Source organism: Mustela nivalis, assembly GCF_964662115.1.
Source record: "Mustela nivalis genome assembly, chromosome: 7".
Taxonomy (NCBI): domain Eukaryota; kingdom Metazoa; phylum Chordata; class Mammalia; order Carnivora; family Mustelidae; genus Mustela; species Mustela nivalis.
Window position 1 is genome coordinate 19,108,852 of NC_139026.1, and position 144,179 is coordinate 19,253,030.

A 144,179-nucleotide genomic window follows, 5' to 3' on the forward strand; every position below is an offset into this window, starting at 1 on the left:
ATCTCCAGTTGTTAAATAAGCTTTTCAAATGTGCTTATGGTTCATTTAAGTAATAACGAAATTGCCTTTGTTTGTGAAAATTAGATGAGTAAGTTCCCTTTTCCTGCCAGAACTATGATTCTGACTTAGCCAATCATTGAATGCTTAAATGTTTTCTAGGCCATTTGATTACCAGAGTAGAAGCATTCTCAGAAGACGTCGGACTTCTGATTTCTTTACTAATGACTTAATGCTTTCTGAGTTATAAATTGCAGACCCACTGATTTTAAAATGTTGCTTTTTTTTTTCACAATGTAGCATCATATTTATCATAAGAGCTTCTTAAAACAAATTGAAGTGTAAGGAATTTTAAGGGACTGTTTAACTGCTTTCAGTGTAATGGATTTTTAAAATAAAAGCTTACTTAGTTAGATATAATCTAAATGGTATGGATTTTTATCATAAAAAGTACTACATAAAAGAAATGTGTTATTTATTAGCTTCAGTATACAGTTTCTTGAGTTGTGCTGGATTATTTGTGAAATTGGGATTTGACTTGTATAATTTTATGAGTAAGAACTAAAAATTATTCATTCTTTAGGGAAGTAATTTATAATTGATTCAGTCACTGAATGTATAATATAAAGTACATGGAACTTATGAGTCAGGTCTGTTCTGTTACATTCAAACTTGCAAAACCAATTTAAGTTATTTTTGTACACAAAAATACATTCTTCCTGGAGTAAAGAATTGAATGTAAAAAATTGAAGTTGTTAACTCCAAGAATATGTAAGAGAATATGTTTAACGTTTCTAGATAGGATCTTTCTAAATCAAAGGATTGGAAGGAATTACAAAAGAAAAGATAGATTTAATTATATTAATACAAATGAAAACCGTGCAAATACAAATTAGTGTAAAACAGGGAACCAGTACATAGTTTTACAATCAGTGATTAAGGATTAGTGTTCTTAATCATATCAAGACCCTTTGCAAATAAGTAGAAAACTGAGCAAAAGGCATGAACGTAAAGTGCACAGGAGAAAACTGTATTGCACATAACATTTGCATTTCTAATACTCTGGTAATATTTAATGAGATGCTGTGTTTGGAAGAATATGTAATTTCTAATTCTTCCAAGGTTGTCATACACTGTTGGTGGAGCCTAAATTATTATAACCTTTCTGGAAGGTAGTTTATTAATATATATAATAAGAATCCCAATATAGTTCATACTTTGATTCTACTTTTGGAGAATTTGTTAAGGAATTAGAGATTCATACAAAGATTTCTGTGTAATGACTGTGTCCCTTGGGTTTCTGTAATAGTCAAGTAAAAAGAACCTAGTGAGAGTCTAATACTGGAGAACAGTTACATAGTTGATGGTAATATGCATTCATAGTATAGAGTGTATTTAACCATTACATTTTTTGGGAAAATTTTGATTGTTTGGAAAAATATCCATGATTTAATGTTTATTTTTTAGAGCAGGTATAGAACAGTATATAAATGTGATCTTAAATGTGTTAATGTATATATTAATAAATTGTAAGTATCTGAATTATAAAGCAGTAGAAAATATCGAGTATTAAGAGTGATCATTTTTGGGAGGTAGGATTATGGATGAAGCTTTTTTCCTTCATACTTCTCTATAATTTCAAATAATTTATAATGAACATTGTAGATTCAAAATTATAGAATAAACTTTTAAAATAATATAGTTGTTGACATTTCTTTCTAAAGTCAAGGAAGCAAATTAATTAGAGAAAATTAAGTACCTTCTATTTTATTTAGGAAGAAGAGCTGAGAAAAGCCATTTTAGTGGTGTTTGCAAATAAGCAGGACATGGAACAGGCCATGACTCCTTCAGAGATGGCAAATTCACTTGGGTTACCCGCACTGAAGGACCGAAAATGGCAAATATTCAAAACTTCAGCAACCAAAGGCACTGGCCTTGATGAGGCAATGGAATGGTAAAGTATATTTACAGAAGCCATCTGTGCATTTGTTTGTGTGTGTAGCTCTTTGTACACATGTGCTTTCCCTTTAGTCTTATGGATGAAATTCAGATTACTTTGCAGCTTATCATATTAAGTTCTTCCAGCCTTTTCTTCCTCTGGTCTTCATATACATCGGCTATTATTTCAGCCACACCTACCTGATTATAGATAGATAAGCCAGCTTTCTGCCTTTTTTTTTTTTAAACTTTTCCCTTCCTTACCACATCCTCCAATTCCTTATCCTTCAGGACTTAGGTTAAGACTGTCTTCTTCTCAAGAACCTTCCCTTACATATCTCCATGCTCACTGCCTTAACACACACATAGTTGGATGTCCTTGTCACAGACCAGTGATACAGTAGTTACACTGTCATGTAATTGATTCGTGCAATTTGAGACTAGTTTTCCCCTCTGAGTTATGCATATCTGGCCATGCTGCAAGTAGTTAACAGCCCGGAAAAAAGATATTTGGTCTTTTTGATTATTCATTCAGAGCACAGATAAAAGTGAAAGCTAAAAGGCTTTCATGGAAATTGGGTCCATAATGTTATTCTTCAGTGTAACTGTCTTAGCTTTCATCATTTAAAATGCTTTGAAATCCACTGTCAGCATAAAACTTACTATAAGTGATCATGCTCTATACCTGAAAGTTTGAAGTTAATGTTATGAAACTGTTTTGTCTTCACAGGTTAGTTGAAACATTAAAGAGCAGACAGTAGTTCAGTCACTTCTACCCTTGTGAAATGAAGACTACATCCTATATCCCTTTGGAAGGAAACAGTTAAGTGGGCTTCATGCTACTAAATGTTAAAACTGTGTGATTGTTGGCATATACTGAACTGAATGCAATATTTGTAATAAATATAAAAAATAAGTATTTGGTTGGAAGGGTAACTCACCCATGACTGAACCAACTGAATGTCTGTTCTGTGTAATGTAAAATCCTCCCTTGCTTTCTTGTGTTAAGTATATATTCTATTTGTATGGAATTCTTATTCAAATAGAGTCCTATTAAAGAATGTACTCTTTACTGAGGAAAAACCCTCCTATTTTTGAATTAGTAGTTGCAGCTTGTTTGTATAAACACTAATAAATATCTTAACCCTGATTTTTTCCACTAAAATGAATTAAGTTCTTCCAAAGATTAGACTTAGTAGAGTAGGGACATGGTTGGGTAACAGAGTCTTCATTTGGTTAATGACCACTTTAAGCTGTTTTGTTTAAAAGCTTTTGGGTATAGGCATGAAGCCGAAAAATTATCTTGGTGGTTAACCTCATTGACGTATGTAATTGTCATTTTATAGTACTTGTATGGTTGCCAAAAAAATTTTCATATATATAGGAACCCTGTGATAGAGGTATGACAGGTTGTAATGTCTTTATTTTATGGACATGGACCCAAGGTTCTGATTAGTTGGCTTGCACAGGGTCACCAGCTAGTGAGGTCAGAACAGGGCTCAAAGTTAGATTTCGGTGTCAAGCTTATCCCATAAACTGTGTAATTCCTGAAACGCAATACTGGCAAGATAGACATCCTTAACTGCCTACATAAAATTATGCTAATTGAAGTAGACATGGTATATTCAAAATAATTTCCATAAATTTGTCTATACTAGTAGAGGTAGTAAAAACAATCCTAAAGGGTTATATTTGATGGAATCCACAACATATTAAAGGAAATTTAAAAAAAAACCTATTTTAAGAAGCACTGTAAGAGGTATCTTTACTGTCTTTCATTTCTTTTATTTATCTGTAATTGGACATGTAAATTTGAAAAGCCAAACATTATTGGTGTACAGGGAGAAACTGAGCATTCTTGGCTTTAAAAAATGGACTTAGTGCTAGGATATCAAAAACAGTTACGTTCAAAGGAACTTTTCAAACTATCCGGTCTACCACACAATTGGCTATGGTGGTGACAGAATATGGTCCCTTGTATTTACTTAAACTGGGGGGAATCTTTAAGTTGGACAACCAGCATTTAAAAAACTTGATGCCCCTCATACTAGTGGCCCATTCCCTGTTCCTGCTACTGCCTTTCTGGAGGCCTCTAGCCTCTTTGTTTCATAGTTTGATCATTTAGATCAAAGGAATGTGGCTTTCTCTTTTCACCTGCAGGACTTCAATGTTTTTACCCATTCCCCAGCACCCATTCTTAATTTGGTTTCTGAAGTCTATTTTGAAGAACAGGTTCTAAGCCCAGTTGTTCTCAGTGCTGCTCCTACGGTTACTGAGCATGTAATTAATATTGTTTCATAGTTTCCAAATCACTCCTGATAGACTATATATATATATATATATCTCCTTGGAATCCAGTGTGGTGCCTGGCACATTGTGGCACCTTAGAGTATATGCATGGTTGAAATAGTAGGTTATATGCCAGCTAGGAAAATACCTCTTCAGCTTCTCTTGGGTTCCTTTCTGGTCAGTGGCTGGGTTTGTACCTAAGAAGCTCAGTACATCCCCCGCAGCCTGCCCACTTTAGGAATACTGTTGAGAGGTATGGGTGAAGAGGCCCTGGCAGGCAGATGCTGGGCAGCAGATAGCTCTTGGCGTCTTGAACACTGACACACCTGAAGTAATAGCCAAACCATCACGTGAATGATCATTATTTGTTTTATCACAGAGACTAGAATGTGGTAAATAGAGCATATACTGATTTTAATATGGTATAAATTATGAGGTCCTTGTCTAGCAGAAAATGACTATATAGGTAAATTACAGGAGTTTGAATGATATAAAAATCTACTGAATATTATTTTGGAGAACGATGAAAATGGGCAAAGCACCAGACTTAAAATCTGAACACATGAGTTCTAGGCACAAATGGCCATTCCTTCAGTTTGTTTGTCTGTCTGTTTTTTCATAAAACAAGAGACTTGGACAAATCATATCAAAAATTTCTTTTAGCTCTGATATTCTGTTTATAACCCTGGTTGGTAATTGTGCTGTGTTATGTGTTCACATTTGAAAAAGGAGTGGTGGAATTTTGTAACTAGAGTACTTGAGATGCACTTTAAGTTGTGGAAATATAAGCTCCTTGAGGGTAGGGACCATACCTTATTTATTGTTAGTGTCCCTTGCATCTAGTGTGGTATACTCGGCATACAGTAGGCACTAAATAAATATTTACTAAATTGTTCTTAATATCCCTGAGATACTTGTTCTTTCTGCTTTTTGCCTTAGTGTTAACTCCTGATTTATATTAAAAATTTTCATAAAACTAGTACATGCACTTTAAATCACTTAGAATTAATTGCAGTCAGCCTTCTGTGATGCCCCGTGTTTATGCCTTTGGCACATTATAAACCCCTTGGAAGTATGAGAACTCCTGTTTGAGATGAGCTACATCAAAACACAGATGCTAAAGTTCAGGAATGTTTGAACATTTGATTTCTATGCCATATGCTGTATTCTGACTCCATACTTAGAAATTATAAAAAGCATAGGCTTTCAATCCTGGGTGTGAATTCTGATTATGCCACCTACAGCCCATTACCCTTCGGTGAATTATTTAACTTCAGTCTCAGTTTCTTCATCTGTAAAGAACCAATTTTAGGCAGCTCTTAGGAATACTATGAGGACCAAATAAAATGTTAGCCAAATGCTTGGCACATAGGATGGATTGTTCTCTCAGCCCACTCAGATCCCTCCCTGCCCCACATATATCAAGCACTAAAATATTGCTTCCACATCAGTTGTAGATTGTGACAAAGATATCACATAGGTGAAGGTTTATAAGAGTTCCCTTTGCTTCACCAAGCTTGCCAGCACTTGGCATTGTCAACCTTATCAACCTAAAGAGTTCAAAATGGAATTTCATTGATGTTAATTTGCATTTTTATAATTATTGAGGTTGAATACAGGAGTAATTCAAAATATTTAATAACCAGACATAGCTGATGTAGGGGGAGGACCCCTGCCAGTCCAGGTATTAATTCTGTAATTTTTGGTGTGGGGAGATAGGGAATCTAGGACTCACCTAGTTAGGGTGGCACTTGGTGTCAGGAGGCAGTGACTACGTACCAACTAGTACGTAAGTACTTGAATGTTTAAGAACCAGTATAGCCACATCAGCTCAGTATTAATATTTAAGGGCCATTTATTTTTCTTCTCTCAATGCCTGTTTCTCCTTCCTGACACTTTCTCTACTGGATTGCCTTTGTTGATTCATACTTACTATACAACCTGCGTACTACATTCTTTATCCGTATATGCTACATACCATATCCCAGTTGTGTCTGCACAAACAGAAATTTTTAATATTCATGTAGAATTTATCACATGTTCACTATGGATAGCACTTCTTGTGACTTACTTTTGATATCTGACCAGGTAAAAACCCTGTTACCGCTTTTGAAGAACATCATGGCTATTTTCAGCTTATCTTCCATGTAAATTTTAGAATCAGTTTGTTAGGATAATATGAAGAATTCTTGCAATTATACACAGATATGCCTTTAACCAGTGGGATCCAACTTGGGAGGAACTAGTATCTTATGATACTACATCTTCCTGACCGTGATCATGGTTATTTCTCCATTTACACAGATTTCTTTTAATGCCTTTTGATAAAGTTTTATAATTTTCCCCAGAAAAATACTGCAAATCACTTTTATTCCTAACTTACATGTTCTGTTTTGCTGTTGTCTTAAAGTGTCACATGTTTTTTAGACAGTAAGGGTAACAGTAATATTATGAAGATGTTTTAATTTAAAAATAAATGAGCATGATTATATTAAACTGTTAATATACAATCTGTGCCAGTTTAACTTAAATAATAAAACCTGCTGTGATTTCAGACCAGCAGATATGTGGAGAAGTTCATGCTTTGGGGTAGATTGAGATATTTTATCAGCAGAGGGAGCACATTACTCCACCATTGCTAAATCTTTCAGGCTGTGGCGCTTTTGTCTCTTGGTCTTATAGCCTGGACGCAGGAACTCTATCTTTCTCTTCTTCGCTTCACTTTTATTTTTGTGTTTCTTCAGCTTTTTCTTGGCAGCAATATCAGGATTAGTTACAAACTTGGGGAAAAAAAAAAAGGAAATTTTATATTACTTCTAAAGTAAATGTTAAACCAGTAAAAATCAAATGCAGAAATGGGCCATTTTATTCACCTTTAAATATCACACATGTAACACATTCCCATTAAAGACAATCTGGAGCCCCAGCTGTAAAGTCCCCACTTCTCAAACATACGCAGTTCCTCTTTCCTGCCTGGGTAAGTGTGACACACATGCATGCACATACCCCTGGTTAAAAATACTAAGTCTAAGGAACACCATAGTTTCAAACAGCAGACATACCTCTAAAGCCTTCCTCTTTTTCCGGAGTGCCCTTTTCTCATTAGCCTGCTTCTGTACTGAGGCAAAGGCTAAGGAGAAGCTCTCAAGTCCAACCAGCTTTTTGAGTAATTCTATGATTTCCTGGGATAGATTCTTAAGCAGAGGATCTGATAACACACAGAGTAATAATCAGAGGTAGTCATGTAGGAAAGGACACATTTGAACATCTATAAAACCAACAACATGCAAAATTTAAGCTCTTGCGGCACTGTCACTTTTTATTACTTGAACATTAAACACTGATCTAAATCCAGCCTTTACGTATCTGAGGTGGGAGGATGGAGGTGTTGGGCCTGACAGTCCCAGGCACGACTCCTCTGGGATGCACCAAGAGATCACAGACCATGAAGCCCAGTTTCCAGCGGAATCCTGGCTTGGACGACACTAATTTGAGAACCTGACAAACAATTGGGGTTACTTTGTTGGCCTCCTCAACTTTGTGTGGATGGGGAAAGGTAAGTGTGTCTCTAGGCTCTCTCTAATTCATGGGTCATAGATGTTTAGCTCTGGCCGTAACCTTTTCTCGAGGGGTCAAAGACTCTGAGAAGCTGACAAAAATCTTTGCTTTCCCACCATTCCCTGCCTTCTGTCTCCCAAATGCAAATGACCCACAGGTTTTTGTATTCAATTTCAGGAGCTGTTCTAGATTACAGCCCTTTTTTTTTTTTTTTTAAGATTTTATTTATTTGACAGACAGAGATCACAAGTAGCAGAGAGGCAGGCAGAGAGAGAGAGAGAGAGGGGAAGTAGGCTCCCTGCAGAGCAGAGAGCCTGATGCAGGCCTTGATCCCAGGACCCTGAGATCATGACCTGAGCCAAAGGCAGCGGCCTAACCCACTGAGCTACCCAGGAGCCCTAGATTACAGATTTCTTGAAGATGGGGAGTAGACTCCTTTCTACCATTGAACCTCCAGTGCCTGGCAAATATTAGGGACTCAATAAAATGCTGGGTGAGGAGAACTAAAGCAGACCTGGCCTTGACCATTGCTTTTTCCTCTTGAGAGGAAACAAGTTTTCTCTAGGTTGCAAGACTGAAATAGCTCCTGCTTTGACATTCACTTTGTTTTGTTTTAAAACTTACTATCCACTTTACCTCTGGTCTTTTTCTACTATCTAGAGAGACCATTTAGGATCCGTGAGGGAAATGCACCAAATGCCCAGGCAAGAAAAATGAAAAATAGGAAAAGTAAAAATATTTCACACTTTTGGGGCACGTGAGTGGCTCAGTGGGTTAAGCTGCTGCCTCAAGTGTGTCTGCCTTCAGCTCAGGTCATGATCTCAGGGTCCTGGAATCAAGCCCCACATGGGGCTCCCTGCTCAGCAGGGAGTCGGCTCTCCCTCTGCCCCTCCTCCCTGCTTGTGCTCTCTCAAAATCTTTTAAAAAATACTTCAACTTTGGCTTTATAATTCACAATAAGAGAATATACAGTTTATTACTAATTATTGTCCACAGCAGCATGAGGTTTAGAACTACTTCAAGTTATATATTTCTTTGAATACTTAACCTATGCTTAGGTATAAAACCTCTTTTAGGAGAGAAACATTCACAACACAAGAAAGCACATAGAAAGCAGTCAAATATGCCTTATTTGTTTGCTACTAATTGTTTTGATTCCTATCAAGTTTTCTTAAACTCTGGCAAAGAGGGAGGAAGAAGGAAGCATTCAGGAAAGAAGTGAAGATTCCTGAGGTGCAAGTATTCAAAGACAGGCTGCAGTTACCCTGGTCCGAGTATGTGCTGTTCAGTTCTCGGAACAGAGGAGCTAAGATCACTGGGAGATACGGCTTCACCTTGTCTACTCCAAGATCCATCGCTACAGCTCCGAGAAACTTCAAGATGCACGTTCTCTGAAAGTAGAGATCATTCATTGTTCATTTGAAGTGTTTGTCTTACTGTAGCCATACAAACAGTTAACTTAGAAAACAAGGTCTCTATTGGGGCAGATATTACTGAATCAGTTTTGGGTTAAAAATTTCCTAGAGACTTGGGAGAATTACTAACACCACTAAAATGGTTTTTGAAATGTATTTTGTTTTAAAATGACTACTTTCAGTTACTCTGTACATTCATCGCACCTTTAAGGGGTTTCTAGGTGAATAGGCAGCCTCCAGTTTCGCGATCCGGGACAACTTCTGGATCAACCACAGCAGTGTGGCTGGCTTGCGGTGTTCTTCCTTTGCCTCCTCGTTCTCTTCTTTGTCAGAGTCCATCTTCTCATCTGCACAGGACTTGGATTGTTTTACTTCCCCTGTGGCCACACCCTCTCCTAAAGTTTCTTGTTCTTCCATGTCTTCTTTTATTTCACCTTGCTTATCTTCAGATTCAGGTTCCAGTAAATACAAGACTTTGGCTACAAATAGCAAATTCTTAACAACCTTAAAGGGGGGGGAGATAAAGGGAGGGATTGGGACTTTGATTTTGAAATAAATACAGCTTGGTAAAAGATAGGTATTCTACAATAAGGGGGAAAAATGTAAGTGGGTATTATACTATTAAACTGATGATTGTTCCAGATTTTGATAATCTTCAGATCTACCTTATAGTGTATCCAAACCCATTTTCATTTAACTCATCTACTTAGCCTAGTTCTACCCTTAAAGTCACAAAGAATACTAAGCAAACGATTTCATTCCAGACTATCTATTTACATTTTTAAGAGCGCTTTCATCCCTCCTCCATTAAATCTCTTCATAGATGTAAAAGTTTCCATGTATTGAGCAATGACTTTATACACAGCATTCTAATTCAACTCCAAAATATCACTATTAGGTACTATTATCAGGAGAGAAAACTACAGCTCAGAATTATTAAATGACTCCCCCAAAGACAAAGAAAGTGGTCAGTCAGGATTTAAAGGTCTTTAGAATTAAAGCCTACGTTCTTAGGCACTGAGCTCTTTCTCCTCAAATCCCATCTGATCCAGTTAAACAGCCCAGGGTCCTAAATTTTAGACTTAACAGTAATGAACCCATATATTGAGTCCCTAATTGAACTCCATGAAATCTCTGATACAGATATTTCATACTAACTATGTGAAGGAGGAAGCCAAGTTGGTTTTCAGTTCCTTTATCTTCCTGGATGCTCTATTAGAGGTGCTGTGTGTCAAAAGTTCCCCCTAAATGAAGGACTCAGAACCCAATGCATTGTCCAAGGCTAGCCTGGCCATCAAGAATTCATACCAAGATTATTACTTCCTTTTTCTGGAACATTGGCCTTCCTGAGACAGTCCCAGTTTTGGAGGCCTTTTGCCCTTGTGGCAGCCATTTCACCCTAAGATTACAGGGAACTAAATTCTTTAATTTCTTTCATCCTGGGTCAGTACTAGTAAATCCTTGTCCCAACTTTCTATGGTTGTATCTGTCAACCTCTGTTAAGATAGGTATTGTAGGGGTGCCTGGGTGGCTCAGTGGGTTGAAACCTCTGCCTTCGGCTCGGGTCATGATTCTGAGGTCCTGGGATCGAGCTCCGCATCCGGCTCTCTCTGCTTGGTGGGGAGCCTGCTTCCTCCCACACCCCCCCGCCTGCTTCTCTGCCTGCTTGTTATCTCTGTTAAATAAACAAAATCCTTAAAAAAAAAAAAAGATGGGTATTGTATGGGGCGCCTGGGTGGCTCAGTTGGTTAAGCAACTGCCTTCAGCTTAGGTCATGATCCTGGAGTCCTGGGATCAAGTCCCACAGCAGGCTCCTTCTCAGCAAAGAGTTTGTTTGCCCTTCTGCCCCTCCCCCTTCTCATGCTTGCTCTCTTATTCTCTCTCTTTAGATATAAATAAATAAAATCTTAAAAAAAAAAAAAAGACTGGTATTATGAGACCCCACCTGCTACTACCCTGCAGGATTTCTCCGGTCTCACTTTGCTATCCACCAAACAGCTTTCCATTCTTTCTCTGGCCCTGCCATATAATGAAGCATGCTATATTTTCATGAAGAAGTGGTAGAAGTGTCAGGGTCTCAAGGCATGCTACTTGAGATCGCTCTTTGGATACAGCGTTCAGTTTCCATTGTCCCGTCACTTAATCTATACTGCTGTTCCATCTCGTCCATAACGACAAGAGACATGATCAAATGCCTTGCTCATAACCAGATACCACAGCTATGTCATCTCATCATCTACCAACCCAATGGCTTTATCAAAGGAGATTAAAAATAAAGGGAACAAATCTTTTAAAAAAAAGGTAACAGTAGACCCTAATCAAAAGTTATTTAGGGACGCCTGGGTGGCTCAGTTGGTTAAGCAGCTGCCTTCGGCTCAGGTCATGATCCCGGCGTCCTGGGATCGAGTCCCACATCGGGCTCCTTGCTCCACAGGGAGCCTGCTTCTCCCTCTGACTCTGCCTGCCACTCTGTCTGCCTGTGCTCGCTCTCGCTCTCTCTCTCTGACTAAATAAATTTAAAAAAAAAAAAAAAGTTATTTATATCTGCTGCATATTTATAAATGCTTCCCTATTTACATTTTACTTATAGTAACATTTTATCATATGAAAACCCTTAAAACTTTTTAGTGACTTATCTGCCTTCTGTTAGGGATAGACTATTCTCAGACCACACTGTATCATGACCATTATGACTTTCTTTTCAGCTTCCAGGGCTAAGGGAAGGAAATCTAGTTATTGTTCATGTTATTACATGAACAATCAACTCAGTCAACCAACTAATACTCTTCAAAGCTTTGGTCACAATGTGGAATAGTTCTTAAAACTGAACACGGAAAGATTAATAGCTTCCTACTGTATCACCTTTATTGGGAATTTTAAATGAAGCCAAGAATACCCCCAACATGGATCCCGGAACTGATTAGATTTATGTGATAACTGAATATGTATTTCAGTGTTATGTCTTTATTTCATTTAATACCCGAAGCATTAAAATAGGAAAACAAGGGGTGCCTGGGAGGCTCAGTGGATTAAAGCCTCTGCCTTCAGCTCAGGTCATGATCCCAGGGTCCTGGGATCAAGCCCCGCATTGGGCTCTTCGCTCCGTGGGGAGCCTTCTTCCTCCTCTCTCTCTGCCTACTTGCGATCTCTGTCTGCCAAATGGATAAATAAAGTCTTAAAAAAAAAATAGGAAAACAGATACAAATACGAAATGTAAGCCTATTCCTAGACTTGGTAGATTAGATCCCTTATATTAAGCCAGAATGATGACAATACTTACCTGCTCTCCTAGAGACTGATCTAAGAATTTGGAATGCAACTGATGGCAAGAGGCTAGGGAGATACTTTTCATCTGTGAAAAGAAAATGGACATTGGCAGACACAATGCAGGATACTTTTCATTGTTTTTAAAAACTCAAAGTAACTACCCATAATAAGGCAACTGAGATGCTTGATTTTGCTCTGAATGACTTGTACAAGTCTGGAGAGGGAAGATCCATGATCAGAAATTGTGTCACTGTCTCCTTCTACCTGCCCCAAGGGACTTCAGCTCAAAAAAATGGGATACTTTCAAGCTCTGGGGGGATACAATCCCTCAGATTATTCGTAGAAAACTTGACAACATTCCAGTATTTTTTCCCTTCTTTCCTTCCCTTCCATCTTCTACTTGTTTAGTATTTATAAAGTTCCTACTATGAGTCATGCATCGTTTTAGGCCCTAGGAATTCGGAGATGGATACAACATGGTTTCTCACTAATATTTTCATGAACACCAACTCATTAGGAGGCAGGATCGATTAGGCAGAAGTCTGACTAGATGGATAGTCTATAAATTATTTTGGAAAACCTTGGCCTTGTACTCTCTAGTTCCCACTACTCCTATAGAATAACATGTGCAACAAGTCAGCTGTTAAAAAGAGTTTCCCCCAAGGACCAACTCCAAGACAGTTACATGAAGCAGAATAAACATCTCATGTAGATCACAAAGAAAAGAAAAAGGTTTTAGGGAAACTTTACCTTTTGTTCAAGGTCATTTGTTAAGAACCTTATTGCTACAGGTACTGAGAGTTTCTTTTTAGTTTTTTTGGCCTTATGTCTTCTAATAAGTTCCTCTGGTTGGCAAGAGGCAAAGAGTAATCCAAAAATCTGGGCTGCAGTGAGCCACACCCAGCTGTGTGGATGTCTCAGGTGACAGTGCACATAACCTAAGGGAACCAAAATGCATTTTCAGATGTTTCAACTTTCCTGACTCTTTGGTGGTAAATGTGATTAGTGTAGGCATTCGTTATCTATTATGTGCTTGGATTTAGGAACCAAAGATGGACAAAATAGTCACTGTTTTCCAGAAGTTTTCAAGAAGCTAGGGGTAAGTGAGGTGGTGAAACACTGGAAACAACTAGAAAACCAACTCCTAACATGGTGAATGACAAAAGAGGTACGAGTAAGCCCAGAAACAGACCTGTTCTATTAGAATTAGTTTCAGGTTCAAAGGAGATAAGGTGGCTGTAACATTTATAATTTCTAAATTAAGTAAAATAAATAATGCATATAGGCACACATTTGTTTCTAATATTTCTTGAAATCAGTGGAAAGTTATTATTGATTTCTTGAGGCTTTATGTGTGCCAGGCACAGGACTAAGTGTGTTAGATAAATTATCTTGTTTAGACCTCACAACAGTTATGTGACATCAGAATTGTCAGTTACATTTTAAACATGAGGAAAGCTTTCAGATGGGCTAGCTAATGTGCCAACTGTAACAGGCAAAACCAGGCCTGGGCCCCAACTTGATTTGACCCTAAAGCTTATACTCCTGAGTTACATGCCCAATCTGAAAAGCCTTATGGGTTTTAGGGAACAGGATTAAAATTCTGGATGAATCATGTCATATCTGAGTTTTAGTCTATGCTGCTTTATTTCATTAACAGGGTTTTACTTTTGTTCTCTGTGTATTCTATTTTGTAACAATCTGGACATGCCTCAGTGAAGTCATACCAGAGTGGGCCATATAGTAACTTTGCACCTGTACTTAAAGCTTTCATTCTAATGTCTATTTCCTATAGACAATCAAAATTGAGTATGTTAAACAAAAAAATTCTAGGATCTTATTTTTCATATAAAGAATGATATATAATAATAAATGTCCCAGAGAAGTTAAATGGTTTACTAAATCATGACACATTTGCATGGTGGATTATTTATAGCTATTTTAAAAAAACCAGCTACTAAGTGTGTTATGGTATAATAATATTCTTATTTAGGTACAAACAAGATAATGAAATGTATTACTTGTGAAGTCATAAATATGTATAACTTTTCTTACAAAGAAACGGTCACTGTAATCAATTTGAAAGGGCCTTTTAAATCTTTTTCTCATGGACCTTTTCCCTGACATTATATACTTTCTAAGTGTTCATATTCTAATTTCCCAAATCTGTTTTCAATAATTCTATTACAACTAATGTGTTTGTTTTTAACTTTAAATAAAAGGGAAACACTTACTCCAGATTTTATTCAGCGTCTCAGAGGGCTTGGTAAACTGAATGATATTACATTCCTTGATGAGTTTACTAATCAATGTAAGAAAACTAAACAGAAGGCGATCTGCCGCTTTTTCTTCAGTCTCTTCCATGATCTAAAAACAGGATGAATGTAAATCAAGTACGATAATTTCAAAAGTTTCTGATGGATGTTTTTACTCCAGCATGTAGATCTGTACCAGGTTTTCTCAACCTCAACTGACATTTTGGGTCAGATAATTCTGTTATGGGAGATGCCCTGTGCTCTGTGGAATGATCTGCAGCATTCCTGGCCTCTGCCCACTAGATGTTAGTGGCAGCCTCCACCCTCCAGTTGTGACAAACAAAAAAATGTCTCCATATGTTGCTAAGTGTAGAGTGGTTGGTGGTGGTCTGGTGAAATCAACCATGCAGGAGAAATTTCACTCTTCATATACTATGGAAGATAACTTACTTTAAACCTCATTAAAAAAAAAAGATTCAACTACACAATTCTTCTTCCCCCCCAACTACACTATATTCTTGCTTTCATTAGTAACATTTTTTGAACACAAATAATATTTAATCTATTAGCTATGCCACCTCAAGTAAAACTACAAAAATTAGCACAAGTTTTATTCTTTGGCAAATTACTTACATCTTTAAAGTTTTCAGGATCAATTTCCTTTTCGATCACAGGAAGAATAGTTCCAAGTCTTCTCTCAAAAGAGACTCCTTCAGTTTCCACAAACAGGCCACAGATGAGGGCAGCCAGTTGTCTATTTAACCTCTACCAAATAAAAACCACCAGAAGACAATGTTAACACAACTTGGGAGGCCATTTCCAAAATCATAAAATGAAGGTGGGCGTTACTTTATCCTCAATAGCTCTTTATGATGCCAGAAATCAACAGAATATGGATCTTTGGAGGCTAACATGAAGAATATGGAGAAGTCTTCATACCCAAGAATAACATTAAAAAAAATGGAACTCATTATTACCTATTAATACCTTCCCATTTTAAGTTAAAAAAAAAAAAAAAATCATGGTTAAGTACCAAATAATGTAAAGAACTGTGAAATCATTATGTTGTATGCTTGAAACTAATATAACATGTATGTCATTTATACTTCAGAAATAAAAAATTTTAATTAAAAAAAGGAAATAAATTTCATACAGTACCTCCATTCCCCATTCTGACTTTAATACTTAAAGCCAATATTAAGATAGGACATACATTGTTTATATTCCACAAACACAGGCCACTGATGAAGGTGGTAGAGTCAGCAATGGGATACAATCATTGACAAAAATTATATTTCATTAGCTGAATAAGCAAAACTGAAAACAAAGATTCGTCAATGGGGACTGGTTAAGTATATAAATGATCCATTCATGGGGCAGTGTAACTGGCCGACAATCATGTAGTGGGACTACATATGTATTCTTACTTAAAACACCAAAAACTAAGACTTTTCATTGAAATATGACTAAAAGCAACGCTAACCTTTTTTGCTCCAAACCAGGTGGTAACCATATCAAAAAGCCAATCTTTTTTCTCAAGGTTGATTTTACTGAGTAAGGATTTGATTGTCATGGATGCCATCTTTTTGCACATGGCCGAGTCATCATTCACCATCATTAGACAAAGAGGAATGAAGAACATTCCACAGTTCTCATGGAGCAGTCCCTAAAAGAAAACAGGCAGTTATGAGCATACTCAGACTGGGATTCTCACAGGTGCTCAGATGGGAGGACTGTGGCTCCCAGGGCTCAAGGGGAACACACACACAGTTTGTGATTCAAGGTACCTGAGGGAATGTGTCAAAGAGACAGGAGATCATTTCCAAAGCAGACTCTCTCCCAGTCTCATGTTCGTAACTAGGGCAAGAAGATTAGACAGACTTGTTAGTATCTTTTACATTTACCAATAATTGTTTTTAAAAATTTTAAACATTGTTTTAAGGTGTTCATCTATTTCTTAAAAAGTGGAAAAAACTCCATTTTCCCAACTTTAATGTTTATATATATCTATCATGCTACCATACAGCTTTAAAATGTAATTTTGTTAGATTTTTTTTTACCATTCTCCTTAAGTAGACGCTAATGAAAATCAATGCTCAGACTGAATTCGAAAAGCAGCCTTCAGAGAACTGTCAAGGAAGCCATGCACATTGTTTGATAATCAAGTCAATGATGCACAGGGTAAAACCCTTAGAGAAGGTGCCATCAAGTTTAGGTTTTGTCATTTTTAAGACAGCTGCCACATTAAAATGAGAGAGGATACTAACTCTCTGTCCCTGTGTAGTTTATGGCTTAAACTTACTTCAGTTGAGCAAGCACGAATTCCAAGTTTGGTCTCAGTTTGTCACCCAAGGGATAGTCAAGAATATATTTCAGAAAAACCTAGGAACAGAAGTCACACAGATGATTATTTGGGTCCTGTCTCTCCAGGATCCCTGCTTCCTAAGACACACTGGTAAGTTATAAAGGCTTTTCGTAAGAGTAATCAATCAGGTGAAGCCTGCCTTCAGAATCAACAATGTACTTGCCTTTCTCCTCTGACCTGGCTTACTCAGGTCCCACCCCACGTGCCTGCTTAAGACTCAAGTCCTGGCCTACCACGGGCATGGTTGTTTTGGGCTCCAAATCTACGCTCACTTGTAGGGAGCACCTCTCTTCCATAGGTGGCGTGCTGTGGTGGATTCAGTATGGACTATGTATGGTTCAACCCTGGATTTCCCCATGAATAAGAATGACAGTAAGGATAATATTAATACTGACCAGAGTAACTATTTCATTTATTAAATCTCTTCTATATGCCAAACATTGTACTAAGTGTTTCTCAGTTAACTGTCATCACTCCCTTAGAAGGTAGGGGATAAGTAACCCCATTTTACAGATGCTGAGAAGCACGATAGCACAGAGAGGCAAGTTAACTTGCTCATCTGACAATGCCAGAATTCCATGCCTAGTCTATTTGCATGAAAAGGCTCTGTTTTCAAGCCATTATACTAGTCAGCCTCCTTTATTAATAAACTGCAAAAGCTAAGGCACATCATTATACTTTTTAAGGCCTGTTTTTTTCATAATACCCCATAATAATTTTCATAATAGCCCATAAAATGGGGGTATTATTTCTTCTGAAGAGTAACTACAAATGGAAGTCATGTATGTAAAGTTCTGGACACATAGCTAGAGTTTGATAAGTAACACCTGGCCCTCCTTCTTCCTAACCAACTCAAGGAGACTTTTTCTAGAGACCTGCTTCCTCCTTTTCCAATGTGGCTGTCTCAGCAGCCCACAGATTCCTTCAACCCCGAGTTTTTATTTCCAGTTCAGACCCTTCTACGTCCTGGATGTGATATGCACTCATATATCATGGATGAACAAATGTATACAAATAGATCTTCTCACATCATTCTCCTCCCTTGACTTCAACAGCTTTCTGCTAGTAGTATAAAGCCCTAAAATCTTCAGTAAGAGCATAAGATCCTGCCTGACTTGGCTCCTTCTGTTTAGCTCCTCCAAAAAGCAAGGCCCTTACTGACCTCGAGGTTTACCTTCTGCAGGCACTGGCTACCCCCTTTTACCTAGAAAGCTAAGCCTTATTCTTCCTTCACATTTTGGCTTACAGGCCAATTCTCAGGAAAGCCCTGATTCTAACACTAGGGTAGTCCTCAACCTGATCATATGCTCCTCCATATTTTCTCAATTCTAAAAGGCACAGTTTTTCTCATTTTAACATCTCTGAAATTGGGCTATGTCTTGAAATTGATGGCATCTTACACTGTGTCATAGATTTTTTTCTTTGAGGTGTATAAATAATGGTGTGTCTTGTAAAAGATGAAATATGACAGTGCTTTCCCCCTCCTGGCACTTAGGATGGTCTGTAATTAAAGAACTGTGGAATTTTTGCTTTGTGGCTATCTACTGTAAAAATTTCATTGATAGAGACTGTAAAAATTTTGTTGACTGCTTTTCCAGCAGCACCTGGCACACAGTGATGCACACAATTAATTGACTGAACCAAGGGATGGAAACCTTTGGTGCAGGCTACTATGCTGTAGAAGGAAAACATCTTCACCTATTTGAAACATTCCACTTGTGATGGGCTATAACTCAAAGTGCTCTTTGTTAACTGAAAATGCCCTTAGGACAAAGCCGAGTTGCTCCTCATACTTGATAAGTAAATGGGTTCCTGAGTCTTAGAATTAAGTAACAACCACGTGACACAAAATAATCTTCAGAATTCAGCCAATGTTGACATGTCTCTAAAAACCAAACTGAGAAGACAGGACCCGACCCTTCCCATGGGAATAAAGTGTCTCGACAAACCTGTCTGCACTGGACTCTGACAGGTTCACTTTGTGCAGAAATTGCCAACTTGGATACTTTCCGCATGACATCATCAATTTCCGGGACCAACAACTTTCTTGATAAAATGGCCTAAGATACAAAAGGAAAAGACATCTCATTTCATCTTCTACTGCAGATAGAGACCTGCTTCCTCCCTTTCCAATGTGGCTGTCTCAGCAGCCCACAGATTCCTTCAACCCCGAGTTTTTATTTCCAGTTCAGACCCTTCTACGTCCTGGATGTGATATGCACTCATATATCATGGATGAACAAATGTATACAAATAGATCTTCTCACATCATTCTCCTCCCTTGACTTCAACAGCTTTCTGCTAGTAGTATAAAGCCCTAAAATCTTCAGTAAGAGCATAAGATCAGTAAGCTGACCTGATGTTAAATCAGTCATAGGCAACCTCAAAAATAATGAAGGTAATCGCCAAAAGCTAAAAAACATACACTTAAAAATGTTTAAAATGGTGAATTTTAAGTTTTATATATATTTTACAATATTAAAAAATAAAGGAAAAAACTCCAATGTCCAATATGATGAATACAAGCATGGTGTTTTAGTTTTTAAGATTTTATTCACTTATTTGACAGAGTGAGAGAGCACAAGCAGGGAGAGTGACAAACAAGAGGCAGAGGGAGAAGCAGGCTCCCACTGAGCAGGGAGCCCAATACGGGGCTTGATCCCAGGACCCCAGGACCATGATCTGAGCTGAAGTCAGATGCTCAACCAACTGAGCCACCCAGGCACCCCACAAGCATGGTATTTTTTCCTGTATCTTTATAAAAATCTCTGGAAGTATTGATAGGGAGTTTATATTCAAACATCTTAATAAGTAGATATATTAACTTATAATTAATCCACCAAAGTCATAATGTTTATCCATCAATATCCTAATGTTATCCACCAATATCATAATGTTTACAAATTAATTTTGGAAATCTATAGCTAGTCAAAACATTATGTTCCACATTATTCTAAGTATCTAACCTAAGACTCAAAAAGTATAAAATCCAACATGCTGTGATACCGTACCTTCAGAAGACCAAATGCAGTGGCCTGTCTCGAAGTATCATAAATGTCTTCCTCAGCATATGCTAGTAGAACTTGAAGCTGCTTTTCAGTTATCTGGTAAGATTTCACTTTCTTCACAAGTATGGTCACACACTGCAATTTATAATGGTGAGGTTAATAACCAGGACATCTTACAAATGAAGATTCATTGAAATGGTATGGCTTTAACACAATATCAGTGCTTTTTTACACAGGATACCAACCCTCTGGCCTTAGTAAACTAATCTGGAAAAAATTCTGACCAAGACCACACAGGATAATGGGGAATACTATAATTTTGATGTTAATTCTGGTCCTGGCTATTTTAAGTACAATTGAAAACACCTCACCTTGAAACAATTTACCACCAGGTGGAAGTTCTGGCCTCTGGCAGCTCCAAGTTTTGCATAGTCCTTCAGCAAAAGGAAAAGGTGTTTGGTCAACTGTTCTGCTTTTGTTTCTATGGAAGGCAGAGGGAACCTCAAGACCCAGATCAGGCATTGTAAAGCACCTGTGATCACCTGAAAAACAAAAATAAAACCAATCAACCTGTGTAGTGACCAAATCCAATAACCCAGCACCCAACGCTATGTAGGCTCTAAAAGAGCAAAATACTCTGCCCAGCTCAGTCTGGAAGAACTGTACCAAAAGCATAAGAAGAGAGGGAGGTTTCCTTTTCTCTGTGGTAGAACTTACTGCTTCTCCATGGCAAGTAAAGATATATCCCAAGCAAACAAGAAAAAGTGGTCAGTATATTCTTAACCTGTACAAGTAAAAGATTGGATGGGCTGGCCAATTTTAGCACCTTTGTTTTGTGTGTGGAAAAATACGTTATAAATGACTTCTATTTTCTAGACTGGTACTTTAATCCATTCTAAGCATATGTATATAAGGCATTCTAAATATTAGAAATACAAAGATAAAAAGAACACCGCCCCCCTATTTTCATTCTTTTTTTAATTTTTAATTTTACTAAGTAGGCTCCATGCCCGGTGTGGGGCTTGAACTCACGACCTTCGGATCAAGAGTTGAACGCTCAACCAACTGAGACAGGCACCCCACACCATCCCTCTATTTAAGGAACAGACAGCTGGCTCAGAAACTAAACATGGGAACAATACATTACAGACTTTAATATAGTTAAGTGCTGTGCAAAAGATATGAAAAACATATGCTGGAACCAAGCAATTACATGAGAACCCCTGAACGTCTGGGCTAAACCTTAGAGATTGCTGACATCACCTAGTTCGGCTCTACCTAACAGACCCATGCCTTCTGGTTGCTGTAATGGTCTTTTTGGACTGAATTAGATGAAGACAAAGGAAAGGCCTTGGGAGTCGGAAAGGCCAGGGCTCATATCCCAAGCTCTGCAGTTTATTAGCTATTTGACTACAGAGAGATTACTTAACCTCCTGGCACCTTCACTGGAAGAAAGGAAATCGGGAAATGGGAGGAGTGTAGGTTCTGGAGTCTGACAGACTGAGGCTCATATACGAGGTCTGTGATCCGGGCCGAGTCACTTAGCCCAAGGCCTAGTTTTCTCTTTGATAAAACAGAAGCATTAATAATATGTACCTCATGGGTCACTATGAGGATTCACAGCAGTGGGGGGCAGTAGTATCAAGGACGATAAAGATGATTACAGCTGACTCGGGACCATACTACTCACCCTCATGACGCTGTTTTGAGGATCAAATGAAATAAGTAATGGATGTTCCAGGGCCTGTAAAACTGTTAACGGCTCTCCAAATACATGGGATTATTACACTGAAAAGCAATGTAATGCAGGGAACAGAGGGAGTTGATAATATCGTAAATCCACTTAAAAACTCAATCACCTTGTAAAGAACAGGACCTGAAGTTCTGGATATTTTGTATGACACAGCTCTTGTGAAGGAACAAAACTCACCTTCACGTCCATAGATACCAGGCAGTCTATGAGGAGAGACACAAAAGGATCCAACATTTCCAGAATAGGTTCACTTGAAGACTTGATCTTGGAAGTCTTCAGACTCAGATGTAGCAGCTAAAAGATTAAAAACGATATTTCACACCAGTTGCTCCTAAGACCAACTGAGTTAGGTAAAGGTGAAATGATTTTAAAGACAAGCATGAAACATTAAGATGCTTCTGTCTAATGTGACAGAAATTCTGAAGGAATGGGAAAGAGCCTGGGAGACTCTCTTGTAAGTGAGGGAAGTGGGAGCTCAGGGTGCAGGTGAGACACTAAGTTCATTTACCAAGTGATTACTCAGCATTTACTTTGATTCAGGCGCTGGCTCTGCACACAGGACACAGCAGTGATCAAGATGAACATGGTCCCTGCATAATGGATCTCAGTCAGGAAGGCAGACTAGCAAATAATTAATTAACTGTTAACGCAGTGTGCTTTGAGACTTCTGGGAGGACCCCGGCAAAGGGAGGAGCAGGGGGTGAGGTCCTGTAGTGGGAAGAGTGTGGGGACTACAGAACAGAAGCCAGGGGGGTTGGGCTGTGTTGCAGTGGTGCAACAGGAGGCTAGGCCCTCATAGCCCAGAAGGAGGACTGGGCTCTTAGGAAAACTGGGAGCCAATGAAGGCTTTTAAAAGGAAATAAATGATCAAATGTTTGTTTTTAGAAGCTCATGGCTTTAAAAAAAAATTCAAAACAAATTTAGAGCTGCCTCTACAAAACAATAGCGAACTCATAATAAATGTTAGGTCAGAATCATTAATTCTGAGACAGTTATATCATCAAAATAAGTACTGGAAGAGAGCAAAGGGTAAATGGGCCAATTCGCCTTTTAAAAAACTCATAATTTACTTATGGTAAGGCGTTTACAGTGGAAATGAGCAGTACTGGAAATTTAGCATACTCACTGTGGGTAGCAAATTGCACTTTAATGCTCACCTGAAGCCCGGACTCAATAAATATGTGCATGTTGGTTTTCCTGCTCACAACAGCTTTCTGCCCACCTCGAACTGGAGTTGGGGGGAGCAGAAGACAGCTCTCGGGTGGGAGACGTGGATCCAGTGCAGGAGCTGCTGGGTTTCTGTCAATCACAAAGGAGAAACAGGGAGAGGAACACTGTGTGCTGCATTCCAAGCAGTTACAGTGGCCCTGCCTGGTGACTGGAGTGCAGCACTAAGTAATGTGATGTTCACTGTGGGCATCTTCTCTCCTTTAACCATAAAGAAACACAGAGATTCTTAGGTTGTCTCACAAAGAGACAGCAGATTGACAAACACACAGTTAAGATGAATAGTTTGAATTTTGAAACATATGGCAAGAAGTTTCTTTTAGAACCCAGAAGTAAAATCCAATGGAAGGTATTTTAAAACCTTTTGAGATCTAAAAATCTGTTTAACCTGTATATTTTTATATATATAAAAATATATAATCAGAATATATTTAAAATCTATCCTAACTTTGATTCAGTAAATAAAACAAAAATGGTCTCAGAGAAGTGCCAAAATACCTAACTGCTGTCACAGCTAACTCATTCCTTTACTGGGAGAGTAATCTTGAGGTGAAATTTATCACTTGGAAGGATGTTAACCCAAACACCACAAAGTAGTACCATCTTATAACTCAGGCAAATTACACACACACACACACACACACACACACACACACACACACACACACACACAACTAAGGTAAATTATTAAATTAATCCACTTACGAGTAAGAACTGAATGGCTTATCAGAAGCAAGCACCTAAGGATAGTTTTTTGTTTTTGTTTTTATTTCAAACTTACTTTTCTTTTTCTGTTAACAGGGGCAGATTTTCACTGACCAAACCATAACTGAGCAATAGAATGGATTCTGCCGTCATCTCCTGATTTACAATTAATCCTGCTATGATTCGGCGCAAGGTTTCATGAACTTTCCGGGCCAGTTTTAAACTCGTAGTATTTTGTAAGATCTAGAGGCAAACATAAATATCATGTGAAGGTAAAACAGAATTGCATTTTTATTTGTTATGATGGTAGTTTTTAAAATATGTATTTACGTTTTAATATATGTTTGGTTTTCTCCTAATTAAAAAAGAAACATTCTTAATAGAATTTCAAACAGAAAATACAAAGTATTATTTACACATAACCTCGATCCCAGAGACAACCACTGTCAGCAGCAAGCGTGCCTCTGGAGATCTTGTGCTTTCTCTTGGTGGGACCTTAGGGCACAGGGCTGGAGATAATGAAGTAACACTTGGAAGATGTCATCCCTCCAAGTGTGTTACAGGCAAGCACACACACATACACAACATTTACAAAATGCAGTCATTATTCATCTAAAACCATACTAATAAAGTGCTGTGACGGCCAAGCCTCAGGGTTTGATATTAGTCATTGGGCCAAATCAGAGAAACTTAATGGGAATCCAGGACCATCAACCCCAACACATACTTCAGCATGTAACAGCTACTCCCTTGCACAGGACATGGTATTAATAGCTTTAATTACCTTGGAGGGACTTGATAATATACATGGAAAACTGTATTCTGTTGACTCTTTTTCATCCTTAAGACATATCTAACATTCTTAGGTTTAGATAAGATTAATGCATTGTAGAAACAATTACAGAGTTCCTCTAACACCAAAACATTCGGAATTATGGTTAATTCATGTCATTAAATAGTGCTGGTTTTAGTACATAATATTGTAAAAAAAAAAAAAAAAAGGAATTATTAACATTTACTGAGTGCTCACCCCTGTGGTAGGCACAGAGAACATTACGAAGGTCAGCAAACTACAGCCCCTGACCAATAGGAGGCGGAAGGAAAACAGTGCAGAGAACGTGAGCTTTGGAACAGAAAGATCTACAGCTAAATCCTTATTTTCCTCCTTCACCACGACTTCTCCACCTTTCTGAACCTGCATTTTCTTATCTGTTAGATGAAAGAAGTACTGTTGATCTCAGAGTGGTTGTGCAGATTAGAAGTGATACTGAAACAATGCTTAGAACATAATACATGTTCAACAAATGTACTTTCCTCCCTCTTAGCCGTCGGACTCCACAAAAGCTATGTTCTTAGCTGCTGACTTAACCCAGCTATAAAGTTCACCTGCATTTCAATTTTTTTGCTTCTGCATTGCATGGTTTACACCTAGGAGTCTGGTTCTTGGTTTAGAATGCCCAACGAGGGCTGCCAGCTAGTGGCTATACGGTACAGGTGCTCTTAGCACTAAAGGAAATCCCAGTGGTCAGATCCAGCATTAAGGTTTATCCTGCATGGCTCCTTCCAAGAGCTCATGATATGTAATGTGGGGATCTCCTGTATTACATTCAAGTCCTTACCTCTTTTAATGGAAGAATAAGTTTTGTAACCTGATCCTTCCCTACAAACTTGCCCAGGATTTCATAGGAATCATAACTCTTGCTTCTTCGTGCCTCCATGACTTTGGAGAGGATCTGCTTCACTTCCTTCTCTTCAGCAATGGCACCGAACAACTCATGGTTAAAAATCTTTGAGAGAAAAAAGCCAAATAGCAATTAAATGCAATCAGCAAGATACGTCAACATAAGCAGTCTCTGATACACTAGATCAGGGGAAAGCAAGTTTTTACAGGACTGAAATTGGATGGTAGGAATTCCTATTAGATTTCACTTTTTCAAGGTAGTTCAGGGACCAATTACTGAAAGACAAGCAAATACAGAGACACCTGAAGGGTTATTTCTAAGGGGAAACAAAAGAAGAATACTACATAGATTTACATACATAATTATAGAATATATAGACAGGCACTTCTTCTTTGATATTCTTGTTTGAATAACCGAAGAGTAATTTCTCCTTAAAAAACTCATATGATATTTGCAACTTAATTATCAAGACTGATATATTTAATTCAAAATGTTTTTAAGTATCTACATTTTTTTAAATGAATGAACAAAGACTGTGTGGCAAATTTAGTTTCTTTTTAATCCCCCCCAATTATCACATCATCCAATTTTAAAAGTTGATTGTTATTAATTTTTCATTATTCTATTTTTCATTATTATAGGTAGAGCTCTATACTTTTATATAAACCCCAGACTAAATATATCTCTGACTATTCCTTTAAAACAGATTCTTGGAAGTAGTTGAAATTTTTGCTTATTTTAAAGCTTCTGACACACAACATTAGTATTCTTTCCAGAAAGGTTATACCAAAACTCATGATCTACTAGCAATGGCAGAGTGCCCATCTCACACCATTTGATCAGCTTTTTAAATCTCTGCTAATCTAAGAGATAAAACAGTACATTATTTTCATTTCTGAAGGCTATAATTATTTCTTAATTTGTGAACTGATTTTGTGTCCTTTGCCCAGGTAAAAAAAAACAGTGGAACTTCCTTTTTCTAAATCTTACCTCAATCATTATATCTAAACAAGAGTCCAAATCCCCAACTTGTAGCTTGTTGGTGAGGCCTTGAAGCAACATGTAAACAGTGAAAGTCAGCACATGGACCTAAAATGAAATGCACAGTAAGAATATGAATGGTGAAGCATACCACACGAGGAAAAAAGGAAGATCTAAGATGTACTGCAGAGACCACTTAGAGTAGTATCTGTCATTACTGTAGGGAGAAGCTTTGACAAGTATCACCATGTAAGAGACTTTAACCAAATGATCATTTTGAACATTACCGTGCTTGGCCTCTACTACTGTGACTAAACTAGGCCACTGATTTATAAAGAAAGGCACAAAAGCCTTGAACTTTAAAAACCAACTTGTGAATTAAGGAGCCTGCCAATGTTGAGTGCAATCCAAAGCTGTTCTGAAGGAAACACATTTGTGCCCTTAACAGTAACCATAGCTAACATTCCTAAGAGCTTACTGTTGGCTATTAATATTGTTGTATTAACAACACATAGATGTATTAAATCCTTTAATTCTCATTTACTGTATCTATGGTGTAGGTGCTATATTATCATCACTTTTCAGAGAGGGAAGCTGAGGCACAGAGAGATCAAGTAACTTGCCACAGGTTGCATGGGGAGGAGAGTCAGGATTTGAAACCGTATAGACCCACGCCAGAGCCTCTGCTCTGTATCACTATGTTGTGTTGCCTCTCAAGCTTTTTGCATTCTTTATGCTGCTTCTAATGCGATAAAATAATCACCGTGAATGTCAGATAATGATCAAAGGCTAAGGAAACATAATTGGTTGTCAGTACATAATTGGTTATCAATACACAGATTTGATTTTATTTTTTAAGTAATCTCTACATCCAACATGGGGCTCACACTCAACCCTAAGATCAAGAGTTGTATGCTATACTAACTGAGATAGCCAGGTACCTCACGATTGCATTCTAAAGGCATAATTTCATATATATCTACTGGAGATCTTCATGTACTTTTATATACTTAAAATGTTTGCTGAGAGCTTTATACTTAAAAGTCCTTTTGTGGGGGATGAAGAACGACATTTCAAGAATACACTTTTGACAGTGTCTACACAATTAACATTAAAACTCAAACTAGTTGTTCTCCCATCACTATTTTAGTTATTTTAACAAATCATGGAATGGACTTAAGAAACAGGTGGTTAGGAAAAAAAAAAAAAAGGGTTATTCATTTAAGTATCTCAGGTGCTCCATTCAAATGTGAATAAATCCAAAAGACAGAGATATATTGTATTTATCCTTCTATGCTCAGGCCTAACACAGTACATCACATAAAGCAGCCATGAAATAAATGCTGGCTGAATGAAAAGAATAAAAATGAGTACTGACTAGGGCTCTGACTCCACGTAAGATGGAGAAAGCACACACTGCTCTGTCTCTCCCACTGAAAGCAGCTGTAACACCTGGAAAAGGGGCATGGAATAGCTACTGAGGAAGAACACCAGAACACCAGCACCATCAAACTTGCAGGGCATTTATCACTGTTTCTGTTCAGTATCCCTCCGCTAGAGGCACCTGGGTGGCTCAGTGGGTTAAGCCTTTGCCTTCAGCTCAGGTCATGATCTCAGGGTCCTGGGATCGAGCCCCGCATCAGGCTCGCTGCTCAGCAGGGGGCCTGCTTCCCTCTCTTTCTCTCTCTCTCTGCCTGCCTCTCTGCCTACTTGTGATCTCTGTCAAATAAATTTAAAAAAAAAAAAAAAAAAAAAAAAAAGATCCCTCAGCTAACATGAAGTAGATGCCGGGACGCAGGGAACTCCAGGAGCCCCATGGCTTGATGAGTACGAGCAGGAACACAGAATGCTCTAAGAGAGGACAGGAATCCCTGTTTGTTCTTTTCTTTCTTTTTTCCGTTCTTCCACACCCCAGCCCCTACAATCCTATAGTGGTGGTGGTGGCAAGGGACTAGAAATGGCAACTGGCAGGAGCCACAACTCTGAGGGAGGGGACCTTCCTCTGCCTCAGCGGAAGCGCATGCTGAGAGCAGCCAACTCTAGCTGCTCTTCTCTCTGTTTCACCACCGCTTGGCCCCATGGCAGAGTGGGAGCAATAAAGCCCTAGCTTTCTACCCGGAGGACTGAATTGAACGGAAATCTAAAGTGCTAGCAAAGAACTGAAGATATAAAGAATTAAATGTAAATTTTAGAACTAAAAACCCAACAACCAAAATAGGAAATTCACTGGATGACCCAACAGCAGGAAGGAGATGAAAAAGGGAGTAAGTGAACTTGAAGACAATCAATAAAAATTTATGCCAAAAAACCAGGAAGAACTGAAAAAATAAAAAACACGAACAGGGCCTCAAGAACCAATGGGACAAAAATAGAAAGTCTAATGGGGGCGCCTGGGTGGCTCAGTGGGTTAAAGCCTCTGCCTTTGGCTCAGGTCATGATCCCAGGGTCCTGGGATCGAGCCCCACATCGGGCTCTCTGCTCGACAGGGAGCCTGCTTCCCCCTCTCTGTCTGCCTTTCTCTCTGCCTACTTGTGATCTCTGTCAAATAAATAAATAAAATCTTAAAAAAAAAAAAAACAAAGAAACAAAGTCTAATATTCATTCATTGCAGTTCCAGGAGAGGACAGAGTACAGTGCAGAAAAATTTATGTAGAAATAATGGCTCAAAGTGTTCCAAATTTGGTTAGGAAGCTCAGCAAATCTCAAACAGGGCAAACTCAGATATATCATAATCAAAATATTGGAAAATAAAGGCAAAGATAAAGTCTTTAAAAGCAGTCAGAGGAGAAAACGATGCATTACTTAGAGGGGGACAATGATATGAATAATAGGATTATTCATAGGAAAGGCCAGAAGGAAGTGATACAACATTTTTAAAGTGCTGAAAGAAAAGTACTGTCAATGATGTCAATTTCTGTCTGATGACAGAAAACTAAGAGCACCTGCTGCCGTCATACCTGCCCTACAAGACTGATGACAGTTCTTTATTATTTATTTATTTATTTTAAAAAGATTTTATTTATTTATTTGACAGAGAGAGATCACAGTAGACAGGCAGGCAGAGAGAGAGAGAGAGAGGGAAGCAGGCTCCTTGCTGAGCAGAGAGCCCGATGTGGGACTCGATCCCAGGACCCTGAGATCATGACCTGAGCCGAAGACAGCAGCCCAACCCACTGAGCCACCCAGGTGCCCCTGATGACACAAGTTCTTTAGACTTGAAAGGAAACGATTACCAGAAAGAAACCTGGAAATTCAGAAATGAAAGAACAGTAGCAGAAATGATAAATATCTGGGCAAACTAATAGACTATTTTTTTTCCTCTTGAGCTCTTTAAAATATGCTTGACAATTATAAGAAATAACTCTATCACTGCTTGATGAATTTTTCAATATATAGGTAACAGACAAACGACTATAAAATAAAAAAAGGGTAAAGGGTTCCATATGGTGGTAAGATTTTTATATTCCACTTGAAGTCATAAAATACTGATTCTAAGTAGAATATTAAAAGTATGTATGTATATGGTAATTCCTAGAGCAACCATCAAAAAAATTATACAAAGAGAGACTGATATTTTTAGTGTGTTAGGTTTAAAACCTATAGAACAGGAAGCTTATCTTTGAGCAAATTCAGGTACAGAAGTAAGGCTAACTACCAGGAGTCTTGACTGGGTACTTGAAAAGAACAAGCTACAGTGTTTCTCAAACTCGAGATCACTCAGGGGTCTTACTGAAAGGCAGATAGTTAGATCAGGTGTAGGGCTCTAAATTGTGCATTTTTTTTTAAAGATTTTATTTATTTATTTGACAGACAGAGAGCACATGTAGGCAGAGAGAGAGAGAGAGAGAGAGAGAGAGAGAGAGAGAGAGAAGCAGGCTCCCTGTTAAGCAGAGGCCCTGATGTGGGGCTCCATCCCAGGACCCTGGGATCATGACCTGAGCCAAAGTCACAGGCTTTAACCCACTGAATCATCCAGGTGCCCCTAAATTGTGCATTTCTAACAAGCTCCCAGGTGTTGCTGATGGTGCTTCTCCAAGATCCAAACTTGGGAGTAGCTAACCAGCCATGTCACTACTCAAAGAGCTTTGTTATTCCACCTAGAGATCCTATTACTTTTATTACTTATATGGTTCAACTCTGAAACAAATGTATATGTTCTTTATTTTTATTAATTTTTAATTTATTATTATTTTTTTTTGGTATATGTGCTTTATTATTTACATTTTTGTTAATACATTTGACATGGATTCAACAAAAGTATTTTTAAGAACTCAAAAAATACAAAACTTGGTATATCAAATGATTTGGGAAAAAAAGGTTATATAACCCAGGCCTAGAAGTGTCTATAAAAATCAAATATAGTTTTCTTAAAACATAGATTTTTAAAATTAGAAACTTGTGAATATTCTTGATTGCTACCACAGTGGATCAACTTTAATGAAGACAGACCCAAAAGCACTACCACTTAGAGTGTTCAAATTGTAAATATTTGAATTTCAGTCCAAACTGAATGAATATAAGGCACATAATACAATTTACCTGATATCCACGGACAAGGGTAGTCTTTAATTCTTTTAAAATATATTGTAGATAGTGCACACCCAGATCTTCTATGATTTTTGCTAGAGTGCTGCGTGCAATGTCTCTGATTTCCTGTGCTCTGTTCTTGAGAAGGGCACACACTTTCAACAAAATACTAGAAAATGAAAAGTTGAAAAGGACTAGTCTAAATACAGAAGCAAATAAAAATACAACCATCCTTTGGTCTCTTATTCAGTACCCAAATTTCCCAATTAAAATCTGAAATCACAGCAAATTGTGACAGTACTTCTCCTCTTCCTCACAAAAGAGATTCAAGAGTCAGGAAGAAAGAACCAATTTTTGAGTTTCATTGAACTTTTCTAATATGTCACACAATATTACCTTGGCAGATTAGCTTCCATAACTTCCTGTGGAAGGGACTGCATTAGTTTAACCATGGCAAAAGCTAAAGGAACTCGAACTACTTCCTCATCATTCACAACCTTGGATTTTATGAGCTTGTGTTCTTCTTCCCTTTTAGTCTGTAAGAAAAATTTAGGTTAAACTAAAATAGAAATAAATGGATCAGGGACCTGCAAACATGCAACCTTGCATTTAAAGAGTAAGCTCTTTTGATACATCTTATTTCATTACATTACATTTCCACAACTACTGTCTTAAAAAACAAATTAAATTATGCAATTTGAGAATAATCATCTAAAATTTATAAAACTAGTAGGAATAAGAAAATGTTTTCCAAAGGAGTAACCAGAAAAATGTAAAGCCATATTTTCACTGATGTAGATTAAGACTGCTATGAAATAAATAAAAATCATAAGAAATCTGTATCAATTGGGATTTTCCAGACTTTGAGTGACACTGTTGGTATATAAGAAATACAGTGCCTCAAATAAGAAGTTATATTTACAAATATACAAAGTAATCTATTTAATATTTTATACCAGGGGCTGGAAAACTTCTGTAGAGGGTCTAATAAATAAGCATTTTGGGCTTTAGGGTCTCTGAAGCTACTCAATTCTGCTGCTGTAACACAAAAGCTGAATTAGACAATATGTAAAACAATGAGTGTAACTGTGTTGCAATAAAACTTCATCTACAACAGGCTGCAGGCCAGATATAGCCCATGGACCACAGTTTGCCAATCCATGTTTTACACTGAGAAGGAAAGGCTCTGACTTATTGAGAATCCACAGCTAAATGTTACACCTGTTAACCAGGAAGAAGATGAATTGTGAACAGCAGAAAAGTGGCCAAGATGTTGTAAAGGGAAACATATTCTAATTTTTAAAAACCTTTTCTTTTTTTTGGAAATGAGAGTCATCTAATTAACTGCTTTGGAGATAGAAAGCGTATGTCTACCATATGAAAACCATAACAAAGAAACACCACTGCTTAGCTGCAGCAGGAGATGAACCTAAAGATGATGAGACAAATCAAGGGAGGTAAGCTGTGAAATTCTGAGGAAAAAGAAAAATCCCAAGGCTGAAGTCAATCAATAACAGTTTAGGAGCCTCAGCCTGACAGGGCCCCCCAAACACCCAGGTTCACTCAGACATCCTGTGTCCCAAACAGAATGATTACCGTAGATGCCAGGCATTTATGTAGCCTGGGCAGGATATCCCCAGTTATGGTTCCTTGGATATTTTTAATTGTTCTCTCCAATTCTTCCTTATTCCGAGGAAGGAAAGAGATGGACCCCGAGATACACTCAGGTTCTCTAGCTGATGTCTCTTCATAATCAGGTGGATCGGGATTTTGCAATTCTTTGCTGTCGTCTGACAAACTCTTACATTTGTTTTCCTTCTCTTCCTCATCCATTTGCTCTAATTCCATGGTTTCATGCTCCGGCAACTCAATCACTTCTATTGCATCTATGTTGAGTAAACAACAAAAGTCACCTTAAATCAAGTAAGGAAACAACACAATTTGTTGTCTTGTCCCAACATCTAATAGTCTTTCCCACCAACATCTAATAAAAACGAATCATCACTACGGGTAGGCAAGGCAAGTGCTGAGGAAAGAGCACTAAATGAGAGGGTTATGGTGTTTTGGTGTCTTACAGTTTGGAGCCTAATGACAAATAGAGACAAGTAAACTCACAATTATGAGGGTGGAAGAGCAAGTGCAGGAATACGCGAGGCGACTAGGCCAGCGGGGTGGGGGGGGGGGTCTTAAAAAAAAAAAGCTTCCAAAGTACTGTGGTTGGGGATTTCCAAAAACAAAAACCTATACTCATGAGCATGAAAATCATAATGGCAGCCAAGAGTTCTCATGCAGAAATGTCCCTGATTATAGGGTTCAGTTTATTAAAGAAAATTAGGCAGTACAGTACTGTGAAGCAAGTCCAGGCTTGGCTCTGCTAACAAGCCATGTAACCAGAGTAGGCTTTGGATTCTTTATCAATAAGATGGAGATGTCATCTACCTTATAAGACTACTATGACGGTTAAATGAGATAAAGTCAACAATGCACCCAAAATATGTTTCTGACACTTCACTAACTTTCAAAAATGGCAGCTATTAGTCTTTATTTTGTTTACTGGCCATATAGCTTTATACTTACTATATTCCTTTATACTTCTGAATTGTAATTTTTCATATAAAAAATAATGGGGTAACTACCAACTAAGATTCTTGTAAGATTTTTATAAGAATAAATAAGACAATGTCTTTAAAGGCCCAGGTCATAGTAGGTGCTCAATAAATACTCCAAACATATCTAAGGAGAAAAGAGATAGTTAGGCAAATAAAGTATTTTAATTTTTAATGTTTCTGTTTATGCAAAATTATAAAATGTAGATTCCACTGCCTGAAGAAAAACTGTTAAGGGGCTTTAGTTTAGTACATTAGTGGTTTAAAACACATAGTGCCTACAAATTCAAGCCAGTCTTTGTTATTAATTAGTGTGACTCTACAGTGATTTTACTATGAATCATAGAATTAGAAAATTCTGAATAGGAAGGAATGCTGGAGTTGTGCAAACTGAGGGCCAGAATATTTCAATGTCTTTAGCAAAAATAATTAGCCCACTGGTCCATTTAAGTGTTTATTCTTTTCTTTTAATAGGTTAGGGAAATTTCTAATGAGTCCTCATCTGATATCATGAATAGATGCTGAATTTAATCAACTATTTCCCTTATGTCTCTTTAGATGACCACATGCTTTTTGGATGTTAATATGTTAAATTCCATTAACCAACTATATCAAATTCATGAGTTAGTGGAGGCTTCCTCTATCAATCATCTAAAATGGCAGGCATAGGTTGAAATTATTGAGTCCTTAAATATTTGTAGAACCTCCCTATAAAACAGGGTGAACGTCGTATTTCATTAGAAGATGGTTTTTAACTACAGAGTCAATTTCTTTAGTGGTTAGAAATGCATCCAGATTTTCTATTTCTTCTAAAGCCAGATTTTGTATTTTTGTTTTTAAGATTATTTATTTATTTGACAGAACGAGAGAGAGACAGTGAGAGAGGGAACACAAGCAGGGAGAGTGGGAGAGGAGAAGCAGGTTTCCCGCTGAGCAAGGAGCCCGATGCAGGGCTCGATCCCAGGACTCTGGAATCATGACCTGAACTGAAGGCAGACACTTAATGACTGAGCCCCCCAGGTGCCCCTGTATTTTATTTTTCTAAGAATTTTTATGTCTCATCCAAGTATTCAAATTTATAAGTACAAAGATCATAACATTATTTTACCTTTTTCATTTAACTATGACCTTTTAAAATTCCCAATGTTGTTTATTATGCCTTCTATTTTCACTTTTCACTGACAAATTTTGACAGAGCTTTGCCAATTTATAATCTTTTCAAATATCTATTTTTAGCTTTGATGAACTTTTCTTATTGTATCTACTTTATATTTCATTAATTATCACTCTACTTTAAATTCTTATCTTATGCTTTCTTTGGATCTGTTGCTTAATGTTCTTTCCATAATGCAGGTGGTAAAACTGGGTTTCTATATAAATAATCTACAGCTCATTTTTTTAATCATACAATTTAGACTGGCCTTCTCTATTCTTAAATAAATTTTTACACAAATACTCAAACCATCTGCTTTAACTTCCTCCTGACTCATTCACTGGTTACTGTAGAAAAAGGTGGTAAGCTGAATTTTGCTAACTTTAATTCATCATCATCATCAGTTATCCAAGAATAGAATGAAAATTTAGTAAGGAAGTTTTAAAAACTTACTTTCATCATTCTGGATTTTTCTTACTTGTTCTTCAAGAGTTTTGTGATCAAAGTGGAATGCTTCTAACACTATTACTAGCAAACTGTTAAAAAAAGAAGGTACACAGAAATGTTTGTTTGATTCACATCATTTGATGATCCAAAGGAAACATTTGAAGATCTACAAACATTAGCATAACCTCATTAATACAAGCTGTAAGTAAACTGAGATTAGCAAGACCACTTCAAGAAATAATACAATGCTGATATTTTAAAAACAAAACAAAAATAAGAAGTTTGACCATACATACCTGACACCCAACTTTTGATTGATCTGTCCTGTCTGTAAAACATGAATGAAATGTTTCAAGTAATATATATATGCTGACCAAGAAAGATGTCTGCAAATAGCTCCAATAACTTCTGAGGCAGCAATGGTTATATTTTCATGCTGTAAAACAAATCAAGATCATCAACATAGAATAACATTTGCCAACAAAACACAGAGCTAATTTCATACATTAAAAAGCTTAGACAGTAGATGATCAGTAATTATAAGGAAGGAATGCCCAAAGTATACTCCATTTTCCCCCTAGCTCTAAGAAAAGGCACTATCAATTAAAGGAATGACACTGTACTTTAAAAGATATTAATACACTTGGGGCTTTTTCCCACTCAGACCTCTCTGATGAGTTCAAGTCTACAAACAATAAATGAAGTAAATTCAAGTATAAAAGTTGACAAATACTAAAGTTAACGTTAATGCACAGCTCAACATTCAACAGTACACTGCATTGGAGACAGCTCTTTCATCATCATAGAGAACAGGGACTGGACTTACCCTCCTATCTTAAACTAGAAAAGTAGACAAAAATATATGAAATAGCAGTTTTCAGACTCTGGACATCAAACAACACAGTTCAGTCTTCCCTGACAGAAAGGTAACAAATGAAGCGTGTCTTATAATTGCCCTAATTCACAGAGTCGCAGCACAAGAGGAGAAACTCAAAAAGAGTTCAGTGGTCTCCCTAATGCAAGGAGACAGAGTTGAGGCTGTGGCAGCTAGAGACCACAGGGCAGAGCACCAGAGAAGAGAGAGCTACAAGGAGAGGCAAGTTGCACGGGCATACCAAGAAGCAGAAAAATACCTCTCACAAGAAGAAAAATCAACCAATTGAAATAGACCCCAAAATGACACATATGATAGACAAATAGTAGACAAAGGCAGTAAGACATATGATAAAATTACATTCCATAAGATCAAGAAGGGACAGGAAAGCAAGAACATGTTAGAGAGAAAGAGGTAAGGTATAAAAAAGGCCCAAATTGAATGTCTAGAAATGGAAAAGACAGTTCTGGGAGGGAAGACACACTAGATGGGATTAAAAGCAGATTAGACTCGGAAGAAGAAAAGATTAACGAACCTGAAGACACAGTGATACAAAAGTAAAACAAAATGAAACCCAGAAAAAAAAGTAATGGGAAAAAAAAAAAAAAAAAAGAAAAGAAAAGAGCCTCAGTGTGTTTGGAACAACTTTGAGTGGCCTAATATACAGTGGGGTCTCCAAAAGCAAGAAGGGGACCCAAAGTATTCTTGAAAAATTAATGGCCAAAAATTTACAAATTTGAAGAACATTACAACTCAGTAGCTCCAATAAGCTCAATAAAGCCCAAGCAAAAGAAACATGAAAACTACACTAAGGCACATTGTAATCAAATGGCTTAAAACCAGTGATAAAGAGAAAAATTTCAAGGCAGGCTGAAAAAAAAAAGGGTACATTTACACTCAGAATAATAAAGATAGGAATGACTTTTTGTTGGAAGTGATATAAACCAGAAGACAGTAGAGCAATTCTCTTTAAAGAACAGAAAGAAAAAAAAAAAACTGTCAATCTAGAATTCCATACCTAGAAACATTACCTATAAGAGCAAAAATGAGAAAAGACAAATACGAACTGAAAGACCTCATCATTAATGACCCGTGCCACAAAAAAAATCTGAAGGAGGTCTTCCTGTTAGGAGTAAAATGAAACAGGAATATGTCTGGATCTACCCAAAGGAATGACTGGAAAACTGTAATTAACTGGAAGTGACCAGAAATCACAAATATGTAAGCAAATATAAAAGATCTTTCCTTATTTTGAAAGCTCTCTCTAAAAGATAATCGGCTATTTTTAAAAAATATTTTTTTTATTTGAGAGAAAGAGAGAGAGAAAGCGAGCAGGGAGAGGGGCAGAGGGAGAAGCAGGCTCCCCACTGAGCAAGGAGGGAGACGTAGGACTCAGTCCCAGGACCCTGAGATCATGACCTGAGCTGAGGGCAGACACTTGACTGAGCCACCCAGGCACGCCAATAATTGACTGTTTAAACCAAAAAGAACGATGGATAGTGCCGTTTAAAACTGATGTAAAGCCGAAACCTATATAAAAATAGCTACATGATAACTAGTAAGTCAACAGAGATAAAATAAAATCATTAAAAAAAAATCCAAGTAATTCCATACAAGGAAAGAATAGAGGGACAAATGGAAAATAAATAAAAACATCAACAATTTAAACCTAACCATATTAATACTGATATTAAATGTAAATGGCCTAAAACCAATTAAAAGGCAGAGGTTGTCAGATTTGACAAAACTGCCAAGACTCAGTTATATGCTATCTACCAGAAACTGACAGTAAATAAAAAAGTCACAAATATGTTAAAAATAAGACACGAAAAGGGTATACCATGTTAATATCAACTAAAACTAAATATAATTTATTTTTTCCATCTACACCTCTTTCCTATTTTACTGCCATCAAAGTATAAGTTGGCTGGGCTTACTAACTCTTTAAACTGGAATTTTGGGGAGTATTCTTTCATTTATTTAGTTAATTCTTCTTATAAAAATGTTTTTTATTTACTTATTTTTTTTTTAAAGACTTTATTTATTATTTATTTGACAGAGAGATCACCAGTAGGCAGAGAGGCAGGCAGAGAGAAAGATAGAGAGGGAAGCAGGCTCCCTGCCAAGCAAAGAGCCCAGATGTGGGGCTTGATCCCCGGACTCTGAGATCATGGCTTGAGCTGAAGGCAGAGGCTTAACCCACTGAGCCATCCAGGTGCCCCTACCTAGGTAATTCTTTAAAAATTTTTGAAACAACAGGGGAAACCTAACTTTGCACAATACAATGTGGTCAACACAGTATAAATTCAAGTCACAACTCCTGGTATCACCTCAATTAGACTTGAATTTTTGGGTGCTGTCTTTCATCAATCTAAACAATAAATATTAAGGCCTTACAATGTACACAACACTGTTTTTGGCACTATGTAGTATAATAAGGAAGAGAGTCCTAAGTTCAAATACAGATTCTCATTCTGTATGTCTTTGAGAAAGTTAAATACCTCACTTATTCCCAGTTTACTTTCCTGTAAAATAGTGACAACAGCACCTATAGGGTTAAGCTATGATGAAGATGAAGTAAGATTATGTTAAGTACTTAGAATAGTTCCTATATCTGATATGGTGCTAAAGAAAAGGTAGTTATTGTTTAACTTCCTTTCTTATGAGCCATTTGGGAAAACAATGATTTTGGTAATTAATTATCAGAATTAAGTCCTATAATACAAAAATAAAAGTATGCTATGTTAGTAATGTGATCATTTATTTCTATGAGGGGAACTATTTTGTGGTTGGCCTCTTTGGGCTAATAATAGTGAAAATAAAGATTAAATCTACTACTTACAGAGCGTTTACTATGTGCCAAGTACCATTCTCAGGGCTTCAGAACTATTTTAAGCCTCTAATTGTGTTGACATCAATATGAACGTCACAACCCCATATGCACGTCATGGTATAGGTAGATGTTTAATGGTTTCCCTGATCTAATGTCCTACCTTGAGCATTTTCTCGTCAAAAATTGGAGTCATGGCATAAGGCATGATATAATTCTGAAGAGATTTAGAAGACAGGACAATTTTGCCTTCCATTAGTTGTTTTGCCAGTTTCTTCAAGGCTCTTGCTCGTCTGTGGATCTATGAGTTAGATAAAATAAGAATTAGTCACTGAATACACTCACCTACAACCAGCTCCATTTCAGTATCATGTTACTTTTCTATGAAAAGATTAAAGGAGTGAAATACAGTCCATGTGTTACATGAACAAACACCTGTGCCTTGATTTGCTTCCAGAGATATAATCCATAGCATTTGTTTAACAAAGGATCCTAAAGCATTTATATACTTAGGAAATGGCAAAGAAATGTGACACTATTATTGTGGTTTATGATACCATGAAAGAAAATAGACCCTGAGCCACCCAGGCACCCCTGAGATTCTTAATTTATAGGCAGGAAAAAAGAACTCAACACAGAAGTGTTTTCTACCTGAATATGCTTCATATTCTCAAAGAAGTCCATTTCTGGATCATGGCAATCAGTGAGCTGTACCAAGTCTTTAAATTCTGGTTGATCTGGAAAGGTTTGAATTAAACAGGAAAGCACTGTGGTATAATCCTGTTGTATATTCTGCAAAGGCCAAATTGAGAAAAACAATTTTTTTTTTAAAGAATTTGGTGGGTATTAAGGAGGGCACGTATTGCATGGAGCACTGGGGTATGGTGCATAAACAATGAATTTTTGGAGCTGGAAAAAAATAAAATTAAATTAAAAAAAAATTAAAAAAATAAAAATAAAAGAATTTGCTTTCTAGATAATGTAAAGAAACACAGAAAAAAACCACTATAATGTTTACAATTTTCTTTTAACATAAAACATTCCCATTGTAAACACAAACTATAAGATCAGAAGTGATCACTCTCCTTTATATTCCCACTCTCCTTTTAAGAGTTTTGTATTTATGCAATTAAGTATTAATTAAATGTACTAAGCTGTTTTTAACAACAACTTTAGTAAGGAAAAAGAAAAGCAAAAACAAAATCCGTAACAGTAGTACATAAAAGACAAAGATGTAATTGCAAACCCCAATACCTCTGTCTGGCTCTTCAATCCTTTCCTCAACTTCTCCAGGAGTGAACGATGAATGATTTCCCTATATTCTTTCTCCGTGACATTCAGGGCAGCTAACTTTTTGATGATACTCATCAGGCACATGCTGGCATTATCACTTAAAGACATGTCTCCTAACTCGAAACAAGAAAAAACAAAACAAAACAAAATTATTCTGTGTAATAACTATAATATGGAATATTATTTCCCAATGAACAGTTTATAAAATGTTGATACTCCTCTATGTAAAGATCCCTCCTAAGAAATGTTCCCCAAGTACATCACATCTAAGGAAGAACTAAATGTAGGGCTGTGAGGAATATGCACGCATACCTCAGAGATCTTGTGACTTTGGTTCCAGACCACCAGATCAAAGTGAAAATCATAATAAAGTGAGTGAAATGAACAAATGAATTTTTTGGGTTCCCAGTACATATAAAAGTTATGTTTAGACTATTCTATAATTTATTAAGTGTGTAATAGCATTATGCCTAAAAAAACAAGGTACATGCCTTAATTAAAAAATACTATCATCTATTATTTTAGTGCATCATAATCACTGCTCGCAGATCATTGTGATAAATATAATCATAATGAAAAAATATTAGGAGAATCACCAAGATATGACACAGAGATATAAAATAAACAAATGCTGTTGGAAAATGGCACTGATAGGACTTGTTCAAAGCAGGGTTGTCACAAACCTTCAATTTGTAAAAAAAAAAAAGAAAAAAAAATGCCAATACCAAAAAACACAGTATCTGCAAAGCCTAATAAAATGAGGTAGTCCTGTAGTAAATAACTGAAAAAAAATCATGCTTACTGAGAAGTCACACTCTGATTTGGAAAACAAGATGCAATAGACTTTTTGATTAGTTTTATTTCCCAAAGCAAACAGAATAAAAGATTCACTAAATCTTGTTTTCAATATTCAGTATCATGTGGTAACTGAAAACGACAGAGTTGGCTGGTATAATTTTGGTTAGTTGTGCTCCAATTCCTAGTGTGAGCAATGTAGGTAGTGAATGTGGAGCAAGTATTGCTAACTCAGCTAAGCAGGCAGTGATTTGGAATTCTTTGTGCTAGAATTTGATATGAAATATGAAGAATCAGACCCAAGCGGGGAGATTACTTTTTCATATATTACATAATCATTAACATCAGATGAATAGTTATAAAATGCCACAAAGAGATTACTGATGACATTACATGGCTAACTATAAATCAAAGGTTTCATTTTCCCCAGTTTTGGGTTTTAATTCAGTCCAGCAACATGGTACTTAAAATAGTATGAACCCTTTATATTTCTGAATCAATAAAAGAGGGCAAACTGTCAAATAATACAGTGACAAAACTTCAAAACACTGAGATATAATTGAAATACTATACAATTCACCCTTTTAAAGTGTACAATTCAATGTTTCTTGGATATTCACAAGGTTGTACAGCCATCACCACTATCTAACTTCAGAGCATTTTTATCCCCCCCCCCCCCAAACAAAACCCTGTGCCAATCAGAAGTCCTTCTTCACCATTCCCATTTCTCCCTCCCTGGCAGCCCTTGATAACCACGGATTTACTTTCTGTCTCTATGAATTTCCCCTATTCTAGCACATGGCTTTTGTATTTTTCAAAGTGCTTCCACATATTATTTTATTCAAAATATTTGTCTTTTAGATCATGAGAATAACAATATGGTCTTCACCAAACAAAACAGTCTGCAGCCACAAGAAATTATACACAAAAATCTGTGTCTTGCTCACAACACAAATTAAGAAATCAGGCCATGCAATTATCATATGATCTCTCTGATATGAAGAATTTGAGAGGCAGAATGAAGGACCATGGGTGGGGGTAGGGGGAAAAAAATGAAATAAGATGGGATCAGGAGGGAGACAAGCCATAAGAGACTCTTAATCTCATGAAAAAAACTGAGGGTTGCTTGGGGGGCAGGGGTAGGGATAGGGTGGTTTGGTTATGGACATTGGGAGGGTATGGGCTATGGTGAGTCCTGTGAAGCGTGTAAGCCTAATGATTCACAGACCTGTACCCTGGGGAAAATAATACATTATACGTTAATTTAAAAAAAAAAAAATCATATAGTTGTATTATCAAAACAATGAAAAATAATTCATAAATTTTTCCTATAAAAACCTACCTCCATATTATAGAAACAATTATGCATAACTGGAATTAAGTAGTTAACATCAACAGTTTGCATCTCTTTAATATAAGAGGTGATAGTCTGGAATGTTGCGAAGCGAACATCAAAGTTGATATCATCAAGATGTCTTTGATCAAAGGCATTAAGCTACAAGAAATGAAAACATTGAAACACTGTGAAACACTGAAAATGTAGATGAAGGTATACAAATCTTAAATTAAAAAAAAATGACAATACTTTTTTTTTTTTCTTAAAGATTTATTTATTTATTTATTTATTTGAGAGAGAGACAGTGAGAGAGAGCATGAGCGAGGAGAAGGTCAGAGAGAGAAGCAGATTTCCCGTGGAGCTGGGAGCCCAATGTGGGACTCGATCCTGGGACTCCAGAATCATGACCTGAGCCGAAGGCAGTCGTCCAACCAACTGAGCCACCCAGGCGTCCCAAAAAATGACAATATTTTTGAAGCAAAAGAGAAATATAAGACTTTCTTACCTTGACAACATCAGTAATATATTTTAATCCACTCTCAAAATCAGAAAGAGTCTGAAAGGAATGAAAACAGTATATTATTACTGAATAAAACCTTAACTTTTCTTTTCTTTTTTTTTTTTTTTAAAGATTTTATTTATTTATTTGATGGAGAGAAATCACAAGTAGGCAGAGAGGCAGGCAGAGAGAGGGGGAAGCAGGCTCCCTGCTGAGCAGAGAGCCTGATGCAGGCCTCGATCCCAGGACCCTGAGATCATGACCTGAGCCGAAGGCAGAGGCTTAACCCACTGAGCCACCCAGGCATCCCAAATCTTAACTTTTCTGTCCTCCTCCCTTCAATTCCCTCTTTCCACTCAAATTTATATGAAACATCATGTTGACACCAAGGAAGCGGTCAATATGTATTAAATGTCACAGTGATCTTTTTAAAAAGAGGTGGTTTGGGGTAAAAATGAGTACTACAGACCTGGAAAACTGTACAAAGCAATTGTCTTGACAACTTATTCTTAATAACCGAGAAGAGCTTTGCTAGAGGCTTGAGGAAGTTTGTAGGCTCCAGACAATGTTTCAACAGGTTTTGTACTGTCACCAAAATATCAACCTCTGTATCCTTAAGAAGGAACATTAAGAGAAAGCACATTTCAGTAATTTAGAAAACTGGTCACCTTGGCTTTAATATTATAGCACAAAAAATAAATAACTTTCAATAAGCACAAGTAGTATTCAGAAAAGTTATTTCATAGGCCTTTGAAAGTTTTAACTTTCATTTTAACGTCAGATAAAATCCACAATAATGTTCATTAACAGTTTCTTCCTTTAATTCTAATAGAAAATACACATGGTTTTGGAACATAATTACTTCTATGTCCAGTCCAAAAAGGGCCAAGAAAAATGAAGTTGCTCAAGAAAAATCCTCACTTCTGGTTCTCTACAGATCTGTGGTCTTCTCTACTGAATTACTGTATAGTAAGAGATGTTCAGTGTAGCTACTAAAACCTCACTGAGTTTGAGCCATTTGATTTGACTTGAGATTAAACTAAAAGTTGGAAAATCATTTTAGAGACTCCTAGCTCCATGTAATATTAATATAATCTGACTTTTCATTAGCAGCTCTGCAACTGTGATGCATACTTAAGATTATATGATGCGCTTCTTGGGTTCCAGATTTGTTATTGATCAAAGTGAGAGGAAAAAAAAAAAGAAGTGAGAAAAAAAATGGATTAGAAGCTAAAGAAAGAAAAATGAAGGACTGATGAGGATGCTTCCAGCCTCTTGTTCCCCCCTTTCCTACCTCTTTCCCAAAGCGTCTCCTCTATTTCTAATTTTATATTTTTGTATAAAATCTTTTTGCAAATACATCACAGGATCTACCCAATGAAAATTATTGCTCATGGATGAACCTTAATAATCAAGTACCACTTTAATGACAAAGCCAATGTCCTGTGAATTTTTACCTGAGGAACATTGCCACGGTGGAGGAAAGGAAGAAGAAGTGTGATGAGCAGAGAACTTTGCTCTTTGTCTCTCATGAACTTGCTGATCCTAGAGAAGGTGAAAAACTGATATGTAAGGTACACAAGTGAAGAGTATTTCTCTAAGAAGTTAAACGTTTTGTAGAAAACATGTGACAGACACAGGTGGCTTTTATGTGTTCATGTAGGAAAAGTTTAACTGACTTCTATGCAGGGTCCACTTTTTTTTTTTTTTTTTTTTTTTATTTGACAGAGAGAAATCACAAGTAGACGGAGAGGCAGGCAGAGAGAGAGGAGGAAGCAGGCTCCCTGCTGAGCAGGGAGCCCGATGCGGGACTCAATCCCAGGACCCTGAGATCCTGACCTGAGCTGAAGGCAGCGGCTTAACCCACTGAGCCACCCAGGCGCCCCTGCAGGGTCCACTTTTATTTCTCTCCAACTTCAGGCTCATGGCTACTAATCTATTTCTCTTGCAACATCTGATTTTGTAGGTAAGAGGAAACTCCGATGCTATAATCTGAATATCAGCAATTTCTTTTTTTAAATTATTTTTGTTATTACTATTTTTTGACAATTAGTAATTTCTCACTTTACAAAGAAAATAACATTTTTAAGAGCCAAGATTTGTTTAAGGCTATACATGCGGTATTCAATTTAACTCCCACGATAGCCTTCCATGTTGAAATGTTTAGCCCAATCTTGCCCAAAGAAAACTGAGACTCAGAGAAGCTGATGTCACCTCTAAGAAGTGGCAGAGCAGGCCTTTCAAACCCAGTCTTTATGGTGCCTAATCTCTCACTTTCTTTTCACTACCACACAGCCTGTGATAAAATTTAATGAGTATATTTTGTGTGGTTTCCCATTTTGTATAACTTAGAAATACAATAGTATGAATAAGACATGTCAAAGCAATTCCTGGAAGATTCTAATATATCATTTTGTCGTTGAGGTAACAGAAAAAATAAACTTTGAACAGTTAAGTCCTGTAACAATTCATAATTTAAAATGCAAACATTTTTTGTACTCTGGTTTAACAACCCTGCTACAGAAGACACAATTTTATATTACTAGGTCTATTGTCAAAAAGAATCTTTAAAAATCCTTGCAAAATCTTGACCCTTAAAAAACAAACAGAACAACCATAACACGCTCTTTTAAATGAATTATTTTTATCAATTAAACTTAAAAAACAATGAAAAGTATGAGATCTCATGTAACTCAAAATTCTAACTGAACAAAATATACAAATCTATTAACCTACTTTAGAATTTTGAAGCTTATTCTCTCATAATAAAATGAACATAGATACGATAAAAGTTTTCTAATGAATATACAGGCAGAGAAGAAGAATTCTACGTTATCTTAAAAATGGAGGGCATTTAAAAATACTTAAAATCTTTTCAGCTTATTACCACATTAAAATAATTGAAAAACTGGGTAAAAATTAGCAAAAATTAAAACCACGGATAGTAATGTTATCTTTTAAGGACCAATATATCACTTACTTTGACAGAATGCCAAGTTCCTTACTGACTTGTGCCCTATTCTTCTTCTTTTTCACCTTTTCTGCACTTATTGTGGTTTTGCTAAGATACTGGAGAATTGCAGGTACATGAGGTAGAATTAATCGTCCTCCCATTGTGATAGAATCTGAAAAAAAAGTAATAAATGTTTTGATTTTAATGAACTATTAAGGGATAATCGTATACTATCTTCATAATGATAGACAAGGAGAGCACTCAATTTTCATAAAAATATAACAAATTTTAGTGAGAAAGGAATCCATCAAAATACTTGAGGAGAACACAGGCAGCAACCTCTTCGACCTCAGCCGTTGCAACATCTTCCTAGGAAAATTGCCAAAGGCAAGGGAAGCAAGGGCAAAAATGAACTATTGGGATTTTATCAAGATCAAAAGCTCTTGCACAGCAAAGAAAACAGTTAACAAAACCAAAAGACAACTGACAGAATGGGAGAAGATATTTGCAAACGACATATCAGATAAAGGGCTAGTGTCCAAAATCTATAAAGAACTTAGCAAACTCAAACCCAAAGAACAGATAATCCAATCAAGAAATGGGCAGAGGACATGAACAGACATTTCTGCAAAGAAGACATCCAGATGGCCAACAGACACATGAAAAAGTGCTCCATATCACTCGGCATCAGGGAAATACAAATCAAAACCACAATGAGATATCACCTCACACCAGTCAGAATGGCTAAAATCAACAAGTCAGGAAATGACAGATGCTGGCAAGGATGCGGAGAAAGGGGAACCCTCCTACACTGTTGGTGGGAATGCAAGCTGGTGCAACCACTCTGGAAAACAGCATGGAGGTTCCTCAAGATGTTGAAAATAGAACTGCCCTATGACCCAGCAATTGCACTACTGGGTATTTACCCTAAAGATACAAATGTAGGGATCTGAAGGGGCACGTGCACCCGAATGTTTATAGCAGCAATGTCCATAATAGCCAAACTACGGAAAGAACCTAGATGTCCATCAACAGATGAATGGATCAAGAAGATGTGGTATATATACACAACGGAATACTATGCAGCCATCAAAAGAAATGAAATCTTGCCATTTGTGACAACATGGATGGAACTAGAGCGTATCATGCTTAGCGAAATAAGTCAAGCAGAGAAAGACAACTATCATATGATCTCCCTGATATGAGGAAGTGGTGATGCAACATGGGGGCCTAAGTGGGTAGGAGAAGAATCAATGAAACAAGATGGGATTGGGAAGGAGACAAACCATAAGTGACTCTTAATCTTACAAAACAAACTGAGGGTTGCTGCGGGGAGGAGGGTTGGGAGAAGGGGCTGTGATTATGGACACTGGGGAGGGTATGTGCTTTGGTGAGTGCTGTGAAGTGTGTAAACCTGGCGATTCATAGACCTGTACCCCTGGGGATAAAAATATATGTTTATTAAAAAATAAAAAATTAAAAAATATATATATAATAAATTTTAACTATAAAGATTAAATAACTTTTTTCTTAGTCATAATAGCAGTATTATTAGCTAAATTATAAATTTATAAAGCCCCTGAGGCTTTAAGTAAGACATTTTTGGTTTAGTAAAAGAACTGTTAGGATAATTTGACAAGAAGAATTCAGAGACATGACAGTGGAAGTCATTAAATTTCCTGATGGATAGTTGAGCTTTCTGGAGCATAAATAATCCGAATTTCTACTACTACACAGAAAATTCAGTTTATATGAATTGGTATTAATTCCTATAGCAAAGAAATTCTTTTAATAATAAAAATAATTAAAAGAATCAAATTGTGTTGAAATTTTCCATTCTGAGAGCACAAATGCTTCAGAAATCTAAGAATCATTTACTTTGTACAGCACACATACCATCTGCACTTTCCATGTACACACATCCAGTTACTGGCAAGCTCAAAAGTGTTTCTGTGGGTTCAAAATCTGGAAGGTTAAGAAGGTCATCGGCTATATCCATCACAATAGAGGCTGTGGCTTCTGAGAGATTCTTTGCTGAGAGAATTGCAAAAACGTTGGTCAGGATATCACACTCTGGGAACCCAGGTTTCTGTTTAGCCAGGAAAGGGAAATATCTGCAAGGAAAAACACTGAAGTTGTCATCTTATTTCTCAATATATTTTTTTCTGAAAACAAGTTCAGTAAGAATTTCCATATTGAGTTCAAATATATGTGTGTACCAACATCAAAAGGGAAATTACTTTAAAATCTAAAATTTGATGGATAATTCCAGGCACCTCACAAAGATTGTTATTTAGGCACTTTATGTATCTCTCTCATTTAATCCTCATAACATCTCTATAATTTGGTAACCTTGTCCCTACATTACAGATAAAAAAACTGAGACGAGTCTAAAGCCACTGAGGTAGTTAAGTTGTAAAGCTGAGATGTGAACATGGTATGAGCCTTTTCTAAAAGAAATGTACTGAAGACAGGCTATTTTTCAACTATAAACCTTCTAGAATGTGAATGTATATATACTCACATAAAAACCAATGCTGTACAACATGGGAATCAGGAGTACAGACCAAAGAAACATTTACCGTGTTAGCATATGCAACATTCAGAGAGCAGCATCATTTTTGGGAGAGGTGGTGAATCCACCCCCAGTATGAAAGATGAAAGACACACACAAATGACAGGAGCATCCTACCCAGAGGAAACGCACCCACAAGGATAGAGTACACAAAGGCTCTCCAGCCAGCGGCAAACCAGCAACTGTTCTACTTCAGGGATGTAGTCCTCTAACGATCAGCAGGAGGGTAAAACCAAAAAAATTCAGATAGTTTTACCACTTTATCATCATTGGAAAAAGAGCTCAAGCACTTTTAACATAGTTAGTGCTAAAAGTGCTTGAGCTCTTTTCTTCCAGAAAAGTTGGAAGTACATCCCTAACAATAACAGTACTTCTGATTTTTAAGTTTTGTTTTGTTTTTTTGTTTTTTTTTTTTAAAGATTTTATTTATTCATTTGACAGAGAGAGATCACAGGTAGGCAGAGAGGCTGGCAGAGAGAGAGAGAGAGAAGCAGGCTCCCCGCTGAGCAGAGAGCCCGATGCGGAACTCGATCCCAGGACCCTGAGATCATGACCTGAGCCGAAGGCAGCGGCTTAACCCACTGAGCCACCCAGGCGCCCCTCTGATTTTTAAGTTTTAATGAAACTGTAAAACTAGCAAAAATGCGTTTTACTAAAATATGTGTAAGTTTAACTTACATTGCAAAATGTTATTTTGCCTTTTTTTTTCTTTTAGGATTTTATTTTTATATTTGACAGAGAGAGATCACAGAGAGAAAGAGGGAAGCAGACTCCCTGCTGAGCAGAGAGCCCAATATGGGACTCAATCCCAGGACCCTGAGATCATGACCTGAGCCGAAGGTAGAGGCTTATTATTAACCCACTGAGCCACCCAGGTGCCCCCTATTTTTCCCTTTTTCAAAAATAATAAATGAACACTCTAAAGATATATCATAAAAATTACCTCTTTCCTGTTCTGGGGTACCCAAACCTCCACATGCTATAATAACATTACCAGTTTCTCATGTATCCTTTTAGGCATTTTCTACTTCACTTTATATTTATACACATGCACAGGTATTTTTCTTGGGTTACACTGTTCGGCAGCTTGTGTTTTTCTTTAAACCTGTGTATTCTGAAATTCAGCTACCTTATTCTCTTTAACTGCATCTATAGTATTTCACCATAAATCATATTATTAGTAACCTTGACTCATTTTGACTAGAATGGTCTAAAACACTGTCCTTTTTAAAGGTGGGAGAAAAATGGCCATACCTTGCGTTTCTGCTCCAGACACTAATCAGTTTCAGCAGAGGAGTAGGAGAATACTGACTCTCAGATCCAAGCCTTATGATCTAGGACACAAAATAAAAACAGAATACAAAATAAAAACATACAGAATTATCGGGAAAAAACAACTAAAAAGCAGAGCAAGTACAGAAATCCAAGAGGATAAACATCCAAGAGATAAACAGCCAAGGGACAGAGGTTAACATTTAAAGGACAGACTGAAGAAAAAAATAAAGGAATCCAAAATAATGGTTACAGGGGAAAAATGGCAAAGATGGAGCAAGAAGTGCTAGACCCTTAGAAGGAATGAGGTACTTTAGGTTTCAATTGGTTAGAAGCGACAGAGCTCAAGCAGCTAGAATTCCTATAATCAAGTCTCCTCCATAGTCTTTTTAGCTATAGTTAAATAACAGGAGTCATCGCAAAATGGTTACAAACAAGGTAACAAGGATATCTGTGTATTTTCCCTTATGCTTGTCAAAAATCCAGAGACACATCACTGAGGTGCTGTAACAGTTATATTCCATTTGCTTAAGAGACACAACCATATTCAAATTAACCTTAACTATAAATGTCGTGTTAAAGAAACCAGCTCTTGAGCTTTAGGTGATAGTGGAGGCAAAGCAAAGTGTTCTAAAATGTTCAGAAACAAAGGAAGACTCGATGTAAAAGAAAAGGCCAGGATAGGCATTCATGTCTGGGTGTAGACTGTGCTGGTTGAAGTCATACCAAAGGATGAAGCAGAAGGTGTCTGGGAAGAGGGTAGTAAAATAGTTTACCTGGGGCCAAACTGCACCATGAAATACAGCATCAATTTCTTCTGTTCTGAATTGGTAAGACTCCCAGTCCAGAAAGATGTCAGTTACCATTTTGATTCCAAGACGTCTTAAATTTTTCAGTGGGTTAATAAACCTGAGCTGTATCTGTAAAACAAAATCTTCTCTTAAAAACACATGTTTCATTTTTATCCTTGATTCCTCAAGGAGGCACTGTTGCTCAGATGGCTAAGAATCAAGCTGGACATCCTGTTAAGTCTATTGACTGTGGCTCTAATCTACATGGAAATTCAACTCATCATATCATACTGCTTTTCTCATTGAACAAGATAGGAAAGCAGAGACTTAAAAAATCAAATGGTGAGATGTGTTCCGTTATCACTGCCAAGTAAAATCACATTAAAGTGTCCTTTGCAGGGGAAAAAAAATCACAAGTGGAACAGCTGTTTGGTGTCCTACATTGTTGTATTTCTTTAGCTAAGTTATTGTCTCAAATATAATCCTGATTCCTTCCTATGAACAGAACATTCTAAATAAAACAAACCTTCCTTTTTCTTTTTTCTTATTTTTTGCCATCAAAATACCTTAGATTAGGGGGGAAAAATTAAACCTTTATTTCTTTTTTTAAAAATATTTTTTATTTTCTTATAAACATATAATGTATTATTACCCCAGGGGTACAGGACTGTGAATCGCCAGGTTTACAAAATTTATGGTCTCTCTCTATAGTGGAATACTTCATATAGTATAAGAGAATGAGGCGACTGAATCAAGGTATGGGAAGATCTCAAAACATATAGTTCAAAGGAAAATGCAATTTGGAAAAAAATAATAATTTGTCTGTTCAGAGGCACTCAGGCTGGAGTGGGTGGATGCCTGAGTTAACCTCAAAGCTCTTTCATAACAGACTTTGCTACTTCTACTGGCATCTCCTTCCCTACTGGTTACAAAATCACAAATACGTGGCCCGTGTGCTCAGGCTCAGAACACAATAAGTTAGTGACCCCCACCATTAAGTCCAATGGCATGACAGCCACTGACCTCAGCTTAAAAATACCACTGGAGGAAAATGTATTAACTAGTGTGCCAGACTGGAAATGCCAAAGATATCCAATGGGGGGGGGGGCGGATTATAAATTTGAAAAAGGGGACGCCTGGGTGGCTCAGTTGGTTAAGCAGCTGTCTTCGGCTCAGGTCATGATCCCAGCGTCCTGGGTTCGAGTCCCACATCGGGCTCCTTGCTCAGCGGGGAGCCTGCTTCTCCCTCTGCCTCTGCCTGCCATTCTGTCTGCCTGTGCTCGCGCTCTCCGCCCCCCCTCTCTCTGATAAATAAATAAAATATTTAAAAAAATTTTTTTTGAAAAAGGAAAAGCTTCAGGGAAGAGGCATAATTTCTAGCAGATCTTAAAGGAATGTTGTAAAAACCAAACAAATGGGGTAAGGCGCAACCACTAAATGTTTTTCCATTTGATTAATATACTGTGGTCTCTGGATATGTAAGTGGCCAACTTATTTTTACATGTGACCTTAGTGAGCTACATCAAAATCTAAAAAACACCCTGAAATTTATGAAGACAACACAATACTCTAAATAACAACTATCAAGTTTTATGGCCACAACATCATGAAGAAAATTGTAGACTTTGGTTCCTAGAGGAACAGTCTACATGACTGAATTTCATGTACATTTAAGTTACTCCGTTGTTTAAATGTTCCAAAATAATAAAATCAAACTAAAATAACCCTCATGATATACACTTCAGTGTCAGTCAATGTCTTGGAGGAATTAAAAGATACAAAAAAAGTAAATGTATAACTTCGCTCAAATACCCACATGTAGAAGTTTAACTTACTTAAGCAGTATTACTATTCAGTAATTCATTACAGTACCTCAAAGAATTCTTTGAACTTGTCCATGAATTTTTTTAAAAAGCTCCAAACTGACAAAAACCTTAGCACCTCACTAACTAATGATCTATAAAATTGCATAAATGATCTTTTGAGTCACTGATTGTTGACTCAGAAGTAAGGCTTCATTACTGAGTAACTTCTTCTAAGTTAACCAAAAAGTCAGAGAAATTATACAGGGTTTATAAAATCTCTAGCCTTTTATGATTTAATATACCCAGGTATGAAGTTACTATCACTCACTATAAGGCATAAATGAAAATTTCTCACAGAATTCCCCCTAATACCACGAAGCTCTCATATAACACAGAGAAAGAATTTTCCAAGACCCCTTTTCAGCTTCCAGTGTTGGCTCCCCACAAGCCTTTTTTTCACAAAGTAATCAGAGTGAAATTTTAAAAATATCAAACAGACCTTATTACTCCCTGGCTTTAAACTTCTCCAGTTTTCCCAGTACACTTTGAAATAAATCCATCTCAGAGCCCATGAGGCCCTACCTACCTCTCGACTTTATCTTATATGATTCTTCTCCCTCCTTGTGCTCTATCCAACTTGCCCTTCTGTCTGTTCTTAGATTTGTCAAAACTGTTCTACCTCAGGGACTTTACACTACTAGTCATTTTCTCTGCCTAAAAATGTTCTTCCCACAGCTGAATCGATAGAGGAATTCAAATACTACTTCCTTAGACAGGACACTGGCCATCCTAATAAAAGCAGCACCCATTCACTCCCAGTTTGGTCACTTCCTATCACATCCTTTCATTTTATTTTAAAACCTTCACATCTTCACATCTCTCCTCAACATGCTCATATTTTCCTCTACTTTTGTGAATATATGGAGTGTATCCCTAATAGCTATTTTAAGTTTTTGGCTAATTCTATCATCTGAGCAAAAAGCAGGCTGGGTCTGCTTCTATTGATTGATTTTTCTCCTTATTATGAGTAAAATTTTCATCCTTCTTGGCATGCCTGGGAAAACTTGACTGGATGTCAGAGACACTGAATTTTGTTTTCATTTAAATCATTTGAAAGCTTTTGAGTTTTGTTCTCTGATGTAATTAATTTACTTGGGAAAAGCATGATCTTTGTAAGCTTTGCTAGGTGTTGCCAGGGCAGCCTTTATTCCTGAGCTAATCTGGTTCCACTACTGAGGCACTCCCCTACCTAGGATTCTTCCTGGTGCCTTGGATTTTATGGGGTTTCTGCTCTGGCTGTTGGGACCAGGAGCCATTCTTAGCCTTGTATTTGTCAGAGGACTATTCTCAGCCTCCTCCTTTCTCATAGTTTTTCCATGTCTGTTCAAGATGGATCAACAGGGACTTGATTTGGCCTTCCTTCTCAAGCAACTAAAAAACTGAAGAGAATCTATGAGATAATAATTTTCAGATACTAGATAGTAGGCAGCAAAGGGCAGTAAGCCCTAACGAGGTAAACAGATAAGGGGAATCCCATACATTCCCCAGATTCCTGCTTGGAGTTTCAGGCTAAGTGTGAGAAGGAAGAGTCCAGGCACAGGCCAGTCATCTTCCAAAGATGACGAGATGGAGTCGTGTGGCTTGGGGAGATCTGATAGGCAGAAGTACTGGCGGGACAAAAGCTAGAGAGAGATCTGCAGAGGTTCTCATTTATTTCCCTTTCAGGTCTCACCACCAAGTGACATTATTCTCATTATTTCTGTATTTATTAAGTCTTTTTCTCCCATTATATTGAGTCCTTGTCTGAGTCTCATTCCCCACCTAGAATGATGTCTGGCAGATGGTAGGCATGAAATAAATATTTACTAAATAAATAAGGGGAGAGGAATTTTTGTTTTCCCTGTTTACTGTTCCATTTCCAGTGCTTACAACAGTCCCTATCACATAGCAGGGGCTCGATTAATATTTGTTGAAGGAATGAAAGAATAAAGAAAATAAAATGGTGCCTAAAAAACAGAAGGTATGTTCTAAATCCCTGGAGCTTGGTAATCAGAAGACAGCATTTCATCAACTAAAGGAGATTTATATCCATGTGTAGTCCAAAAAAAAAAAAAACCAGCATAAAATTCTGGCTGTCAATTTTCAGTTAACATGACCATATCTAAGAGGCTGTTCACCAGGCATATCAACAAATCAAATGAAACAAATTTGAGCCCAATTAAAATTGTGCCCATTTACCATTAACTGAGAATCAACAGCAAAAATCTTTGAGTCTAGATCTTCACTTCAAGTCCCACTAAGAAGCCTTTAGTCCATAAAGACATTAAATTTCTGTAAGCTTTCCAAATACTTATGCCCACAAACTTGTTTCAACAGAACATAAATATATTGTCTTTAATACAATTCAGAAAATATTTACTGAGCACCATCTTGTGAAGCTTCTGGCAGTTAGCTGGCTGCCGGGTCTTGCTACTTATCTTTACTCAAAACATCGCACTTACAGTAGGCAAGCTTTTACTTGCCAAAGATCTCTGCGCAGCTCTTATCTCAAAGTAACAAGGGTGATGCTAACTGTATTCTGTTCATTCTCCAAGAATTCTGGATAAAGTTGGAAGATGTCTTATACCTCTAGGCTCTTGAAATTAAAATGTGAAATACCAGATCAGCTATCCCTATATATAGAACTGTACTATATATACTGTATATAGAACTAACAAACTAGCTATATCTCCATATATAGAACTAACTCACATCTATTATTTAAAGTCTCTTTAAAATATACAAGTGATATACAGCTGGTCCTTGAATAATGCAGGGGTCAGGGGCATTGAACCCCTGCATAGTCCTAAGTTTTGACCCCCCCAGAATCTTAACTATTAATTGCTTGCTATTGACTGAAAGCCTTACCAATACCATAAACAGGCAATTAACATGCACTTTGTATGTTATATCTATTATATAATGTACTCTTACTTTAAAATAAGGTCAGATAGAGTAAAAGTTATTAAGAAAATCATCAGGGGGGCAGCTGGGTGGCTCAGTAGGTCAAAGCCTCTGCCCTTGGCTCAGGTCATGATCCCAGGGTCCTGGGATCGAGCCCCACATCGGACTCTCTGCTCAGCAGGGAGCCTGCTTTCCTTCTTCGCCTGCCTCTGCCTACTAGAACCCTGAGATCATGACCTGAGCCGAAAGCAGAGGCTTTAACCCACTGAGCCACCCAGGCGCCCCATAAATAAAATCTCAAAAAAAAAAAAAAACCAAAACGAAAATCATTAGAAAGAGAAAGTACATTTATGGTGCTGCACTATGTTTATAAGAAAAAAAAATCCATTTTTAAGTGGACTCACATAGTTTAAACCCATGTTGTTCAAGAGTCACCTATAATTTGCATCCTCCAACTGCTCATAAATATTTAAAACAGTGAAGACTATTAGATATTCAGGTCCCAACCAATTTCCCAAGTAAAATGCAGATTCTTACTAGTCCAAGAAAAAAGCAACTACAGTGAGTTTGTCTCACCTTTTCTCGTTGGTCAAGGATATGTGATGCCGTTGCTGTCATGCACAGCAGTATCTGCAAAATCTTCGGTAAGTATGCACTGATCAGATGACTGATGTTCTTTAATACTGTTTCAAGGCTATTTAAGATACCATGCTGACGACCTAAAGGAAGAACTTTAGACAAATCCAAATCTTCTACTGCTTGAATGACTGCAGAATGACACTCTCCTAATGAAACAAAGATATCACGTAAAAGGAAGTATTACTTACTTTCTAATTACAGCTTCTTTTTTTCAATTCCCTCAATGATAAAGTATTTTCTAGAGTTCCAATGATTTATACCTGATAATATACTTTCTTAATGTATTTTCCTCTGATTCTCTTACCAAATTCAGTGAACTAGGCATGGGAGATTTTAGTATTACCACACTACAGATGAGGAAACTGAGAATAAAGGAGAAACTTGTGCCAGAACTAAATCTCCATTCTCATCCTATTTAGACTAGTCCCCCAAACCTGAAATAGCATTAGTCTTTTGTTCCACCATGCATTTTTCTCACTCTCAGCTTTCACTGTCTATGTTGACTTGAGCAGTTTCATAGAAAATGTACTGCCTGCTACATTAGGATTTTCTAGAATACTGAAGATCAAATGTTTTCTCTTGACACTACTGATGGATAAATAAAACAACAGTCCTTTATAAACTGGCACCAAACTGATTTCGTAATTTACTTAAAAGACTTGAATTGTTATTGCTTGAACTTTACTTCAAACCACTGGTATGAAATCATGAGCTTGCTAATTCATACACCTAAATGCTCTATCCAAGAACAGTATCATATATAGCTCTCCTCTTACAATGGAAGCTGTTTCATTGAACAAATGCCTTTGTCTTCATCAAAGCCAGCTTCCTTCACAGGGCAATATTGCACTAAACGAAAACATTTTAACAGCTGAATCCATTATCATAAAAAAAACCCACAAAATTTCATACAACATATAACCGTACAAGTAAATACCTGTGTTTGCCTAAAGCAAAGCGATTACGGGGTGAGAAAGAGATTCTATAATCAGAAAGATCTACCATTTGCTAGCTGAATGGTCATAAGCAAAATAATAAACTCTCTAAGCCTCAGTTTCCTCATTGGTAAAATGGGAAGAGTCAAGTAATGATACCTCGGGTGGTTGTTTTATGGATCAAATGAGTTGTATGTAAAAGGGCCCATCATAATGTTGGGCATGGAGTAAGCACTCAATAAATATTAGCTATTATTATTAACTACTAACATTGCATACTAGAGAGCATTTTGTCTCATTGGATATACCTATACTATTCACTTTAGATGGTGAGGTTGAGAGAATAAATAATTACTTTTCTATTTTCAGAAGTATCCAGGGTACAGGAGGTATTTAACAAGTCATAGTCAACAGATGAATGACTCAGTGAATAAATAAATACTAAGACAATTAAAATTAATTTCTCAGTATGCCCTAAGTTTCTAAGGAGAAACCTATTCATTCTATCTGGGTAAGTACTATTTTTCAAATGGCCTAAATGCACAACAACAAAATGCACACTTCTTTTCTTTCTTTCCTTCTTCTTCTTTTTTTTTTTTTTTTTTAATTTTATTTATTTGACACAGAGAGAGAGCTCAAGTAGGCAGAGAGAGTGGGGGAAGCAGGCTCCCTGCTGAGCAGAGAGCCCGATGCAGGACTCGATCCCAGGACCCTGGGATCATGACCTGAGCTGAAGGCAGAGGCTTAACCCACTGAGCCACCCAGGTGCCCCACTTCTTTTCTTTCTTATTTTATTTTTTAAAAATAATCTCTACACCCAATGTGGCCCTCGAACTTACAACCTCAAGCTCAAGAATCATATGCTCCACAGACTGAGCCAGCCAGGCATGCCCCAAAATAAACATTTTCTAAGCAGGGGCTTACTAACCCATGGATGATGATAATCCCCAGGATAAACTGTGAGCTCCACCTAATTCAATCAAAATTTAAAATAACTAACTCCACTTCAGCCAAAAGGCCACCAATGAGATTGGGAGGAATAATCCCATTAGAAAGATGTCTAAGAGCATGGGAAACCTAGCCAGAGACATCTTAAGTCTGCAGGAGAAAATACACATTCAAAGTAGCAGAAACTTGAGAACTACCATTCTTGAAGTGCTTCACAGGTTCAAACAGCAGGTCTAAGAATATCTGAATCTCCTCCGGTTGGGTCCCAGCAAGGAACCTCAGGACAATGGACATGCGGGTGCCTGAAGCGGCTTTCCCCTGAGTTTTACTGCCAGTCTTATTCTTCATTCGGCCATACAAAATTCTAAAAAAGCCAAAAGAACATTATTTTGTTTGCACATTAATCCTAAAACACAATACTAGTCATTCTGTTTTCCTAAGAGGCTAGAATAGCAGCAATAAGACAGACTTAAAAGGTTATTATAAAACAAGTAAGGATGAAAATAGAAATTAGATATTTAACATAGAAAAATCAGAAAAATGGGGTGCCTGGATGGCTCAGTGGGTTAAAGTCTCTGCCTTCGGCTCAGGTCATGATCCCAGGGTCCTGGGATCTAGCCCTACACTGGGCTCTCTGCTCGGCAGGGAGCCTGCTTCCCCCCACTCTTCTCTCTACCTGCCTCTTTGTCTACTTGTGATCTCTGTCTGTCAAGTAAAATAATAAAATCTTAAAAAAAAAAAAATCAGAAAAACAAGAGCAACAACAACAAAAAAACCCCCAAACAACAACAAGGCTGAGGGAAGCCGGAAGAAGGAAATAATAAAGATAAAAGCCGAAAGGTGGTTCTATGTAGGAGGAAAAAAGCAGTAAAATAGGCAAGCCAAATGAAAATGAAAATACATAGATTAAAAGGAAATAAGTGAATATAATGTTAAGTAAAATAAGGAAACCTGAAAGTCTTAAATGCGTAATCTTCTGGAAAAGAAAACAAAACAAATAAGCAAAAGGAACTTAAGAAGAAAACCTGAATAGAACTAATCATAAGTAAACATGGGACCCATATAGTTTTTCAAATGAATTTTTTAAATTTTCAAGGAAAACATTCTCATGCTATAAAGTTTCATAGCTAAGAGGAAGAAGGAACAGTCCTTTCTCTTTTACGAAGGTGGTATAATTGTGATATTGAGATGGGTTGAAGAACAAAAATAAAAGTATAAAATTATATACTGATTTTGCTTACAAATGTAAAACCCATTTCTTTAAATACAGTATCCAGTGCTGCATTAAAACAATATTAAAGCCAAATAAAGATTTATCCCAAGAATGCAAGAATCACTAGTAAAGCCTATTGGGCTGATATAGATCAATGGCTCACAGAAAAAGTTAATATAATCATTTTAATACATGCTTAATAGGCATTCTAATAAAATTCAACTATCCATTCCTGATAAAATACCGCCTAGTGATAGGACTGACTTACTTTCTTAGTATGACAAATGTTAATTTATAATAAATGTTACTACTTTAACATTCAAAATTGAAACAGAGTGGTTTTTTAAACTTTTCAATATTAGGACCCCTTTATGCTTTTAAACATTTTTGAGGTCTCCAAAGAGCTTTTGTGTATGTAAGTTTTATCTATCGATATTTATTTTGGTAGAAATTAAAATGAGTTAACATAAAAATTTTAATGAAAAATAATTTTATTTTCCAAATCTCTCCCCACCAAAAATAGTGAGTCTAAAGGCATGTTTTACTTTCTTTTTTTTTTTCCACATTTCTTTTTTGTCTTGCTTATTGGAAAATAACTAGATTTTCCTGTTTCTGTAGTCAATCAACTGTAACATATTATAGTTGAAGAAAATCCAGCCTTAAATACATATGCAGTTGGAGAAAGGAAAAAATATTTTGTAAGCTTTCAGGTAATTCTTTGAGATCATTGTGGATATCCCACTTTGATACTACACCAAACTTCAACAAGTGATTATTTCTTAAATATTATTTATTTATTTATTTGACAGACAGAGATGACAAGGAGGCAGAGAGGCAGGCAGAGAGAAGTGGTGGGGGGAAGCAGGCTCCCCACTGAGCAGAGAGCCTGATGTGGGACTCGATCCCAGGACCCTGGGATCATGACCTGAGCCGATGGCAGAGGCTTTAACCCACTGAGCCACCCAGGCGCCCCAACAAGTGATTATTTCTTAAAGGCTGGTTGCAATGCAGAATCTGAAACCATATTAAGAAGTTTTGTGATCTGTTACGTTAAAATCCGTCTACCTATCTTGCACTTTGAATGGATCTTTAGCCATGAATGATTCCGTAACCTGCATCAGTTACCTGGAAAACATGCCATTCCATGAGACAACTCGTATTCACAGAGTTATGCACACTTCCTACTTTGTCATATAAAACAATAAAAAGACAACTACTTAGGGCTTAAGATTCACCAAGAACATTAAATGAAACGAGCTTTTTTTCTTTTCTTTCTTTTTTTAACTCCAGGTTGTGGTAATGAAGCCACTGTCCTTGTAAGTGCTAAGGCACCACCAGTTTTACCTACTCTTTGTTTTGTGATGTCAGCACAAATACAGGCACCATGGAAAAAGGTAAATTCTTAGTAGTATTCTAAAAAAAAGCTCTAACCTCTTGGACCCCCTGGAAGCATCTCATTGACAGCCCCTGACAAGAAGGAGCAGACCGAATTTTAAGAAGGGCTGCTCTAGAATCATTACTGTTAAATCCAGCAGCAAGACAGGGATAACTACAAACACTACCACCACTGCTAATTCTGCTCTGCTGTGTAGATTACCTATGTAAATTAAAAGACAGAAAAAAGAGGTGTTTTTTTTTTTTTAATCATAAAAGAACGCAAAATTAACTTGACTAACATTTTCTACAGGCCATGGGGTTTACCTTCTGGCAGGGGAGACAACTGCTAAGTAGGAGGCTATGTCACAAGATTGTGAGGAAAAATAAAGCAAGGTCAGGGACTAACGGGTGAACAGAGGAATTTTTACAAGGTAATAGAGGAAGGCATCCTGACAATACGACATTTGAGGAGAATGAGTGAAAAAGAAGAGCTAGTGGTCATGTGTTCCAAGCATAGGGAACAGCAGGTCCACTATCACGGAACTGGGCTTTGGTGGGGGGGGGGAGGGGTGGCAGCAAATGCATGGTGTGGCTGGACAGGTAGTCGGCAGCTAGGTCATACCAGGCTCTTGAAGGAGGAATAAGGACTTTCTACTTTATTCCCATTAAAATGGAAACTCAAAGGGTTTTTTCTTTTCCTCCCCCCCCTTGAAAAAATAATATTTATTTATTTATTTATTTGAGAGAGAGCAGAGGGAGTGGGAGGCAGAAGAAGAGGGAGGAGAAGCAGGGTGTCCAGGGAGCAGGGAGACCAACCTGGGACTCGATCCCAGGACCTGAGATCAAAACCCAAGAAAAAGGCAGATGCTTAACTGACCGAGCCACCCAGGCACCTCCTCAAAGGGTTTTTTTTAAATAGGAAACTAACACTTTGATGACTGTTACTATTACTTTTTCAACCAAGAAAATCCATTAAAAACAATTAAAACTAATAAGAAAGGTTTGTAATGTGGATGATTAAATAATCAACACCAAAAATCAATAGCTTTTATATCTCATAGTTATATACCTGAATTATTTTTATTATTTCTCAATAATAAAGCTTAGAGGAACAGAGAATTTAATTTTAACATTACTGTTGAAATGACTCCATGGCAAGATCTTTCTTTATGTTAGGAACAAAATATTTTAAAGTAAGTCTCTATAACAATTTGATTTCCCCAAAAGGTTCAATTAAAAAAATCAAAATAAAATAAAATAAGTTTTTTTATAATAAAATAAACAAAATAAAATTTAAAAAATCATAATCCCTGCAAAAATTATAGTGGTATATTCACAATTGTTTTTGTAATCAACTTGTAAACCAATCAGTTTTAAACAGTGTAAATACCTCATCAGAATAGGAAACAGATCGGCTCGGTGGGCTGTTTTCACTACTGTATTGTCTTCAGAAATGCTAAAATGTACAATCTCTTCCTTAAAACTTTTGTCTTCAAGCAATCTTTGTAAGTTTTCCCTTTAAAAATGGAATATAGCACAAATCATCACTTAATAATCAATGGTACTTTAAAAAATGCAATGTAGTACAGTAATATGTATAACTGAAATTGGAATATCTATGTTGATATGAAATGAAGTAAGAATATCTATGTTGTGGTTGACACCTGTAAAGGAAAATTTTCACAAAATGACAAGCTTTCAAATTTTAAAAGGTAAAAGTGATTATGAGGAATTAAGACTTAGCCAATAATTCAGCTGTTTAAAAGAGATTAATATAAAAGCTTTCTTCAGTTCTTATTGAGAGTGAATCATTATGATTCCCTAAGTAATCATTAAGATTTTGACATTACTAAAGCAACAAAAAATGATATAACCTTCTCAACACATACTTATCAATTAGTAGTCTCTTTACTACCTTATTATCTAAAAAGGAAAAATTTTTAAAACACAAGAAAAGAAAAATTTTTAATACACAAACACACTTTCAATTTTCATTTCTTATCTGAAAATAGCATTATGACTATAGTAGAAAAAGGAAATTTCCAGGCCTTCAGAAAATTATTTTAGAAAAGGCTCTCAAGGCAGAAAGATAAAAACCAGCCAAGGAAAGCGCATTTCTTTAGCTTCGAATAACTTACCTGTAAGGGAGGATATGTGGATGCTTATATGTCATTATACAATCCAGGGTTATTTTTTGCACCATTTGATCTTGATGTAGCAACAACTAAGAATGAAATTTTATAAAATAAATTAATGAAGTCACATATACACACACCATGGGATAGTAATTTACTTGTGTTAATTTGCTAAACTAGGTTTCTTATCATCTAAATTTTTAGATGTGGGTTAAAGCTGATTGCTGACAAGAGCCTTACATCTTCCTGGAGGTACAGCATGAATAGAATACATGCTAAATGGAAACAAAACTCTGACCCCTGAATCCCACATGACAGACCCTCCAAATCCCTTCATAAATTTGAGTTTACAGCAGGGCTGGTCCTGTGATGAGGGAAAGCTCCCGCAATGCTGTGAAAGCTATAGCGGTCAGTAAGATGCCAGGAAAGAAGACCCTGGCATAGAGCCTTTCAGGTCAGTAAGTTAAGAATTCTGCTTCTTGCAGTTTTGAACTCCAGCTTTATAAACAAACTGTATCTGAATTATGGGCAGAACAAAGATAAGTTCTGCTGAAATCATGTAAGTTCCACCTAAAAAACATCCAGATGAAAAAAGGAAATTTTGGGGCGCCTGGGTGGCTCAGTGGGTTAAGCCACTGCCTTCGGCTCAGGTCATGATCCCAGGGTCCTGGGATCGAGTCCCGCATCGGGCTCTCTGCTCAGTGGGGAGCCTGCTTCCTCCTCTCTCTCTCTGCCTGCCTCTCTGCCTACTTGTGATCTCTGTCAAATAAATAAATTCTTAAAAAAAAAGAAAAAAAAAAAAAAAAGGAAATTTTGTTTCCCCAGATGGCTTAGAATGACATCCAATGTTTACTCTGCTTCTGACATTAAATTTTTTCTGCAATCTTTTCTGTAACTGAAGATCTTGTTATTGTGAATGCAACAGATTCTTATTCCAACTATCAGCTTTCACTCAGTGTAATAGATCCTGAAATCCCAGCCCTGCATAAGGGAAATCCCAGCACTGCACAAGCACTACCTAGAAGCGAAAAGTAGCTACCTTTTTCTGGCATAACCTCCACTGTTAATACAGCTGATCAATGTTTAGTCACCCAAAATTTCTTTAAAATTAACAATTATTAGTACAGTCTAAAACTGTTTCTCAGGACATAGAAAATAATTATTAATTTTTAAAACACTGTACTTAAAATGCACACACAGGCCCTACTCACCAACAATTATTAAAAATCTATAAATGATTTTGGTAAAGTAAATGAATGACAGAAAAGTCAAAAAGAATGGCTGTGACAAGGATTTATTTTGCTTACCTGAAGATACAGCTCATATAATTTGGATTCCAGGTACAAGGCTCTTGGATTTGAAAACTTAGAGAAAACTTGTAAATGAGCAATTAATTGCCTAAAAAAACAAAACCAAAACCCATAGGTTAATACAGAATTAAAGAACAGAGACTTCCTTTTTTTCTTTTTTAGCCAGAGGGAGAGAGAGCACATGCATGCGGGAGGGGGGGGGGGCACAGGGAGAGGGAGAGAGAATCCCAAGCAGGTGTAACACCCAGTGTGGAGCCCAATGCAGGGCTCTATCTTGTGAGCCTTAGTTTATGACCTGAGCTGAAATGAAGAGTTGGATGCTCAACTAACTGCCACCCAGGTGCCCTCAGAGGTCTTCTTTCCTTTTTTTTTTTTTTTTTTAAAGATTTTATTTATTTATTGGAAACAGAGAGAGCACGAGCCAAGGAGGAGGGGCTGAGGGAGAGGGAGAGGCAGACTCTGTTGAGCAGGGAGCCCAATGTGGGTCTCAATTCCTAGACCCCTGAGATCATGACCTGAACTGAAGGCAGATGATTAACTGACTGAGCCACCCAGGCACCTCATCCCCAGAGATTTTCTTAAGATGACAGTGCCCATCAATTTTAGTCTTTTCTGACAAATATACCAAATGCCTGCTAACTATACAAAGAAGCTTAAATTATTCTCCAGAAATTCTAACTCTCAGGCTGCCTTCCCCTGAAATCCAGGCTGCCCCACTCCAGAAAATCATTCAGGATGTGTTCAGAATGCTTTAAATTAAACCAGACACAGGAAGAAGTAATCAAAACAGTGATATATTTGCAAAGTTGAACACAGAAAATTTCTGGAATGATTCCTTATCTAGTTTCTATGCAATAGACAGGAAGGTGGTAAAATATATTCTTCCTCATTTTCATATGACATAAACACTGATGTCAGGAAGCAGAGATCCATATTTTGATAACCACAGCTTTTGCTTACTAAGAAGGAAGAAGAAAGAACAACACACTGTGGTCAAAAGTTAAATATGGAGATGTGACTCCAAGCCAATGACATCATCCACTACAAGAGACCAAGAGAGCTTCTACCATAATTACTCACTTGACTTCTTCCAGAAAGCTTTAAAAATACTTAGGAAACAAACTGTTTTCTCTCTGTTTAAAATTGTTAAGATGTATTAGGGCTTTAAAGAAAAAACCCAAATGAATAAATTCTTAACAATTTGGAGAGGTTTTATTTCCCTGTCTCAGGAACAAAAGCAGGGAGAATGAAGAGACAGAAACCAAGCAGCATTGTGTGGTACTGACTTTGAGGAAAGTGGCTGAATGCTTCAGAGTCTCATTTTCCTCATCTTGACAAAGACAAGATCACCTGGACTTTGTAAGGATTGAATGAAAAAATAAGAGTTGCAGGGCCTCTGTTCCTAAGAGTTTAGTAAATAATGCTCTTCTTTGCTCTTGGGCAGAAAAATGCACAACTGTAAAAATCCTACGGTTAGGGGCGCCTGGGTGGCTCAGGCGGTTAAGCGTCTGCCTTCGGCTCTGGTCATGATCCTGGGGCCCTGAGATAGAGCCCCGTGTCAGGCTCCCTGCTCAGCGTGGAGTCTGCTTCTCCCTCTCCCTCTGCAGGCCCCCTCCTCATGCACTCTCTCACTCTGTCAAATAAATAAATAAAAATCTTAAAAAAAAAAAATCCTACTGGTTATTACAGGGAAAATAATCTGGAAGTTATGACCTTTTTACATATGATGCAGAAATGGGGGTAAGGTAGCATTTCTGCTTATATTTAGCTTAAATGCCTATGATGGTTAGTCTTATGTGTCAACTGGTATAAATTATAGTATTTAATCAGAACATTAAATTACATGTAATGAAATACTAATCTATGTATTGCAATTAAGTATTTTGTAGATGTTCACACTTAAAATCAGTTGCCTTTAAATAAAGAGGATTAAGCAGAGTTGCACAGTGGAAGTATGCTGGGCCCATAAATAAAGAGGATTACCCCCAATAATGTGGATCAGCCTCAGCCATGAGGTCTGAAGAGCAAGAAGTGGTGTTTCCCAGAGAAGAAGGAATTCTGCCACAAGACTGTGGCATAGAAATCCTAGTCTGTGAATTTTGTACTCAAGACTATAGCACTGGATCCTTCCTAATTCTGAAGGATTAGCCGTACAAATTCTGGACCTGTTGGCTCCCATAATCATGTGAGTCAATTCCATAAAATAGATCTCTTTATCCACACACACACATACAAACACACACACACACACACCACACATACACACACCCCTTCATCCTCTTGGTCTGCTTCTCTGGAGAGCTCTGACTGATACAATGTCCCTATACACTTACCACTGAGTCATTACAGTTTTACAAATAAACTTTTAAAACTTTCTTTCAAAACATCCATTCCTTCCCCCCAACATTTATTATATTTTTATGAGCCATGTAGCCTTAAAGAGCCAAAGAGAGGGGCACCTGAGTGGCTCAGTCAGTTAAGCATCTGACTTGCGATCTCAGCTTAGATCTTGATCTCAGGGTTGTTGAGTTCAAGCCCCACCTTGGGCTCCATGCCCAGGGTGGAGACTATAATAAAAAAAAAAAAAAAGTCAAAGAGAACAGAAACCAGTTTCCATGTTCTCAATAAATACTTGCCAGTGAGAAGCATATTCCATGAAAGATTATAAATTTGGGATTATGAATACACTGAGGTGGCACTAGGAATGTGATTACCAATTTACTTACATTTTCAATGGCATATGTTAACAATATTCTAAGTTTTGCTACAAGGGGCAGAAAAATTAAGATGTGGACCTCATCCTTAGAGACTTTCTGATTTACAAGGCAGATCTATAAAAAATTAACGAATATCCAAGGAAAGGAGAGGCACCATGATAGAGGCATGGATGGCTCTTCGAAAGTCTGAAGCCGAGTTAAGAGAACTTTCAGTTTAGGAGACAAGAAAAGCTTCAGTGAAGAAGCAGCACAGGAATTGTTTCTGGAAGTATAAGCAGAATTTCAGCTGGCAGAAATGAGTCAAGGGCATAGCAGAAAGGGGAGCACACAGCAAAGGTCTAGGAGTGAGAAACGAAGAGGCATGCCTGGATAGATAGCTTATTCATTTGTTCATCAAAGATGAGGACTCATCTTCTGCTAGCTATGTGCTGAGGACATGAAGCACAAAATAGCAGTCTTTGTCTGACAGGGAGTAGGAGGGGACAGAACGCTCAAGAGATCTGCCAGGTGGAAACAGAAGGAACTACAGTTTCAGGACGTGCGGCCACGTTCTTCCTTGCCCCGGGGCCTTACACACTGTTTCCATTGGCTGGCAGAGTCTGTCCCTGCCCCAGCTGCCTGGCCGACTTTCATCTTTCAGCTTCAGTGGGGCCCTCTCCTTTTTAACAGTCTTCTAGTGGTAAAATAAGTCACTTTTTTAGCACATTCCTATAATGCCTTTTTGTTGTTGTTGTTGTTGTTTTTATATCTGTCCTGTCCTTGAACTCCTTTAGAAATACTTCTGTGAAAAAATTCGACCAAGCATCAGACTGTGCTTCCTATGCAGTGCAAGCTAAGTACCCTTCATCTTTGCAGCCCAACCATTAGCAGAAGGCACTCAATACCGCTGCTGAATGGATGAACCAATAAATGGCTTGTGGGAAGACTCAACAAATGCGTGCTTAAGACTGAGATCCTAAGTTTTAAAATAACACGGTAGCACCAGTACACTGGATCCTTGCTGCCCCAATGCAGTCTTCAAGTACGCTGCAAGAACTTCTGAAAGCCTGATCACCTCCACTCTTTCCAAGGTTTCTTAACAATTTAGGTAAATGAACAACCCACAGAACAGGAAAGAGAATGTAAAAGCATGAGGAAAAAAAGGCAGCCAGGCAAGAACTCAAAAGGCCAAGTAAAAGTGCTGACACGTTTATTTATAAGAGAAGAGATGTTCCATTATGTGGTCCCCCAGCACAGAAACACGACACCTGGTGCCATCAACGTGAAGGACAAAGGTCAAAGAGCATTCAAACACTCCAGGCCCACTGCTCTCAATGTAGAAACAACTTATGATTAGATGACCCCCAAAGTCCCTCCAATTCTAACAGTCTGAGGCTAAATAAGAAAAAAATAATAACAAGCAAGTAACCAAAAAACTCTGAAGACTGTAAAAGACAGTCTCCAGGATATATAGCACTTATGTAAGTAATTATCTGGGTGGTTCACCTTGTCCAAGGCTCTGTCGCACACAGGCCATCAGAGGTTTTTTCCCATTTCTCCTAGAACCTTGGACTTATGGTCTGTCAGCAGCGCTGAACTTACTTTGCTGCAGCTCTTCTTGTCTTTTTCTTCTGTGAGGGTTCATCCACGGGCGCCACCTCTTCCTCCAGCTCTTCGGCCTCTCCAGCAGCAGGTTCCTCTCCTACTTCTTCTGCTGCCTCGCCTTTGGTTTTCCTTCGCAGATCCTGGGTTGGAGCCACTTGCAGGTCTGCTGGGTAATACTCATTGCTATAGTGGAAAGAGAGGAAGCCGAATTTCCTCACTCTGTTCATGGCAGCTGGAAGCACGGCCACGGTGCAGAGTCAGGCACTGAGGAGTCATCAGCGGCACCTTAGCCATGCCTTCTCACGTTAGTCTTTTTTTATTCAGCCCCGCTTAAGTACCCTATTTGACAAACCTACCACTAATGGCAGTTATGCTTTTAAAAATCCCACTGTTAAAAATATTTTGGACTGAGTTGAAATCAGTGTCCCTGTTTCTGGAACCATAACTGGAGGAAGTGGTGTAGGGTAGGATTATATTAAATAACTAATTAAAGTATAGCATTAAGAACATGTTGGTCACTTTCCACCAGAAACATTCTGCTTTGCCAATGTCCTTCTGCAAAAATACAGTGCTGCAACGAAATTCAGTCCTCTGGATGTGGTCTGGTAAGACAGATGGAATGGTCAACTCTGTTGCTTTAGGGGGCAGTCACAACATGACACAGACTCAAACTGAACGTACAAGCCATGAAAATCAGCAAGTTTTTACCTTTTGTCTCTTCAAACCAAGCTTGTGCAATTGGTATTCACATTTATTTTTATTAAATTCTATCCCTTTAATTGTGGCCCACTGTTTTAAGTAACTAATATCATCTTGAAGGCTGTCACATAGTGCTCTGGTTTTGTGTCACTTTAATTCATTCATTCAGCAGTTATTCATAGGTCTTCACTCAAAAATAAACTGATAAAATAACATGTTTGAGGACAGCAACTTATCAACACATAGAAGAAACTCCAGGTTAACACATGTTAAACTCCAGGTTAGTACATTAAATGATACCTGGAGAGCTGGGATGCTAAACCATATTCAGCTTTGTATTCTCACCCAGCAGGATCTAGCACTTAACACATTAAAAATGGATGAGTGAATTAAAATGAACAAAGTTGCTCTGTCAGTTATAAACCATACCACCATCTACTTAATGACATCCCTGCTATATTCTCAACACTCAATTAACCTTACAGGACATATTTGTTTAAACCTTTTCTCCATGCACAGCATGTTCACTCATGTTTGTTAAGTGAGATAACTCACACAGAGTGCTTATAAGAGTGCTCCTAGTACACAGCAAGTACTCATTAAACGTCACCTATTATCGGCGTATTATTGTCATTGTTAGTCATTCTTACTTCTGCTTTGGTTCCTTCAAAGAACGGTTACAAGGGATTCACAAGCTCTAATACTGAATTATTTGAAACATATTTAGATATATAAATGTCAGATCAAAAACTAAAATATAAAATAAAATAAAAGCCCATAATATATTTTGAAGTTGAAATTAAAGGTGACATTTGAGTTTTTACTTGGCTTGGATCATCTATAAAAGTACTCGCTACAGGTAATCATTGCCAACTAATTTTAAATATTTTAAAAAATTGTGTATCTTTTAAAAAAAATTGTGTCTTTGGTCTCTAAGTCTTCTTAAACTCAAAACCACTTGTTTTTACAGGCTCCTCTCTCCATCTCTAATAATCCGTTTGTAATCTACTTCTTTCTTAGGGAATAATTTGGAAACTTAACATGGTAAGAAATTTATTTGCTAGTAACACTCTTAGTCCTAGCTTGCATAAGCATAGCTCTATGCACACAAAACAAATAATAAATATTATTTTAATGATCTTCAAAACAAGGCAAAGAAGCTAAACATCACTATTTTCACTATTAAAGCCTGAGGAGTCAGGTGAAAAACCATTACTCTTCTCCCATGGTATCTACTGATCAGCCCGAATCTTTGCTTATAACCTTTGCCAGAATGAATTATTCATGTAAACTTTTCTACTTATGCATTGGATCCTATCTTAACTATTCAATGACATGACTCCAGAAATTTTATTCCCTCTCTTGCATTACATATCCCCCCTACCCGCCCCCCCGCCCCCCCACCTTCTGGATCATTCATACCAGTATTATACAGATATATGATGTCTGAATCTTAAATAGCAACCTAGCAAAATCAGCTCTCTGCTCCCACATCTCCCTCCACCCGTCTGCTTCTTTTCTGTAAGAACTGTCTATACTTGCTGTTTTCATTTTTCTTCTTCATTTCTTTTTAATCTCATTTTAATCAGGCTTTCATCCCTACCAGGTTAACCAAAACAATTCTTGTTAAGGTCACTTCTAAAGCCAACGGTCAAGCCTTATGCTTCATCTGACTGATGCCTCAGACACGTTTGACCCAATTGATAACTACCTCATTGAAATACTTTTTTTTCACTTGGCTCCTGAGGTACTATGAAGTCTTGGTTCCTCCTCTGCTGCTCTTTCCTGGCTTCCTTTGCTGGTTCCTTATCTCCAACCTCTGAATATCAGTATCAGTCTTCGGAAGTCCTCTCTCTCTGCATTTGCACTTTAGGTGTGGCCTCATTCGGGCTCTCCTAACTTAAGAAAATCACCTGTATACTGATGATCCTCAAATTTATAATCTTTAGGCCAAACCTGTCCCTTCAGCTCAAAACTCCAAACTCAACTGCCCACTTAACACCCCTACTTAGATGTCTATTCAATATTCCAAACTGAACACGTCTAAAAATGAACTCCCAATCTTCCCCACAAGCGTGCAAACATGCAAACATCTGCAATCCTCTCAATCTCAATAAATGGTGACTCTCTTCTTCCAGTCACTCAGATCAAACCCTTAAGACACATGCCTAGGGGCGCCTGGGTGGCTCAGTGGGTTAAGCCGCTGCCTTCGGCTCAGGTCATGATCTCGGGGTCCTGGGATCGAGTCCCGTATCAGGCTCTCTGCTTAGTAGGGAGCCTGCTTCCGCCCCCTCTCTCTCTCTACCTACTTGTAATCTCTGTCTGTCAAATAAATAAATAAAATCTTTAAAAACAACAAAAAAAAGACACATCCCTAGTTCCTCCCTTCCACCCTCCAGGCCATACTCCTGCCCCCAAACACCCATACTTCTAATCTGTTGGCTGACCACACCCCATAGGCTGACCCGGTTGCAATCCTTCAAAAATATTTTTTACTGAATTAAAATCCAAGAATATCCAGAATTCAACTACCTTTCATCAGTTGAGCTATGTACAAGGTTTAACTAGTACCTGGTACCTTGGTCAGGTCACCATCATTTCTTGCCTGGACTTTTATAATCTCTGAAACTTAACTCTCTGCTCTGGCCAACCTACAGTCTATTCTCAATATGACAGTTAGAAAAATCCTCAAGAAAATTTAAGTCATGCCATCCCTCTATTTAAACCTTCTAATGGTTTTCCATTTCACTAAGAGAAAAAAACAAAGTCCTTTACAATCACTTAAAGGCCCTACACAGTTTGGTCTCCTGTTAAGTTTCTGCCCTCATTTCCAACTGCTTTCTCCCCAGGGTCACTGCTACAGCCACTGAGACTTCCTGGCTGATCCTTGAACAAACCAAGCATGTTGTGTTTTGTAGCCCACTTAAACTACACCTAGGGCATTTTCCCATATAAATGAAATGCTACTAGAAAAGATACTTTTTATTGAATGATTAGTACAGTTCTGTACATCACATCCCTTCTCTTTAGAGTTTTAAAGTAATCCAACTCTCACACAGCCTACCTAGTCACAATTAAACAATGCTCCAGAAAGTTATTGTTATTCTTTCAGAGTACATTCCCTCAGCATTCTGGGAAACATCAGGAGGCTCACAACAGAGTGGCTGGGCTTGGGTTACTGGAAGATAAAGCCCCAGGCAGGAAATAAAATAACAAACAGGGCAAGAAACAACAAGGACATTATACATTGATCGAATTCAACACGGCCTTTCTTATTTTGTAACCTGTAATTTTTATTTTTAGATTTTTAAATTTAACCTGGAATTTTTATTAACATCATTTATAGGCTGGTGAAAATCTGACTCCTTTAAAATTAAGTGGTGACAAAAACTAGTTCTCTGAGAGCCAGTGCTAAACAGGTATGTCCATGATTTGAAAACATGACTGACATTTAAAAACACTCAGGCTACTTAGAAGCTTAAGACTTCATATCTTTTCTTCACACTCTACCAGGGATGTTCCTAGGAAGGAATACTTACTTGATAAATCTCAAGAAAAGTGGGGAGAGCTCCCTGGACCGTGGCTCTACCCTCTCTGGGAATTTTGCCAGAGCTCGCCAGAGCAAAAAACGAAAGTTGGTATGGTCCAGTCTTTCCTGACAGTCAGTTTTCAATGCCAACTGTTTATGATAAAGAGCTCCAACATCTCCTTCCTGAGTCTGCTCCCAACTTTCATCTCCAATGGACTTCTCATCTCTGACATCATTTTGCAGCTCTTTCTCTGCAAGGAGAAAAGTCATCAGAACCACTAGAGAAATGTTATTATTTGTCCTATGTGTTTCCTCAAGTGAGGACTTTTCTTTTTCTAATATATGAGGAAACAATAAATTATATCTGAAGGTTTTTACCAAGTAACTATTTCTCATTTGTTTCCCCATTCATGTGCAATAAAGGAGTAAACAATTAAATAAACCACCTCTTTTCTTCCCAACCTACCCTTTACTTCCCCTTACATACCAGCATGTATAGCTGCTTTTTCTAGATGTTCATAGTAGACTTTCCAAAATTGCTTATTTTCCATTTCATATGCATGGGAACTAAGAGAAAAGATCACAGAACAGAATATATGCTATAATCCTTTTTAAAAGACCTCTCACTGGAGAAAAAAAAAAGTGAAAAGATACAACTAAAACTTAATTAGGTTATCCCTGAATATAGGGCTTAAACAACATTTGTACTTCTTTATATTTTTCAAAATGCTTGCACTGAGCAGGAATTATTATTATTAATTTGAATATAACCGACACACAATATTAGTTTCAGGTGTACAACTTAGTGACTTCACAAATTTATTATTTTATGTTATGCTTGCCACAAACGTAGCTGCCACCTGCTCCATTACATGGCTATTATAATTTCACTGACTGTATTCCTTATGCTCTGTCTTCTGTGACTTATTCATTCAATAACCGCAAGTCTGTATTGCTCACTCCCCTTCACCCATTTTGCTCAGTCCCATTCCCTCCCCTCTGGCAACCATCAGTGTGTTCTTTGTATTGATAGGTCTAATTCTGCTTTTTGTTTATTTCTTTTGTTGTTGTTTTTTTAAGATTCCATTTACAAGTGGAATCATCTGATATTTATCTTTCTCAGTCTGACTTATTTCACTTAGCATAGGACCTTCTAAGTCCACCCACATTATCTCAAATGGCATGATCTCCCTCTTTTCCATTGCTGTATAATATTCTATAGTATACATACACCACATCTTTCTTATCCATTCATTTACTGATGGACAACTTAGGTTGCTTCCCTATCTTGGCTACTGTAAATAATGTTGCAGCAAACATATATCTTTTTGAACTAGTGTTTTTGTTTTCTTTGGTAAATTCCCAGTAGTGGAAACACTGAATCATATGGTATTTCTATTTTTAATTTTTTGAAGAGGAATTATTTTTATACTCATAAAATACTAAAGGGTATTTTTAAAAATCTAAGCAGACTCCTATAAGTAGACTATTTTTAAAGGTACAATATAATGGGAACAGGGCATCAGGCATGAGGTATATGGCACAGTAAAGAAAGGAGAGGACTTGAGAGAAAATTGTTCAAAGCTAATGTTAAGTGTTGGTTTTTCTGCTACCAAATCAAAATATATTTATTGTTAACAAAAAGGCAAATAAAAACTACATGAAACATGCATACCTTTCAAAATTTGAAGAGAAGAATCACGTAAATGTTTATATTATCTCGTATCTTAGCAACATTAGCTCAAAATGTTTCAATTCTTTCTGCCAATAATTTTCCAAGAATATGATTTTTTTTTCCTGTTCCTAATATTTTATTGGTTACCTCTAGGCCTGTACTTAACCAAATGGACTCCAAGGAGGGGGTCAACATTCACCAGCACCCGTTTTTTTTGTTGTTGTTGTTTTGTTTTTTTTTACATTTGGAGATTAGATACCATCTTTAATAATGCCACAGCCCAATACCTTTTTATTGCTATACCGGGTTGTGATTAAGAGTGTGTGTGTGTGTCTATGTTAGGTGTTTCTGTTCCTGAATAGATGAGGGGCCAGTAGAGACTCTTACGCAGGTCTTAGCCAATAGTTCTACCGAGCAGCAACTGAAGACAGTCTCCATAGTGACACAGGCTGAACTCCTGCCTCCCTTTTTCCTGGCTACGTTTTTCACGTGATAGTCCAGATTAAAGGGCTTCTTAGCAAAGATCAGTCTCCAGTTCCTAGTCATCCCTGCCTCTGACCACAGGGATGTCCCTGGGTAAAACAGAGATTGTTAGGGAAAGGTGGATAACTATTATACTGAATTATATATGCTGTTGACTATACATGACAAATAAACCAGTTTTCAGATAGATGTACCCAAGAGGGAGACAGCCAACTAGCCATGGAGAACATTAAAGGCATTCAGTAAGTGAGAAACCAACATTTTTGACAGTGGGCTATTGGTAACACATGTATCAGATTCTTCCTTAAGTGCAATAAACAAAATTAAAAAGTTGATGTAAGGAAGGCCTTGTTTTCAGCATAATGGTTTGATGGTTCTTAAAGGCAGACATATCAGTTCCAAATTGGAAAGAGATTTGTTTACTCTACTTCTGAAAGACCCCTGCCCTGGAAAGTCCCCTCCCCTAGAAGACAGGATAACTAACCGCTTGTTTGCTTTTCTGTGAACCGCTGGCTTTTAGGCATAGATTAGGTTATTAATTGCGTGATTAATTGCTCTCTTGCCCTTCTGTAACTGCTTGGCTTATAGAAATAATAGGGACGCCATGATGGCATTCCTCCCTTCCCCCTTCTTCCCACTCCCTGCCTCTCTCCTCCCGTGCGCGGGCCCTCAGAACCAATCAGCTTGTTCCCCCTTCCCGCCTCTCTCTTCGCGGGTGCGGGTCCCCAAAGCCAATCAGCAAACTCCACGTATGCCTTTTTCAAAAGTTCTAACTGTCAACCAATCAGTTGCGCCCCACCCAAAACTTGTTTGTACCTGTCTATAAAAACCCGGCACCACCCCAGCCAGGTGTGCTCAGCTAGCAGGAGCTGCTGACCACCCGCAGGCGTGCGCTGACCACCCGCAGGCGCCTGCGTAACAATAAAGAACCTCTTGCTGATTGCATCCAGTGGCAGTGTTGGATTCTTGGGTAAGGGGATCCGCGGGTCTTTCACTTCTATCAGATAAAAACTAATGGTTAGGGTTCTGAGAAGTCACACATGATATATTCCTAATCTGACAAAAAGCCAGAGTACCATCTGAAGACAAATGCCTACAAAAGGACAGACTACATACGAGACACAATATATGTACTTTCTATATGATTATCAATGTCCTTTTAAGAGCTGAGGGAATTTTGGACACTAGACAACTAGGGGTTTTTTTTTTGTTTATTTTGTTTTTTAATTTTTTATTTTTTATAAACATATATTTTTATCCCCAGGGGTACAGGTCTGTGAATCACCAGGTTTACACACTTCACAGCACTCACCAAAGCACATACCCTCCCCAATGTCCATAATCCCACCCCCTTCTCCCAACCCCCCTCCCCCCAGCAACCCTCAGTTTGTTTTGTGAGATTAAGAGTCACTTATGGTTTTAGACAACTAGGGTTTTAAAAAAGTCCTTATTTTTGAACTGAAGTGTGGCTCACTGACTCAATATATATAAAATTAAATTTTGTAATTATTCTATAGTATCTTGTCACTGTAAAAAAAATTCAACAATATAGATGTATCATATAAAGTAAAAAGAGAAAGTCCTCCAAAGTTATTTCACTTTACAAAGAAACATTCACAGAACATTTGAACTGTTAAGAAACTTGGAGAGAATAGAGAGAATAACTGATGTTTTCTTTTTCTTTACTCTGCCCCGGAAGGATTGGAGCTACAGATACGATACACACCCATTCATTTAAATCACACCTAGAAGAAGTATAATAGTGGCCTGATCACTCTGCCATAGTTAAAAATGTAACGGCTTCATCTGTTTAACCCATGCTTACCTTATGAGTTCAATGACAGGATCCCAGAGGGCACTGAAATTAACATACAACATCCCTATTAAATAACGAAGTGGCACCTGCAATGATAGGAGGCAAGTTCAGTAAATGGGTAATAAACTACAATAGAACACCCCAAAATACAAATATCCCAATTCAGACAACTGGAGGTTGGAAAGAAGCATGTGCTTTAAGGAACAAGTTGTAGGTACCAATCCAAAATTCCAACCCTCCCCAAAACATCGCTTGCTATTTTTTTTAAGACTCTATTTATTTATTTGACACACAGAGATCACAAGTAGGAAAAGAGGCAGTCAGAGGTTGGGGGAAGCAGGCTCTCCGCTGAGCAGAGAGCCCGACTGATCCCAGGACCCTGAGCCAAAGGCAGAGGCTTAACCCACTGAGCCACCCAGGCACCCCATATCACTCGCTATTTAACAGAGAAGAATCACTAAAGCAAATTCAAACTCACTCAAGATGTTCACAAAGGACATAGCATTTGAATCAACAGACTTGACTCACAATTAAATTCCTACCTACCAAACACTGCTCTTACTCTCACCTTATATATAGGACAAAACCTGAGCAGTAAACATAACAAAAACCCAAGACAGTACACTGTGAATGGCAGCTGGGGCTTTGCAAGCAGATGGCTGAGTTTTCAATACCAGGCATTAAAGGCAGTTCAGAGGGTGGGAAGTTTTCTCAGTTGCCTTGAGCAAAACCGTCATGCTAGGGAGGCATCATATAGAATGGTAGTTCTAATAATATTTGGGGGTGAGATATTCATTACTATTTTAGCAGGAGAGCCTTTTTCTAAAATGAAACAACACAGGATAGTAATATATAAAACAGGTTAAGAGCGGAACCTCTCTGATCTAAGGGGAATGCTTCCACTTGGCCTTCCTCCTAAAGGGAACTGTGACCTATCTCCAAGGGTCATGGATGAAAAATCCCCAATTCCAAAGGTAGAGGCCTGACATCCTGAGGTGGTGAACAAATCTGGAGAAGAATATCAAGTTTTAAACTTTAAACTCCTGTTGCCACTTCCTACCTATCTTCACATATTTTGCACCTATTCAGGAGAACAGAGGAGAGTAAATTAATTCCACTTTGAAAAAGTCTGCAGAGCCATATAATTTAAACCATCTAAGAAAACTGGAGATTTATCTAGTTTAAAAAAATTTTTTAACTACTTGATAGCCTTCTCTTTTCAAAAGCCAGCAAGGGGCACCTGGGTGGCTCAGCGGTTAAGTGTCTGCCTTCGGCTCAGGTCATGATCTCAGGTCCTAGGATCGAGCCCCGCATCGGGCTCTCTGCTCAGCAGGGAGCCTGCTCCCCACCTCTCTCTGCCTGCTTCTCTGCCTACTTGTGATCTCTCTCTCTGTCAAACAAATAAATAAAATCCTTAAAAAATTATTTTTAAAAAGCCAGCAAAACAGACCATAAAGTATAAATTAAGTTTAAAAAAACATGGACACTGTTTTATACCTCCTGTAATGGCCCATCAGGGATTGCGGCCTGCACCACATCATGTCTTAGTTTTCTCAAATGAAGAAGCTTCTCTCTGTAATCACTCACAGTTGCTGGGACAAGTTCTGCCTGGCGTAATATAGCAAAGGCAGACTGACGCTCTGAGAGCCCATCATCCTAAGTGAATGGAGAAAACCAAGGAGGTAGATCAGTACTTTGACTTCGCAGAAAGACCATGAAATGTGGCCAAAGTTCTAAAAAAGGGAAACTAGGCTATGTTAATGTTTTTAAATTAAATAAGCAACACTTTTTTTGGTAAATGATTAATTTTTCCTCATAGCATTTCCATTTTGGTAGTTAATTTAAGATTAACGTTTAGCATAGAAATGACCACTAAAAACTAGGAAACTTATTCTCAAAGTGATTAAAATCGATTGGCCATATTTGTTGAAATAAAAATGTGTACATATACTTCCACTCTACAATTCTACTTTTAGAAGTAGTAATTTGCTTTATGGGATTATTTCCCTATTATCAACAAAAGGATGTTCACTCCCCTTTTACTGGAAAAGCTGAAAACCTACAAACGTCCCACCTAAGCATCTCCATCAACAGAGAGCTGGTTATGCAAGATATTTTAAACTATGATATACTGTTCAAACTTCAAAAGAAAGGAAGTAAACCTCGACGTGCTATATGACAAAACCTCCATGATGCCATTTATTTAAAATATACATGTGGATACAAAAATCTGAAAGAATATTCACCAATTACCTGTGAATTTTCAGTGTGGGCAGGAGTAAGAATTACAACAAAATTTCCAGTTTTTAAGATAGATATTTATAAAATAGTGTTTGAGTTTTCCGCAAAAGTGTCATTTTGGAAATAAAAAAGAACTGCATTTTTAAAAAGCTATCCAAATTAACAGTTAAAATACCTCCATCGGTTCTGGAAGTCGAACTTCAAAATGGTTTAGGATCCTTATTGTCAAAAGCCGAATCTGGAGAAAGTAAAAGGCATGTTTCAAATTCTAAAGTTTACACATAAGAAACTGATTTACAGCCAGTGAGATCTAAGTGTTATAGAATAAGGGAAATATTCCACTGTCAATAGATACATGTTACTCCATCCCTTACTTCATATTAGAAACCAACCAACACTTTATTCAAATAGTATATGGAACAATTTAATGGCCAGAAGAGACTAGAAGATAAAGTTGCTGATGGAACAATGTTTTTCTTTCAACTATGACACTATAAGCATCTCTATCAATAAGTACAAAGAATCTGATTAAGTTTACAATTTTGATGTAACTAGTGATTTTTATTTGTATGTTAACATATTTAGGTATTTTTGTATACCTGATCACACAGCAGAATCACATGGGGGCTTTAAAAAATGATGCAGATTTTTCAGTTTCAGCCCTACTGAGTCAGAATTCTAGCCTGCGAGGACTCAGAATTTGTATTTCCATTAAGTTCCCCAATTAAACCTGTTGCAATCAATTTGTAAGGTCAGTGTTTAGGAATCACTGCATTAAAAAGAAATCATCCCACTGCAGCATTTTCTGATTAAGGATTCTGACAACCACTGGCAACACATACAGAATCAAAAGATGAGAGACTGAGGACACATCACAAAACACCATTACCTTGGATATACCACTTGAAATGTTTGCTTGTAACTTGGGAAATAATTCCATTAAAGCTTCCTCAGAAAGTGGCCCTTTGCAGCCACATAAGGATAATCTCTGATAATAGAGATCAGCTAACAGCAACACAGATGGCTCCAAAGGAAATGTTCTGCAACAAGATATTTATTAGATCCAACCTGCACCATCTAGTCGATTATTTGGACTATAATAAAACTACAGAAAATTACGACTGGTGAAGAAACTATAAAAGGGACCAGGTAAAAGTTTAATGAGGACACTTAGTGTCATTTTAAAGATAAAGAATCTGAGGTCTTGCAAAGTGAGTAATGCGGTCGAGGATGACAGGTGCAAGCATTCACATGTATCCTATCTCTGTGGGAGTTGCAGAGGGATGTTTTCTCAGAGAAAGAGCACAAAAACTGTGGCACCTGCCTTAAGCTAATATACCTCCATCTATTTATTTATTCTTGTCAGGACATATTTCAAGGAGCATTTGGGATGAATGAGATGGCCTCATGCAAGCCAACAAAGCAGCTCCATTCCCATTGCTTAGAACCTACAGATTTGGCTACTTGCAAGGAATATGCCTGTTGGAAGTGGGCTTGGCACTGAGATCAAGAGAAAAGTTCCACGATGGCTCCTTGTGGGGCACCCCCGACAGCAGTGACACTCTTGTCTTCCCGGTTCAGGAACACAGGGAGCCCCATATCCCAGATCCCTCATGCTTGACTCCCTTGCTACTTCTGCTCAAATGTCTCCTTCTGGATGAGTCCTTCCCTATTTGAAACTGTTGTTGTCCCCAACCTCCAGACTCTCCTATCCTGACTCTGCTTTAATGTTCTTACCACTGTCTAACGTGCTATGTATTTTACTTATTTTGTTTAGCGTTTCTTCTTGCTAGTATGGTAGCTCCATGAAGACAGGGTATTTTGTGTGTTTCAGCCACTGACCGTGTCTCCCAGTGCCTAGAAAAGGGCTTGGTATGTGAAAAAAGCAAATGAATATTTACTGAATGAAGGAAACGAATAAATCTGTTTTAAAAAGCATGGAGCTAAAATGGATTAAGACTCTAGGGGCAACTGGGTGGCTCAGATGGTTAAGCGTCTGCCTTCGACTTGGGTCATGATCTCTGGTTCCTGGGATTGAATCCCATGTTGGGTTCACGGCTTAGCAGGAAGTCTACTTCTTCTTCTCCCTCTGCCTCTCGCCCTGCTCATGCTCTCTTTCTGTATCTATCTCAAATGTATAAATAAAATCTAAAATAAAATAAAATAAAATAAAATGGATTAGATTCTAGAAAAAGAAGTCAACTGCTTTACCAGGTTTTGAAAAGGTATGACCTTTAGAAAGGGTGCTAAGCTGAGTAGAAAACGGCTTCCTGGTAACAGCCCAGTGCTACACCAAAGTCGGGAGCTGGCTGACATCAACTTACAAAAACAAAAACAAAAAGCTGGGCTGTGCTGGTAGGCAGTAAAAGTACCCCAGGAAAGTGTTCTGAAATGGTGAATATGCCAAGCTAAGACAGAAGGAGTGTAGTAGAAATATTATGTTGGAATGACTCAGGAAGTTCTAGAAGGTCAACATAGTGCAATGTTAGGGTTGGACACAGTCTACTATAGTAGTTTACACAGATGGTAAAATACCTCTCCACAAAGATAAATATGCATTTAAAGACTGTGTAAAACATAAACTTACGTTAAGGATTCAAATCAATAATAATTTCTAATATGAATACAACTTAGGTATAAAGTAGATCAAAACAAGGACTTTCATTATGCCCAAGATTTCACAAAAACAGAAGCTTTTATATTTTATTCGTGATTAAATGGGAGGTATTTTTACTTACAATACTAAATTCTTCACACGTTCCACAGGAACCAAATGAAGAAGTTCAGATGATTCTTCCAAACTTAGCAGAGTATTTACAGCTTGACAAAGAACAAATAAATTTCCTAAGGGCAGAAAAAAGAAGAAACTATATAACTTATTCCTTTGACACAAAAACTACCAGACATCTCATTTGTCTAATACTTGCCATTTGTAGAAGTTCTTAAATTAAAATGAATTTGTGCCTCCTTATCATCTGTCAAATGTCAGAATATAACAGGAGGGAACTGAAAAGAGAAGGTTCTCAAGTCTTGTATTTTAGCTTTCTTAAGGGAAAAATATATTAAAAAATAGAGAATAAAGTATATGTTTCATTAATGAGGATAAAGAGGAAGTCTGATGGTCCAACTCACCGGCATTATCCAAATTAGAATTTTAAAGGAGACGCACTTATACTTTTCAAAAGCTAATAAGCTATTTATTTTTTATTTTTATTTATTTATTTATTTTTAAAGATTTTATTTAATTATTTGACAGAGAGAGAAATCACAAGTAAGCAGAGTGGCAGGCAGAGAGAGGGGGAGAACCAGGCTCCTGCTGAGCAAAGAGGCCGATGCGGGGCTCGATCCCTGGACCCTGAGATCATGACCTGAGCCGAAGGCAGAGGCTTAACCCACTGAGCCACACAGGTGCCTCACTATTTTTTTTTTAATTAGACATACATTTAATCTTAGACCAGAGGCTGGCAAACATTGGTCCACAAGCCAGATGTTGTTTGAAACAACAAGCCAACAGTAAAGAATATGCCCCGACTGACTATGAAAACCTAAAATATTTACTATTTGGTCCTTTACGTAAAAATTTTGGCAACCCCTGCTCTGGATACTAGAAAAGGACTGTCCTTTACAACTTTCTGCAATGATAGAAATGTTCTGTACTTGTGCCAATACGCAGCTGCAGTCCAATTCCGCAGTCACCAGCCACATGTGACTAGTGAGCACTTGAACTGCGGTAAGTCGACTTTATTTTCTAATGTGTCTGCTTCGTATCTAACAGAGAACCTAGCACAGTAATATCTAAATGAATGAACAACTACTATACATAATGTTAGAAAAGAAATACTGTACTAGAATGAAACAAAATACCTACTTTCAAATTGCTGTTCTCAGGTTAGTGAGAGGAGATATTCAAGTATACAGCAGGAAAGGGTGTTCTGAGTAGAGCAGGGTAAAGCACATGGAAGTGCCTGGGGTATAAGGTGTATACAGAGCGTGAACGGGAGACAGAGAACAGCACACAAGCAAGGGCTTGGAAAAGAGGGGTCTTAGATACCATGGCAACCTCTGACATTGAGTCCTCAGATTCAGCTTGTGCTCACCACATTATGAGGCACAAGTGCAACTGTCACCTCCTCTTTTTCCTTGCATCAGAGCACAATGTTAGCTCTATTGTCTAGTATTCCATGTGTTGACAGTCACGTTGGCTGTGCCAGAAAAGAAAGAGAAGAAAACAAACGGGGATTGTAACTGACCTTTTCCAAAGCTTCCCTTGTCAACATTCGTGAAGAGTGACTCTATGAAGCACGTGACCAGTGGTATCACCTTCTCTTTCTCAAGAGGTCTGTCCAAGAAGTCGGGAGACAAAGGGAAAAGTTCAAACTGGCATTCAATGCTTTTTCAGGGAATAGCAAGGAAGGGCTAATAAATGTTTAAATCAGCATGCTAAGTCACTCTTTCACAATTAACCATAGTTTATTTTCTCACCTAATATGAGGTAACACAACAAGGGCTGCCCAAGAATGTGAAAGGTAAGTAGCATCTTTATTTGGGGGTAACTGAATTATAGATAAGAGGTGGTCCAATACTGGGATCTGTTCTTTTCCTCCCTTGGATCTGGTCTTCTTCTGCCTCAAATAGGATCTGAAGGAAGAGAAGAAAAACAAATGTTTATTTATTTTTAAAAATTTTTTATAAACATATAATGTGTTATTAGCCCCAGGAGTACAGGTCTGTGAAAAAAAAAAAAAAAAGTTTAAAACAGAAGAGAACATAATTGCTCTTGCCCTCTGAAATTTAAAATAAAACTGATTCCTTTTCACACGTGGAAGATTTGTGGAGAGGAGGGAACTGGTGGTAGTGGTTGAATATAAATAACCAAACAACTGCGAGTCATTTACTGATTTTCGGTAAGAAGCTTTTTCGGTGCCTTTGGTTCTACTTTTTTCTATTTCCTATTTTAATTTGCTTCATAACTTAAAGCAAGTCTCTCCTAGTTTTTTCTATTATTTCTGAATTTTCTAATTCTCAGATTCCTTTTTTTCTGTCTGATGTGCGGATGGACATGTTTTTAAAAACTGCAGAGGTAACTTATTTTAATGAATGGACTTCCTCTATTCTCCCCCGCCTTTTTTAAAGATTTTATTTATTTATTTGACAGAGAGAGAGAGAGAGACAGACATCACAAGTAGGCAGAGAGGCAGGCAGAGAATGAGGGGGAAGCAGGTTCCTTGCTGAGCAGAGAGCCTGAAGCGGGGCTCAATCCCAGGACCCAGAGATCATGACCTGAGCTGAAGGCAGAGGCTTAACCCATGAGCCACCCAGGCGCCACCCCACTTTCCTTTATGACAGAAATTTTACTACTTTACAAAGGTAGAACGATGTTGCACATAGTGGTAAATTTGACAAATGCCACTAAAGTGATTACAATTTAGAATCATCTCTGCTTCTTTAATCTCATAAAGTTTATTCGAGGACATTTTCTGACATGACATTTGGCTTTAGGTATCTGTTACTTTGGCACTTTTCTTGTTTGCCTCTTTTCCCTTTTGCCAATGAACTAGACCTCAGTTCAATTTGAAAGACAGAAATCTAATTGAAAGAAAAGTCACAGAAACAGTAAGTAAAATTATTTGTTTTAATAATTTAGCCTCCATGTCCAGTTGGTTAGCTTGTTACATAACAGAAGTGGAAGATCAGGTTTTTATTCCCGTGTCCCTATTATGAAAATCAACTAAAAAGTTCTATTCTTTTTTTTGTTTCATACTTATCAAGATAGTCAATGTTTGGAAATTATAAGAGACAGTTTAGTCAATTTCACTGACAATTTTTGAAAGTCCTTGATATAAAGTCTCTCTAGTGGTAAAGACTCAACAATCTGTAAAAATCTTACAAGAAAACATCGAGATGCTTAAAAAAAAAAAAAAAAGGTGAGTCATAGCTTGGCTGCTTCATCACACCTGCTGATGAGCTCCTCCAATAAAATCCACACTCCCTATTTACCTTACAAGGCCCCATGTGATCTGACCCTGGCCTGCCTCTCATGTCCTCTCATTCTACCCTCCTCCTTACTTGATGCTCTGTACACACACAGACTTTCTTTTGTTCCTCAAACATACTGGGCTTATTCCTATCCCAAAGCCTTTACACTAAGTCCTCCCTCTGCCTGGAAAGCCTTTCACCTAGACCTTGGCTGGGCTGGATCCTTCCCATCATTACGATCAATCCAAAGGTCCCTTCCCTAGAGAGGAATCATGCTGCCTCTCCATTCATTCTCTCTTTCAATACCCTAGTTTTATTTTTCTTTTTATCATTAAATTATCTTGTTTATTTGTTATCTGTCTCACATCCCTCCAGTCCAAGAATGTCATCTCCCCAAAAGGAAGGAAACTTCTTCTCATTCATTATTATATCCCAAAGCCTAGAGTAGTGCCTGATACAATTAGCGTGTGTGTATTGATAGAATAAATCCATCTTCTAAAGAATCTTTTTACATCTATTATTTCTTTCTAGTCTCACAACAATCTGTGAGCTAGATGGATGGAATATTACTAAGAATGTCAGACAAAGGTGATGATTCACATATATCCTATCTCTGTGGGAGTGCAGAGGTACATATTCTCAGAGAAAAAGGACAGAAACTGTGGCACCCGCCTTAAGCCAATATACCTCCATTTACTTGTTTACTCTTATCAGGACATATTTCAAGGAGGATTTGAGATGACTGAGATGGCCTCACACAAGGCAACAAAGCAGCTTCATTCCCATTTTGGAATAAAATTTGGCTACAGGCAAGGAATATGCCTGTCGGGAGTTGGTGTGGTGTTGCAATCAAGAGGAAAGTTCCAAGGGAATAATTCTACAGGCATAAGTAATTATTCCTGCCTCAGGAATCAGAGCTCAGTAAACTGGAAAACCAACAGATTCTATTAGCAAGTTTTGATAGAAAAGCTACTTTTAAGGTCTGCAGAAGAGCAACATGTGAAGAAGATGAGTTCCTCCGGAATTTCATGCTGATCCAGAATCAAAAACTAACTCTGCTGTGAGACTATGGGGACAATGACACGCATCTCAAGGGATGCTGTGATGCTTCAAAACTGAGTACTCAGCAAAAATTCAAGGAATGTCCATCTATTCCTACTGCCCCAAAGCAAACCACAAATGCAGCAAGTCTAACAAATCCCAAAGAAATACAAAACTTAAGTATAAACACACAGGAATGACAAGGGAACTGGTTTCCTAACCTATAATTTCTAAAATCACATGCACAACTACTGGAAAAATGATAAGCAGAATTCTCTTACTTATTTATACAAACCCTGTTTTCAATATCTGAATGGTATGTATTATTTTAATTTTTTTTTTTTAAAGATTTCACTTATTTATTTGACAGAGAGATAGAAAGCCCAAGTAGGCAGAGCAGCAAGCAGAGGTAGAGGGAGAAGCAGGCTCTCCACTGAGCAGGGAGCCCAAGGCAGGGCTCAATCCCAGGACCTTAAGATCACGACCTTAGCTGGAGGTAGACACTTAACACCTGGATGGCTCAGGGTATGTGATTATTTTTTTTTTCCCATGGTATCATATATTTTTAAAATTTTTTAATTCATTTTCAGCATAAAAGTATTCATTGTTTCTGTACCACACCCAGTGCTCCATGCAATCCGTGCCCTCTCTAATACCCACCACCTGGTACCCCAACCTCCAACCCCCGACCCCTTCAAAACCCTCAGATTGTTTTTCAGAGTCCATAGTTTCTCATGGTTCACCTCCCCTTCCAATTTCCCCCAACTCCCTTCTCTTCTCTATCTCCCCAAGTCCTCCATGCTATTTGTTATGCTCCACAAATAAGTGAAACCATATGATAATTGACTCTCTCTGCTTGACTTATTTCACTCAGCATAATATCTTCCAGTCCCGTCCATGTTGCTACAAAAGTTGGGTATTCGTCTTTTCTGATGGAGGCATAATACTCCATAGTGTATATGTGATTATTTTTAACGAAATTAAGAAAATAATCCATGTCTCTCTTAACAACTCAAACAATGCAAAGATATATAATCTAAAAGTTAACAGTCACTTCTTTTTTCCCCTTCCCATCTTCCTGATATAAAGTTAAAACTTTTGTGTATCCTTAAGGAAATGTCAGTTCTCTCCAAACTGATCTCTAGATTTAAGGCAATTCCAAACAGAATCCCAGTGAGTTTTTTTGTAGACATAGACGAGATTCTTCTAAAATTTATATAGAACAGCAAAGGACCAGCAATAGCTGAAATAATCCAAAAAGAAACAGAAGAATGGGAGGAATTTTTTTTTCAAGGTTTCAAGACTTATTTTGGAGTTATTGTAATAAGACAGAGTGGTATTAGAGGAGGATAGATACATGGATCAATGAAAGAGAATAGAGAACCAGAAATAGAACCATACATATATGTCCAACTGATCTGACAAAGGTACAGAAGCAATTCAATGAAGAAGAATAGTCTTTCAACAAATGTTGCCAGAACAGTGGGTATCCATAGGCAAAAAAAGAAATTTGACCTAAACCTCACACCTTATATAAAAATTAGCTCAGAATGCACCATGGACTTAAATGTAAAACATAAAACTATGAAACTTTTAGAAAAGCAGGAGAAAATATCTAGGAATTACAGCTAGGCAAAGAGTTCTTAGACTTGACATCGAAAGCATTATCCATAAAAGTTGGTCAATGGAACCCCATCAAAATCTTAAACAGTGCTCTGTGAAAAATCTTAAGTGAACAAAGTCAAACTATCAACTAAAAGAATATATTTGCAGACCATTTATCTGACAAAAAAACCCTTTGTCTAGAATATATAATGTGTTCTCAAAACTCAATAGTAAAGGAACAAACAATCCAGTTATAAAATGGGACAAGGAAATAAACAGGTATTTCACTAAAGAGGATATACACATAGCAAATAAACACAGAAAAAGATGGTCAACATCATTAGCCACTAAGGAGATGCAATTTAAAACCACAACGAGATCTTACTATATCCTACTAGATTGACAAAAAATAAAAATCAGTGATGATACCAAATGCTGGAGAGGATGCAGAGAAACTTGACCATTCAGACTGCTGGTGGGACTATTTTTCTTTTTTTTAAGATTTTATTTATTTATTTGAGAAAGAGAGAGAGCATAAGGAGAGAGGTCAGCGGGAGAAGCAGACTCCCTGATGAGCAGGGAGCCCATAGGGACTCATCCCAGGACTCCAGGATCATGACCTGAGCCCGAAGGCAGTCGCTTAACCAACTGAGCCACCCAGGCGCCCCTGCTGGTGGGGCTATTGCGCCCCTGCTGGTGGGACTATTAAATGGCCCAACTACTCTAGAAAACTCCTGGTAGTTTCTCATGAAATGAGGGATATACTTATGATATAATTCAACAATTCCACTTTTGGGTATTTATCTCAGAGCAACAAAAAGTTACATACATGGGGTGCCTGGGTGGCTCAGTGGGTTAAGCCTCTGCCTTTGGCTCAGGTCATGATCTCAGGGTCCTGGGACTGAGCCCCGCATCGGGCTCTCTGCTCAGCAGGGAGCCTGCTTCCCCCTCTCTCTGCCTGCCTCTCTGCTTACTTGTGATCTCTCTCTCTCTGTGTCAAATAAATGGATAAAATCTTAAAAAAAAAAAGTTACGTACATGAATGGTCGTTAACAGCTTTATTCATCATACTAGCCAAAAACAGGAAGTGACCTAAATGTCTTTCAACAAGTAAATCGATACATAGGCTACACTATATCCATGCCATGGGCTGCTACTCCACAACAAGCACACGAAAAGATGTTCAACAAAGGGATGGTCTCTTGATGCAAACCACTTGGATGGGTCTCAAAGGAATTGCATGACTGAAAGCTGATCTCAAAAAGTGTACTCTCTAATTCCATCTATATAATATTCTTAAAATGATAGAATCATAAAAACAGAGAGCGGATTAATAATTGCCGGTGGTTAAGAATGGAGGGCAGATGGGGCGCCAGGGTGGCTCAGTTGGTTGAGCAACTGCCTTCGGCTTAGATCATAATCCTGGAGTCCTGGAATCGAGTCCCGAATTGGGCTCCCCGCTCGGCAGGGAGTTCGGCAGGGAGTCTGCTTCTCCCTCTGTGACTCCCTTTTCTCATGTTCTCTCTCTCATTCTCTCTCTCTCTCTCACACACACACACACACAAATAAATAAAAATCTTAAAAAAAAAGAAAAGAATGGAGGGCAGAGTGTCAGAGTGAGTGTGGCTATTAAAAGGTAGCATAAGAGAGCCTTGTGATTATGGAACAGCTCTGTTATCTTGACTTTGTTGGTGCTTATCAATTTACACATGTGATAAACTGCATAGCGCCATATAGCCAGATACACACACAGCTAGAGATGAGTGCATGTAAAACTGATGAAATCTGAAAAATGTCTATTTTATCATTGTGATATACACAGTTAACTTATGCAAAATGTTACCACCAGGGGAAGCTGGTTGAAGCGTACCTAGAACCTCTCTGTAGGATTTCTTTCAAATACAAATGAATGTACAATTATTTTAAAAATAAAAGATTAAAAAAAATCAATAGTCACCTCTTTCTTTCATATACCATCCTCCTGACCTTAACCAGGTTAACCTGTTTATGTAGCCTTCCATGTCTTTTCCGTTGCTTATTTACACTTTTTGTTTTTGCAAAATGGTATCATACTAAACAACTATTCTACAACTTCCTTTTTTCACAGAACAATATATCATGGACATCTTCTCAGCTAATATACAGAGATCTTCATTTTTTACAGTGTTCTTATGTATTATAAAATGGGTAATCCTACCAACATTACAGGGAATAAAAGCTTAGAACTTACTCCACCGTCTGTTGTGAAAAGACGAGGGGATACTTCTCAATTGCCATCGAGCCAGCAGTGGGAGGTGCTGCTTTGTTGAGAATGAGCTTGGCCAAAATGGCTAGAGCTTCATCTTTGACAGCAGCCTCATTAATCATGAAGCAATTTTCAATATACAAGAGAAAGCTGGGTAGAAAAAGCTAAAAATAAGAAAGGAAATCACATTTATTAACATATACCTATTTTATAACACTTAAGGAAGAGACAGTTCTAAGACTTCCACAGATGGAAAAATCAATCATAAATACAGGATCAGGATCACAAAGGCCTCAGACCTCTTCTACACAGAAACTATGAAAACTAGAAGACTATGGAGCAATACCTAAAAACCTGAGGGAAATGAGAAAATCTATAATTCTATAGCTATCTTGCTAGCAATACGAATAAAGACATTTTCTAAGGTACTAAATCTCAAAACTTTACTTCCATTTGTCCTTTCTCTAGAACCTCTGGAAAATATGTACCATCAAAATAAGAGAGTAAACTAAAATAAGGGAAAGTTGTGGGACCCAGGAAATAGGAAAAAAAGCAAAGGAAGTCCTATTATGACATCTGTGCTGTGGGCTGAGAAAGCAACCCATACAGACTCACACTGCTCGAGGAGGAATGTGTCTAGGAAAGGACAGAAAAAAAAATGAGCTGCTAAATTTTCTGACAGGTGAAAGCATTTTAGAATGCTGATGGCAGATAGACTCACTAACCAGCGAGTCAAGAAAAATCATTTCCAGTTTTTAAAGAATGAGACAATCTATAATTTCAGGATAAATGAAAAGGTATATAAAAAAGAAATGTGAATATAAAATACTTGCTTAGAAGGATTAATTATACGGTGAATAGGAAACCAACCAAAATTTGTGATGTAACTCTGTTGAGAAGATTAGAGGTATAAAAGAACCAGAACATATCCACCGTAGGAGGAATTCTACAGAAGAGTAGTAGAACTAATGAATCAAGGAGAAGCAGTGTATCTGAATGATTAGAAAATATAAAGTAACAGAAAAATAAACAAGAGATGTGGTTGTTCTTGGCGAGGAACATGTGAGTGGAAATCAAGTGTCTAACTTTTAGCCCTGCTTGACTTTTAAAACTACATAGAGTATTCTGAAAAAATAAGATGTTCATAAAAAGACCAAAGGGAAAAAGGGAGAAGGAAAAGATGCAGCTGCTAAGAAAACCAGAGCAAGGTAAAGGGCTCTCATTGGACAGGAAGGAAGGACACGAATGAAGAAGTTTTTCTTGAAGCAAATGAGAATGTATTAATGCCTAAAGGGGAAATCAGTGAACAGAGACAGAGACAGGCTTCCATGAGGTATGCTGTGGAAGATCAGTTACAAGGAGTGGCAAATGTTTGACAGAATGGAGGGAACAGGGATGAAATAGACTCAGGATTTAACAGGAAAGGTGTCTACCTCACCACATCAGGTATTTACATACTAACAGTGAAGTGCATTAGCAATTATCCTGCAATTCAAATGTTTCAGAAACTATTTTCTATGTTTCAAACTCACATAAAACTTCCTTATAGTCTTTTTTCAACTTTACCACATGGTTCCACAACTTCCTCAAGGATTACTTAAAAACAAGTCGATTATCTAATGTCACTTTAAATGCCCCAGCATATGGAATAAAGTTTTATTTGTGAACTAAAACTGAAATATAATTGCTTTAAAATATATGGACTAAAATATCAAATATTTATTCTAGTCCTCTCAAACAAGAATCATAGGACTTTTAAGTTTGATTATTTTATCATGACAGATTAACAAAACAAATCCAAAACTTTAGTTGCTCACCTGCTCAAACTGCTTCATAAGAAACATAACTTCAGAAAAATCCAAAATTAAACATCTTTCAAATCTGCTCTCAAAAACCTGTGGGCCACAGGTAAAGAACATTAAGTACACAGGGAGTACTTTCCACATTCCTGAAAATAAAATCATCTTAAACCTTCAAGGTCCTCTCATTTGCAAGCAGGAAGTGGTGGGACACTCGGTACAAGGTACTAGAGGCAAAAAAAGAACTTGACTGCTGAATCTGCTGCTGTGCGGAAGGACACATCCAGGTGTGACAATGGCACTGAACCCTTCTCCCTGGGAAAGCAGCTGGAGTAAGGAAGTGGCAGGCACACTTCAACCAGTTTTCTGTACAAATGCTTGCCCTTTGGCTGCAAGAATTTACTTACAAATGTTAGGGGCCCTGGATTTCTAGTGATTATGCTGGGTTCTGCCTAAGAGCTCTTCAGTTCTTTCCCACAGACAGAGAATTACGAAAGGGCATGCAGTACTATTTTATACCCTTTTTCTATGCAATATACTGTGGCACTGCATGAGTCTAGGAAGAACCTAACTGGTCTACTTTCAATCCCACCTCCCTACAAACCATCTTCTAAACTCATTAAAATGCAAATCTTATCAAATCATTACCCTGCTTAACATTTCTCCAGGGCTTTTCACTACTTACAGGATAAAACCCAACCTAACTTTGCAAAGCCAAGCAGAGTCTCGCTGGTATACACCATGTGTCCATATACTCAGTAGGCAAACATTTCTGGATTTTTTTTTTTTTTCTCATTTCTGGATGTTTGATGCATCTTGTGCTATTCCCTCTCCAGCCATTTTTGACCCCTTCACTGACTGGCAGATGCTATTTAACCTTCAAGGACTATCCCAAACATAAGTCCTTTGGAAAGCATTCTTTGTCCCTCAACCCTGTGCAGAATTAATCATTATGTTTCAATATGACAACAACAGATTAATTCAACACATTATAATAACTCACTTCCAGGGCCCCACCTCCCTAACAATCAAAAACCACAGGTACCATAATATCTACCTTGGAATACCTAGTCCACACCCAGCACATGGTAATCTACACGTTTGCTGAATATTTGCCATTTACTTTATCACCTTCGGTTTTGCCTCTTTCCATTATTGTGTACAATTCACATCTCCTTGATGAGATTATAGGTTCCCTGAAGTATTCTCCAGGAGGCTTACTCAATGCTAAATATCTTATTAACTACTCAATTAATATCTGTTGAAGTAAATTACTTTTTGTATGGTTTCTTTGATAAGGGTCTCCGGCAAGGAAACATTTTCACCCAGGATCAAAGCAGAAATTACAGCCAAGAGCGTCTCCCGGCAAGTTGTAGAAAGATTGGCTATTTGTAATGTTTGAGATAATACCTATAAAATAAAAGAAAAAACAATGCACACTTAGCAATAGCTTTTAATGAACAGACTCTAAGCAAATGAAGCTGGGAACTCACCTTACAAACATCGACAGGTTTGGTTATCTTTGATCCATTCCCATGTTTCACAAGTATCAAATATGTTTCTAACAACCTTCTTATCTGTTCAGAACTTTCCCCACAGTTACTTGTGCTTACTTTTGTATGTAGATCTAAGAGTGATTCCTGTCAATGGGGAATATAACAGAAAGAATAACTATAAAATATCATCTGTTAATCCAATAATGAAAGTATTGGATGAAGTGGTTCAAATTTTCACAATTTTGAAAGAAAGACACACTTCCCAGAAGTCACTAAGGATAGTAATAGCTAACACTTTTGAGTGCACGGTTATAAAGTGCTTTATAAGTATTTACTCACAATCCTCATAACAACCACGAGGTAAAGAATATTACTGTCCCATAATCCTACCAGATGAAAAAATTGGGGAAGAGAGATTTAAGTAACTTTTCTAAGTCAGTGACAAAGCCAAGATTCAAACAGAAGCAGTCTGGCTCCAAAGGCTGTGCTTTTAACCATAGTGCTCTAAGGCATCTCAAAATATCAAAAAAGTACAGGGGATAGAGAGCGGGGCAAAAAAGGGGAACAAAAATCCTAATTATGTGTGTAAAAGTATAAAGATAACAATTATAAAATACAGTCTCCAGGAGTGGTCTGCTAAACTATGAGCAAGAACAATCAAATCTCGGGTTCCTTAGTATACACAAATCCTTAAAAATTAGAACTTACTTGCAAACATTCAAAAAATGTACCAAAATATTCCTTGTAGATGTAGAACGCAGTTGATTTGACCATGTTTTTGAGTGTTTCTCCAACTAAAATCCATGGCAATTGAGTTTCTGTTTCAGTAACTGGCCCTAGTTTTTGTAAAATTAGCTTCACTGCCTGTGGGAATCCAATAATCATTAAAATGGATATGTACACTCTTATTTTTAAAGTATTATACTCTTATTTCCCACTCTGATTATTCCCCACTCTGATTAAGCTATATTAAAATCTGATCTGGAATGATCAAAGATATGGCAGCTTTGATGGTTAACTACATGTCCCATAAGGAATTTCTAAACTAGGAGGGAGAATTTTATCATCCAAATGCTCACTCCTCACTCATTAATCAATTTATGTTATCTTCTAGGATCCAGGATAAAGAAAACAGCTTTTATTTTATTATAAAATATAATTTTATAAGTAAATATACCTAATCACCTAGAGCCTAGGTAAGCATTGTTATTAAAGCCCTAATGCTTCCCACTAGTGCTTTTTATTTATTCCAGAGTATCCTCTCTCTATACTATTTACATAAATCTTGTCCATTTTCCTTTCAATCTCTTTCATACAGACTCAAAAGATCCTCCCAGTCATTTACCTTCCCTGTACAGGAATGAAACATGTTTCTAACTCCTTTGCACATTTCAAAGAGCAACTGTCCAACTCCTTCTACCTTTTCCGGATGTTCTTCAAGATCAAGAAACATTAAATTGAAAAGTGCATTTTTATCAGAAACCTAAAACACATAAAAGAAATGGAAAATTACATTTACAACACAAGAAATCCAAAGGAAGACATATTATTTACTGCTGCACAGGTTCATAGTTAAATGTAATTAGGATAAAATGCTAAAAGGAAGAGACACTTACAGTGATTTCAAACTATTCTAATAGTATATCACTTCTAATTTCACACACAGCACTGATTCAGTGCAATAATGCACATGTCTGTGCCAAGAAAAACTACATAAAGCAACATTCTATCTTTCGAAGTAAATCATACACTTAGGAGTAGAAAAGAAATTAATACCAGTGTTTCTATTTCATTATAAGAATCCTCCAAAATTTACTATGGAAACACAAGCGACATCATGATAAGAGTTTCTTCTGTGAAATTACTATAAAAGTTTCTATTACTCTCACCATTCATATATTTACTGACTTGATTTAGAGGGTACTTCTGATATTTAGACTGAAAGCTACCATAAACCTAAATAACAATAAAACAGTGACTTAAATTATTTCACATTAATAAGCAAAGATAACCTAAACATGAAATAAAATAGTAAAGATTTCTTCTTATATATATGCTATATTATATATTGTTTTCATATTTCATAATTCATTATTCATATTTCATAATCTATATAACATATAGATTATATTATCTATCTATCTACCTATATTAGTCCATGCAACCACATTTAAAAGATACGTTTCTGTTCATCAGATTCTTGAGGATTAATGAACAATAAACACGTACGATATCAGACTAACCTTTCTCATCAAAAAAGTGAAACTTTCAGCAGCAAAATTTCTTATATGTAGTTTTTTATGAGCCAGGAGTGTACTATACATGCTACAAATGAGAAAATACGACATGTTTAATAACATTTTAATAAATACACACTCCGCATCAACTCTATGTCTAACACTGAGCTAGGTATATGAGGAATACATTGCCAGTATAAAGCAAGTGGTTTAAAATCTCATTCATTTACCAAGACAGAAGATGAAGATAATAGAAAAGAAAAATCCTAGGATTGGTGGTACAGATTTTACAGAGAAAACTCCATCAATAGCTAAAACTTGTAGTGATTCCTGAATGATGAGAAGAATTCAGGTGGGTACTGGCGTACATATGATTAGAGATAAAAGTGAGAACAAAGGCAGGATGCGTAGAAATGATCACAGTCAAAGGACAAGGAAGCCAGTCTGTCTGAAAGGAAAAGGGTGGTGGGGTTGGGGATGACTGTGGCAGGTAAAGCCACCCAGGTAAACAGGTACTTCTGAACACCAAACAGAGGAATCTAGACTTCAGCTTATATCTGTGTCAGCACTCACTCTGTGTTACTTCCTCTAACCAACACAACCCCATGGAGTATAGGTACTATTATCCCCATCCACAGATAATAAGCCCAAGACAGAAAGGCCAAGCGACCTGCTCAAGGTCATAAAGACACTTAGCTGTAACTAAATAATTACTTGTATAATCTCATTGTTTAAACTGGTCACATGGTTTAAGCATGGTCTCCTATTTTTGTCATATTCTCAGTATGTAGCCCACAAAAGGTACTAATAAATATTGGCTGAGTGGGAAATGAGTGTTTTGGAGAGATTAATTTAGTAACAGTATGCAGGATGAAATAAATGAAGACGCTGGCAGTCTAACCAGAAAGCTGCTCAAGTCATGTGAGCGTGGGTGAACAAGGCATGAGAGAGGCTTATGGTAGAGGGAAATGCTGAAAGATGGATCCAAGAGGCATTTCAAGAGTTCTTACAGTAGAAGCCAAGAACTTACAGTGCCCACAAGAACTTTATATGATTGGGACCCTACTAATGCAGTGTGGCACCGCCTAATTACCCTCTGCTTATACACACTGCCCCACGGCCCAGGACTCCTTGCTGTTCCTTGAGTATGCCAGGCATGCACCGAAGATGTTCTCCTGCTAATCTGTAAACTTTGCCCAAACAGGGATTTTTATCTGTTTTATTTGTAATTGTATCTCAAGGGCTGAACACATAGGTAGTGCCCAATAAACACTCACTGAACTGAGTTGTCATTTTCCTCAGGTCATCTCAGGCATTTTATTACCTAACATCATCAGAAGAAGGCTGAGTATGAAACAATAAGGTATTTTTGAAGAGAGACCACATTCTTACAACTTTTATTACGGTATGTCGTTATAACTGTTCAAGTTATTACCGTTAATCTCTTACTTGCATTTATGAATGATACTTTATCATAGGTACGTGTGTGTAGGAAAAAACATAGCACATAGAGGGTTTAGTACTATCTATGCTTTCAGGTATCTACTAGGGATCTTGGAACCTAAACCCCTCACATACTGCACACTGCCCAAAGATCTTGCTGGTTTTGAATGAAGTAATCTTGGTTTCTAATACATTTTACCAAAAGCTTCACAGAAAACTAGTAAAGGCTGAAAAAATATTTCTTTCTCATTCTTTGTTCAAAGTGGGGTAAAGGGAAGCGTGGTTCAACAAAGGGGAGGGTGAAGGGGCAGTGACAAAAACAAAATCGACAGTTCTGTCCCATACCGACACCTATACTTAGGAGGAGGGCATAAATCTTCATGTTCTTGTGGCAACTAAAGTATGCAGAAATAACCAGTAAACCAAGGGGGAAAATCCATCAAGTACCGGACTGAAATTGACTATACTCGATCTTTTTTCTTAAGCAGGAAAGCGACTATAGAATTCATCCTTTTTCCCTGTTCACATTTGCTCAGTGTTCCCTAAGGACCTCTTTTGGCTTACTAAATATGTTAGGCGCTGGGTAAATTCAGATATTTAAGACTGGATTCTCGAAGAGTTCAAGATTTATAAAACACATCATTACACTGTGAACAAACAATTATAACAGAAGTTGTGTGATGTAAATGTGTAGAAGGCTAGAAAGGTTCAGAGTACAAAGTTTTCACTTTAGGGTAAGGTGCCCAGAAAAATCTGTGGAGGTTATGAAAACCAAGCTTGGCTTTGATGGGGAAGCAGGATATCAGTAGCTGGAGATAAGAGAAGATCAGGTCAATGCAGACTAATAGAACAGATGATGGACCACTATGGCTGGAGAACCAATTTCGTATAATTAGAGACTGAGTTGGAAAGGTAGTGTGGAGTCTGATCTGTCAGACTCCCAAGAAAGAAAACAATAAAAAAAGCATGTCAGAATTATGCAGCCATATCAGCAGGTAAACATGATGGATACTGTGTACATTTTAACTAAATATGGGGTAGGAGTGCGAAATCCTGGTTGTCAGTATTGATAAAGACTGCACTTGACCAAAAAATAAAAACTTGACATGGAGGACATTAGGAGAAGGAAAGGAAAAATGAAGGGGCAGGGAATCAGGGTGGGAGACGAAGCATGAGAAACCTTTTGGGATGATGGAAATGTTCTTAAACTGATATGGTGATATTTGCACAATTTTATAAATAAGTCACAAACCCCTAAGCCAAACTGTATTACAGAGAGAAAAGGGTCACCTGTATATATTGGACATGTCCTTCACCATTAGTCTCCACAGGTACTTGTAAAGATAGGACAGTGAGGTGAAAGCCCATTCTAGTAACTCTGTGTCCTGAGTCTCCAGGATTGAGGTGATAGTCAGAAAAAAATCCTGAAAATGTGGATAAAAGTCCGTCTGCAGATCTCGTGCCAACTGTACAACCAAGCTGGATTAAAAAATAAGTAGATCAAGACACATGTATCAAAACACAAAGTCTGTAAATCTATTTCACAAATGATAGCAGATTGCCTGTGATCTCCAGGATTAATTAAACCTTCCAAACTAAGTCTTAAGAGACATAAAACATTTTTCACATTTTAAGAGTTTAGCAAAGTGGTGTGCTTGGGTGGCTCAGTTGTTGGGAGTCTGCCTTCAGCTCAGGTCAAGATTTCAGGGTCCTGGGATTTAGGCTCGCACTGGACTCCCTCCTCAGCAGGAAGCCTGCTTCTTCCTCTCCCACTCCCCCTGCTTGTGCTCCTTCTCTCGCTGTGTCTCTCTCTCTGTCAAATAAATAAAATCTCTCAAAAAAAAAAATTTTTTTTAGCAAATAAATGAGGCTGGAGCAAGAAGGTGCACTTCATCACGAGTTACACTCAGTCATTCCTATAGTGTGCAAAAAAATGGGATCTTCTTAAACGTATAAAACAGTTAAAAAAAAAAAAAGGATACCATTAAGATTCTGCTTTTTGGCAAAGCACTAATGTTCTAATCTAACAGAAAAGGCAAATTCTTGTTTTTAAATTCAAACACCAGATCTAAGGCAAATGTAGCTATAAAACACAACATTTCTTAGTTGTTTTTTTTTTTTTAAATATTTTATTTATTTATTTGGGGCAGAGAGAAATCATGATCACAAGCAGGGCTGGTGGAGGAACAGAGGTAGAGGGAGAAGCAGGTTCTCCACAGGGCAGGGAGCCAAGCTTGATGCCAGAACCCAGAGATCATGACCTGAACTGAAGGCAGATGCTTAACCAACTGAGCCACCCAAGTGCCTCTTTTAAAGATTATTTATTTGAGAGAGAGAGCAAGCCCGGGAGAGAGTAAGCACAAGCGGGGGACAGGTGCGGGGGTGGGGGGAAAAGCAGACTCCCCGCTGAGCAGGGAGCTTGACACAGGGCTCAATCTCAGGATCCCCGGGGGTCATGACCTCTACCGAAGAGAGTCGTTTAACCAACTGAGTCACCCCAGCACCCTTTAAAACACAAACTTAAAATTCAGGTAGGTGTCATTGAGCTTTCTCTCAACATACTACTTACTCCAAAAGGGGCTGATAGGCAAAACTGTTCTTGATTTGCAGGTGAGTCTTCAAACTCTGAACTATCTCATTTTGATGATAGACCAACTGATTGAAGGACTGGCATTTGTCAATAACTTCTTTGTAAAATTTGCCTGGGTTTAAAAAAAAAAAGAGAGAGAGAGAGAGAGATTCTGCTTTTCTACCATACCATTATTTAGTTGTTTTAAACACAGAAAGTGCAAATGATGGGAGAATAAAATAGAAACAAAATGGAATGTACCGAAGTGTTCTGTAAGGTTCAATTCTCTCCATTTCAGCAGACCCTCAAAAAAGTAGGTTTCGACTTCCTGCCAAGATTAAAGCAGTCCATTAATTTGGCAACTCAAAAACTATGATCAAAGTAAATAAGAATAATGAAATAGTAATACCTTGAGACAATGATAATAGTCAAGAGTTTAAAAATATTTCTTATGAAGGGCATTAACAAACTTAAATAGCAATCAGCTGTACAATATAGGCATATGATTTATAAAAACAGTATTTTATTGATTTGGTTGTAGCAAATAAGTCTCTAAAACCTAAGTAATAGCCACACTAAAGAGAAAAAAATTTTTTTTCTGTTTTCTACACTTTTAGGCCCAGGAAAAAAAGGTGCTCTTAACATATGAATTTAGAAATATGAATTATAACCTTGTGGGGTAGTACTCTGGCAATTATTAAAATGGAAGAAAAAAAAAGAAAAGGAAACCAACAAAATAGGTATGTCCTCTGACCCATCAATTCCCATTCTGGAGATATTTCTTATAAAACTTACAAACATACCAGTATGAAGATGTTCATTCAGCTCTATTGTAGTGGGGGAAAACACCAAACACCCTAACTATGCAACAACAGGAAAATGCTTAATGTAACCTATGGCCCATAAATACTCAGGTACATTATACAGCTATCAAAAAGTTCTATCTATATTGAATTAGAAGTATGTTGATGATAAACTCTCACAAGTGATAAAAGCAAGAAACATAATAAAGCAAATGGGAGGAACCAATTTTTTTTAAAAAAGACTTCTATAAATACACATATTTGCACATATCATAAGAGAGAAAAGTATAGAAGAATACATATATACTAAAATGTCAACATTAGTTTCCTTGACAATAAGGAATGGTAGGGGTGAGATAACAGATTTTTCTAAGTTCACCAATATGTTGTCATGTTATTTAGCTTATTACCACAGTATATATTACTTTATACTTATTTTTTTTTTAAAGATTTTATTTACTTACTTGACAGAGAGATCACAAGTAGGCAGAGGGGCAGGCAGAGAGAGGGGGAAGCAGGCTCCCTGCTGAGCAGAAAGCCCAATGTAGGGCTCGACCGTAGGACCCTGAGATCATGACTTGAGCGAAAGGTAGAGGCTTAACCACTGAGCCACCTAGGTGCCCCTACATTATACTTTGAAAAGTAAAATCAATAAATTATTACCCTGTGTGTATGTGTATGGAGAGAGAGTTCAAATTAGTACACACATAAACAGCATGCCAAATTTTCTACGATCTCAAAATATGTCACTTTCCCTTTGCATTGTTATTCATAGCTCCTACCACAAAGGGATGGAGTGAGGATGCTTCCTCACTCCTTGAATCTGGCCTTGCTTTTCTGACTTCCTTCGACCATAATGTGCAATGGAAATGAACATGCAACCAGCAAAGTTAGGTGTTCAGAGGCTTTGTAGCCTCTGCTTTTCCTCTCTTGAAAAGAACCTACCATCATGAAAAGAAGGCTAGTCTAGCTTATTGGAGAATAAGAGACCATGAGGACAACTAAGACTAACAAGTCCCAGCCAAATGTGATTGAGACCACTGAAGACCATCCAGTACAAGATCCTATCCTAGAATCTCTTCTCTATTAACTCGACATTCTACCTCTTACTCATCTATGTCTCTTGTGGCTTAAACTATAAACCATATACTGAACACTAAATCTATAATTCTACCTCCAAAGTCACCCGTACTCCTCCAGATCCATATATTCAAATATCTTTTGGATACCATCATCTGGATGGCTGTAGGTATATCAAATTCAACAAGCCCCAAATGGAACCAACCCTGTGCTTCTCTTCCTATAAATCTATCTTGGTAAGTTATGTTTTCAACTACTCAGTTCTTAGAACAAAAACCTTAATTCCCTTCCTCCCTTCATAACCAGCAGGTTGTAAGTCCTACCCTACTTTTTTAATATTTCTGGAATCCTTCCCTTCTCTCCCTCTTGACTGCTGCTACTATAATAATTTCTTACTTATGTAACTACCATATCCTCACAACTGGTTGTCCTGACTCCAATCCTACTCTTTCTTCCACATTAAAGCAGGAAGATCTAAAACTTAGACCTGATCATGTCACTCACTGACTTAAAATCCTTACAGTCCTAGAATGACCTCCTACAGCTTCAGGATAAAATGCAAACTTAGCTTGACATATGAAGTCTTTTATGCTCCTTGACTGTACCTTCATCTCTGTCTCTCACCAGTATGTCCCTCCCCAATCCCAGTAATCATCAACACACACAAACATTACACATACAATTATAACCACATTGAAATGTTCTGCAGTTTCTTGAATGTGACATGCATTTTCTAGTCTGTTTATACAGGCATCTCTCTCAGCCTGAACCAGCATTTCCTGTCTTCTTTGCCATGCTAAATACAAATAACAAGACTCAATTCAGCTATCATCTTGTCTACATTACCTTTTCAACACCCCACCCTATACCTACAAGGAATTTAGGTTAGGCTCCTTCAGCATGAGTTGCCAAAGCCTTATATGCTTACCCAGATCACATCAGTTAACATACTAAATTCACAGACTGAGGGGCGCCTCGGTGGCTCAGTGGGTTAAGCCTCTGCCTTCGGCTCAGGTCATGATCTCAGGGTTCCGGGATGGAGCCCCGCATCATCGCATCATCGGGCTTTCTGCTCAGCAGGGAGCCTGCTTCCCCCATCCCCTTTCTCTACCTGCCTCTCTGCCTACTTGTGATCTCTGTCTGTCAAATAAATAAATAAATAAGTCTTTAAAATAAATAAAGAAAGAAAGAAATTCACAGACTGGAGATAAGATATCCAAAAAGACAGTGAGTAGTGACTATAGCCAAGTGAAGAACTGTAAGAACTGAAGATGACTCCCTTAAGTTCAAGGCATGATATACAGGACCTTAAAAGGCTAACGGGGGAACAATGACTTCATGTAGTAAAACAAGATTTTTCAGTAGAGGTGTGACTGAGAGCATGGTTAGAACTGGAAAAAAATATGTGGTTTAAGCCCCTTTCTTTTTATAAAGGAGGAAACTAAGCCCCATGAAAGTGATGTGCTCAAAGTCTCTTTAAAATGGCAGCTTCAGGAATATGAATCTGCAGCACAGCTCAGAATGCACATGGGAAAGGAAGAAGCTGGAATCACAGAAGTCACCTAAGTGTCAAGTTAACTGTCTAACACAGCATCACCCAATAGAACTTTCTACAGTGACAGCAATGTTCCATATCTGCACTTGCTTAATATTGTAGCAACTAGCCACATATGGCTACTGAGCCCCTGAATTTTTAATTTACTTTAATTTACATTTAATTTGTTGTGTGTAACTACTGTATAAGATCACACGGGTTTAATGCATTTCATGTAAATAAAGGAATGGCCTGAAAAACAATTCACTTATACTAAAAGGAGAGACTAAAAAACCAATTATGAATACTAGAAGATTAGCTAATACAATGTTCTCTTACCTCATCATAGCTTGCAGTTCTATCAATCCGGTGAATAATATCAATATTCACATTCCCCAGTCGTTCAGCAAATGTAAGAAACTGTTGGAGGATATTTAATATACAATCATCATTTAATACTTATCACATCCTGAATACCTGTTTTGAGTACTGTATAATAATCACATGTTGACAATTTCCTTGTGAAAACAGAAAGTTTAAAGTTTCAATAAGCTTGTATTATAAGATAGTACTCTTGTACTATCATTACAAATAATGGTTTGCTTTGCTTGCAATTTCAGACTTGCATTTTCAATCAATCATAAAATATATAATTGTGTTTTGTAACTAGAAACAGACATCACTGATGAATCACAAAAGTGTAAGAACAAACTCAAAGACACAGTCTTAAATGTCCTGCACCACTTTATGAAAATAATTAAATACTTCCATGAATGTATTTGCAAAAAGTTCAATCATGTCATTTCAAATAAAATTTCCATGCTAGATTGAGGTGCACCCAGGTGAAAGTTGGCGATGTGGTCTCGCCAGATGTGTTAGATTTCATAACCCGCTACAAGCACAGGGATCTGGCTAAGCCGTTCCAGCAATAGTGTTTTTAAACACAGATAAACGGTTGTACAGTAACAAAATAATTCTAAGGGAACAAATAGAAAGTGATGTCACAGCCGTTAGCTGGAATTCACTCATTTCCTCCCGCCGGCTCGCGCCCCAATTTAGTCTTTAAGGATAAAAGAGAAGTGGAGAACATCTCCTAAGCACTTGTCTAACACCATGCATTTCACTCTGGACTACGGGAATTCCCAGGCAGGCCAGGCCCCCCAAACCGCGGGCGAAGTCGGCGATCCAGACGTCTTTCCCCAGCCTATGTTTACTACACCCGGAAAGTCTCCCTCCTTTGCCAGATAAGGGACTCAGGCTCGGCCCAGAAGACTGAAGCCCCGAGAATCCCGCTCTGAGCCAGTAGCAAGGCTGAAGCAGCAGGGACCCACACCACTGCTCTGGGCCCAAGTCTCTTTGCTCACCCGGTATGTGTTCTCGGTCTTGTGGGAAACGGGCTTAATCTTCATGGCTGCAGAGAGGCAGGGGCCCGCGAGGACCTCGGTCGCGGGGGGGAGGGTATGCAACGGACGGTACGAAGGGAGACTAGCTCACACACTCGCACTCCCGGATTCCCTGATGCTCAGACTTCATCACGTGCGACTTCTGCCTCTGGGCGCCGCCATGTTGAAGGCGGGGAGGAGACTAAAAAGATCACGTGGGCGGAAGAAGTGACAGAGCAGGCGCAGCCTCCTGGGAACCCCGCGAGGAAGCGGAGAGCTATGGTGGGTCCTAGTGTAGGGTTCTTTTTGTCTTTTCAGTTAAGATTTCTAGAAAAACGTGTATTTTTTATTATAAAAGAAAACAAGCCAGTCCGCATTGCTAGCTAAGAGTCATTTCCCTTCAACTATGCACCCTGCAAAGTTCTTTACATCAAAAATTTCATAGTAAGGCTCATTGTGAAGGCTGCATGAGCATAATTAAGGAGCATATTTTTAAACCCCTTTGGCATGCGAAGAAAGCAGGGATATGCAGCTGGTAAGTGATAGTCTAGCAGAAGTCTCCGAGCCTCAAAGACTGATACTCTTAACCACTATCCATTCAAATAAAATTGAAAAACAGAAAAGGAGTTTTAGGGGGGAAAATCTTATAATTTCGTGTTGTCAGTTGATATTTCGGTATTTTTTCTATCACTCTTATCTTGTGAAAGATAATTGTACAAACAGTTACATGTATTTTTTTTTTCCACTTACTCACTCAACAAGTATTTCTTGAGAATCTAAGGGCCATGCCCTGTTCTGTAAGCTGAATAAGACAGACAATAATATTACTATAATTCTGTTTGGAGGTATTTAGTGAGATGTTTACATCTTACACATGGAGAGATGTTAAGTAGACAATTGAATATATTCCTGCCCAGAGTTCAATGTATAGGTCAGGGCTGTAGGTGTGGCTTAAATGCCTTAAATACTCCACTGCTGAACCGTGTGGGGTATTTCAAGCCACAGAACTGGTTGAGATCATTGAGGGAGAAAGTGATGAAAAGGAGGATGAAGAAGACCCAGCTGGACCTCGGAGTGCTCCAACATTTAGCAATGGACTGGAAGGGGAATGGGATGGAGAGTCAGTGAGGTAGATACAGACTACTCTTGGCATGGAAGAAGAACCAGTGGTCAACTATGCTGAAAGCCCAGGCTAGGAAAGTGGCTGCTGAATCTGACAAGGTGAAGGTCGCTGGTGACCTTGACAAGTACAGTCCAGTGCTGAAGAAAGGAAGCAAAATATGCATGGATTGTGGAGGAAATTGGGTGAAGAAGTGAAGTAGGTGTAACACTTTCGTATTACTATTAGCATTACGACATCAGTATTTTCTATGTCATTATGGGGTTGTTGTAAATATTTTTAATGGCTCCATAGCATTCATAGATATTATTTTAATGTGAATTTTTAAAAATTTTTTTAAAAAACCTTTATTAACATATAGTGTATTATTAGCCCCAGGGGTACAGGTCTGTGAATCACCAGGTTTACACACTTCACAGCACTCACCATAGCGCATACCCTCCCCAGCATTCATGGATTTTTTTTTTTTAAGATTTTATTTATTTATTTGACAGAGAGAGAGAGATCACAAGTAGGCAGAGAGGCAGGCAGAAAGAGGAAATCAGGCCCCCTGCTGAGTGGAGAGCCCAATGTGGGGCTCGATCCCAGGACCCTGGGATCATGACCTCAGCCAAACGCAAATGCTTAACTAACTGAGCCACCCAGGCACCCTGGATTTTTTAATAATAAAATAGAGAAGTGCCCAATATTTGGCTGGCTTCCAGTAAGCTTTTTTTTTTTTTAAGGTTTTTTAGGTTTTTTTTTTTAAGTTTTTAGGTTTTTTAGGCTTTTTTTTTTCTTTAGATGGTTCTTCACCTTAATGCTTCACCAATCTCTATTTTTTTTTTAAGATTTTATTTATTTATTTGACAGACAGAGATCACAAGTAGGCAGAGAGGCAGGCAGAGAGAGAGGGGGAAGCAGGCTTTCTGTGGAGCATAGAGCCCGATGCAGGGCTTGATCCCACGACCTTGGGACCATGACCTGAACTGAAGGCAGAGGCTTTAACCCACTGAGCCACCAAGGTACCCCAATGCATCACCAATCTCTTAAGGAAGTCTGTAAAAGCTGTAGACCTTCTCCTCAGAAAAGAGCAAATAAGATCATTCACACTGAAGTGTGGAGATAATTTCAGAAAATCAGAAGTCTGCAGTCATCTAAAGGTAGGAGGCCCCACTCTAAGCAATATTCTCAGCTAATTGCTAAAATCACTCCCCAGATAATTGCATCCTTTTCTTTCTCTGTTACTTATTTTTTGTAGTGGAGTTAATGGGACTATAAGGAATGGAGAGAAAAATGAAAATCAAGGACATTAAAAGAACCAACACTTGTACGTTACATATTGCACGGTTACCCATTACATGATCTTCATATACACACATACCTCATTTTATTGTGTTTCACTTTATTGCCCTTCACAGATACTGTTTTTTACAGATTGAAGGTTTGTGGCAACTCTGCATCGAGCATGTCTTTCAGTGCTATTTTCTCAACAGCATTTTTTTAAAAATTTTTTATTTTTTATAAACATATATTTTTATCCCCAGGGGTACAGGTCTGTGAATCACCAGGTTTACACACTTCACATCAACAGCATTTGCTCACTTGCCTCTGTGTCACATTTTGGTAATTCTTGCAATTTTTCAAATTGTTTCATTACTACTATATTTGTTATAGTTAACTGTCCTCAGAGATTATGATTTGCTGAAAGCTTAGATGATGGTTAGCATTTTTTATCATAAAGTATTTTTTTAAGGTTTTAACTTAAATCCCAGTTAGTTACATACAGTCTAATATTAGTTCCAAGTACACAATATAGTGATTCAACACTTCCCTACAACACTCTTAATCCCCATCATCTGTTTCACGCATCCCACCATCCACCTCCTCTCTGGTAACCATCAGTTTGTTCTCTAAAGTTAAGAGTATGTTTCTTGGTTGGTCTCTATCTTTTTCCCTTTGCTCATTTGTTTTGCTTCTTAAATTCTGTGTATGAGTGAAATCACACAGTATTTGTCTTTCACTGACTTATTCCACTTAGCATCATACTCTCTAGTTCCACTCATATCATTGCAAATGGCAAGATTTTTTCTCATTCATCAGGATCACTTTATTGCGATACTTGTATCATTATGATGGTCTGGAACTGAACCTGCAATATCTCTGAGTTATGCCTGTATTGATAACTTTGGCTGAACAACCTCTTTATATAACATGATGGTTAAGAGCATGAATGCTGGGAAAAGATTACCTGTTTTATGTCCTAGCTCTGTCATTTGTTAGAGGTAGGACTTTTGGGGAAGTTACTTACCCTATCTAAGCATGATTTCCTTAAATGTAAAACGGAGTTAACAAAAGCACCTATTTCACAGGGGCCTGTTGTGTAGAATAAATAAGCTAATGGATGAGTGGCACTTAGGACAGTGTCAATATACCATAACTGTGCAACCTTTGATTAATTATTTAATCTATCTGAGACATAGCTTTCTGATTTATTAAATGGAGTTGATAGTAATACCAATCTTACAAGTCATTGTGTTGACACATAGCAAATGGAATAAATTATTGCTGAGTGGATAAATAAGTAAACATTTATTCTAGCTACCAAAAAAGTTCTTCTAGGGCAGGAACCATGTACTTTTTCAACTCTGCACCACCAACATACTCTTAAACTTAAGAACATCTCTTAAACTTAAGAATTGTTTAGTGAATGTTGAGTTACTAAAATATTTAAATACTTTATTTAACCCTGAAAGCCTCAAGTGTAGTGTAACTCCTGCATTGGATGTGGGTTATACCATGTGATTTTTAAGTCTCTCCCAAAGCTAAGTTTCTGAGGTTCTATGTTTTAAGTTTATGAAGCAGCCATAGGAAACATCTCTGTTTACTTATGATTATCTCCTTGCCCTCAGCTTTATTTCCTCTGTGCCAAAGCCTGGAATACCCCATGTCATCCTCTGTTTTCCGTCACTGTTGTTCTGCCTGATCCATTTATTCTAGTCAGGAAATCTACAGTTCCTGCCTTCCTTCCTTCTTAAGCTTGATAGGGGATTCTTGGAAGTTTTACCTTTTAAACTTTGTTTCCTTATTACCTAGTACACTATAACTTCAAGCCCATGGAACTATATGATTACATGAGTTTATGGAAGTGGAATCCGGAGAAGACTTCTGGGTAGAGGTGACATCTAAGCTGAGACTCAGGAGATAAATAGAAATCAGCCAGGCAAAGGAGGAGCACAGACATGAATGATGTTATCTAGGTAAAGGGCAAAGTATAAAAGGAAGGGAATAGTATATGAAAAGGTTCAAAATGGTTGGGTATACATTTGGTTATTTCTAATTCCTCATCCTAAGCCACACCCTGTCAAGTTAGCACTGGGCACTGGCATTATCGCTATCATCCTTGGGCTAATGGAAGGAAAATATAAGGGATACAGTGAAACTGAGATATGGGGAGAGCCTCAGTTTCCTGATCTATAAAGTGGGGACAACAGTCATACAAAGCTACTGAAAAATGAGCTAAGATATTATAGGTGATGGGTCTATACAGGGGTGGGTCTGTCTGGTAGCATGGTCTTGTCTAGAAAGGGGCTCAAGGGATGGAATATGTCAAATCAGAGATGATCTCAACCCAACAAGGGCATAAGGAAGTGATTTCTCAAATGAACAGAGACAAGTGAAGTGAAAGAGAAGAAAGAGTGGACCAAGGAGGATCTCTTAGTGACTTGTAAGTAACAGGGCAAGCTGATCCAGAAGTCATCCTGTTCTTGAGAGAACTATGTACTGTTCACAGTTGTGTGGAAATCAGAAAGCATCAAGAGCTTGGAGGTTAGATCCAGAAGAACAGTTGGGATTTTCCATGTTTAGCTGATAAGTGGACTAGTGACTTAACCACTCAGCCTCAGTTTCCTTATGTTTAAAAAAAAGTGTAATAACCCAACCTGCCTTTTTACTTCCTGGTTGGTAAGGAAATTATTTGTTGTAAAGCAGGTCAAAGTCTCCTATAACTTAAGAGAGTTATTTAGTCATTAGAAGTTACTATTTTTATAGTTGTCTTTCTCAAATATGTGACCACATTTTAGCATGGGACCGTTGAGCTTCTGTTTTCCTTTCCTTTGTTTAAAATGCAGGCATCAGAAATATCAGAAATTACAGGGTGTTGGGTTTCTCAAGCCCAGTGATATGTTTTGTTTACAATATTCTTTTAAAAAAATATTTTACTTATTTCATAGAAAGAGAAAGCACAAGCAGGGGGTGGTGAGCGGGGTGGGCAGAGGCAGAAGGAGAAGTGGACTCTGCTGAGCAGGGAGCCCAATGTGGGGCTCAATCCCAGGACTCTGGGATCATGACCTGAGCTAAAGGCAGATGCTTAACCTACCGAGCCACCCAGGTGACTCTGTTTATAATATTCTTAAAATATTTTAATTTGTCAAAAATCTGGGAATTTCAGGTGAAAATCCAGAATTCCTGCTTCTCTTACAAAAATCTGTGAAACTCACCTACATTTGGAAAAGCAACAATCAAGGCACTTGAGTGGCTGTCAGTTAAGTGTATCTAACTCTTGATTTCCCCTCAGGTCATGATCTCTGGGTCCTGAGAAGAAGCCCTGCATTGGGCTCCCTGTTGAGCATGGAGCCTACTTAAGATTCCCTTTCTCACTCTGCCCAACCTGCCCCCTACCTCATGCTGCACTTGCTCTCTCTCTTTCTAAAGAAAAAAAAAGAAAGAAAGAAAAAAAAAAAAAAGGAAAAGCAACAGTCAGCTGGAATTGAATAGTGGCAGCCCACTTGTCCCTGTTCCCACGACTCCCTGAGGTCCTTCACTGGACCCAAACATTGGTTTAAAGTATCCACCTGGCCCTGTAGGCACTTCAGTTTGCAGCCTCTGCATTAGACTCTTCCAAGTGGAAGGCTGTTATCTTTGATTTTAAGCATACGTCTTGCAAATACATTGCTGCTTCTGCTTTTCTTGTTGAATACAGTGAGTGACTCAACTATTTACAGGGGAGTTAATGTGGTTCTCAGTCAGTGTTAAAATATTTGTAATCCCCTTCTCTATCCTCTAAAACACATACACATGTACACCCACATGCACATGCATATACGTGCACATGTGCACTCATGTGTACACATCATTGTCTTCTATGTTCAACTTGTTTTCCTTCCACATTTCCACTCACCATTTGCATTTCTGCCATGAACGTTAAATTCCTTCTTTTCTTTTTTTTATTTTTTATATTTTATTTTTTATAAACATATATTTTTATCCCCAGGGGTACAGGTCTGTGAATCGCCAGGTTTACACACTTCACAGCATTCACCATAGCACATACCCTCCCCAATGTCCATAACCCCACCCCCCTTCTCCCAACCCCCCTCCCCCCAGCAACCCTCAGTTTGTTTTGTGAAATTAAGAGTCACTTATGGTTTGTCTCCCTCCCAATCCCATCTTGTTTCATTGATTCTTCTCCTACTCCCTTAACCCCCCATGTGGCATCTCCACTTCCTCATATCAGATAGATCATATGACAGTTGTGTTTCTCCAATTGACATGTTTCGCTAAGCATGATACCCTCTAGTTCCATCCACATCGTTGCAAATGGCAAGATTTCATTTCTTTTGATGGCTGCATAGTATTCCATTGTGTATATATACCACATCTTCTTGATCCATTCATCTGTTGATGGACATCTAGGTTCTTTCCATAGTTTGGCTATTGTAGACATTGCTGCTATAAACATTCAGGTGCACGTGCCCCTTTGGATCACTACATTTGTATCTTTAGGGTAAATACCCAGTAGTGCAATTGCTGGGTCATAGGGTAGTTCTATTTTCAACATTTTGAGGAACCTCCATTCTGTTTTCCAGAGTGCTTGCACCAGCTTGCATTCCCACCAACAGTGTAGGAGGGTTCCCCTTTCTCCGCATCCTCGCCAGCATCTGTCATTTCCTGACTTGTTAATTTTAGCCATTCTGACTGGTGTGAGGTGATATCTCATTGTGGTTTTGATTTGTATTTCTCTGATGCCGAGTGATATGGAGCACTTTTTCATGTGTCTGTTGGCCATCTGGATATCTTCTTTGCAAAAATGTCTGTTGATGTCCTCTGCCCATTTCTTGATTGGATTATTTGTTCTTTGGGTGTTGAGTTTGCTAAGTTCTTTATAGATTTTGGACACTAACCCTTTACCTGATATGTTGTTTGCAAATATCTTCTCCCATTCTCTCAGTTGTCTTTTGGTTTTGTTAACTGTTTCCTTTGCTGTGTAAAAGCTTTTGATCTTGATGAAATCCCAATAGTTCATTTTTGCCCTTGCTTCCCTTGCCTTTGGCAATGTTCCTAGGAAGATGTTGCTGTGGCTGAGGTCGAAGAGGTTGCTGCCTGTGTTCTCCTCAAGGATTTGGATGAATTCCTTTCTCACATTGAGGTCCTTCATCCATTTTGAGTCTATTTTTGTGTGTGGTGTAAGGAAATGGTCCAATTTCATTTTTCTGCATGTGGCTGTCCAATTTTTCCAACACCATTTATTGGAGAGGCTGTCTTTTTTCCATTGGGCATTCTTTCCTGCTTTGTTGAAGTTTAGTTGACCATAGATTTGAGGGTCTATTTCTGGGCTCTCTATTCTGTTCCATTGATCTATGTGTCTGTTTTTGTGCCAGTACCATGCTGTCTTGATGATGACAGCTTTGTAATAGAGCTTGAAGTCCGGAATTGTGATGCCACCAACGTTGGCTTTCTTTTAAAATAACCCTTTGGCTATTCGAGGTCTTTTCTGGTTCCATATAAATTTTAGGATTATTTGTTCCATTTCTTTGAAAAAAATGGATGGTAGTTTGACAGGAATTGCATTAAATGTGTAGATTGCTTTAGGTAGCATAGACATTTTCACAATATTTATTCTTCCAATCCAGGGGCATGGAATATTTTCCATTTCTTTGTGTCTTCCTCAATTTCTTTCATGAGTACTTTATAGTTTTCTGAGTATAGATTCTTAGCCTCTTTGGTTAGGTTTATTCCTAGGTATCTTATAGTTTTGGGTGCAATTGTAAATGGGATTGACTCCTTAATTTCTCTTTCTTCTGTCTTGTTGTTGGTGTAGAGAAATGCAACTGATTTCTGTGCATTGATTTTATATCCTGACACTTTACTGAATTCCTATACAAGTTCTAGCAGTTTTGGAGTGGAGTCTTTTGGGTTTTCCACGTATAGTATCATATCATCTGCGAAGAGTGATAGTTTGACTTCTTCTTTGCCGATTTGGATGCCTTTAATTTCTTTTTGTTGTCTGATTGCTGAGGCTAGGACTTCTAGTACTATGTTGAATAGCAGTAGTTATAATGGACATCCTTACCGTGTTCCTGACCTTAGCGGAAAAGCTCTCAGTTTTTCTCCATTGTGACTCTTGATTTCAATTCAGGTCATGATCTCAGGATTGTGAGATCAAGCCCTGTTTTGGGCCACATTCTGAACATGGAGCCTGCTTAGGGTTTTCTCTTTCCCTCTATCCCTCCTCCCTCCCTAAAAACAAAAGAAGACAAACAGAAACAACAACAACAACAATACTGCTCCAAAAAAAAGCCCATTAATTTTCTAAAAATCACACTCCTCTTAACTTCTCCTTCTAAACCTAAAGTCCGCTGGAGAACAATATGGCTGTCTGAGATGGGATCTAGAAGGACAACACCTGCTCTTAAATCCTGGGAATGCCAGGAGGAATTTGGACCAGAATCTCAATACTAGAAACCAAGAAAATTTGGATCTGTGAGATCCAAAGTTAATTAGAAAGAAAAATGTATGCCTCAGAATACCAGAAAAAATTAATTTATTCATTTAATAAGTCTTGAGTGCCTGCTATGTATTAGGCACTGATCTAAGGGTTGAAGATACAGCAGTAAAAAAATTCAAAACCTTATGGGGGTCATATTCTAGTGTGGGGAGACAAAAAATAAACATGTAAATCTATAGAATATTAGATGGCAATAAATACTATGGAGAGAGAGTAGGTAGAGAGTGTGTGGCAGAAACTCTTATTGTTTCACAGAATTTGTTCTTTTTCATTTTTAGAAAAAGAACCCCAATCTTGCGTTTTAGCTGGTAATGTGGCCATACATTTCCTTCAGTCCATTTTGCTCCTGGATATACTATGACCAAGGTCAGTCCAATGGATTATGAAGGGAGGTGTTTCATGTAACTTGCAGGTCATGTGCTGAAGGATAAAGGCACTTTATCCTTTATCCTTTATCCCACTGGCTGGTAAATGGCATTGACTAAACCATCCTTGGAAGCCAAGTGTGGAAGGTGGCAGAGCCTCCAGGTTTAGATTGTTCAACTCTTTATTGTTGCATGAGAAGGAAATAAACATATATTTAATATGAGCCACTTCATTTTTGGATCTCTTGGTTATTACAGCTTAGCTGGTACCTAATTCAAAGAGCACCAGAGAAAAGTGGGGAGAGTTTACTGTGTTATATATGGTGGTTAGGGAAGCAGAAACCTGAAGGAAGGGAGTGGGGGAGGGAGCCATGGGGCTATATGGTGATGATAATTTTAGGCAGAAGGACAGCAAGTACAAATGCCCTGCGGCAGGATTAAGCTCTGGTCTGGTCCTGGACTGGCCAGGAGCCCAGCTTGTCTGGTATACTGTGAGTAAGGAGGAGAGGAAGTCAGGGTTGGTGTTGGGGAGCAGATTGCATAGGGCCTATATGCTATAGTAGGAAACTGCTAAAACACCATGTGAGAAAGACCTGAGAGTCTCAAGGCAAGGAGAATGGAAGAGAGTCCATGGAAGAGGACATTGCCTGATGCCTTGTAGGTTAAAAGAAAAGAAGACTGCCATCCTCTATTGGAGCTTTTATAAGTTGATCTGTGCTTATATACATGTGGTCATTGTGGTGTCAACATATACTCTTAAATGTATTCTCTTAATCAAATATTATATTTATGGTAAAATGCCATCTGGAAAGATGTATTTTCCAGAGATTCAGTGGTGATTTAGCTGAAATGATAGGTAATACTTTACCTGGAAGTGATCAGAACCCTCTGTCCAAAGAGCCATGCTGTCACAGTACTGCAGACTTTCCTCATTTTATAGACTGGAGCAACCCAGAGAAATGCAATGATTCACCCAAGATGACACAGTGAGTTAAGCACAGTGCTCGGAACTGGAATCCAGATGTCCTGACCCCTAATTTAATAGCTTCCATTACAATTAGTTTAACTTCATGCTAGGTATCAATGTGGTGGTGGGTATTTTAGATCACAAAATAATCCTGATGACTTTTGACTTTGGTTTGGTTGGGGAATCCATTATTTTATTTCAGCAGCAGATTTTCTTTCCTAATGATTCCTTACTCAGAGCAGTGTGGAATGGAAAACTTACCTGCTAGTGCACAAATCAGATCATCTGGATGGCAGTGATGAATATTAATAAAGGACTTGAGTTTTCAAAGCAGTCAGAACCCATAATCTCTGATCCTGTGGTAGGCCTGCGAGGTAAGCAGAGTAGATCTAATTTCTATCCTACTGTAAATGAAGAAATAATTTCAGAAACAGTAAGTGACTCAGCCAAGGTGACACATCTTTGATTTATTGTGCCATACTTTCTTACCCCAGGTTCAAAAGACTTGTTGCCACATGCATCCTCCAGATGATTAATAGCTGACACTTTATAGCTCTTATTACCACATACCAGATACTGTTCCAAGGGCTTTGCACATAATGATTCATTTTCTCTTCCTACAAGGTAATCCTGTAATCTCCATATACTGATGGGAAAACAGGCCCAGAAAAACTACGGAATTTCCCCCTAGATCACATAGTGTCATAAAGCAGGCAGAGATGGGACCCAAATATAACAGACTGTATTCAGAGTCTGTCCTCTTAGCCACTGCACTATGCTACCTCTCCATTTAGGACTTCGAACCAATTTTATGATTCAGGTGGCTTATGGGCACACTTCAAGAGCCTTTGAGATCAAGTTCAGATACCTGATAGCTGCTATGGCTGTCACAAACACTTCCTTTGGTGTGTTGGCCACTTGATCTTATTATCTGCTTACATGATAGATGTGATCAAAATCTGATTTTTAGACAATTTGTCTGAGTGGGGTGGAGGAAACATTGTGCATGTAAATAGCTACTTTGACATTAATGTTGAGAAATTTTTATGGGTAGGAGTGAACCACTTTCTGTTATGCAGAAGAATCAATGTTAAGAAGTCATCACTTCACTCTCATTTTATTTCATTAGTAATACTGAAGAGTAAAGAAGTCATATGCTGTTTTCATCTACTGTCCATTCTTTTGGTAGCACTACTTCAGTTTTCCTTTAGGGAATCCCCCTTTTGTTTATTCTTTTTTTTTTTTTTTTAAGATTTTTTACTTATTTCACATAGAGAGAGAGATCCCAAGTAGACAAAGAGGCAGGCAGAAAGAGAGGGGGAAGCAGGCTCCCCACTGAACAGAAAGCCCGATGTGGGGCTCGATCCCAGGACCCTGGGGTCATGACCTGAGCTGAAAGCAGAGGTTTTAACCCACTGAGCCATCCAGGCACCCCCCTTTTGTTTATGCTTAGTCTGTGTGGTTTCAAGACCAATACGTCCCCTTTCTTCTGGGTTGGATGCACGATTCAAGCCTAGACCCAGGATACATACCTCCTTCAAAAACAGGAGTAGGTATGTGATCCTAGTTGGTCCAGTGAAAATTGTCCCTGGGACTTTTACTTGAATTATGGGGAAACAGAAATCCTCTTTTTACTTAATGATGAATACAACAGAGTATAAATTGAAAACTGTGGGTGGCCATCTTACCCAATGAGGGATAAGCATGCATGAGCATGAAACTAAGACAGACAAAGGTAGAACGAAGAGATGGAGGGAATCAAGTGCCCAGTGATAAATCTGGTGTATCTAGAGCTAGCTGTGTCTACCCTAGGACTTTTTAATAACATAATCCAATAAATTTCCTTGTGTGCTTAAGCAAGTCTGGGTCAGATTTCTGTCACTTGCAACCTAGATTAATTTTCCTGATGAATTATTCTGATTTACACGGGCGTTGTTCATTTGCTATATTTTCTGCTTTGTCTGAAAGTTAGCCATCTCAGTTGTCTATTGGCACAAGAAACCTTCAGGAGCAACCCAGAACATACAATGTTGTATTCTGCTGAGCAAAGCAAGTGACAAAAGCAGCCCATATTCAAGGGGTAGGGAATTCGTTTCCATCTCTTAATGAGAAGAGCTACAAATTTCCATTGCAAACAGCATTAGCTACAGGGAAGAGTGAAGAATTAGAGCTGTTTTTGTAATCAGTCTACCACACTCATCTTTGTTTCCTTCATACAGCGTGGTGGTAAGGAGATAACATAAGCAAATGGACACTGCAACTTACCCAGATGCTCACCAAGGGAAACAGATTCCTTCAGTGTATCAAGGAGGGTATGATGCTACCCTATCCTTATTTCACTCACTTAACATGAGTGATTTTTCTTTAACTTGGAAATACAGAAGCCCTGTTCTGAAGGGCCATCTGGCCCACCTCTACATTTTTCAGAAGAAACCTGAGCCCAAATTAGGGCCATCATTCCATTCTCTGTTTCTGTCATCACATTACCTTCCCAACTAAAGGCACACAGAGGCAAGCCTGGACCTTTACACTAGGACTTCCAGCCGGCTCTCCATCATCTAGTGCTGTTCTCTTCCCACACCAAGGCAGTACAGAGTGAAGACTACATATTCAAACTCTGGAGTCAGCCAGCCTGGTTCTAATTCTTTCTTTATCACTTATGAGCTACAAGACCTTAGAGCAATTATTTACTTCCTCTGGGCATGATGATAGTAGTGGGTACCTCATACGGCTGTTGTGGAGATTAAATGAAAGATGTAAATAAAGCACATGGTAAATATTCAAATAATTTTACCTATCATTGTTTCTTAAAATACAACTTTTCTATTTGACTTATTCCTGCCTACTTTATGTCTGGCTTTAGGAGTTTAGGGGAACTGAAAATATCATAACTCCCAATATTTGGATGTCAGACAGTAAAAAAACTTTTTAAAAAATTATGCAGGAGTACAAGTCCATGTTTCTTATGAGAAGAGATGCTTATAGCCTAGTTCACATGTTTCTTTCCTAATAAATATTTACTGAGGGTGTCCTCAGACTCAGGCACTGCATGTTTGCTATTAGTGCAGCCTATTACCACAAACATGTTCCAGTATATGTTCTGGAGTCCAGAAGTCTAAAATGGGTCAGCCAGGGGTGCCTGTCTGGCTTAGTCAATTAAGTGTCCAACTATTGATTCTGACTCAGGTCTTGAGATCATCAAGCCCTGTATCAGGCTCTGCACTGAGCGTCGAGCCTGCTTGAGATTCTCTCCCTCCCTTTCCCTCTGCACTTCCCCTGCCCACCTCCCCACTTGCCCACATACTCTCTTTCTAAAAATAAATAATAAAATAATATATAATAAATAATTTAAAAAAATAGAGCAGTTAAAAAAATTAAATAGTCAACCAGGCTGTGTTGGAGGCTCTAGGGAGACAGTCTACTTCTTTTTTTCCCCCCAGCTTTTTGAGGCTGCCAGCATTCCTTGGCTCATGGTCTGTATCAACCCAGCACATCCCCTTTTCTTCCTCTGTTTCCATGGGCTCATTGCCTTCTCTGACCTTCCTGCTTCCTCTTATGTGGAGGAGGACAACCTCTTCCTGTGGCTTGTGCATGGTGGCCTAGAGTAGTCAGACTTCTTACATTGCAGCTCAGGGCTTCTAGAATGATTCTTTGGTAAGCAAGACAGGAATCTTCAATGCCTTTTATGCACTAATCTTAGATAGCTTCATTTCCATCATATTCTGCCGGTTGAAGCAGTCTTTTATTTTTTTTTTTTAAGATTTTATTTATTTATTTGACAGAGGTGTGGAGAGAGAGAGAGAGAGAGAGAGCACATGTGCACACACACATGAGCAGGGGCAGAGGAAGAGGAAGAAGCAGACTCTGTTGAGCAAGGAGCCTCATGTGGGACTTGATTCCAGGACCCTGAGATCATGACCTGGGCTGAACTGACTGAGCCATCCAGGTGCTGAGCAAGGAGCAAGGAGCCTGATGTGGGACTTGATCTCAGGACCCTGGGATCATGACCTGGGCTCAGCTGACTGAGCCACCCAGGAGTCCCTGGTTGGATCAGTCTTAAGCCTACTCTATTTCTAAGGGAATGGACATAACATCACATGTCTTGAGGGAAAAAGTTTCAAAGAATTTATAGTTAGATTTTAAAAACACCCAAATGGACTTCCCGAATGTGATATATATTTTTTTGTCACTACATTTCCCTGCCATTTCACCTGCCTTGGGACTGTGGAGGTATCTGAAGTTGTCAGTCATTTCCTGAAAGCTTTTGAGTTGGGTGGCAACTCGGCTTTTCTTGGGTGGCTGTTCTCTGGCTTTGAGGCAACAAAGCTGAAATCTAATGGGGATATCCCTGAATTTAGCTTTGGAAGACTTTCTGCCAGCTCCAGCACGTATTTCCTGTATTAAGTACTCTTCTACTTGAAATACATACTTAGAGTGTTAATCTGTTTTCTTTACAGCATGACTGATATAAGCTCCGAAGTCTGCTTTCTTTTTTTAAATATAGATTCAATTAGCTAACATATACATGAGTACAATATAGTACTCATGTATATGCAGAGTTAAGTAATTAATCAGTTGCATATAATACCCAGCGCTTATCACATCACATGCCCTCCTTAATGCCCATCACCTGCCCATCCTCCTCTCTTCCAGCAACTCTCAGTTTGTTTTTTAGAGTTAAGAGTCTTTTGTGGTTTTTGTCCCTCTTTGATGACTTCCCATTCAGATTTCTCTCCCTTCCCCTATGATCCTCTGCACTGTTTCTTATATTCCACCTGTGAGTGAAACTATATGATAATTGTCTTTCTCTGATTGACTTATTTCACTTACCGTTTCCATCCATGTTGATGTAAATGGTAAGTATTCATCCTTTCTGATAGCTGAGTAATATTCCATTGTATATATATACCATATCTTCTTTATCCATTCATCTGTTGATGGACGTATCAGCTCTTTCCACAGTTTGGCTATTGTGGACCTTGCTGCTATGAACACTGGGGTGCAGGTGCTCCTGCATAACACTACATTTATATTCTTGAGGTAAATACCTAGTAGTGAAATTGCTGCGTCATAGGGTAGCTCTATTTTAACTTCTTGAGGAACCTCCTTACTGTTTTCCAGAGTGGCTGCATCAGCTTGCATTCCCACCAGTAGTGTAGGAGGGTTCCCCTTTCTTTTCATCCTTGCCAACATCTGTCGTTTCCTGTGTTGTTAATTTTAGCCATTCTGACTGGTGTGAGGTGGTATCTCTTTGTGGTTTTGATTTGTATTTCTCTGATGCCGAGTGATGTTGAGCACTTTTTCATATGTCTGTTGGCCATTTGTATGTCTTCTTTATAAAAATGTCTGTTTATGTCTTCTGACCATTTCTTGAATGGATTATTTGTTTCTTGGGTGTTGACTTTGATAAGTTCTTTATAGATCTTATATACTAGCCCTTTATCTGATATGTCATTTGCAAATACCTTTTCACATTCTGTCAGTTGTCTTTGGTTTTGTCGACCGTTTCCTTTGCTGTGCAGAGCTTTTTATCTTGATGAAGTCCCAGTGGTGTGTTTTTGCTTGTATTTCCCTTGCTTTTGGAGACATGTCTATCAAGAAGTTGCTGTGGCTGAGGTTGAAGAGGTTGCTGCCTGTGTTTTCCTCTAGGGTTTTGATGGATTCTTGTCTCACATTTAGGTCTTTCATTTATTTTGAGTTTATCTTTGTGATGGTGTAAGAAAATGGTCTCTTTTCATTCTTCTGCATGTAGCTGTCCAATTATCCCAACACCATTTGTTGAGTAGACTGTCCTTTTTCCATTGGATGTCTTTCCTCTTTGTCGAAGCTTAGCTGACTGTAGAGTTGAGGGTCCATTTCTGGGTTCTCTGTTCTATTGATATATGTGTGTATGTGTTAGTGCTAGTACCATACTGTCTTGATGATTCCAGCTTTGTTATAGAGATTGAAGTCAGGCATTGTGATGCCCCTAGCCTTGGTTTTCCTTTTCAACATTCCTCTGGCTACTTGACATCTTTTCTGGTTCCATACAAATTTTAGGATTATTTGTTCTAGCTCTGTGAAAAAAGTTGATGGTATTTTGATAGGGATTGCATTGAATGTGTACATTGCACTGGGTAGCATAGCCATTTTTACAGTATTTATTATTCTAATCTAAGAGCATGAACTGTTTTTCCATCTCTTTGTATTCCTCAATTTCTTTCATAAGTGTTCTATCGTTTTAAGAGTAGAGACCCTTTATTGCTTTGGTTAGATTTATTAGTATGTATCTTATGGTGTTTGGCACAATTGTAAATGGGATTGATTCCTTAATTTCTCTGTCTTCAGTCTCATTGTTAGTGTGTAGAAATGTACTTGCTTTCTGTGCATTGATTTTGCATCCTGCCACATTGCTGAATTCCTGTATGAGTTCTAGAAATTTTGGGGTAGAGTCTTTTGGGTTTTCCACATAGAAGATCATGTCATCTGTGAAGAGTTGGAGTTTGATGACTTCTTTGCCAGTTTGAATGCCTTTGATTTCTTTTTGTTGTCTGATTGCTGAGGCTAGGACTTCTAGTACTGTGTTGAACAATAGTGGTGAGAGTGGGCGTCGCTGTCATGTTCCTGAGCTTAGGGAAAAAGCTTTCATTTCTTCCCCATTGAGAATGATACTCACTGTGAGCTTTTCTTAGATGGCTTTTATGATTTTGAGGTATGTTCCCTCTATTCCTACACTGTAGAGAGTTTTAATCAAGAAAGGATACAATATTTTGTAAAGTGTTTTTTTCTTCATCAACTGAGAAGATCATAAGGTTCTTGTCCTTTCTTTTATAAATGTATGTATCACATTGTTTGATTTGCAAGTGTTGAACTACCCTTGCGGCCTAGGAATAAATTCCACTTGGTCATAGTGAATAATCCTTTTAATGTACTGTTGGATCCTATTGGCTAGTATCTTGGTGAGAATTTTGGCATCCATGTTTATCAGGGATATTGGTCTGTAATTCTCCTTTTTGGTGGGGTCTTTGTCTGGTTTTAGGATCAAGGTAATTTGGGCCTCATATAACAAGTTTGGAAGTTTTTCTTCCCTTTCTGTTTTTTGAAGCAGCTTCAGAAGAATAGGTATTAGTTCTTCTTTAAATGTTCGGTAGACTTCCCCTGGGAAGACATCCAGCCCTGGACTCTTGTTTATTGGGGATTTTTGATTACTGGCTCAATTTCCTTGGTGGTTGTGGGTCTGTTCAGGTGTTCTTTTTCTTCCTGTTTCAGTTTTAGTATTTATAAGTTTCCAGGAATGTATCCATTTCTTCCAAATTCCCTAATTTGTTGGCTAATAGTCCTCATAATATGTTCTTTTTTTTTTTTTTTAAAGATCTTATTTATTTATTTGACAGGGAGAGTGAGAGAGAGGGAGAGATAGGGGAAGAAAGAGAGTGCACACAAGTAGGGGGAGTGGCAGGCAGAAGGAGAGGGAGAAGTAGGGAGCCAGATATGGAGCTCAATCCTAAAACATGGCATAATGACCTGAGCCAAAGGCAGATGCTTAAACGACTGAGCCACCCAGGTGCCCTGCTCATAATATGTTCTTAAAATTGTTTGTATTTCCTTGGTGTTGGTATGATCTCTCCTCTTTCATTCATGATTTTGTTAATTTGAGTCCTTTCTCGTTCCTTTTTGATAAGTCTGGCTAGGGGGTTATCGATCTTATTAGTTCTTTTGAAGCTTCTAGTTTCATTGATCTGTTCTACTATTCTTTTGGTTTCTATCTCATTAATTTCCTCTCTAATCTTTATTATTTCTCTTCACTTGCTTGGCTTGAGCTTTATTTGCTGTTCTTTATCCAGCTTCTTTCTTTAGGTGTAAGGTAGCTTCTGTATTCGAGGCTTTTCTAATTTTTTTTAAAAAGATTTTATTTATTAGAGAGAGAGAGATCACAAGTAGGCAGAGCAGCAGGCAGAGAGGGGGGGGAAGCAGGTTCCCTGCTGAGCAGAGAGCCAGATGTGGGGCTCCATCCCAGGACACTGGGATCATGACCTGAGCCAAAGGCAGACGCTTAACCCACTGAGCCACTCAGGCATCCCGTGGCTTTTCTAATTTTTTGAGAAAGGCTTGTATTGCTATGTACTTCGCTCTTAGGACTGTCTTTGCTGTACCCCCAAAGGTTTTGAACAGTTGTGTTTTCATTTTCATTTTCCGTTTGTTTCCATGAATTTTTAAAATTCTTCTTTAATTTCTTGGTTGATCCATTCACTCTGTAGTAGGATCCTCATTAACTTCCAAGTGTTTCAGTCCCTTCCAGATTTCCTTTTGTGATTGAGTCCAAGTTTGAAAGCATAGTGGTATGAAAATATCAGGGAATAAGCCCTTCTTTTGGTGCTGGGTAAGACCTGATTTGTGACCCAGTATGTGATCAAGTCTGGAGAATGTTTCATGTGCACTTGAGAAGAATGTGTATTCTATTGCTTTAGGATGGACTGTTCTATCTGGTTCAGTGTGTCATTCAAAGCCCTTGCTTACTTGTTTATCTTCTGCTTAGATGATCCTTCCGTAGCTGTGAGTGGGGTGTTGAAGTCACTACTATTATTGTATGATTATCAATGTGTTTCTGTAATTTGTTATTAATTGGTTTATACAATTGGCTGCTTCCAAGTTAGGAGCATAAGTGTTTATAATTGTTAGATCTTCTTGTTGGATAGGCCCTTTAAGTATAGAATGTCCCTCATCATCCCTTACTACAGTCTCTGGTTTAAAATCTAATTTGTCTGATGAGAGAATTGCTACCCCAGCTTTCTTTTGATGTCCACTAGTGTGATAAATGATTCTCCACCAACTTTCAATCTGGAGGTGTCTTTAGGTCTAAAATGAGTCTGTTGTAGACAGCATATGGATGGATCTTGCTTTTTTATCCAATCTGATACCCTGTCTTTTGATCGGAGCATTTAGCCCATTTACATTTAGAGTAACTATTGAAAGATATGAATTTAGTGCCATTGTGTTACCTGTAAAGTCCCTGTTTCTGTATATTTTCTCTGTTTCTTTCTGGTCTGCATTACTTTTGGGCTCTCTCTTCACATAAAGGATCCCCTTAATATTTCTTATAGGGCTGGTCTAATGGCCACATATTCTTTTAGTTTCTGTTTGTCCTGGCAACTCTTTATCTCTCCTTCCATTCTGAATGACAGCCTTAGTGGATAAAGAATTCTTGGCTGCATGATTTTCTCATTTAGTACCCTGAGTATATCATGCCAGCCCTTTCTGGCCTGCCAGGTCTCTGTGGATAGGTCTGCTTCCAGTTTAATGTTTATACCATTGTAGGTTAAGGAGCTCTTGCCTCAAGCTACTCTCAGGACTTTTTTTTCTCTCTGAAATTTGCAAGCTTCACTATTATATTTTGGGGTGTTGATCATTTTTATTGATTTTGAGTAGGGGTTCTCTACCTCTAGGACTTGAATACCTGTTTCCTTCCCCAGGTTATGGAAGTTCTAGTTGTGATTTGCTCAAATATACCTTCTGTCCCTCCTTCTCTTTCTTCTTCATCTGAGATCCCAATAATTCTAATATTGTTTCGCTTTATGGTATTGCTGATTTCTTGAATCCTCCCTTCATGGTCCATTAGTTGTTTTTATCTCTTTTCCTCAGTTTCCTTTCTTTCCATCATCCTGTCTTCTATGTCACTGGCTCTCTCTTCTTCCTCATTTACCCTAGATGTTAGAACATCCAATTTAGACTGGATCCCAGTTAAAATATTTTTAATTTTGGCCTGATTAGATTTAGTTCTGCACTAAGAGATTCTCTAGTGTTTTTTATGCTTTTTTTCAAGCTGATCTAGTAACTTTATAATCATTATCCTGAATTCCAGCTTGGATATTTTACTTATATCCATATCAGTTAGATCTGTGGCAGACAGTATTACCTCTGGTTTTTTCCTTTGTTGTGAATTCATCCTACTAGTCATTTTTCCCAGAGAAGAATGGATGAACAAGAGAGTAAAATAAAAAATAGCGACCATTATCCAAGTGAAATACACACTAGACAAATCTGAAGAGGTCAGGAACCAAAAAAGGAAAAAAAAAAAAAAAGGAAAAAAAGAAGAGACTATACTGTCCTAGGTAGACAAAACAGGGTGATAAACTCGGTCCTGGGTATGTTTTAGTCTATTTGTCAAAAGACACTAAATCCCAAAATTGTAAAGAAAGCAAAACTCCTATATATACAAAAATAAATTTGAATACAGTGAAATGAAGACAAAATTGCAAAATATATCTATAGAACATAAATGTAAAAATGAAAGCTTCAAAAAGACTTAAAAACGAAGAGTTGATAAAATAAGAAACTACTTGAAAAGCAAAAAAAGAAAACAGAAAAGGAAATTTTTAAACTGAAAGACAAAAGAATCATGAGGAAAAAAATAACCCTCAAATTCTATATACTATTTTCCTTGTAGCACTGGAGTTTTTTGCAGTTCTGTGTGCTTGGTAAACTTGGTGTTCACATGTTGTTCCAGCTGGCCTTCTGGAGGACGGGCCTGCTGTGCTGATTCGCAGGTGTCTTTGCCTGGGCAGAGTTGCACCACCCCTTGCCAGGGGGCCAGGCTCAGTGTAAACTGCTTCAGGTTCTTCTATGTGGCTTTTGCTCCCTGAAGTTCTGTGCCACCTTAGAGATTGAAAATAAAAATGGTCTTCCCTGATCTCCGGCCCCAGAGCTGATAGATTAAGGTCCCCCTCTCTTCAGTTAACCCTCAGGGAATAGCATTCTTCACTTTTGTTTGCACCCAACTGTGCAGACTCCTGTGGTGCAAACAGGCATCAGTCCTCTTAGGGGAGGGAAGAGGGTTGCTTGCCATAGGACTGCCACTAGCAGGGCCCCTGTATGGAGAGTGGTGGCCAGGTCTTGCCCCAGGTCATGGTTTATGGCAAACCTAGCTGAGAGTCCACTCCACAGTTTGCTGACCATAGCCGGTTTTCCCCCTCCAATGCTTGGGAACTCTGCTGGCTCTGCTGGCTCGTTCTTTCTGTGACTCTAGGGATCCTGAGACCACATTCTCCCACCTAGGATTCTGTTCCATTTTGTTACCTGAGCACCTTTCAGGCAGGGATGTCCCTCACTGGAACACATTTTCTAAAAGTTCTGATTTTGCAGTCTGGGGCTGTATCACTTTCCGGCAGCTGCTTTATGGAGACTCTCTACTCCCACTGTTTATCTTCCAATATATCCCCTCCGATTCACTTCTCCGTACCTCCTACCTTGTAAAAAGTGGTCGCTTTCCTATTTGTAGAGTTCCAGCAATTACTTTTTTTAAAGGATTAGAAAAAAAAAAGATTTCATTTATTTATTTGACACAGAGAGAGAGATCACAAGTATGCAGAGAGGCAGGCAGAGAGAGAGGAGGAAGCAGGCTCCATGCTGAACAGAGAGCCCGATGTGGGGCTTGATCCCAGGACCCTGAGATCATGACCTGAGCCGAAGGCAGAGGCTTAACCCACCGAGCCACCCAGGTGCTCCCCAGCAATTTTTTTCTTACATCTCAGGTTGAATTCATAGGTGTTCTGAATGATTTGATATTAGTCTAGCTAAATTCAAAGGACCAGATGAAACGAGGTCCCCACTCTTCTATTATCTTGCTTCCTCTCTCCAAAGTCTGTTCTCTTAACTGCTGCATATCGCCTTATTAATCCTTGCCACCTTTCTCAGGCTCCCAGCCTGTTCCTTCACAATCCACCCCATAGCTGCACAACCAGCATGCCCTCTGGAAGATGACTCTGCTTCATATTGCTCAGAAAAAAAGAGTACATTGTATATGACCTCTGTCAACTATCCTCTTTTCCCAGCTGGATCTATATCTACCCTTTTATTTTCTTCTGCTCCATCTTAAAATAATTATTCTATACTTCTGGGAGAAAAAGGGGTAAGACATTTTTATGTTATACAGGACACGATTTATCTTCTCAACTCTACTTTCTGCCACTTTCTCATATGTGCCAATGTTACAGTAGACTAACTGCATTAATAAAGCGATTCATCAAATAGGTGGCATTGTTGCTGTTAACAAAAAGACCAAAAGATACGTAATGCCTCAAACACCATGAAATTTATTTCTTGTTCAAGTAACAGTGCTGGACAGGTGAAGAGTCAGTGGGGCAAGAGCACCTCTATTTAGGCACATAGACTGATGGAGATTGGACCCTTTTCCACATGTGCTTTCCAAGATCACTCTTTCTAGATATCCAGAAGGGAGAAAGCATATGGAGGATATATCTGGAAGGTTTTTATTGCTCAGGCTTGACATGGTACATGTCTTTTAGTTAGAATTCAGTTATGTGGCTACACCTCACTGCAAAGGAGGCTTGGCATGTAATCTAGCTGAGTGCCCTTGAAGATGAGAAAATGGGTTTTGATGAATAGCTATCAGTGTGTGCTATTGTGCCTAAAATCTTGGAAATCTTATTTACCAATACTTCAGCTTTATCATTTTTTTAATTTTTAAAATTTCTAAAAAGATCTTATTTATTTATTTGCTAGAAAGAGAGAGAGAGAGAGAAAGCACAAGTAGGCAGAGCAGCAGGCAGAGGGAGTGTGAGAAGCAGGCTCCCTCTGAGCAGAGAGCCCAACATGGTGTTCAGTCCCAGGACCCTGGGTCATGACTTGAGTTGAAGGCAGACACTTAACCAACTGAGCCACCCAGGCACCCCAGGTTCATCATTTCTAAATTGAGGATAATTGTTGTACCTCCTTCCTAGGGCAGTTGTAAGGATGAAATGTGTTGGTGCTGGAAAGATTTAGAACATCTTCTGGCACAGAGTCAGCATCCTATTGAAGTTATCTGCCATTACTATAATCCTTAGATGTTACTTTCTGTGTGAAGCTTTTTTTCTCCCTTTTTCCTCTTGTCCAATTCTTTTTTTTAAAAAAGATTTTATTTATTCATTTATTTTAGTGGGGGGGAGGGGCCGAGGGGAGAGGAGAGGGACAAACAGATTTCACGCTGACTGTGGAGCCGGACATGGGGCTCAATCCCACAACCCAAAGATCATGACCTGAGTTGAAACCAAGAGTCAGACACTCAACCAGTTGAGCCACCCAGGTGCCTCACCTCTTGCCCATTTCTCTTCAGAGTTGTATTGTATTGTAACTATCTGTTTTATGATTGGTGGTTCTTATTGAGGGTTCTTATTAAGGGCAACGTTTGTGTTTAGTTATTTTTATATCTCTAGCACCTGGTAGTCCCTGGGATATAGGTACTCACTAAATATTTATTGACAGAGGAAAAAAGAAAGTGAGAAAGGAAAGAAGGAGGGCAGAAGGAAGGAAGGAAGGATGGATGGATTGATGGAAAAGGAAAGGAAGGAAGACCATGTAAAGATCAATGTCTTATCATGGGTAGGTTCATGAAAGGTCAGTCTAGTAAGCTGCAGAGCAACTTTAGTAATCCCAGGGCCTGGAGGGTCACTTGATAACTCCTGCCAGCTCAGGACCAAGGCTGTTTGCATCACCTTCATGCCTTACATTGGATGCCCCTTGTACACTGCCTCCCATCCTCCCAGCCTAGCTTTACTCCAGCCAGTGGTGCAGCATCCAGCTACCAGAGGTGTGAACTTACAGTCCCTTACCTCAGATGCACTGCATCTCATTCTGTCGCAGCGTTGTTCTTACTCTCCTTTGGACACCTGCAAAAATGTATTTTGGCTTCCACATATGCAAACATGCAAGTGCAAGGGAGTTGGCATCTATGTCACAGGGCAACTTCATCAGTGAAGAATGGGAGCTAGTGAATAAATGTTCCCATCTTCTGACTCTTGGGCAAACAATTCTAATAGGATGACAAACTCATCTTGGTTGTCCCAGGACTGACTTTGTTTTGTTTGTTTGTTTGTTTGTTTGTTTTTGTACTGAAAGTCCATGTTGCAAGAATCTCCTGACTCTGAAAGTCATTCTTTTTTTTTTTTTTAAGATTTTATTTATTTATTTGACAGACAGAGATCACAAGTAGGCAGAGAGGTGGCAGGCAGACAGAGAGGAAGGGAAGCAGGCTCCCCGCTGAGCAGAGAGCCCGATGCTGCGGGGCTTAATCCCAGGACCCTGGGATCATGACCTGAGCTGAAGGCAGAGGCTTTAACCCACTGAGCCACCCAGGCAGCCCGGAAAGGCATTCTTTAAGGTTCCTTGTAGGGTCCCAGTGAGGTCAAGTCCACTGAGGTCAAATCCCAGTTGCCCAGATCTTAATAACACACCTTTATTGCCCTTCCCTACTTTCCCAGATTACAGCCCCAAATAAACTACCTCCATGCAAGCCCCTTCTCAGGCTCCGGTTGCTGTTGGCCCGTTGAATAGCCCTGAGCTTAACTATACAGTGAAGAATGTTTTCAGCTCTAGAAAACTAAAAAATGCAGAGGCAGAGGAAATGAGTCAGGGCCCCAAACAGCCAAATTATCTCTTTCCTGATGTTGCCACAAAATTAATCTAGAAGATATGGTGTGGTTCAAAGATACTATCATGAAATGTTTATTATAAGGTTTAGTTGCTTCAACACCAAGGTATTAGAAAGAACTGCAGACAGGCAGGTAACTTAGTTTTAGTCTCCCTAAAAGTATTTAAAATTATGTATGACTCCCACCACTTTTCTTCTCCTTGGGTCTGTTTCCTATCTGTAAATTAGGAAGTTGAATTGGTCACTTTTACCTTTATCAGTGGTCCTATCCTTGGCTCTTTTAGTTATTCCTGGGGTGGAGGGAGGGCAGAGGCTTGAAGGGGGTCAACAGGCCTGGTGGCTAAGGTGGGACAGAGGCTGAGGGTTCATACCCATATCAGTAGTTGAGTACACGTGGCAGAAAGATTTTCTAAATGGGTCCCTGTGGACTGTGAAGAACTTCAAACTCATTTCTCTTAACATTCTTGAGATTTAGATATCTCAAGTCTTCTGTCCACAGTGCCAACTAGACAAGATTTCAGGGCCAATAGTATTTGCCTCTTAGGGCTTTTTAAATTATTATTTTATTTATTCTGGGTGAGGGGGAGGAACAGAGGGAGAGGGATAAACAGACTCTGTGGTGATCATGGAGCCAGATGTGGGGCTCCATCTCAGGACCCTGATCATGACCTGAGTCAAAACCAAGATGCTTAACCAGAGGAGCTACCCAGGCATCCCTTGCCTCTAAGTTTTAAGAAAGGCCTTTATAATACCCAAAGGACTGGAGTCCATAAGCATCACAGTGCTGGAATGGTTGTGCTGGAATGACTTATACCTGCCTGAAAGAGCTGATTGCTGAATATTCAAGACTTTTGTGAGCCAGGCAACCCCTAGTAGCTTGAAACCAATGGTGATAGGAGTGTTGACACCATAGAAACTGGAAAACACTACAAATAGATTGGGGCTTCTTTGGCCCCTTGAGATGGTTCACAGCACATCATTAGATCCAGTTTTGAGCACTAATAGCTTCTTATCCAGGAATATGGATAAATTAAATATGTATGTCTTAAAAGGAACTTTTTTTCCCCATGCTGTTTGGTTTGTGGATACAATGAACAGAGTTATTAAAACCTGTCTTTCCCTCTCCCTCAGCAGTAGCTTTACGGATTCTGTAAATCTAATAGATGCAAATCCCTGCAGAAACCAGGCAAGTTTCCACAACTCTAAGCCCTGCAGGTTCTGACAGGGGCTGGCCCTGCCAGGAAACTCTCAGAGCCACATCAAGGTGTTGTGCTGCTGTTTCAGGGGAGTTTGCCCTTATGAATTGTTGATTTGGTGGCTTTGAGTAATTCTTTAAGGATTTTGGAAGCCTGCTTAGAATACTTGCTCTGCCACTTGGGAGCTTATGATGGGGTTATGTTTAACCTCATTGAGCTTCCTCATACACAGAATGGATAGTACATACTTGATAGGGTTTATGGTTTACCACAAAGCTAAGAAAGTTTGAGCATCAAAGAACCTCATTTGTATGGACCCCTCCTAGGGGGCATGTTGTATTTTGAATTTTATATTTGTATTTAGGCATGTTGTATTTTGAATTTTATAATCGAAAAGACCCCCATCCCAAAGTGTGTGAGCTTCAGAGCCTCACACAGCTTGGATCAGCTTCCTGCTTATGGGAATGAATCACACAACACATGTAAAGCACTTAGCCCAGGGTCCAGCCCATTATGAGAGCTTCATAAATAATCTTTGTTGTAACACGGGTATTTTCCCTCCATCAACACACATCCCACTCCCTAAGTGTCACCACTCAGTCACATTCTGTTCATAGTTTGCCTTTATTACATCTATAACGTTGGTTTTTGCCAATCACTTGCCACTTGGCTAAACATATTCCATCAAGTGCAACATTCAGCATGCTACTACGTTCATTTTAATGATGGGAAAACAATGGTTAGCAATTATGCTCTTCACAGAAATGATGTGACAGCAAGGAGAGATAATAAATAATTTGCCCAAAGTTCCTTGGTGTGATGGGAAACCAAAGTCATATTAATGCTTAACAAAACATCCAACAGGACAGGGAACAAAGGGCAGTTGAGGCAATACTGTGATGTTTTGCCAGTTGTTAAAGAGGCCAATTGTCCGTCAAGCATGATGTAGAGACGCTTCCCTTAAGAGCACGTGTATCTCAGAATTATCAAAGGGCTCTAAGTCACACTAATAATGGGCTTTTACCACAAGCAGAGAGAATGAAAGCCATATTTAGTCTTAAAAGATGCAGCACTTTGCACTGCAGTTGTAAAAAGATTCTCACAGTCTTTACTCAGGTGAGTAAAGGGGCGAGTGGATGCCTCTGAGCCCCACATGGTTCTTCTGCCCTGAGCTGTAAGAAAGGAACTCGACTCAGATGCCCCTTGGGTGCAGCCATTATCAACTGCCTGTTGTATACAAGCTGCTGTGAGTGGTGATGAGTAAAACTGGGTCTCTCTAGTGCTTTCTATCATGCAGTGCTGGAAGCTGTCAGGTCAAGTGGAGAGAGTGTGGCCATTGGGATTAGATGAATCTGGTTTAATTCTGGTTTTGCTTTGTACCAGTATGTAATTTAAATTATCTATGTAACCTTGAACCTCATGTTTCCTCTTCTGTAAAATGGGAATAATACCACTCATCTTGCAGGATTACTGAAATATAGCAAGTATTCAGTAAAAGTTTCCTTACCTCCTTCTGAAAGCCATAGAATCTAAGTAGCTTTTCTGAATTTTGTATTATTTTAGTAGTTGAAACATTTTTTTCATATTACAAAAGAAGTACATTTTTGTGGCATAAGATTTTAGAATAAGTAAACAAAAAGGAAAAGTTAAAAATTACACACAATTCCATATGTAGCTATAACTTCTATTAACGTCTTTGGGTATATCCTTCCAGAACACTTTTTATACCTATAAATATGCATGTTACTAAAAATATAACTATACAATACATGTAATTTCATAACCTGCTTTTCTCAATACAATAGGTCATGGGAAATCCTTGGGAAAATCCCTCTCATGACAAGGCCATGTAACAATTTTTCCTTATCAGGGGAAGCAGTTGAGATTAACACACTATAACAATTGTCTAGGAAAGTTATACCACAATTTGGCATCCCTTTCCCAGAGAAAGGCTGTATAGCTACTATAAGAAAAGAAAGCAAGTAACATCTACAAATCCCATCTTAAAGCCCCTTTACTGGGACACCTGGGTGGCTCAGTTGGTTAAGCCACTGCTTTTGGCTCAGGTCATGATTCTAGGGTTGTGGGATCAAGTCCCGCATTGGGCTTCTTGCTCAGCAGAGAGCCTGCTTCTCTCTATGCCTCTGCCTGCCACTCTGCCCGCTTGTGTGCATGTGTGGATGTGCAGAGCGCACGCTCGCTCTCTCGGACAAATAAATAAATAAATAAATAAAATCTTAAAAGCCCCTTTACTTAGAAACCATGCTTGTTTTCTTTTAACAGTTTTTAAAAAAATAAAACATTATTTATTTAATAATCTTTTTCTAATTTGTTTAATATCTTTTTAAAAAATAAACATATAATATATTTTTATCCCCGGGGTACAGGTCTGTGTATCGCCAGGTTTACACACTTCACAGCACTCACCATAGCACATACCCTCCCCAGTGTCCATAACCCCACCCCCTTTCTCCCAAACCCCTCCCCCAAGCAAACCTCAGTTTTTTTTGTGAGAACTTTTAAAAGTTTTATAACTAGAAAGAAACTTATCTTGTACTTAAAGCAAGGCAAAAAGAAACTTATGATTGGATATTGTCTTAGCTTGGGCTGCTGAAACGAAATACCATAGACTAGGCAGTGTAGCAGTAGACACTTATTTTCTCACACTTCTGGAGAACTAAAATCGAGATAGGAATGCCAGCATATTTGGTTCCTGATAAGAATTCTGTTCCTGGTTTGCAGATGGCCACATTCTAGGTGTGTCCTTACATGATATCAGGCAAGAGGGAGCTCTGGTTTCTTCTTCTTCTTATAAAGACATTAATCCCACCATGAGGGCTCAACCCTCATGACCTCATCCTAATTACCTCCAGAGGCCCACCTTCTAATACTATTCTATTGGGGATTAGGGCTTCAACATAGAAGTTTCAGGGGGATACAACCATTCAGATCATAACAGATGTTATAAACCCGTAACTTCTGCCCTTGAGAAGGTATTAGGAGGGGGCAAAATACCTTTATGATCCATCTTGTTGGGAAAAAATTACTGATTGATTCAAATAGGCAACCAGTCTACTGCTCAGATGGTTGGGGAATCTTACCTCTGACTAAGAGACGGAAGCAGTACTAACATCGGTATAAAACTTAGTAGAGCATTTTATATGGAACCAAGGTAGAATGACACTATTTGTCCCTCTGATATCTCTTGTGTCCATAATATCCTTCTCACTAAAAGGAAGAAAAGATATCAAAATAAAGTCTTGTTATAAAAGGAGGCCTTTCTCTAGTATGGACAAGTTTTAGACTAATCCTACCTTCCCATACAGTACATTAAAAGTTTGCACATTATGGGGACGCCTGGGTGGCTCAGTTGGTTAAGCAGCTGCCTTTAGCTCAGGTCATGATCCCAGCATCCTGGGATCGAGAGTCCCACATCGGGCTCCTTGCTTGGCAGGGAGCCTGCTTCTCCCTTTGCCTCTGCCTGTCACTCTGTCTGCCTGTGTTCACTCTAGCTCCTCTCTCTCTTACAAATTAAAAAAAAAAAAAAAGTTTGCACATTATGCAGTTTTATAGATTTTTCCTCAGTTTCTCATGAAGATAGGGATTAAGAGAATGATCCGACTATTTACAAAAAGCCTACCCTCCAGGGATTGCCTCTTACTGTCATTCCAGCAAGTACTATGAGCCCCTACTCCATGCACTGCTTTCTGTGCTGGGACTACCACGGTAAACAAGACAGGCAATGTTTCTCTCCCCATGCAAATTACATCCTGGTATTTGTTGATATAAAGTATGATAAAATAAACATTGCTGAAGGTTTCCACATAGTTATGCATTAGAAGCAAGGGAACCACAACATAAACGGAGATTTTTATGAAAGGTTGATTTCACTTGAGAATTTAAGAGGCAAGGACATAACTTCTTAAAATTAAAACAAAAATTTTATGGAGTTGAAGCCTAAATTTTTAATGAAATTATACGGGAAACAAGGCCACATCAATATTTCTTATTTGCAGCTTCTGCTCACAGCTACACCTCTAGATCACATGAGATGAGAGCTGGCTCTCTTCTGCATGTTGAGTGCATCTTGGTGGTATTGTTTGAGAAGAATCGCTCTTGAGTTTATATCCCCTTCATAGTATGAAAGATATTTTTGTGATAATAGATGAGATGACCAGTGTAAAACCCCTCCCACTGGACTGGCACATAGAAAATGCTCCGTACATGTTAGATCCCTATCCTTCCCCTATTCCACAGAACACTGTGAAATACCCATGGGCTTTGGAGTCAAACAGACCAGGGCTTAAATGCTGGCTTATTACTTATTTGCTGGGGTATCTTTGAGTGTCATTTTATGTATCAGGATGTCCATTCCTGGGGTGAGGTGCCCGTGTATTCCTCTTTGAGGGTTCTTTCCCATACCAAACAGATTTAGGAAAGGGAAGAGAGAAAGCATCTTTGTTACAAAGAGGAGGAAAATATTCAGACTGTTTGCCTACCAAAGTGTTTGATTTATATTATGGGAGATGGCCAACATGAGCAGGGAATTGGATTGTCTTGTGAATGTTCACTCAGAGGCTGGGAATAAAAAGGCTGTTTTCTTCAACCCCCTTCACCTAAGCACAGCACTTAAAGCCTCTTCTCTCCCGCACCCAAAGACCACTCTGGCTCCACCAAGGGAAATTAACTAATCACCTGAACCATAGTCTAGAAAAAATAAGCAAGGCCTTAGGGTAGGACAGAGGGCCAAGAAGAATGATGAGGACTTGAAAGAAAGAAAGAAAGGGGAGAGAAGGCATCCAGAGGGAAAGGATTGCCCAATAGCTGAGAATGTGGTATGGACTTAGAATGCTGCTCAAGGGAAAAATCTCTACTCATGCTTGATAGAAGAACATTCTTCCCTCCAGTGTTCAAATAGAGAACACAGTGAGGAGGTCATGTAGTGGATGGTAATACTACTTTCCTCTTTCTCCATGCTCTTCTCCTTTAAACTCTGAAATTTAAGATCTAAACACTGAGAATACTATGATGCCACTTTACCCACACGGCCACCAACCACTTCTGTTGTAATTGTGGTTGGTTTACTGAATGAGTTAAATTTGGTGGTATAAAGCTTATTCTGGACAACTCCATGTTCTAGTAAATATAATAATAATTATGACTGCCCTGACCACACTGAAAATGCTTCCCTCTACCTAGAATGTTTTCTTATCATTCTTCCCTTATTGCTCCAAAGTCAGATCAGGCATCATATCCAGGAGACATTCCTTGATCCTACCTGGAGCTTCCATGAGACATCTCTGCCCCGTGACTATGTAATTATGTTAGAGTATCTACTGGTAGACCCATTCATCCTTTTACCCCTTTTTATCTAGTCTAGGCCCTGCCAAATAAATATTTGCTGCATGGTGATTGTATTTATTGTCCTTCTTATCTTTTGTAAAAAATGACAGTACAGACATCTCCAGTTATGCATATTTGCAGATCAGATTCCCTGCAAGCAGACTCTGAAATGGAGTTTTGTGTGCAGGAAATTAATTGGGGAGAGCTATCAGGATCAATATCTCTGGAGTAATGAACAAAGCAAGAATGTGGCAGAGGAAGAAGCTGGGAGAATGAAGGTTGACACAGCAGAGGCCTACGCTAATCCCTCTGGAGCAGAAATAGCCCAGCAGACTTGTCCTGAGTTTCATGAATTGGAGCAAGAGACCAAGCCTTCTCACCAAGACTTCTCAGTCAAAATGTGCAGACTGCACTGAAAAGGGGCATAATCTTGAATGCAGAGGCTGTCTTTAGCTAAGGATTGTGTGAGCTATTAGCCATCATAGTCTCTGCAGCTGAGAGAATGCAAGGGGAGGGAGATGGGAAGGTATACACCTGTGTCTATCATAGTCCACATCTGGAAGCTACCTGCTTCCAATAAAGGGGCTTTAAAAAAATATTTTATTTATTTATTTGACAGAGAGATCACAAGTAGGCAGAGAGGCAGGTGCGAGGGGGCAGGATTCCTGCTAAGCAGAGAGCCCCATGCAGGGCTCAATCCCAGGACCCTGAGATTATGACCTGAGCCGAAAGCAGAGGCTCAACCCACTGAGCCACCCAGGCACCCCAAGGGGCTTTTGTGAATAGCAGACATGAGTGCACTCTTCCATAAAAGGTCTATACCCAAACATGGATGAATACCTTGACATTCTATTTTATACATTAGTCTTTATCAGATTGGTGAACCTGAGTTTTGCCTAGGTATGGTTCTGAACCTAAAATTTGAAAACCAGATTTTGAATCTTATCCTGGTAAAATATTTGGAAATCCTCTTCATTTAACTATCACATGATAAATATGGAATTTCTTGAGTAATAGAAACTTCTTTTTTTTTTTAAGATTTTATTTATTTATTTGTCAGAAAGAGAGAGAGAGAAAGCACGCAAGCAGGCAGAGAGGCAGGCAGAGGCGGAGAGAGAGGCAGGCTCCCCGCCGAGCAAGGAGCCCGATGTGGGACTCGGACCCAGGCCCCCGGGATCATGACCTGAGACGAAGGCAGCAGCTTAACCCACTGAGCGACCCAGGCATCCCGAGTAATAGAGACTTCTTAGAAATATACTCATCTTCAAGAAAATTTAAAATGAATACACATAAAAAAAACTGAGACTGTAAGTTTTGTTGTTTCAACCCATGCAAAATGAATCCTGGACTAGGGACCCCTTTTATCCTTGTCTCTGAAAGTAATTGGCAAAGTCCTGTCTGGATATCTCCTTCATTGATATTTCTCTTTGAATGTTTAAGTTTAAAAAACAAAGATGGTGACCAAAGCAAGTGAAACTTTGTGAATTTGGAAATGCAACCTCTTGGGTCTGAGGGGGCAGTTTGAGAGCACTGAAATTTCAGTGGATGGTGAGAGAAGCAAAGAGGATTAAACCAAGTTTCTGTGCTTAAGTCTTTAGTGGAATTAGAGTTGGCACAGTTTTCTTTGACTGAATCTGAGCTGTATTTTGAAAACAAGGTGGGGCCATTGCCAAGAATAACCTGCCCTTTGTTTGACCAGTGGGTATAAAGTAACTTAATAAAGTTTTGCAGATGTCAGGACGTGTAGTCTCAAATGGGCTTCCTACTGTTATGGGTTGAATTATATGCCCACAAAAATATCAAATATTTACTGTTATGCCGAAAATAAATAAAAAAACAAATTATAAAAAATATCAAATATCAAAGTCCTAACCCTCAGTACCTCAGAATTTGACCTTATTTGGAGAGAGGATCTTTACAGAGGTGATCAAGCTAAAATGAAGTCGTTAGGGGATACTCTAATTCAATATGACTGATATCCTTATAAAAAGCTTGAAAGAGACATGGAGAGAATGCCAAATGAATGGGAGAGTGGCCATTACAGGCCAAGGAGAGAGGCCTGGAATGGATCCTTCCCTCAAGGCCCTTGGAAGGAATCATCCTTGCCAACACCTTGATTTTAGACTTCTAGTCTCCCTCGGTTTGTGGCATTTTGTTACAGAAGTCCTAGAAAACTAGTACCTGAATGCCTCTTTTCCATTCATCACAGAGATAATTCTAAACTTTAGGATGGGTCTTCTGGTAGCAGGTAACAGAGAGACCATAAGTGAAGCTAGTACAAGCTAGTTTAAGCGAAAAGTGGGGGTTTGTTATAAGGACACATGGTCTTCTTGGAAACCCAAGGGCAAAGATCTAGGCTGGGTCACAGGGACAGACTGGAGCCAGTGGCTCAATTATTATCAAGGCTGGCTCTGTCTCTGCAGAGGAAATGGCTTTGAGTTTCCAGACCTTGTAGCAGGACAGATAGGCTCCCAAGTTTACACAGTTGAGATTCATTTACCAGAGAATGACAAAAATCTCATAGTACCAAACCAGGGGAAGGGACACTAGCCCAGCTGTGGTCACTGGTTTTATTCCTGTTTTCTCTGCTTCAGAGCAGTCACATACCAGCACTGTTGCTGCAAGTGGTTTCTGGAGGGAAAGGGCTTAATTTCTTAGGACTGCTATAACAAATTTCAAAAAACTGGGTGGCTTAAAACAGCCGAAATTTACTTTCTTGTAGTTCTAGAGGCTTGAAGTCCAAGATCAAGGCGTCATGCTCTCTTTGAAGACCTTAAGGAATAATCCTTCCTTACCTCTTCCTAGCTTCTGGTAGAAACTAACAATCCTTGGCTTTCTTTGATTTGTAGCTATATCACTCCAGTCTCTGCCTGCGTTTTTACATGGTGTTCTCTCTGTCTCTGTGTTCAAGTTTCCCTATTTTTATAAGGATATCAGTCATTGTATTAGGGCCCACCCTAATCCAGTATGATGTCATCTTAACTTATTATATTTGCAAAGACCCTAGTTGCAAATAAGGTTACACATTCACATGTATTGGGGCTTAGGACTTGACTATATCTTTTTGGGGAACACAATTCAACACATAGTAGGTGAGTGAATTGGTATCCACAGACAAAATTCACTTTTATTTGTTCCTGCCTTCTTTGATTTTCCTATCTCCTGGGATTAACTAGACCTTCTTATGCCAGCAGCCTGACTTTTCAACCCCACTCTCTGTTAGCATATGTCAGCAGTCATCTCTTTTGTCTTTTCCCTCTTATCTCTGACGAAGGGTTTGGATAGGGTTATTGGATAAAATACAGGGCACACAACTGAATTTGAATTTCAGCTAAACGGTGGCTAATTTTGCAGTGTAAATGTGTCCCGAATATTGCATGGGAGACTTGAATTTTTACTTGCTAAATCTAGCAACCCACATTCTGCATTAAAAGACCTGGAAGTGTTCTGGATGATGTATGTGTTCTCCAAGATGCCGTCACATCAAAATATCTATATCTGATCTGTTTTATTCAGTTAAGTTACTTGTCCATTGCCTGTTGGCATTTCAGTTTGCAACATGTAGTTTAGAGTTAGAAGCCAGTTGAGAAGATGAAAGTTGGGTGGAAGATGACCAGAGACTGAACTAAGGCAAAAATATAGAGATGAAGAGGAGGGGGTGGATTTGGAAACCATTAGGATGCAAAATAAAGTATTTGATGCCTGGTTTTTTTTTTTTTAAGATTTTATTTATTCAGGGGCGCCTGGGTGGCTCAGTGGATTAAGCTGCTGCCTTCAGCTCAGGTCATGATCTCAGTGTCCTGGGATCGAGCCCCGCATCGGGCTCTTTGCTCAGCGGGAGCCTGCTTCTCTCTCTCTCTCTGCCTGCCTCTCTGCCTACTTGTGATCTCTCTCTCTGTCAAATAAATAAATAAAATCTTTAAAAAAAAAACGATTTTATTTATTCATTTGACAGACAGAGATCACAAGCAGGCAGAGAGGCAGGCAGAGAGAGAGGAAGGGAAGCAGGCTCCCTTTATTATTAAATAAATAAATATTAAAAAACTAAAAGATGAGGGTAGAGATGGGACAGAAAATTTTGACTATAATCATTTTTAGACTCTTAGAATCTTTGATTAGGTGAACGTAAAATGATATATAATCTATTTGAAGTGTAAAATAAGTTGAAGGAAAGAAGGGTGGATGAAAGAAGGGAGGGAAAGATGGAAGGAAGGGACCTGTTTAGATTCCACCAAGGTCTACCATGGGGTACTAGGAAGGCCATTTGGCTCAAGACACTTAAGAAGGGTCTCAAAATCACATCTCCAAATGAAATTCTACCCACATTCACCAAGATTCCATCAGCAACTTTAAATTTGTGTCCCATTATCAAGTATATTTTGAAGTAATGTTTTTATAAATACTTTAGTTGCCCTTTAAATAGCACAATTTGTACACCATATTATGTTTTGTTTAAAAATTAACTTGTTACGGGTGCCTGGATAGTTTAGTCAGTTAAGCATCCAACTCTTGATTTTGGCACAGGTCATGATCTCTGGGTTGTGAGATCAAGCACTGCATTGGGCTCTGTGCTGGGAGTGGAACCTGCTTGAGATTCTCTCTCTCCTTCTCTTCCCCTCTACCCTTCCCCACTGCAAAAAAAAAAAAAAAGAAAAAGAAAGAAAAAGAAAAAGCTAAAAGAAAAAGTAATAAAAATTAACTTGTTAAATTATTAACTTGTAAATATTTAATAAAACCTGCATATCAAGTAGCCATATGTTTGCATTTCTTTACGTTATAGAGTTCAGAGCTTTCAGAATAATAATGGCCTGGACTTCTATGTCTTCCAGCATCAGACCTGACCTGTTTGAGTTAATGGCTGTACTCAGGAAAGCAGTCCTGGGTCTTCTGTAGATTAAATATGATTATTTTTTATAGTAGGATCTCAAACCAAATCTGGCTCATTAATTTTTAATGACTGGGTTGTTATGTAAAAGTGTATATTTGCAAACTGTTGCTTAGTTCGAACTGTGAGGTTTTTCTTCCTAATCCAATTGAAAGGGACTGTATATATTTAAGTTCTGGATCCTCACTAGATAGAAGAGAGTTCAGGATTTCATATTGTGTTGCTTCCACAGGATATAGTTGTATATTTATTAAAGCACACATGACCGTAGGTTCAAGCATCTCTTTGTAAGAAGGGTCCAATATAAGTGGAAATTTTGCTTTTAGTATTCTTATGAGGCAGTATTCCTTAGTAGTTAGGGGCACTGACTCCAGAACCAGACTGTCTGGGCTAAATTCAATCAGCTGCTTCAACTATAACCTGGCAATCTGAGACAAGTTATTTAATTGTTTTGAGTCTCTATATTCCCATCTGTAGAGTGGATATAATAATAGTTGTTCCTATTAATTGTTATACCTACCTCATAGGACTATTTGAAGGGTAAGAAAATAGTAAAAAAAAAAAAATGTGACTTCAAGCACTTAGAACAGGGTCTGGTGGGTAGCAGAAACTATGTAAGTGTTAGCTGTTATCATTCTTTTAGAGTCCTAACAGGACTGGCAGTTTGCTAAGTGACATGTTGGTTCATTTACTATTCAAACAACATGTGATATCCTGGATGTCTAGATGTATCAGGTACTATGCCAGCCTTTGGGCAATAACAAAACACAATACCCATTTTCCGTTTTGTAAAAAACCAAAAACCCAACCCAACTATATAAACCTAGAAACCGTTATGGCTGGTGTTGTAGAGGTCCCATTATTTAAAGCAGAAATCCTGGAAGTCTGACCATGTCTATAACTTACCTGCAAAGAACACTGCCACTTTGTGGGATACCTGGTTGGCTCAGTTGGTTGGACGACTGCCTTTGGCTCAGGTCATGATCCTGGAGTCCTGGGATTGAGTCCCGCATCGGGCTCCCAGCTCCACGGGGAGTCTGCTTCTCCCTCTGACCTTCTCCTCGCTCATGCTCTCTTTCACTGCCTCTCTCTCAATAAATAAATAAAAATCTTAAAAAAAAAAAAAAGAACACTGTCACTTTGTAAGAATGAATAATATGGGGTGTGTATTGAGGTCCCCGATGCCAGCTCTTCCTGAATATGCATTTGTGCAGCAGTCCACACTGCCAGCATTGGCAGTGTATGGTGACATCAGGACAGGGCTTGGTGTGGGGACATACAGTTCCTGGAATTTGCCCTATTGGCTTCCCATGGGGTGGCCTCTGTCCTGCTTTCTAAAAATTTCCCTCCAGTTAGTTTAAAGGTGAGATAGTGAGGCTACAAATTATTTACTTCAAAAATTTGGACTCTATTCTAGTTAAATCTTTTGTACATGTTGTTAAGTCACTTGCATTATTAGAAGGGCCAAGGGGATCCTACAGCGCATTCCTTTTCTCTTTTATTTAAAAGGAATACATGGGGCTTTTTCACTTCATATGAAGGATGAGAATGTGGAAGGAGGAAAATGGGGGTAAGAGAATTAACATTTATTTAGCATTTCAATTTAATGTGTCTGATAGAGATTTTCCCATTAAATGCACACTGACCACAATGTCTTATCCTCCCTTTACCTCTTATAAGGAAAGAAGGATTCTTCTTGAGGGTCAGTGGGGATAAGGGACCAATGACCTATCATAGTTATAACATCAATTATTGTTTTTGGAGGGTGTCTTCTTTCATAGAAGCATCTACCATCACTTGCGAGGAAGGCCATAATGATTAGATTGACCTGTCTCAAACATTGTCTCTCAAAGCTGATGATGTTTTTGGACTTAATAGTTCTTCCTAGAGGTCTTCCAGGCTATTATCTGTAGCTATCAGTACAGTCTCCAAATAGGTCCTAGTTCTCCTTGAAGCACTGCAGATCTCATTTCTCCTGCAGTTCATAGATACTTCAAGTCAAAGGCTGCAGAAATTTACTTGATAAAGGACTACAGATTAACAGCAACGACTTGCTAATAGTGGGGTGTATTAAATGCACATTTAACTTGCATGAGAGTACAAATTGGAAGCATGCCCCAATTGCCATGGTTGGTCTCTCTCATGGCTTCTTATAAAGCTGCCCTCAGTTCTTTTAACTCTGGAAATCTTGGGGGCTTTAAAAAATTACAATTATATCCTTTCTCCTCTTAAGTTTCATAGAGTGATCAGTTTGTTAGGGGTGTATGTGTGTGTGTGTGTGTGTGTGTGTGTGTGTGTGAGTGATGAATTATTCCCCAAGTGGGGTGTGTTGAACCTTATTCCAACTCCATTGTTTTACTATCATCAGAATCCTGATGGGAGGTCTCCATTCCTGAATGAACTAAAACTCTTCCAGGGCTGGCAATGCTGGCCACTCTACATATTCTCCAGTTTATTACTATGAAAGAATATAAATGCACATTCTTATAAAAATGTTAACTATCTATACCTGAGAAATAACATCTAGGAATCAGAAATTTTGTTTTTCTTAAATGAGCTTATAAGTGCATTGAGAATGTATCATATTTTAAGCAAATGCTTTCTAAATGCGATTTTGGATATCAAGAATGGATTTCCTTTCATGTGCAAAAATTAAAGCATTGATTACACTAGAAGAAATAATGAAAGCTCTTTATTTATCACTTAGAAAGCACTTACATGTCCTAGACACTGTTCTAAATTTTGTTATAGTAACTCATTTCAACTTTATCTTTTAGTAGGTGCTCATTAGCTATGTGACTGTAAAGCACTATGCTTTATTATATTATATTATTTCTTATTCTCACAATAATTCTTGATGCTACTTGATATTATTCCCAATGTTGTGACCACTCCTCAAAAGCAAGGGGAAACCCAACCCCAATTTGGGTTTGCATGTTAAGACTGATAATGGCACATATATACCAAGAGGGTATGAAAAAGTTTATTCTATAATGAGGCCTTCTGGGGAAAGCAGGGTGGCTCCCAAGGAGATGGCTTGAGAGAGAGTTTGGAAAGGCGACTGGCTTGGGTGTTTTGTTTTGGTAGTTAGGGGGTTGGGCCAGGATGAGGGTTAGGGAATTTTGAACTTCCCATCAACATCAAAAAAGGGAGCGTCTTGGCTCTCTTACCAGTTTTCCCAGATGTAGGGAAGAAGGGTGAGGCTTAAAAGTTCTTTGAAAAAATGGCATCAGATTATGTATTATTTCAGGTTTACTAATTAAGAAACTACAATTCTATGATACTATGTTTTGAATTAGGCATGACCTTATTTTTTTGTGTGTTATATTTGTCACCATAAAATACATCATTAGTTTTTGATGCAGGGTTCCAAGATTCATTGTTTATGCACAACACCCAGTGCTCTGTGCAATACGTGCCCTCCTTAATACCCACCACCAGGTTCACCCATCCCTCCACTCCCCTCCCCTCTAAAACCCTCAGTTTGTTTCTTGGAGTCCACAGTCTCTTGTGGTTTGTCTCCACCTCTGATCCCCCCTGCCCCACCCCCCGCTTCGTTTTTCCTTTTCTTCTCCTGATGTCCTCCATGTTATTCCTTAAGTTCCATAAGTAAGTGAAACCATATGATAATTGACTTTCTTTTCTTAACTTATTTCACTCAGCATAATCTCCTCCAGTCCCATACATGTTGATGCAAAAATTGGGTATTCATCATTTCTGATGGAGGCATAATATTCCATTGTATATATGAATCACATCTTCTTTATCCATTCGTCTCTCGAAGGGCATCTCGGCTCTTTCCACAGTTTGGCTATGAACATTGCTATGAATGTTGGCGTACATATGGCCCTTCTTTTCACTACATCTTTATCTTTGGAGTAAATACTCAGTTGTGCAATTGCTGGGTCATAGGGTAGCTCTGTTTTAATTTTTTGGGAGTCTCCGCACTGTTTTCCAAAGTGGCTGCACCAACTTGCATTCTCACCAAGAGTGTAGGAGGATTCCCCTTTCTCCACATCCTCTCCAACATTTTTTGTATCTTGCCTTGTTAATCTTTGCAATTCTAACTGTTTAAGGTGGTATCTCAGTATGGTTTGATTTGAATTTCCCTGATGGCTAATGATGATGAACATATTTTCATGTGTCTATTAGTCATTTGTATGTCTCCTTTGGAGAAGTGTCTGTTCATGTCTTCTGCCCATTTTTTGACATGATAATCTGTTTTTTGGGGTGCTGAGTTTGAGAAGTTCTTTATAGATCTTGGATATCAGTCCTTTGTAGAGTTATTTGCGAATATCTTCTCCCATCCCGTGGGTGGCCTCTTTGTTTTGTTGACTCTTTCCTTTGCTATGCAGAAGCTTTTGATCTTGATGAAATCCCAAAAGTTTGTTTTCGCTTTTGTTTCCTTTGCCTTTGGAGACATGTCTTGAGAGAAGTTGCTGTGACCAAGGTTGAAGAGATTACTGTCTATGTTCTCCTCTAGG

The 144,179-nt window shown here is 38.3% G+C and overlaps 2 protein-coding genes across 6 annotated transcripts in view; one reads left to right on the forward strand and one right to left on the reverse strand.

Moving 5' to 3' along the window:
- Positions 1 to 3,085, forward strand: part of ARL1 (ARF like GTPase 1) — an 11,419-nt gene extending 8,334 nt beyond the window's left edge. For all 4 annotated transcript variants that reach the window (XM_082739175.1, XM_082739174.1, XM_082739173.1 and 1 more), the window contains exons 5-6: positions 1,773 to 1,951; positions 2,666 to 3,085. In XM_082739175.1, coding sequence (XP_082595301.1) covers positions 1,773 to 1,951; positions 2,666 to 2,696 — 210 coding nt within the window. In that variant the 3' untranslated portion in view covers positions 2,697 to 3,085. The remainder of the gene's footprint in view (positions 1 to 1,772; positions 1,952 to 2,665) is intronic.
- A 3,585-nt stretch (positions 3,086 to 6,670) lies between these two features.
- Positions 6,671 to 103,863, reverse strand: UTP20 (UTP20 small subunit processome component). Of its 2 annotated transcripts, XM_082739156.1 has the most exons (62): positions 103,633 to 103,863; positions 102,608 to 102,688; positions 99,113 to 99,179; positions 98,852 to 98,984; positions 97,573 to 97,761; positions 94,846 to 94,927; positions 93,948 to 94,085; positions 93,311 to 93,466; positions 92,600 to 92,746; positions 92,382 to 92,516; positions 91,125 to 91,202; positions 89,293 to 89,471; positions 82,923 to 83,078; positions 82,691 to 82,779; positions 81,179 to 81,284; positions 79,330 to 79,480; positions 78,616 to 78,678; positions 77,697 to 77,855; positions 76,209 to 76,285; positions 72,713 to 72,792; positions 72,236 to 72,476; positions 67,995 to 68,180; positions 63,694 to 63,784; positions 62,390 to 62,475; positions 61,642 to 61,767; positions 57,859 to 58,025; positions 55,716 to 55,924; positions 50,377 to 50,520; positions 49,583 to 49,662; positions 47,650 to 47,867; positions 45,781 to 45,925; positions 44,258 to 44,345; positions 43,270 to 43,413; positions 42,807 to 42,857; positions 42,308 to 42,460; positions 40,132 to 40,287; positions 39,529 to 39,669; positions 39,041 to 39,178; positions 35,470 to 35,609; positions 35,180 to 35,262; positions 32,564 to 32,853; positions 31,364 to 31,503; positions 30,980 to 31,136; positions 26,450 to 26,548; positions 25,397 to 25,564; positions 23,854 to 24,020; positions 23,003 to 23,144; positions 22,023 to 22,139; positions 20,464 to 20,634; positions 20,096 to 20,227; positions 19,034 to 19,144; positions 17,022 to 17,101; positions 16,507 to 16,576; positions 16,203 to 16,385; positions 15,353 to 15,484; positions 14,699 to 14,831; positions 13,215 to 13,402; positions 12,478 to 12,549; positions 9,402 to 9,701; positions 9,047 to 9,173; positions 7,287 to 7,432; positions 6,671 to 7,004 (listed from the first exon to the last, which is right to left on the reverse strand). In XM_082739156.1, exons 1-62 carry the CDS (start codon positions 103,675 to 103,677, stop codon positions 6,849 to 6,851), a joined length of 8,379 nt encoding a protein of 2,792 aa, XP_082595282.1. In that variant the 5' UTR covers positions 103,678 to 103,863; the 3' UTR covers positions 6,671 to 6,848. The 2 variants fall into 2 exon arrangements, with proteins under 2 accessions (XP_082595282.1, XP_082595283.1); XM_082739157.1 differs by lacking the exons at positions 6,671 to 7,004; positions 7,287 to 7,432; positions 9,047 to 9,173; positions 9,402 to 9,701 and adding an exon at positions 12,142 to 12,349.
- Positions 103,864 to 144,179: the final 40,316 nt, after the last annotated feature.

Excerpts from the sequence above, each read along its gene's own strand:
- UTP20 (XM_082739156.1), bottom strand. The coding sequence starts at position 103,677 with ATGAAGATTAAGCCCGTTTCCCACAAGACCGAGAACACATACCGG. Across the intron at positions 89,472-91,124 it reads TTATGAAGCAGTTTGAGCAG|CTTTTTCTACCCAGCTTTCT; the intron begins GTGAGCAACTAA and ends TCTTATTTTTAG. Across the intron at positions 35,263-35,469 it reads AATCAAAAGTTGGGTGTCAG|TTTGCTAGTAATAGTGTTAG; the intron begins GTATGTATGGTC and ends TTTTTTTAACAG.